This window comes from Leguminivora glycinivorella, chromosome 5 (genome assembly GCF_023078275.1).
Source record: "Leguminivora glycinivorella isolate SPB_JAAS2020 chromosome 5, LegGlyc_1.1, whole genome shotgun sequence".
NCBI classification, from domain to species: Eukaryota; Metazoa; Arthropoda; class Insecta; order Lepidoptera; family Tortricidae; genus Leguminivora; species Leguminivora glycinivorella.
The window spans coordinates 21,435,842-21,580,020 of record NC_062975.1 but is presented as its reverse complement, the minus strand read 5'-3'; the positions used below and the strand labels follow the sequence as shown (position 1 = coordinate 21,580,020).

General features: G+C 38.0%; 1 protein-coding gene across 1 annotated transcript; it reads right to left on the bottom strand.

Annotated features, from left to right (window-relative positions):
- Nucleotides 1–56,099: 56,099 nt before the first annotated feature.
- LOC125226596 (ionotropic receptor 40a) lies at nucleotides 56,100–107,520 on the bottom strand. The gene is made up of 15 exons (XM_048130603.1): nucleotides 107,336–107,520; nucleotides 106,707–106,800; nucleotides 105,426–105,521; nucleotides 102,941–103,077; nucleotides 91,173–91,332; nucleotides 90,716–90,822; nucleotides 88,465–88,558; nucleotides 83,198–83,356; nucleotides 70,547–70,700; nucleotides 69,772–70,004; nucleotides 67,597–67,756; nucleotides 66,437–66,533; nucleotides 62,411–62,561; nucleotides 57,197–57,293; nucleotides 56,100–56,888 (listed from the first exon to the last, which is right to left on the bottom strand). Exons 1-15 carry the CDS (start codon nucleotides 107,518–107,520, stop codon nucleotides 56,698–56,700), a joined length of 2,115 nt encoding a protein of 704 aa, XP_047986560.1. The 3' UTR covers nucleotides 56,100–56,697.
- Between the last annotated feature and the right edge of the window lie 36,659 nt (nucleotides 107,521–144,179).

Below are 144,179 nucleotides of genomic sequence, written 5' to 3'. Positions count from 1 at the left end.
AGAAACTGAGCGATCAACATTGACTGACGAAAGTGTAAGTATCTCCCAACTTATAAGTCGCATAACCTAGTTAATGTAGTCTAGCGAAGACTGTTAAGTGTTTAATTGCTTCTGACGCTGGCACGAACTTCGGAGACTTAGTAAGTTGCATCTCATTATTGAAGCTTTCGTCTATAGTTAGTGTTTTCTTGAAGGGTTCGAAATGTTTATTAAGGCTCTTACGTTGTATACAGACGAAAGTCTTTGTTACTTGTACGAGTACAAATTCTATTTGAGTTTTGAAGTATACCTACTTAGTAATAAAAGCAGGTTCCAATAGGCTAGTTTCCTATACTTAAAATAAAATATTTTATGCAGTGCACGAAATAAAGCACCACATAATTAGAAGAAAAATATGGACAGTAGTTATGTTTAAATATTATAATTTATATTTAATAAGTCAAAGAAAAAGATATAAAGTAAATTAATTGACCGTGACGTTACTCCTCAGTATTTCATAGTAATTCCATATTAAGTAGCAAATCGTTTTGGCAGTTCTTAAAAAAAGCTGATTTGACTAGTAGGAAACTAGACTTTTAAAAACAGTAACTGCATGGGTATTAATTCTGGTTATCTTGGCTGATTGTAAAGATGGAACATAATATAGGTATCAAAAGGCCTACATAATTATTATGTTATTTCAGTGTTTTTCTTTTCTACAAATGTGTGTTATAGAAAGATTGAATTATTAACAGATCATTAAAACTTTTTAATTGGTAAACTATTTTGCAAAACATAATTATTCTTACTATGCCTATAAGTACACATCTCTTCTTGATTAGCGGTTACAGAGTGGTGGTACTTCTGAAGCGTTATTATATCCGCTGCATTTGACGCTGACTGTACGACCGAGATGCAATGATGAAAGAAAGTTTTAAACACTAGCGAAAAAATCAGTGTCAAAATTGCGGGTAGTCCCAGTTTTAATCATGAGTCCTTGACGCTTCAGAATATAATACGTATTTATCTACGTATAACAATAAAGAGTAAACTCAAGGTATATTATATATACAACGTGTTTCCGGTATCACTCAAAACCTCAGACACCCCAACTGATTTTTATTTTTTTTAAACTCATCTAGAGTATTCATCTTTTAATCTGATCGTTACTTTTTTTTAATTGAATTTTTAATTTTCTGTACAGCTCTACTTGACTTTTAGCTCTACACTCAATAAAATAATTGCTACCATCATAAACCATAAGACTATTTATTTGTGTACGTTACTGCAACGACATAAGGTTTACCAATAGACAGCTAAGATGTCACTGTAAAACACTTTAAAGCTTTATCACAGTAAACTTCAAATGGGACAGGTAATGGCAGTAAGCAAATTTAAACCCAATATTCAAAATGACAAGGTTGTAATTAGGTACGAGTTCAATTTGTTATGACTTATGATAAACATTAAGATTAAACTGACAAATTTAATAACGTCAAACTAGTAGCGGAACAAATAATCGTCCAAGTAACCAGCCAGTATTAATACCCTTAAATACTGAAAAAGGTAAACAACCTCTAGCAATGCGATATACACAATGTTGTATTACGAGTACAATAGAATGGGCACGTAAAAAATAACTAATAATACTAATTTAAATAAAAATATTACCCCCATCAAGATATAGCTCAATCGATTCTACTCTCGATTCTGAACAAACTGTTTTCAGGTTTCTAGTGTTAAGTGAAACACGGTGTATAATACCTACAGTCCTAGATATACATACGATACCGTAAGAGCACCTTCCTAATGCAGTAAAAACTTTACACATATTTATATACACAACACATTCAATGAACAATGAGCAATTAAGGGATTGATAGAAAACGTTCTTGTTGCTGATACTGGTAACCCACGGTCGGTGAGGAAATAGTCGGTACTCAGGCTTCGCTCTGGTTGTACTTAACCTACACTCGCTAAGTAAATAATAACACAAACTAAGGGAATGCAAACCAGCTATAAATCTCACCGTTCTCATTTCAACTCATATTAGTTCCGCCACAATAACGCTTACAAAACCTGCCGCCGTTTAAACCTCCGAATACATTCGCGCCAGGCGACGCGCTTTATCAAAAATAATTTGAGCAAGCGCGAGACGAATGCGTTACCAGGGTTCCGCAGCAGCAGTTAGGGGTAATGACACATACAAACATAATTATGTAATATACATATCCTCACGCATGTATTCCCAAAGGCGGTAGGTAAAAGTACATGAAATCGTAAGCTTCTATGCCGGGGGATTCCACAAGAAAGTCGCTTACGACATGATTTTGCCTTGTATGGCAGCTATATCAATGAAATCCGTAAAGCTCGAGAAAATACTGCCAATTGGTTAACCAAGTCCTGAAGGGTTGTCAGACACAACTTCGCTTTCTTAGCGTCTTCAGAAGTATTAGAAGAATTGCATGTCGTAAGCGACATTCTCGTGGAATGCCCCTGCCACTTTTAAAGTTAACGGGTTGAAAGAAAACGAAACTGATACCAGCCATCCCATCGCCCACACCATAATGGAACCCATATCATCAATTATCTACCACAGTTAGATAATTACACAAGCTGTTAAAAAAAACAAATTTCGAACCGATACGATCTTTAAAACTTCAGGAACGCGTAACCGAATGGCAATCGTCGACGCCAGACGCCGACAGAAATGCATTCTGGCTCTTTCGCGCTAATACGCAAGAGCGATAGAGAGATATAGCCACGAAACATATATTATCGTGAGCGTTTGTGCCTTTGGCTACGTACCCAGAGCGTATCCTCCTATCCTCAAAGATCAGGTGCCGTAGCCAAATGGCATTTCTGCGACGCGAAACGAAAACGAAACGCCGCGAAAGGTAGTCTGGCTTTGTCGCGCCCATACACAAGAGCGATAGAGATATTCATTCATATTTATTTATTGCATCCATGGTGTTATAAGATGTTACAAAGTAGGTATACGTGGTCATGGACCCTATTAGGACGTGGCAACATATTTATAAGCTACTACAATACTAAATAATATTCAACAAAATAATAAATAATGTTCACACTATCAATAACATTAAATTCAGCTCCGACCATCGCCCTGTTCGCGCTATTCTAGTCTTCAATAACAAAATTTATCGACAACAACTAATCCGTAAAAACATCATTAGGCATGACAAAAATTTCCTTTTAACTCACAAACAGGAATTCAATATACAATTAAGCAACAAATTTGAATCCCTGGATTATGATAATCAAAACGTAGACAGCCAATATAATAATATCATTAACAGTATTAAGCACGCGAGCAACCAAATAAAACCAATTAAAAACAAACACAAAAAACTAACTGAAAGGACACTACAGCTAATAGAGACACGGCAAACATTACACATTTCCAGAAATAGCCCAGAATATAGAACAATAGACAAAGAAGTAAAACGAAGCATACGCAGAGATATCAGAAACCACAGAACAAAGTTAGTTGAACAGGCATTAAAAAAGAACTCATCCTTAAAAGTTGCAAAGGAAGGAGCATCTAAAGGTAAAAGTTGGATAACATCCCTAAAAGACAACAATGGCACTCGGCAAGGCGACCGTAACAAAATTTTAAACATAGCCACCCAGTATTATAAGACTCTATATTCTGAACCTCCTAGAGACCACCACCCTTCGCTCCATTTAGAAGAAAGCTTCAAAGCCATCCCACCAATCACAGAATATGAAATACAAGTAGCTCTTCGGAATATGAAGTACGGTAAAAGCCCTGGTGAGGATGGAATTACTACTGAAGCATTGAAAGTAGGAGAACAAACTTTGATCCCGCATATTAACAAATTTTTCAACACAATAATAGCCACTCAAACTTGTCCCCAGAAAATGTGCCATTCCAACATGATTTTGCTATATAAGAAAGGAGACAAGTCCGACATAGGAAATTACCGTCCCATCAGCCTAATTTCCCATCTTTACAAAATATTAACCTTACCTTAAATCTTAACCACCCGAACAAGCTGGATTCCGCCCAGGCCTCTCTACCACCGACCACTTACAGGCGCTTAACCAGATAATTGAGAAATGCCAAGAGTACAATATTCCAGTCTACATTGCATTCGTCGATTATTCCAAGGCGTTTGACAGTCTTCACCATGATTCCATTTTCACAGCTTTGCGTAGTCAAGAGATAGACCCTAGTTATATCCAGCTTTTAACCGCCATATATCAAAATAGTACAACCGCCATCAAACTACAATCCACCGGTCCGTCCTTCAACATTCAAAAGGGAGTCAAACAAGGAGATCCGTTGTCGCCGAAACTATTTACCAGCACACTGGAACAAGTCTTCCGGAAGCTTGTGCCAAGTTGGGGAGGGAGGGGCCTTGTCGTCGGAGATAGAAGACTAACTAATCTTCGATTCGCTGACGACATCGTTTTATTCTCCTCAACTGCTTCCGAGCTACAATCAATGCTACAAGATCTATGCGACGCGAGCCTCGAGGTTGGACTTGAGATGAATATGTCGAAGACCAAGCTAATGACCAATTGTAGCACCCCGTGTAGGATTCAGATAAACGGAGAATCTGTTGCACATGTCCAGGAGTACATTTACTTGGGCCAACTAGTTTCCTTCCAGGCGCGACAAGAGAAGGAAGTCGAACGACGGACTGGAAACGCCTGGAGGAGCTATTGGTCCATGAAACATCTGATGAAAGGTGATCTCCCATTTTCACTCAAGCGGAGATCCGATCGTATCCGGAACACTGCGCTGCGCTCCAAGACAAAAATTGTCGATGTGGCTCGGAAAGCGGCCAAGCTAAAGTGGGACTGGGCTGGACACGTCTGCCGCATGCCGAGTGAGCTGTGGGCTAAGATTGCCACAGAGTGGCAACCCGGCCTAACGCGAGGATCCGGCAGACCCCGCCGGCGATGGCGGGACGACTTGGATTGCTTCCTTAACAACTGGCCCGAAACTGCCCGAGATCGGGAAGATTGGAAAAAGAGGGGGGAGGCCTTTGCCCAGCAGTGGGACACAACAGGCTCCTAATAATAATAATATACTACAATACGACATATACATTAAACACTAACGTTTGTGCCATTCGGCTACGAACCCTGTCACTGAGTTACTTGTTTTTAACCTCCTGGTTTGGTCGTGTAATGTTTTTATTGTGTTTACATTTATTTTTAAATATCTAAAGATGTAGTCTATAATATTAATAAGGTTCCATTTGAAACTGAACACGGAACCCCAATAACGCGATAAAATTCAATAAAAGCCTCGACATAAAGCACGACGTAATGAAAAATATTAAATTCCGTAGACAAAAATATACACAATGCGCGAACGTGAGTGAATAATTTAATTTAAGGCTGAAGACCCGTGAAAATTCCTGAGATATGTGTGTTTATTACATTTCTTCTGGCACAGATCTTGTTATGGAATTACTAGCTTTTGCCCGCGGCTTCGCACGCGTTAGAAAGAGACAAAACGTAGATTATGTCACTCTCCATCCCTTCAACTATCTCCACTTAAATATCACGTCAATTCGTCGCTCCGTTTGGCCGTGAAAGACGGACAAACAAACAGACACACACACTTTCCCATTTATAATATTAGTATGGATTATACACGTTAAATATTCGCGAGACGTACTCAAATAATTAATGAATCTATGGTTGTACTCACGTTATTGACGACCGGTCTGGCTCAGTCGGTAGTGATCCTGCCTGCTGAGCCGCGGTCCTGGGGTTCCAATCCTGGTAAGGGCATTTAATTGTGTGATGAGCACAGATATTTGTTCCTGAGTCATGGATGTTTTCTATGTATATAAGTATGTATTTATCGATGCGTCGGTTGCGCTATTCCCAGGTTAGTGATCGATCTAGCACGCCTAATAAGATTTAGAAGATCTCAAATAAGTGATCCAAAGTCGCCAATTGGTCTTTAGACTGTTTATAACCGACGGATCTGCTTTTACCGATAAAACCTAGGTTTTGTTGTACTACGGGCTTTTACAGTAGCGGTAAGAACGTGGTTTTCACGGCGTAGCAAGCCGCTTGGGGTGCTGGATTAACGATTAACGGACTCGATGAAATTTAACGGAAGTTAATGAATCCGTTAACATTTTTTAAAGTTAACTTAAAAGTTAATCCGTTAATCAAAATGTTAACTTCGTTAATTAACGATTAACGGATTAACGAGTTAATGCCCAGCTATGGATGGGGCTGCGGAATAACTTACCGAATATTTAGGTCACTGGTTTGCTCCTTGGCGAGTGTTCTCACTGACTTTGGTTTTAGTTGGATGAATTTAGATATTAATTTTAGGATCCTTTTTTTAATTATATATTATTAACACAATCTTCGCAACACATGAATTTCGAGTTTTTCTTTCGTGACACTGACGTTACTGTCACCTTTTCTTTATTTCAACTCCTTGTTGACAACACCCGACGAGGAGGCCATAATAGGTTTTTAACAAGAAGTTTTGAATTGAGGCGCAAACATTCCCCCGGCCTTGAAAGAAGTAGCTTTCAAAGTTATTAAAATAAATAATTACGTAATAGCATCCTCATTGCTCAAAGAAATTAAAATAACATAAACAATTTAGGCCTAATACATAACCTAAGATTAATAACTAATATAATATATAATTACTGAGAAGGCAAAGGACATAATTTGACTAAAGGCCTTTTTAGTATGCCAGATTTTGTTTTAACCAAAGCAACTCTGGCAATACCATCCCTGCCTGGAATGAGCTGAGTTATAAGACCTAACGGCCATTGTAGAGGCCTGACATTTTCTTGAAGAATGATTACAACTGTTCCTTCCTTAACAGGCTTAGAAGGAGTATTCCATTTTTGTCTGGTTTGAAGCGTGTGCAAATACTCATCGCGCCACCTCTTCCAAAATGATTGCGTTAAGCGATCTAATAATTGATATCTTTGTAAGAGATGATCAGAGGTTACCTCCGCAATTGACGCAGCTGGGAGATAATTTAAAGGAGTAACATGAAGAAAATGAGCCGGTGTCAAAGCAGAAGGTTCCGCGGGATCAGAACTTAACACGGATAGTGGCCTAGAATTTAACAAAGCCTCAATTTGACTAAGAACTGTCATTAATTCTTCAAATGATAATATTTGTTTATCTATAGTGCGAAACAAGTGGGATTTGACACATTTGATATTACTTTCCCAACAGCCTCCAAAATGTGGAGCGCTGGGAGGGATAAACCGCCAAATTATTTGATTGGCAGCTAGTTCATTTTCCCAAGCTTCACGGTACTCATTTCCCAGAAAATCATGAAGCTCTTGCGTATATGTGTTGGCTCCCTGGAAATTGGTTCCGTTATCACTGTACATATATTTTACAGGACCGCGTCTGGATAAAAAGCGCTTAAATGCCGACATAAAACTTGCTGTACTTAAGTCAGTTGCAAGTTCTAAATGAATGGCTCGCGTCGTGAGACACGTGAAAAGGCATAAATAGACCTTTTGACTCTTCACACCTCTACGTCGGACAGGTGTACAATACAAAGGACCCGCGTAATCACAGCCAGTATGTATAAAGGCCTTTTCAACTTGATTTACCCTGCATGCTGGTAAATCTGCCATCATTGGGCAGTTAGCCCTTGGCTTGATTCGGAAGCAATAATTGCATAAGTGAATCCGATGACGAATAATACATCTAGCTGCTATAATCCAGAACCGATGTCGCAGAATAGATATAAGAGCTTCAGGTCCTGCATGTAAATGGCGTCGATGATAATAATCGACCAGTAAGTTAATGATGTGATCACGACGTGGCAATAACAAAGGATGTTTATAATCGTAATCTTCATTAGAGTTACTGAGACGCCCTCCAACACGTAGGATTCCATCTTCAATAAACGGCTTCAGGCTTGTAAAGGCCTTTACAAACCCCTTCTTCAAGGTCGAATCTAATATATGTCTACTAAAATAAACTCTTTGTAGAGCTCGCACTATTTCCAATTCGGCTGCTATTAAGTCATCAGCATTAATAGGACCTATAGATATTTTTTTAATGAATTTCAAGATATAGGCAACTGTGCGTACATATTTAATCCATGAAGAGAATCGTTTAGACAATTCATAAATTATGTTATTTTTCGAACTATCACATGTCACTAAGGAAACCGTTTTTTCTTCAGGAACATTGACTTCATCTGGAATAAACGGCTGAACAGGCCATTCCTTTTTCGGAAACTTCATCCACGGAGGGCCTGAAAGCCATAGAGGATGATTTACTAGTTGAGATGGAGTTAAACCTCTGGACAGACAGTCGCTAGGATTCTCCGTTCCCTTAATATGGTAGAAATGATTACTTGACAAATTCTCTTGGATCTTGGTAACACGGTTTGCCACAAAGGTTTGCCATCGATGAGGCGACGAATGAATCCAACAGAGTGTTACTGTTGAATCGGAAAAGGCTAAGACAGAGTCAATATTGAATCTGGTCGAGTATGTGTCAACCACCCTTTTTATTAGTTGTGACAGCAGCAGCGCTGCGCATAATTCCAGTCTTGCTAGGCTTATAACCTTTACCGGTGAAATTTTAGATTTAGCGCAAATTAAATTAATAACTCCTCTGTCGTTATTAGGCAAGCTGACATAGGCATAAACCACTCCACCATAAGCCTTTTCACTAGCATCTGAAAACCCGACGATAGTTAATGAACAGCTTTCAATAACACCTATATGTCTGGGAATGCTAATGTGAGATAACAGCGGTAGTTCGCTCTGGAACAGTTGCCATTGGCGTACAATATGATCAGGTGGCAATTCATCCCAATCGATTTTCAAAAGCCATAACTCCTTTATTAGAAGCTTAGCGTACACGATGACAGGAGCCACCAGGCCTAGAACATCAAATAGTCGAGCTACCGATGATAAAATGTTCCTTTTACTACACGGTCGGTCATCGGAACTAACCTGGAATTTGAATACGTCTTCACCAGGATACCAACGTAGACCCAAAATCTTCAACGTTGTATCATCGTCGAAGGTGACACTTTTCGACAAATGTAGCTCTGTTGGTATTTCTTTCAGAACAGCTTCAGAATTTGACGACCACTTTGCTAGTTGGAATCCACCCTTTAAGAATAAATCCAGCAGCTCTTTAGTCGCTTGTACAGCTTGGTGTTCATCAATAACTGAACTGGCTACATCATCCATATAAACATCACGAGATGCAATTTCTTTTGCGAGTGGGTATTTGTCGCCTTCATCATCTACTAACTGTTTGACAGTTCGCAGCGCTAGAAAGGGACTGCTGCGTAGGCCGAAAGCTACCCTATTATATTGAAATATTCTTATAGTTTCTTCAGGATTAAACCTATAAAGTATACGCTGATAAGGACGATCCTCCCCCCGTACGTCAATACACAGATACATTTGACGTACATCAGACGTAATAGCTATAGCAAACAATCTTAGGTTTAGTAGAATGCAAAACAAGTCAGCTTGAAGACTTGGTCCTGCGTGAAGAATGTCATTTAATGATAAACCGCTTGTGGTCTGTGCACTAGCGTCCAGCACCACTCGAACCTTTGTAGTAGTTCTGTCATTTTTGACAATTGCGTGGTGGGGTATATGATAAGCAGCATTAGACTTATCATTTGGAACTTCAGATAAATATTTTTTATCAATGTGTTCACGAATAACTTCATCGTAAGCGGGTTTTAATTCTGGTACTGCGCGGAATTTTCTTTCAAGTGCCAAAAACCGGCGTTCGGCTGTCTTGTAAGAATCGCCTAAATTGCTTGGTTCCAATTTAAATGGGAGTGCTACTTCGTAACGTCCATCTTCTAAACGCTTGACTGTATTGTTGAATATATCTTCAGCCTTTTTCTCGTCAGCATTATAAATCACGCCTCCATCTAAATCTTCAATTTCCCAGAATTTTCGCATTAGATTTCCCACATCAACTGAAGTAAAATATCCTGCTGCTGAGTAGGAAGTGTTTACTGCGGGAGCATCGCCTAATATGATGTACCCCAGTGTAGTTTCCAAGGCGTCAGGAAAACCAGGTTTGTTTTCAATCTTCTCTGACATTAACAATTTGGTGAATAACTTGACACCAAGAAGTACGTCAATTTCACCTGGAATCGCCCAGGAGTCATCTGCAAGATGTAAATTATCAAACAGATCAGTTGTAGATTGATCAATATGACAGGTAGGTAAATCAGGCGTGATCTCGTCTAAAACAAGCGCTTCGATAGTATATTGACGATTAGGATCATATCTTGACCTAAAGGTTAAGTTGACAGTTCCTCGAATGGGTTGCGTTATTGCTGTTCCACCTAATCCATTTATTGAAGTTACAGGGCTGCTGAGTACATGAAGACCCCAACTCTTGCAACACTTCAAGGTAACGTAATGTTTCTGAGATCCTGGATCCAGCAGACACCTCAAAACCTTGTCCTTGCCGTTACGTCCACTAGCGAGTACCTTAGCAGTGGCGAGAATCTCCGTCAAGGGTGATTTATTCTGTCCCGATGCCGAATGCGTGCATACAGAGGCACTGTTGTCCTTAACTGATGAACTTGTGCTAGCTTCACTATCATCTTTAGATGAGGACTTGGACTCGTTTCTATTCAATGCGGGCTTTGAGTTATCGAAGTGCAACATGGTGTGATGTTTTCCCTTACATTTACGACAGGTTTTGTGTGAGGAACATTTTGATGCAGTATGGTGCGTGTTTAGACAATTAGTGCACGCGTGATTTTCCTTAACGAAATTAAATTTTTCGTTAGGCGTGAGTTTCACGAAAGAGTTACAATTATAGAGTTGCGAGTGATCATTACTCTTGCACAAAGCACATGGGTTTTCGTCCTTATGCCCTTGCGTGCTAATATACGCCTGGGGCGTCCGAGGAAGTGGAGCTCGCACGCCGCTAGTGCTGGCAGCGGATACGCTTTCAAGCTTAGTTGGCGCTCGTTGCGATGTCCGATATAAAATCTTTACTTGCTCTCTAACGAAACAAATGAATTCATCATATGTAGGCATCTTAGAAGAATTCCGAATAGACATCTCGAAATTCTTGGTGGTGTCCGAGTCTAATAACTTAAGACCCAGGTGAATGAAAATAAAATCACTTAAGTTTTCGAGCTTGAGTTGTTTTATTGCTGAAATAGTAGCAGCAAACGAATCAATTGTTTTTTCTAAAGTAGATGCCGAAGGACCGTTGACGTTGACAGGCTTCATCGAAAACAGCTGGTTTAAATATGACGTAGCCAATGCGCGTTTGTCATCATATTTCGCGATTAATGCTTCCCATACTGTGTTATAGTTTTCTGCGGCAGGTATTACTCCAGCACAGATCGACTTAGCTTTATCTGTCAGATGACTAAATAAATAGTGAACACGCTCAGAATCCGTAAGGTTTTTATTCTCATGAATAACACGTTTAAATGTTTCATAGAAGAAAGGAAAATTTTGAATATCTCCATCGAAAGACGGAAGATCAATCCTTGGGATTTTAATGGAGTTGTCCTTACAGGAATGGCTCGAATCCCTGGATGTCAGGGTGCTCTGAGAAGGTGCATCAATTTTTCCAATTTGACATTTTATTACGCAGTAGATATCATCAAACGCGTTCATTGCGCTGTAGTTGACGATGTACTCTGGGTTCAACTCCAAGTTCAGAAGATTGACTTCATCCATCAAGTCTATAAATTCTTTCCTTAGTTGATCGACCAATCGAGCTTGCGCGATGAACTGAGAGAAAGCCTTCTTGTCACTGCTTAGCTTTGGAATCATGTCGAAAATGGTTTGCAAACGCATGAAACATTGAGCACGTTTTGCTTCCGCGAGCTTAAGTCTAGTTGCCATGGTTACCTAATTGTTACTATGACAGCACGAGAAATATGAATAAATGCCTAAGATGCACAAATAATAACGAATAATATTCAACTTGTATAGTACCTTAATACAAGTCGAAGGAAATTAAATAAGTAGGAACGGTCCGCTTGTGTAATATCTTAACACAAGTGTAACTTTCGCGAAAATATAATTAATTACAGTGAAAGAAAAACTGAGGCTTTTAGGAATAATTTACCCGTAGTATTCAGTTTAGTTTAATGTATTAATAACTTAAATATACCGATATTATGTTACGAAGATCGCTATAAAACTTCCCGTGAAAATAATGACAAATGTCAAAAACAAATTTTGAAAATTTATTTGAAATTTACGAATATAAGTAACGCGATGAATAGTCCCACGCGCTCCGCGTAAATTAAGTCACAGAAAATAAAAATAACTTAGTATGACTGTGCCTTAAGTAACACGATGTATAAACGGGAACATTTTTATAAAACAATTTAAATAAAGGAAGTTAAAGGAAATAATTTAAATCAGTGAGCAACAAGGATTACTTATTGAGAAATAAATTTAGAAAATCCGGTTCGAAGGACCAAAAATATGGGGCTGCGGAATAACTTACCGAATATTTAGGTCACTGGTTTGCTCCTTGGCGAGTGTTCTCACTGACTTTGGTTTTAGTTGGATGAATTTAGATATTAATTTTAGGATCCTTTTTTTAATTATATATTATTAACACAATCTTCGCAACACATGAATTTCGAGTTTTTCTTTCGTGACACTGACGTTACTGTCACCTTTTTCTTTATTTCAACTCCTTGTTGACAACACCCGACGAGGAGGCCATAATAGGTTTTTAACAAGAAGTTTTGAATTGAGGCGCAAACAATGGAAGTGTCTGGTAATCTCTAGATAATATTTTAATAACGACATTTTTATACATATTTCAAAATCTATTTTCAACTTTGCATACGGTTCTAAATTCAAAGCCAAAACAATACCTACTTCCGGGGTTTTGGGGAGTAGAATTTATACACAATACATCATCTAGTCTTGTTTCGTTAGGTATAGCCCGAGTCGTTTTTGATGCTACGTTACTCACTTATTATAAGACTTAACTTATTTATGCTTTCCAAAACTGTTAGTGCGTTTTCACATTATCCGATTCGATATCGGATGTAGGACCGATATCCCATACATTTAAGTCGCCATCTTTGATTTTTGCCATTGAAATCCTTCCGACATCCGATATCGGATCGAATAATGTGAGAACGCACTTACAGAATAACATAACCACAAAATTTTGTAAAAACCCCCGACATAATGGACCGATTTCCATCAATCATGGCTAAGAACACTCACGACTAAGTCTCAGCTAAAAAAAAAAAAAAACTCTAAATCGGTTCATCCGTTCGGGAGATGCCACAGACAGACACACACACACTGACAGACAGACACGTCAAATTTATAACACCTCGTCGTTTTTGCGTCGGGGCTAATAAAATACATGTACCTTAATTCATCCTCTATGTCTTAAGACATTGAACAAAAAAGCTCGCCACACACCAAATGTCCATAATTTGTATCACTCTATATCTGCGATAGCGCAGAAAGATTAGCCGCATACATCTGCACATATGAAACGGATTGTATATTTTGTCCTCTCTTATTGTATATTTTTTGCGGCGACATCTGGCGGGCGGTCGCCGCATTTTAAACAATTACGGGACGGATTTCGGGGCGCTGGGTGGTTCTTTGTTTTGATAGGAATTTTAATTCACATTGACAGAGATAATACCATGAGTTTTTGGCGTTTAGAATAGGTACGATAGGGTAAAATCATGGAAAATGACGTGCATTGTATCGAGAATGTTAGTAGCGCTACAAAAAATTCAGAGGTACATTTTCCGCAAACTTCATGCTACTGAGTACCGTATAAAAAGTCAAAAACTTTCACCATTTGTTTGGCTTCGTTGTTTTAGGAACGTGTTAATGATGAGGACAGGGTCTGTTCTATCGACAAAAGTGCCACCACATTTTTTGCTTGAGTATTACTGATAATAAATGTTTATTAATTGTAGCTGTATTACTCCTTCGTTTAATAACTTTACATTTATAATCGAGTACTCCTACAATTTTTTTTTTAACTTTACAAATCCTTACAGAAGGAACTAGCTTAATACTTACTTATCTCTTAAATAGCTTTGGCTGCATAGAACTAGATTTACATAGAAGAAACAAGTTCATCTATTTGTATAGGGGCGAGCGTGTCAGATGTTGTACTGAAGTGTTACTTGCCTGTGATTTTAAATATGTCTCAGGCTCTTGTGCGTTCATAATTTTTGTATTGTTGCAATTAAATACCACGTAACGAGGCCTTTTTAATTTTTTGTTCACATTCAACTTGTAAAAATTGACGCCAGAAAGCTGCAAGCGGTGGTTAAAGACGGACAGCTCAGTGGATTTTACTGAGTTTATTTGACACGCTAAGTAGATACGTTTGCTTGATCTATGGTATATATGACATCTGTGTTTGGCTGATATAGTTACATAAAAGTGTACAAAAATATTTTGTATAATGCCACCTTAGCTATCCGTTAGCTTTTCCCCACCACCTACCATAATCTGATGGAAATAAAGATCCGACATTATACATTACAAGGAAACTCCAATTCCGTGGTTGCAGATACTGTCCATCACCAAAACAACATGGAGAAATTAATAGTTCGGTGTCCTAAAGGCAAGTAAATGAGGAACACTGAAAACACGAGAAAGCGACATAAATATACATGGTGTCACACCAGCCATCTAAAACCTAAGACTTAAGAGAACCAACCCCTAAAATTGTACAATGGATGTTTTTATACATTTTGGTTGTGAGATATGGATATGTTTTTCATTTTTTCGTGTAAGTACAAGTCGCTCAATGTGATAAACAAGACTCCCACTTGTAGAGAATCCTCATACTGTTACTTTTGCCCCGAGAAAAATGAAATCCCTTTACAGTCCTCTCGAGTTGTTGCGCCCAAAAAGCGATTACTTTTTGTAAAGACAATATTTCATTGCGTTTTACTTCAACTTAAACTGTTCGATATAAATTGTCAGCGAGGCCATATATTTGGAACCTTTATTTGTTATTGCGGTCAACCTTTGTTGAATAAAAATAAAATAGTGAGAATGAAACCTTTCTAAAGCACGAACGCCCACATAACAATATTATACGAATAATGGAAACTGCTTTGCTAGTGTTACGACAAATCATAAATAAATACATATCCATTTGCGACTTTAATAATAGCTATGTGGTATAATCATGCAAAACTGTTAAAACAGACCATCTAACGACCAAAGATGTTCGTTTCATTTTTAATTCGGTTTTCGTTGCGTTTCTGAGGGCCTATCTTGATTAACGTTCCCAAATTTAATTTTACTGTGAACTAGTGTTCCTGATAAATCTTCTCTGATGATAGTCTCCGATAAAAATACGCTGCCCACAAGTTTATACAACTTTGGTAATTACAAGTCTCGATTTTCACTTGTTCGTGGTACCCAGCAAAAACCGAGTACCCTAAAGAAATGCGCCACGTCTCTTCCAGCGTTGTTGCGCGACAGAAATGTTTTTTCTGCCTCGTATTCCGCAGTCGGGCGGAAATTGCCTCGGCCGTTGAAACGTACAAATTGTCGGGTTTTATCGACGCCCATAATTGTTTGTATATTACCAGCGCCGAAGGACTCAATAAAATTGTGAGTTTGATCCAATAAATTGACGAAATCATGTTTTCTGTTGCGCTCGATGTTTGCTAAGGGGATTTCGCGTTGTGTATTGCGTCCACGTGTTTGTAATGACTGAAAAAAGAACTGTTTTAAAATATTATTATTGTGTCGAAGGTTTTCCTGTTTCATTTATAAAGAGGCATGCGGAAGGTATCAAGTGAACTGACCTATATTTAATTGAGCAAATATTTATTAGAATCAGGAAGAAGATAATATTATCACAACTTAGGTACTTCAATATTTTGCTCAATTTATTTAGTTATTTTTCAAAATTGCTAAAAATCACTCTTAGTATTTTATAAATCACTCTCTTTGTCCTTAAATATCGCTAAAAATTTGTCTAAAGAAAAAGTGGACACTTTTTACTTGGGAAAGTCTGGGGTCTACACACTCGCTATCGCCGCACATTCGCCTTAAAAAGAACTGAAGGATTAAGGTATATTTTTATTATAAAAATACAGAATGCCTATTTCATTTCTCCAAAGTACGTAAACAACACCGCGACATCCATACCGATTCCCAAACGCACGAAAGAAATATGATGCAAAAACTTAACTGTCAAATACGTATTAGATTGATGTACGTCGGAACGTACCCCTCGGGACGAAAGTTCAGAGTTGCGTTACCGCTGGAGACTTAAGACGGAAGAGGACGTACAGTTTGGCAAATATCAGCAATGAACTATTTTTTTTTCAGCTTGTTCTCATACAAAAGTGCAGACTCAGTTGCCACATGCAACACTGTTTACAGAGACGGTGGCGCTGGCGCCCCTATTAACACGTTCACTGCGTTACGGGGGTTTTTGAACCCCGTACGCTGTCATCACTCAGTGCGGGTGAGAAAAATCGTGTACACTCCGCTGGTGCGTAAGCTGTATTTTGGTCATTTTTACAACTACGAAAATGACAAATATACATTTGGATTTCTGTTCAAAAGTATTATTTATTGATATATTAATTATATACGGGGTCTCAGGAACCCCGTACCGACTAGGGGACAAAAATTACCTTCTAGTGCGATACGGGTCTCCGTGAACCCCGTAAAAGAATTTGCTGGCCCGTACGGGGTTGTGGGCACAGTATCGCTAGTGCAGTGCTTACTGAAATACTTGTTATCGGCAAATTAAAAATGAAGCGCTCGAACCACACGTTAGAACTACTATATTCCAAAAATAAAGGTTATCCCACACAGTAAACGTCAAAATCACCACAAATTGACATCTAATTGCAGGCAGGTAATTAAATATTTATGTTTTTAATACGTAAAAACGGTGGTGGTTTATCTTATTTTATTTATCTTTGTTACTTAATTATATTAACTACTTTCACAAAAATACAAGAGTGCGAAATATCATATTTTTGATGTGTAATGTTTTTATTAATATAGCACATACATCGATTTTTTTATTCCCATCACTACTAATTTATCGACCTTAATACATTACATGCGTTACGGGGTGTACTAAGCCCCGTATTTTTTCAATTTTAGTGCGATACGGGGATAAAATAACCCCGTATTTTCTTTTCTATATAATTTTGTGAGTTTTTATCGTATCCACGTGCGGGGATAATGAGACGTAGGAAATTTCATACTCTTACAGTTAGCCGAAAAAAATATTTGAAAATCCAATATTTCAGGAACTTACAGCACTTTTAACAGACTTCGGCGTACGGGGCACTTTTATACCCGTAACGCACTACGATGTAAACTATTACGGGGCGGTTTGGGCCTCGTAACGCACTTGATTTTGGGTTAAGGTTTTGGCTTGCCGCAGCGAACGTGTTAAAACTCGGCCACACATGCGCTTTTGAAAGCGCAGCTACAGCGGAGCGCAATGATGGCGGTGCGCCGGACGGAGCAGATTGAGAGCGTTTTGAAAGCGGATCCGCGCGCTTTATGCACAAGGTAACTTATAATCCTATATTTTGCAACTGTAAACTTCTAATAAGTATTGAATGACACATAAGAAATAAAAACAACATTTTGGAATAAAACAATTAGCTGAATGGTTAACATTTAATCCATATTTATTTGTGTGATGAGCACAGATATTTTTGTTCCTGAGTCATGGATGTTTTCAAAGTATGTATATAAGAATTTGTAGAATATATATATTGTTGTATGAGTACTGCAACACAAGGCTTCATGAGGATCCGGTCACTTAGGGCCACTTTCATTTTTAGGCCAAGTTTTATGAACGGCCACTTCCCCGATAGGCCACTTCCTTTAAGGGCCACTTAGTGACAACGTTCCTCGAAGGGCCACATTTATCTAAAGGCCACTTCTTCTTATGGCCAATTCCTTTAACGGTCTGTTCCTCTTATGGCCACTTCCTCTCATGGCCTTTTCCTATGATGGCTACTTCCTCAAACGGCCTGTTACTCTTATGGCCACTTCCTCTCATGGCCTTTTCCTCTGATGGCCACTTCCTCAAACGGCCTGTTCCTCTTATGCCCACTTTCTCTAATAGGAACTTAGGGGGTGCGTATCGATCGATATAACTTTTCTTGATATAATTTTAGTCGTAATAACGATCATTTGATATAATTATTGAATCATATAACAACTAATAATATACTAACAATTTGTATAATTCTTATTTAATATAATGCTAATTTTTTCGAATAACATTTATTAGAACATACTTTGAGTATAATACTTATTTCCGATAGTAAATAAATTGTATAACACAAATTCTGTCTAAAGCACAGTTAGAATATTTTTTTTTTACAATAAATTAGATCCATCATTAGCCGGGAAAGTAGATTAGGTTAGAACTGTGACCCCTACACACAACGCGCTGCTACCAGAAAAATAGGTTAGGTTAGGTTAGAACTGTGACCCTTAAACATATGTACTGCTATCAGAAAAGTAGGTTAGGTTAGGTTAGAACTGTGATCCCTTCAAAAATAATAAAATTAATTCATGAAATGATTTATACTGTTTGTTATTTATATTATACTAGTCGTATACCAATAGATAGTTATACCATAAAACGGTTATTATAAATAAGTGTTATACGAAACAATTATTATACAAAATAAAAGTAGATATTTTGTGGTTATACCAAACAATGGTTATGTCAAATGAGTGATTATATCCATTAAATATATACCAAATGTTATTATATCAAATGTTACTATATCAAAAAAAGTTATACCAATCATTACACACCCCTTATGTATCTGACAACCTTCCTCGTAAACGCATTCTCAACAGGCTTTTTAATGACCACCACCACTAAAAACTCTTTATCATAAAAAAAATAAAACTGCCTTCTTGCCTATGGTTATCTGCGTATGGTTGGGTGGGGCAAACAAGCAATAGCAAGGCGAGGAACAGGGCTGGTACCGACTACAAAAATAATTGATTTCTTTACAATTTGGATGTTTAGATTATTGCAATCGGATAAGAAATCTGAATAAGAAATTTGAGGAGTTCCGTTCTGACCATCATCAGCAGTTCCACTGCACCAAATGTCACTGTTCCATACGTAAATGCATGCTGTTCCTTTAAAAACACAAAAATCACCATATGTACGCCTTTCAGACTTGAGGAGTTCTCTCGATTTCTCCAGGATCCCATCATGAGAACTGGGTCCTGAGAAAAATGGGAACAATCTGTATGCATATACATTCAATCAAAAATTTTTTTTCAAAATCGGTCCAATAATAGGGTTTCTGCTCGAGAGTCTCGAACTCGAGACTTCTCGAGACTTTCGGCTTCATTCGAGACGAGAAAAAAATGACAGGTACTCGAGACGTCTCGAGTCCCGAATGTAAAGTACGACCTGAAGTGAAATGCAACTTTTTACCTTCTGCCCGGTCTCATCGCGAGGCGGTGGGGACGGTGTCGAACGGCGGCCATAAATTATAACGAGATAAAGCGATCTAACCTCTCATTCCAACGTAAGCAACAAACAAACAACAAGCAGCACGGTTTTGTAAAAAATAAGTCAACGATTACAAATCTCTTAGAATATAAAAACTTTCTATGTACCAGTTTTGCGAATAGGGGACAGGTTGATTCAATTTACACAGACTTTTCTAAGGCCTTTGATAAGGTAGATCACTATATACTTTGCGAAAAGCTTGCGTTTTACGGGATTCACGGTAGTTTGTTTAGGTGGATATGTTCGTACTTGAATGAGAGGAGTCAGCTCGTTGCTATCAATGGTTCAATTTCTATCCCCACGTTAATTACCTCTGGGGTGCCTCAGGGCTCGCATTTGGGGCCATTATTATTTGTCGTCTTTATAAATGACTTAGCCGATAATCTATCTTGTTCTTCACTCTTTTATGCTGATGATTTGAAGGTGTTCACGAAGGTACATAATATCCGCGACTGTACTCAGCTACAAACCGATTTGCGTACCATTTCTGACTGGTGCCTTAGTAATCGCATGTTTTTAAATGTCAGCAAATGTTTTGTAATATCGTTTTCTAATAAAAAGCAGAAACTTTACTACGACTACGAACTGCACGGTCAGAAATTGGAGCGTAGATCGGTTGCAAAAGACCTGGGTATTTGGTTCGATGAACAGCTTAACTTTCGGTACCACTACGAGTACATAACTAAGAAAGGCAACCAAATGCTCGGTTTTATCCTTCGTGTTACCAAAGACTTCAAAAAACCAGACAGTCTTCTCTGCCTATTCCAGAGTCTCGTCCGTAGTGTTCTAGAGTATGGCTGTATCATTTGGTCTCCTCATTACGCTGTGCACTCTGGCAACATTGAGCGAGTTCAAAAGAAATGTCTCAGACTGTTGTCCTATCGGTATAAACCTGACCTTACAGGTCTGAGTTATGAACAGAGACTACAGTCACTTAACCTCCTCTCCCTTGAATCTCGTCGCCGTCTACATGACTTTTTATTCTTACATAAACTGCTACATCATAATGTTCACTCTCCTAGTTTATTATCCCTAATTACTTTCAATACTCCTCGTTTTAGAACCCGTGCTCCTAAGATTTTTGCCCTTCAGGTCTACAAGAATAATACCTCTTTCTATAATCCGATGGTTAGATTGTGTCGTCAGTATAATGATTTGGTCTCAAAATATAATGATGTCGATATCTTCAACTCACGGTTAGCCGTATTCAGGAGGCAAGTTGTCAAGGTTCTTGGCCATCGTACACCACAACAACAACATAACTAGAATTGATGATTTAATTATGAATTGTTTAATTTGTTTAATTTATTTATTAATTTTAATATAATTTAAAGTGATTAAAAAAAATGTAATTTGTAATTTTAGGATAGGTTTTAATACTCATTTATATTTTTTCTTGCTGTGCATACATGTTTTGGACGGCATTCTTCTTTTAAACCTGTAACTTGTAGCTGCTATAATAATGTATTGAATGTTGTCTGTTTTGTGTGCCTTATGAATAAAATAAAAAAAATAAAAAGTAAGCTGGCAGCGACTTTGGCTAGTTTTGACAGCCTCGTGTTATTTAAATCATTCATTACGAAAAAGTCGACTTGTGGTCGCGATCCTCGGCAATGAGGAAACGAGGAAGAAGAAGAAGTTATTTTAAACGTTTAATTTCAATGACATTATGATTTATTACATGACATTTTAATTTACTTAACCCGTGCACAGGCGGGGAAGTTAAAGGAGAAAGACTATAATTGTAGTTTTCTTGATAAAATTTGATTTATGTTTATTTCAAAGAAGATTTTTATTGCTGTTACGCATTTTTTATAATAGTGTTGTGCAATAAAAACTACTAATCATATTGTTGTTTATTATTTTATCAAAATTTTACCATTTATAAAAAAAGACTCGAGACTCGAGAAGACTCGAGACTTTGGGCTCGAGATTTCTCGAAACTCGAGACTTCTAATAGGTCGAGAAATCAGAAACCCTATCCAATAACGACGGAGATATCGTAGAACAAACATTAAAAAAAAAAACATACAGACGAATTGAGAACCGTCCTTACTTGAGAGATTTGAGGCGGCGGTTAAAAAGTAGGCAATCGGGGAATAGGACAAACTAGTAAATGTTGTAGTGGCCGATCGAGGAATTAGACAAACTGGTAATTTTAACGATGGTCGTTCCGGAAATGGGTGGCCCCACAAAGAATTTTCACAGTGGCCATTCGGAGAACTGGACGTAGAAAGAATTCCAACAGTGGTCTATCGGGGAAATGGTCGGACAAGGAAACGGCCGAACCAAGAAATGGCCCATATCGATACCTTTGGGTTCAATTGGCGTAAAGGACAAAATGCAGGTTTTCAGGAGAAGCAAAAAACAACTTTTTTTTTAGAAAAATGTTTATATCTTTTTTGTTTTTTGACCTATATTTGTGACGTATATAGAAAAATATGTAGATTTTTAGTATCCTTCACCTAGTGTAGCAACCGTAGTGATAAACTAAACGGTTTAGAAGTTAGATGGTTGTAAAGGACACGTCAAAATGCTATGGACGTCCTTTACACCCACGATTTTTTTGAACAATTAGAGTCGATAGGGTCGTAAATGACGGTCTTAGATGATTTTTATACAAATTCGGGGCGTAAATGTAACCGGAACGGTACAAATGGCAACTGTTTTTAGCTTAGTTTACAATTGAGAAACTTGAAAAATGTATCAAAACGTAGTTTATATGGCATAGAATAGCCACATTAGTGTTACAGTGTATATTTATCTAAATATTTAGCAAAGACAAAGAACAAGACTATTTTATATCCAGTTATGCAATAAAGAAACAACATTTGCTTAAAAACTATCTCATATTTTGGAAAGTTATTATTTTAGTACTCGCCGCTGTCTCAATAAGTTACGCATTCAGTATTTAATTCTAGCAGGGAAACGCTTTCGTAGTTTAAGTAAATATAAAAACACTAATGGTAATCACGTAAACTTTAATCAGCAACTGTGAATAGTAGACTATATTAATACGACAGTAATTTTAAGTCTAAAGTAGAAAGAAGTTCTAAGAATAACTAAGAGTTAAGTACTTATTTATTAACGCAAGTTAGGACGCGTATACAAACTGTAGTCAAGACTACCTACTGTTAAATAAGAATAATCTTAATTATGAGTTCAATCTTAGAAATATTATAGTCAATGCTTTAAGTACCTGGGTACATAGCCAAGTCACCAAACGCTAACGCTCATTCGCTAGCGAAACGCACCTGTTATTGTCGCACTAAATGTTAGTATAGTCTACTGTTAAAGTTTACTGCCGGCGTAGCTGAATGGCAATCGTCGACGCCAGACGCCGACAAAAATGCAGTCTGGTGCAATACGCAAGAGCGATAAAGATATATACTTAGCTACGAAATAAATATTATCGTGAGCGTTTGTGCAGTTGGGTACGTACCCTGATTACCATAATGTTTTTTTTAATTACCTACATCTCGCCGCAGTATAATAATACTACGAAAGTGTTTCCCTGCTAGAATTAAAGACTGAATGCGTAACCTACTGACTATTCAGACAGCGGCGAATACTAAAAAAATAACTTTGAATTTGTTGCCAAAGTATTAGATAGTTTTTAAGCAAATATTGTTTCTTTATTACAAAACTGGATATAAAATATTAGTCTTGTTCTTTTTTGTTGCTAAGATAGCTTAGATAAATAATACACTGCATTAAACTAATGTAGCTATTCTATGCCATATTAAGTACGTTTTGATACATTTTTCCAGTTTTTAATTGTAAACTTAGCACAACATTTGTACCATTTCGGTAACAATTACGCCCCGACTTTGTATAAAAATCATATAAGACCGTCATTTACGACCCTATCAAATCATGGGTGTAAAGGACGTTATAACATTTTGACGTGTCCTTTACAACCATCTATCTTCTAAATCGTTTAGTTTATCACTACGGTTGCTACAACAGGTTAAAGATACTCGTAATCTGCATATTTTTCTTATACACGTCACAAATATAGGTCAAAAAAACAAAAAAAGTGGGTTTATCTTTGTCTTGGAAACCTGCATTATATGTCCTTTACGACAATTGAACCCAAAGATATCGATTACAGTTGCGGATAAAATATTTTTAGTGCTGGTCGTAAAGGACGAAGAACAAAAAAACTTGTCCTTTACGCCCAACTTTATCACACTACTATAGAAAGTGATCCTTAGAAAGTAAGGGCTTAAAGGGCAACAATATATATCATGGTGACTTACGACTATATTTTTATTTGTAGATTTCCTTTACGACACAAATAATAATTTATAATTAATGACTTGATATTTACGCCCCTTCGGAAAAGCTATTTTTGCAAGTCCATAGTAGAAAATCTTGGTCGTAAAGGCAACTTTTTAAGAGATATCGAAATTTTAACTACACAGATCGATAGCGCTTGAAATTCTGAACAAAACTGTATATATAACTCATTTTCGCCAAAATGTCCTTTACGCCAATTGAACCCAGAGGTATCGATATAGGAATTTGCATGGTGGTCGTTCGGGGGATGGGGCCAACAAAGAATTTTCACAGTGGCCGTTCGAAGAACTGGACGTAGAAAGAATTCCAACAGTGGTCTATCGGGGAAATGGTCGGACAAGGAAACGGCCGAACTAAGAAATGGCCCATATATGAATTTGCATGGTGGTCGTTCGGGGAAGTGGCCGTAGGTGACCGGATCCCTTCATGAGCTTACCGTGGGACTCAGTCTACCTTTGTAAGAATGTCCTTATAATATTTATTTATTTATTTATATTCAGACAAGTCCGCACACAACGCGCGCGAGCGGATCGGCGGCGCATGCGCCACGCATTCCACTCCGCTAACGCTACGCTATCAAAACTGTTGTAACAAAACTGTTTTTGCCAGGCTGTACGTTCAGAAATAGTTTATCCATACAAAACAGTGATACAAAGTCATACGCTTTCTGGATACGCTTCATTCGTAGCTCTAGCTCTCTATCGCGCCGGTATACCGGTACGGAATACCGAATGTTTAATACGGAATAGCGGTAGAGAGAGAGAGAGAAAGCTACGATACGCTAACAAAGTGTAAGTGACTACAATGTCGGCTATCCTAGATATTGACATTATATATTTGAACACTATTTGATGTATTGGAAAGATCAAATATATATATTTTCACTAGCCAAAATACGAATATCTGACGAGTAGCGAGGAAAAATTTAATGGGACAGGTGGACCAAGAGGTCGCCGTGAGTTGAGCCCGCGAGCCGTGGCAGATGCAAGAAGATGGCGGGTTGATTTTGACAACTTCATGAATAAGAAGCCAAAATTAAAGTATCACAACAATGGGAGCTGTAGAATTATGATTGGCCTTTGCCCAACAGTAGGACACGTTAATGGGCTAATAATAAAAAAAACAAATAGGTACCCATGGGCAATCTTTCCTCCTCTATCCTCTTAAGAAAGCGAAGAACTCCAATAAGAAACGTAGGCAATGTTTACTTTTTGTTTGTAACGCATCGATGACAGGCACGGCGATTTATTTGATGGGCCGCGACCCGGGAGGCGATCTGGTTTGCGGAAGCGTGTTTAAGCATTTGGATGTTTTTGTTTGATTTATGATGAGGAAATGTCACTGTTCAACTGTTTGAAAATTACAGATTGGTATTACAAAAAAGTAGGAAAATGTCACATCCGTTTCGTTGTTCATTAATATAATATACTTAGTGATAATAAACCTATATGTTGAGCTCAAATACGTTCAACAAAACGCAATCATTGTGCCAACAGATGTGACATCTGACATCCATGTCACATCACAAATGTCATTGTATGATTTATTGAATATTCATAATATATGGATATTAAATATTTTAGAATCGCAGCAGCAATGCGAGTAGAGATACAGAATTAATAACTGTATAAATTAATAATTGTATGACCAATGACCTCATACATAAAATTACCAGTTTAGGTGACAGAAGGCGAATCCAATTTGTAAACATTAAATGTGCTAAGGAAAAGAATCTTTCCGATTTTCAACGGGACACGGCTGGAGGGGCGAGCTGGTTTCGACTGCGCCCATGCATCTCAATTGTCCAGAAAGTTCATTCGAAGATCATTTTGCTTATAATAATCTGAGTAATCACAGTGAATGGTTTGACAGTATTTCAGATAACATGTAGAGAGACTTGCTAGCTCGTCGGTCAGGTTTCGTCTTGGACACAACGCGGATAGTTAGGCCGCCAGGTGTGGCACTTTGGATTACGTTTTTATAATAAATTAATGATAGTTTGTATTGTTTTGGTAATATATTTTCTACTCGTATACTACTCGTTTGGTACTCGTATAAAGCTAAACTGAGATAATAAATGAATAAAAGGAAATAATTAGTGAAACTCTGACATAAGTAATAATTAATGAGACTAAATGCGTTTTCACATTATCCGATCCGATATCGGATGTAGGACTGATACCCCATACATTACAGGCGCTATCTTGGATTTTTTCCATTTAAATCCTTCCGACATCCGATATCGGATCGCATAATGTGAAAACAGACTAAGACAATAGATACCTTGTTAGTGTTATACATATACCTATGCCTATATATATCCCACCAAAACATTCTGTAAAAATAGCCGTCTCGATGGAGCTGCTTGTTTATCTCTAAAAAGTAATGAAATCTACATAAAGTTCCTTACTGCGATTTCTTTATTATTATAGTTAACTAGCCTTTGCCCGCGGCTTCGCTCGCGTTAAATTCGAAAATCTCTCCACAAACTTCCATCCTCCATTCTAAGGAAGTGGGGGGATATAAAAAGAGACAAAAAGTAGCCTATGTCACTTTCCATCCCTTCAACTATCTCCACTTAAAAAATCACGTCAATACGTCGCTCCGTTTTGCCGTGAAAGGGACAAACAAACAGACACACACACTTTCCCATTTATAATATTAGTATGGATGTTGTGTGACTTGGCCGTTGAAGTGTAGCGGTGCTGGCGACAGATTGGTGCAATGGTGTCATGGAGCACCTGGTTATAAACTTCTTTATACCCTTGTGTATAAAGAAGTTTATAAGTTTCATATTCGATGGTCCGAGCTAAGGTTCGTAAAGCCATGAAGCCGAGCTGATAATCATTGTCGCTAAACGCCGATCGAAACGCAGTCTGAAGTGGGATTGGTATTAGGTAATTACAAATACAGATAAAAATCATAAGCAGACGCGTTAGGGCGCGTTGTTCACGCTTCGTGGCATCTTAATTTCTATCTTTGAGATTCGTGAGACAGAGATATCTCTGAATAAGGCTGCCAGAGCTCAACGAGGGTGCGGTGTGCTGATGACGGGAGGACTGACGGAACTAACTTGTTCCGTCTATTGTCCTTTGAGTCGTCGGCAACCCGAACCCTCCTTAGAACTTGTACACTCCTTTTTGCTGTGTACTTAACACAGCAAAAGGGAATGTACAAGTTTCTTTCTAATGGGGTGGCAACGCGCATGTGACACTGTTTGAGTTGCAGGCGTCCATAGGTTACGGTCCCCGCTTTACATCAGGCGGGCCGTATGCTTGTTTGCCACCGACGTATAGTATAAAAAAAAAATCTAGACGGTGACCCAAATGTTGGCACTAGAAAATGGCGCAAAATTCATATTTTATAGAGACTACGACAACGTTATTATCGAAAGTGTTTGTGTATAACGGCTATGTATATTATTGTTGTTACTTATTTTGAATATAAAACACCGCACAATGAAACAGCGCAAAAATAAAAAGTCGACTCACCATTCGCAGCGTTCAGTCACAATTTTACGATTTTTACGTCAGTCACTGCCAAAGTTTTTCCGCGCGAGACAACCTTAAAACGCAACAGTGGAGTGAAATGCAACATAGTTGGTCTTGGAACGCGGCAGAAATGTAGTGAATATCTTAGTTTATAGTGTAGAAAGAAAAGGAGAAACATCTTTATGTATGAGAAGTGCACATATAAAACTATAAATAGGTGGCGCTGCGAACTTCTCTTGGACAAATGTCAAATCATTTACAGCGTACTTTACTCCGTCAATAAATAATAATAAATATCGGGGGAGACCTTAAACACAGATCAATCTAGCCCTAAACTAAGTAAACCTTGTACTATAATGGGTGCTAGGCGATGAGATACATACGTATATAGATAATAAATATGTACATACTTATATAAGATTCGAGAAATATAAATTGGTAACTTCTTTCTTATCCGCTTTATAACATTCGCTTAGTGCCATCGGAGAGATTTGTAAGTATGGTTTAAAGCTGACAGCTAGACAGGTAAGCAACTGAGTACGTAGCCGAATGGCACAAACGCTCACGAAACGAAACGCTCATAGATATCTATCTCTATCGTTCTTGCGTATTGGCGCGATAGAGCCAGACTACCTTTCGCCGCGTTTCGTTTCCGTTTCGCGTCGCAGAAATGCCATTCGGCTACGGCACCTGTTCTACTTACCTGTACCTTTCCTGTCGTGATTGTTTCACCGGATGGTCCGATGGGAAGATCAGCGCTGGAAGTCGCCAGCAATTATGCTGAGATTACTCCATTTCGTAGCACCTCCTTCTTGTTTATGTCTTCTTATTTGTAACATGTTTCTTTTTTATGTATGTGTGTCAACGAATAAATGCATTCTTTTATTCTATTCTACTTTGAGAGATTGTCCTCCTTTTCTTTCTACACTCCATATCTAAGTTCCTCAATTGTAGCTTACAAACACATACACAGTCTTATGAGACGCTACAGTGTTGCTAATGACTGGTCCTCAGCTTTCCTCGGAGGAATCCGAAGGATTTAAAAGGTGACATTTGGATGATACCGTCTTACTCCGTGGCTTTTGTTGCCATTGCTGTATCTGTCAATTTCCTCGACTTCCTTGGTAAACTTAGCGAATAATACACGACATCTAGCGACAATCACGCGTCAAATAGCCTGAATTATCAGTACCACTACTCGATACTAGGTGGCAACATTGTCTCGTCGGCCAAAAATTTAATATTAGAACAGTTTAAAACTTACATTACAAGCAGAAGGAATTGAAAACAGAATACTGTTTAATACTATTGTAATATTAGCTATAAATTGGTGTGCATTAGACTCTTCGTTCGTCGCGACAGCTATTGACAAGTAGCAGTACTGATAATCAACGCTAGTTGACGCGTGATTGTCGCTAGATGTCACTTAACTATGCCTATACAAATAACTCGCATTTACCTGATGTATGGAGTTACAATTCTTCCTTTACTTATTCCTCTATGGTAGGTAGGGTGGAAGTTTGTAAGGAGCATTCCTCATTTTCGAATTTAACCCGCGAGAAGCCGCGGGCAAAAGCTAGTTTGGATATGAACGTTTTGTACCTAATATTGAAGTAATTTTTACCATGAAAGCCAAATAAATATTTCCCAGATAACTTGATAAGCTTGTAAGGTAGTTTATAAATATGCAAGCGGTGTAATTGACGAAGCATGTAACGTATCAATTAGGGCCCGACGGTTAAAGGCGCCATCTAGCGACGTCTTAAGCTTCTCGTCTCGTGCGGGCCACGAGACACGCAGATAGCAAGAAATCTATTGTTTTTTTTGTAAAGCAGAACTATTCCAAAATTAAGCCCATGTATTTTAGTTATTATTCTTTTGGCTTGTTGCTTTGAATTTTTTTGAATTTTTGTGCGTTGTAAGGGCGCCATATAGAGTATGCACCCTTATAGTGCGGGCCACGCAGGCAGCGGTCGACAAATATATTGCATTTGAGACTGTTTCTTGTCTGCGCAGACAGCGTTTCTTGAATTTAAACAAGTGGGAATGTCCCAAAATTCACCGGGCTGAGGGCTGAGGGCTAATTATCGGCAATCAGTTCAATTATTCCGATTTTGAATTTTGAACTTTCTTTTATTTCTATAAGAGCTCAAAATTAGAATATACTTTGTACTTGTACAAGTGCGCAGGGACTAACGAGATTTGTTTTTGATTTAATGAGCTAGGGAAAACTTTCTGTTTCAAAGAATGCTCCACCGTGCGCCGCTTGTTTCGTGGCCACTGCTTTAGTCGTACTTGATTAATTCGGCATCTGTCCTAACACAGACGACTATGATGGCGACCGCTGTTCCCAACTGCTATAACCAAACTTCTTCTGACCTCTCGCGCGAATATGGTACCGCAAGTTTTGTGAAAATGCCCTTTCCTTTGACTAGTTTTCTTATCTGTGACACCTCATCAACAAAAACATTAAATTAACTATTACGAAACGCCACGCTTTTCTCCACTTCGTTGCCGAACCTACATAACGAAAAAACTAGTATTGAGTAGAAAAAACTCTTTAATTTTTAGCTTTTCAATCAAAGGGTACCACATTTTTTGTTATTGATAGAAATAACGCCTTATTATTGACAACCGATATTAAGCCCTTTTGAATGAAAAAGGCACAATACTTCTAACTCTGGTTTGATACTGAGCTTTCTTAAAAGATGACTTTACCGTAACGCACAGACCGTGCCGTAGGTACAAGTAACACATTTTGGGGATCCCCAGCTCAAGTAAGACTGGACAGTTTCGGGAATAAAGAGGGCCCGGCCTGACACTAATTTGTACTTGAAAACTTTAATTTATGAGCTCGCATGTGAACGAGAATTGTTTTAGTTTGGGCCCTGTCTTTGGCACTGGTCTCACCGCGAGCTAGTAAGCTATGAGCTATCGGCTATAAAAACGAACAAAAGATAGTCGCTCCCGTGCAAATAAAAGAGACACGGCGATGTTTATAGTTACTCGCCCAGCGGTGAGCTATCAAAATCGCCGTGTCTCTTTTATTCGCACGGGAGTGCTTATCTTTTGTTCGTTTTTATAGCCGATAGCTCATAGCTTACTAGCTCGCGGTGGGACCAGTGCCTTAGGGTCAAGATGGTGACCTAAGGCTTAAGAGCTATAAATTTTAGGTCGGTAGGCTTGTTTGGGCTAAAGGTCATAAGGCACTTTACACTTTCGCTGACGTGTTGTTAAGCTTATAAGTACTTCGCCTGTCGACGGTAAGACATAAAATAATATAGAATTAATTAAAGGGCCCATTCAAAACTATTTTACATATCATTGTCGCTATGTTAAGCATTTTATGTAAAAAAATTGTCAGTTACGTAGAAAATTTGTTATCTGGAAGTGGACGCAGTAATACGTATAAGGTACAGCGGGGCAAATCTCGACTGGGGGCCAATTGTAACTGATCCATTTTTTCCATTATTACACTATGATGTTGAGTTCTACATGTATCCACTGAACACGCCTACCATATGTAACCGGTGGACACTCTATTTAATAATGGAAACATTGTAAAACATGGAAAAAATGGACCAGTTACATTTGCCCCCCAGTCGAGATTTGCCCCGCTGTACCTTACTATAACGAGGCCAATATATAAAATTTAAAGCACCGTGAATTCAAAATCCTCTCGCTTTCAATGAGTGTTAACATGACGTGCGACAATTGCGTGCCGCGTGCTCGACGATGGATAGGAATGCTATATTTTAATCGTTAGGTTAAATATTTGAGCTACACTTATTTATATACATAGTTAGATTTTAACCCCCGACGCAAAAATGACGGGGTGTTATAAGTATGGCATGTCTGTATGTCTGTCTGTGCCATCGTAGTTCCCGAACGGATGAACCGATTTAGATTTGTTTTTTTTTTGTTTGAAAGCTTAATATAGCCGCGAGTGTTCTAAGCCATGTTTCATGGAAATCGGTCCACTATGTCATTTTTTAAAAATTTTAATTTTTGATAAAATATATGAGTTCACTACAAAAAATTACATTTAAGTACACATACTATGTTTTTAAATTATTTTTTTATCCAAATTTGCTTGTCTAAGAAAATGGCGTATGCAAAAAATTAAATAATATTCTAATTTAACTGGTTATTCAACATAAAAGAACCCACTTCCGTGTTGTAAGAAGTAGGTACAAATCACCCAACAAACAAGGGTTTTGATTAATTCCAACCCTTAAACTACCATTAATCTGCCATATCTGGACCTAGCCGTCGCCCGTGGGCGCTTGGCGTATTTAAATAGGTTACATTTTAACTAGGAAACATATAAAACTATTCAAACAAATATGCGCACTACTATGTATCAATTATAAAGTTAAATAAATACGAGTACCATACCATAAGTACACCAAATAAAAATCGATCAAGTTAACTGGTGGCGGAACCGGATGTCGAATCCGGGTCTTCAGCTTACCTCTACCAAGGGCGAAAATAAATACCATGGGACATGTTTACACAGATCTACTATTGATTAAGGCCCGAAAAGATTCAATAAGGCTTGTGATATTGGAACTTAAACAAAAATTTATAAATACTATATACTCGTATTTATACCTAGAAAGTACCCACGACTTGAATATAATAGTATAACATTTTATCTGAGTATTAAATCGTTTTAATCCGTAGGGAACCCTATCGCCGGGCGTCGCGCACGTGCGGCTCGTTTCTTTGTTAGAATTTTGTAGGCATTTAAAAAGGCGGCATGTCGTGAACATCAAAGCAGTGGGCCTTCTGTACTTGTACTATTATATATTCTGTGCCTCTACACCACCCGACCACCCGGCGGCTATTTCAGTTTTAGCAGGCTACATTTTGTTTGAAGTAGTGATCAAAGCGTAAGCGTACTTGTATGGGTAGACGAAGATGGAACGCGGCTACTTGGATATGAGGGATTGCGGGACGCGGAGCTACGAATGATAAATAAAAGTAAATAGAAGTATGTTGCTAAAAGATTTTTATTTCAAGTAATGATGTGCAAGTTGCGGAAACTTTCCAAAAAAATCTTAAATTTCTTGAAAAATTCACGAAACTCTCACGAAAAATAAAGGGAATTTAAATTTTTAGAATGGACAGTTTCCATCCATACAATTGTCCATACAAAGTATGGAAAGTTTCCGAAGTTTTCCTATGTGAAAATTTCAGAATTTCGGAAACTTTCCGTCGGCACATCAGTAATTTCAAGTAAAATATACAATTTTTGTATGATATACACTTGGTGCGTAGACAACGTGCCAACCGTTTACACTCAGTAACATATGTCTAAAGAGTAACAGACAAAGTTGCTTCGAATTTTAGAATCTCAATTTTCCGGGGCTTGCACCCTGGTATGCCGTTTGCAAAGGGTAACCAAAGAGTCATCGTAATGTCTTCACCTTAAACGCTTCGGTTTCTGGTTCCGACGCCGCTATTGTAACATTCTCTCAGTCCTTTATTTGATGATGATGTGAACCTGTTATCCCTCACTAGGGACATAGGGCTCTTAGAAGAATCTTCCACTTTTCACGATCCTGGGCGACTACTTCCAAATTTTTCCAACCTAGTCCACTTGCGCCAGCCTCCTTCTCCACTGACCACCACAGTCCTATATTTAAAACTGACATACTATCAACTAGCTTTTGCCCGCGGCTTCGCTCGCGTTAGAAAGAGACAAAAAGTAGCCTATGACACTCTCCATCCCTTCAACTATCTCCATTTAAAAAATCACGTCAATTCGTCGCTCCGTTTTGTCGTGAAAGACGGACAAACAAACAGACACACACACTTTCCCATTTATAATATTAAGTATGGATAGATACAGCGGCAGCAACAATGACAACGCAGAGTAAAGGTTCTGCCTACTATAAAGGTGTTGAAAAAAAAAACCTTGCTGCGACAGGTTGTTAATAGCCCATCGCCCACACTACAATTTTATTGAAACTGTATTCCACAGACTGCTACGATATTCACAGGAAGAAAGGGGAGGTGTTATTTGAAATCACCCCCGACGCAAAACCGGCGGGTTGTTAATGTTATAAAGTTTGACGTGTCTGTCTGTGTGTGTGTCTATCTGTGGTATCGTAGCTTCCGAACGGATGTACCGATTTAGATTTAGTTGTTGTTTGAAAACTGAATTAGTCGGGAGTGTTCTTAACCATGTTTGATGGAAATCGGTCCAGTATGTCGGGGATTTTTTTCTCAAAATTTTGTGGTTAGGTTATTACAAGTAGTGTATTCGTAGCTCCACGTTCTCGGCCATACATTCGGTTTGATCCATCGCGTCGCGTCCCGTAGGCTCAATCTGTCCGGCTGACGAGGATCGCCCACGTTACAAATTGGACAACTTATACACCAGAAAAACGCCGTATGGAAATTTGAGGACCATCCTAATTATGTGCGGTCCCTTAGGGATGTTCAAAGTGTTTAGACAAACTGTACCGCTGTGTGATGGAATGTATTGTTTGTTTTGTTATTGTTATTGTCGACGAAATACTCATAATTTGACCCGAATCGACATAGGTACAAATTGTTCGAAAATCGGCTTACTTTGTACAATATTTCGTCAATCATAAAAATGTTTTAAATATGTACAATGTTATATGTAGAGTGCAAATGCATTATTTTTTTAACCCCCAACGCAAAAACGACGGGGTTTTATGTTTGACGTGTCTGTCTGTATGTCTGTCTGTCTGTCTGTTTGTGTGTGTGTGTCTGTGTCATCGTAGCTCCCGAAAGGATGAACCGATTTCGATTTAGTTTTTGCTTGAAAGCTGAATTAGTCAGGAGTGTTCTTAGCCATGTTTCATAAAAATCGGTCCACTATGTCGGGATTGTTTTTCAAAATTTTAATTTTGTGGTTAGTTTATTACTAATTGTGACCGAATCAATCACTACAGTATCTATCTGCTTACCAGTTTACAAGTCAACTATGTAGTAAAGAAGAAAATAAGGAAAAAATAGGACTGATTTTGTATCCTGGATAAATGATAATTTAATTTTGACTTCCTCTCTTTAAAATATTCAAATTAAGGTAAGCGTGGTGACCTTTCCCTGCAGAAGGTATTCCAGGAAGCTACCAGTGATCCTTAGATTGTTATTGTTATCCTTTAGGCGAGCCCTAGGGTACCCGAAGACCTCAATTTAATCTTCTATTATATTTATAAACGACTTTGGTAAGCTACTTAGTGCTTCATAAAGTATTTTTGAATAAAAAAATATGAATTTGATTAGATTCACCTGAAACGGAAATTTTTAGGTGTTGTGTTCAAATATCTTTACTTATTTGAGTTAGGAGACAAATAGCTTGCTATAAATTCCTGTTATATTTAATACTACCCATATTTATGTTCTTTCCAACAAATTTGAGCGTCGGGATCCAAACAAACGCGAGTAATACAAGCACACAGTTTACTATCAAATAAATTCCAACACATCCACACTCGAAACACAGCAGTCCAACATGGACGTCACTCAGCGTAGCGCAATTCACAAGCAATTTAATTAAACAACCCAAATGAAAATAAAGTGAGAATTTTAGCGCGCGAATTCACTAATGAAAGTTTTAAATGACCGACAAAAGGCAAAAAAACTCATGACCTCGTTATTTAGTATGGCAATCCCGATTCCCACTCGAAAATCGTACACAGCAAAACAGCGACTCTATAGGTTACAACGTAAAAGCGATATTCGTAATCGTTCCGTTCGCGCGCGTTTTTCGAGTGTGGCCAGCGTGGGAACTTTTTAAAACTTTTTTTTAAATCCGGATCAAAACAATGGTTTGCGAATTTCATAAAAGGATCCGGGCGTCGACAACAAGTTTGACAATGGGGCGCGATCTGAACAATAAATCTTGGGGAATCGATCACCGAACTGGTGATTAAAATGTAAGCCCGAATGGTGGATTACTTGTCAATTTTGGCAACTTGTTTGGGACTTTGCTTGCGTTTTGTGCGAGGCATTGTGGTGGAAATGTCTGTGGCCTTGACGATGACCGATATTTGTAGCGATGTAGGTGTATTGCAGAAATAAAATAAATATTTAGTGTAATGTATTAATATCCTTATTACTCCGACACATTAGCTTAGTTGTCGTTATACATTGGAATCAACTTCAGATTAATTACATGTACATTATATTATATGAAGGACAGTTATTTGTCTTACAAGGGTGCGAATTTATTGTTAAAAAAAAAGCATGAAGTAAACAAAACAAATTTTGACACCGATACAGTAGTGATTCGGAAATCTGTTAGCAGTTGCAACGTCCACGAATAAAACAAATGTTCGATTATAAATGTTGAAACCATTTTTTTTATTATAATTATGCTTGTCATTCATTAGTGTTTCTTGTCGGTTGTTTTTATCTATAATATATACAGAGTGGGGCCTGTAACAAAGGCGAAGAATTGAACTCTAGGCTATTCTCCTTATACTGATCAACATTTGTTCGGCGACTTTTAAAAATAACTTGTATTTTGATTTTTATCGCCCTTGAAAGTTTTTTCTAAGAGGTAATGTATTGCGAATTCTGTTAAGTCTAAAGTGTGACAGACAACGTCAATGACAACAATAATAATAATAATAAGGGGACCCGCAGGACTCTCAGCTCTGGCTTGCCTTCATTGGCCGTCCAGAGAGGAACGTCTGAGCTATCGCTCCAGGGGTGGAAGTGTTAACACTTTCGAAACCGGGCTCTACGCGGCGCTACGACATTTTCGCTACATACGGGGAAACCCATGTAATCGGCTACGCTTCTACGAGCGGTGTACCCGACAGTCGGGTTCTTGGTAGCGAAAGTGTTAAAGGGCATAACGCCGCGAGTAACTACGGAGAAAGCGCAGCACCACCTCTCGACACCCCTGAGCCACTCACACCGGTGTTGCGCCTGGCCGTCTTTATGATGGCAAATCAGGTGCCCATCTACCGAGTGGCGAGTCACCGCCTGCCTCGATAACTTGTTAAGGCAATGTTATGGTAGGTGTCCGGACCTTTGCAATAGCCCATTTTCATAACTCATCCAAACTTCAACCCATAGACCTGGGGCCTATTGCATAACAATTTACAACTCATATTACAAGCGGTAGTCCCCCTCCAATTCATTTTATAAGAAAGAGAGTTCCACTTGTAATACAAGTTGTAAATTGTTATGCAATAGGCCCCTGATCTATTCTTTCCATTTTATTGACAATAGTTTCCAATGCCTGCTGAAACCGGTTCACGGGTATCTATTCATGTACCCGTGAATGGGTTCCAGCAGGCGTTCTACATGACATCAAATATCTCCAAACGGCCTCTACGTGTTGGATCTATATCCCCACGCACGCCTTATAAATGACCGGGCTCGAAAGACCCGAGAGTTTAAAAACGGAGAAACAAATAATAATAATAATATTCTTTATTGTGCACATTAAGTAATTACATACAACAAATAAGATCAAACAAGAAATTAAGCAACAACAGGCGGTCTTATCGCTAAAAAGCGATCTCTACCAGACAACCTTCGGGTAGTAGAGATCAATGTAACGGAGAAATATAAGGGTAGCAAAAAATAAGTGGTGTGAGAGAAAAAAAAAAACCAGCACAAGTAACTACGTAAAAATATACATACTAATATAAGTTATATAGATATACATACATACACATACATAAACATAATATTATATATACATATAAAAAAGCAACAGAATAACATGTTACAATAACATGTAACAATAATGGCGTACATTGAAGCTAATATTTATTTTGTATGAAAAATTAAAAATTTAAAGACTTCATAATTTTTAAAAGTCACTGAACAAATGTTGATCAGTATAAGGAGAATAGCCTACAGTTCAATTCTTCGCCTTTGTTACAGGCCCCACTCTGTAGATAATATATCTCATGAGTGGGTGCACATATCTATATCGAATTCATTTCGTTTCCCCGAGTTACGTAACCGCGGCCACCTTTTCCTGTAACAGCGAGTAACTCAACAATAAGATAAAGTAAGAACTTGTAAGTGGTAGCTCCAGTGAGCACGCACGAGTAGGGTTGTGCCCCGGGAATGTTCCCGTGCCTGACATTTTATACTTATTTTTGATAGTTAAATAATTCCAAGCACTAAAAAGAAATGTACACTCATACCGATACTCCGCGGCCACCTCTTTTTATAAGATAAAGAAAAAACCGGCCAAGAGCGTGTCGGGTCACGCTCAGTGTAGTGTCCAGTATTTTTTTAAGAACTGTTCAACCTATTAAGATCAAAACAATTTTCCTAGAAAGTCTTTATAAAGGTCTACTTTTGTGATTTTTTAAAATATTTTTTAAACTTATGGTTCAAAAGTTAGACGGAGGGGGGACACACATGTTTTTTAACTTTAGGAGCGTTTATTTCCGAATATATGAACATTCAAAAAATGATTTTAGAAAACGCCTATTCATTTTTAAATACCTATCTAACAACATATCACACGTCAGGGTTGAAATGAAAAAAAAAATCACTTCCCACTTTACATATAAGGGGGTGGGGGGGTTAAGAGTCGTGTAGTAATGTATGGGGTTTAATCCGTCTAATACATTCCACGACTCTTCACTTTCCGAACTAACTCTATTTATTTAATCGACGACCGGTCTGGCTCAGTCGGTAGTGACCCTGCCTGCTAAGCCGCGGTCCTGGGTTCGAATCCCGGTAAGGGCATTTATTTGTGTGATGAGCACAGATATTTGTTCCTGAGTCATGGATGTTTTCTAATATGTATATAAGTATGTATTTATCTATTTAAGTATGTATATCGTCGCTTAGCACCCATAGTACAAGCCATGCTTAGTTTGGGGCTAAGTTGATCTGTGTAAGGTGTCCCCAATATTTATTTATTTATTTTATTTATTATTTAATTATTTATGAAATAAGACATAAATATACTATCTAACAAGGGATAAGTTCGCCTTTGTACCTCTATTCCTGTACATTGTAAATAAATGGGTTGTAGACCATAAAGTGATTGAAAAATTTTATACTTTTTTTTTTTTATACTACGTCGGTGGCAAACAAGTATACGGCCCGCCTGATGTAAAGCGGTCACCGTAACCTATGGACGCCTGCAACTCAAACAGTGTCACATGCGCGTTGCCACCCCATTAGAAACTACTGGTACTACTGGTACTAATAAGATAATCTAAAGTAGATCATTTATAAACAAAAAGAAGAAAAATTTTTAGAAGTGCTTCAAGCCCTCAGATAAAAATATTTAGATATTTTTACTTACTTGGTATCTACTTTCGACTTATGGAACTTTACCAAGATACCAATTCCTTAAGCTTCATAGCAAACGAAAAACCTGTCTCGATATCTTACTAATAAGGAAGAGTCATAGAGATAGACTACCCTATCGTTCCTCACAAGAACTACACACCCATAGTCAACGTCTGTTTGTACGTTCCCGGGAATTTTCCCACCGGCACATCACTACGCAACGGTCAGCAACTTTTGCCGCAACTCGCCTAGTTGCTAAACATGCTGTTGCAGCTTCTTAGTTCGGTTCCCAATCCCGAAACAGGCCAAGTCATTTGCCGATTGGTTTCGGTCAGTCACACATTGCGCAGAAAGTTCGGATTTCACCCTTGCAACAACAATTTCAACAGAGTTTCAGAGGGTGTGACGCTACTTGAAAATTAGCAAATTTTAAATTATAATGCTGTAGGTAAGGTACTTATACAAAATTTTAATGTTACTTCTCGATTGAATAATGATTTTTCATATTTCCTTTGATTGTATATTTATAAAGCAGAATATTAAGTATCAATGCTTATATAAAATTGTAACACTTGTTAGGTACAAAACCTGTTAGGTACCTACACAATTTTCGGACGTTAGTATAATTTTTTTTCAGACAATATTCAATAATAATAGTTGGCACAAAAACGGAAAAAATAATTTTTGTATAACATTTGAACTACTGTCAATTTAAATACAATAGATATTAAATACAATAAGTAGTCCACAATTTCATTCATGAAATTCCAAAAACTTTTAGCGCGCTCCGTAAAATATAACCTAAAATCTGTTGTTACATTTAGAGTGCTTTAAAGCTTTGTTAGAGTATCCAGAACTACCTTTATTGTAAGTGTTCGAGGTGCGAGATTAAACATTCCAGTCTAAAATTACCTCACCAACTTGGATTTGATTTTATTTCACACCGCTTGGTGACCATGTAAAAGTTCTGGGAAATGGCATTTTTTACTACTTTGACATGAAATTTAAGTGCCTGTTAAAAATTAAGACTGAGTTATTTAACAACGGCTGGCCTCTGTGAGACGATTTCCTAAATCACATTTTAATGTTTATTTTAGATAAGTTACCATCGCTTTTTGAAACCGTCTGAATAGATTTTGAAATTTTAAGTTATTTATTTAAGTTTTTGGCGTTAGTCCTATATATTTATGACATCAAGATCCACCTCACGCAAAGGAAAAATTATGACAATATATGTACGTATATATTCCAGAAACTTCAATCCCACCCAATGTCCGAGACAGTATGTTAATGTCCCGGCCAAGCGTCTAGGACTACCTTTATTGTTACAGTCTGAGGTGCGAGATTAAACATTCCTGGGACTTCACCAACTTGGGATTGATTTTATTTAAACTGCTTGAAGAGGATTAAACATTAAAACAGCTAGTGGAATTCCTATTGTTACTTTTTTGCCATGAAATGATATTAATTTGAAATAATACAGAATATTACTACTCCGGGTAGTTTATAATGTAAATTGCTAGCCTATTGTATCTTAGCTCCTTTAATTCGAATTCTATGTTTCCAACTTTTTTTGTATATTTTAGGCGTTAGCTCTATAGATAATGTATTTTTCAGTACAGATGGTGTTTTTTTTACGCACTAGGGCGAGAAGTGGTTCATTATATGCCAGGTCGAAACTTCGGAGGCTCATCTGTACTGAAAAACGTCGTACGATACACGTGCGAAAAGAAAATTCGTAACTCGTGTCGATTTAAAACACTCCATTCGGTCGTGTTTTAATTTATCGCCACTCGTTTCGAACTTCCTTTTTTACGCACTTGTATCGTAATGTACTATTTTAATTACCTACAGATGAATATGTATATCTTCTCAGAATAAGTATGACGGCAAAAGTGTAGGTAATAAAGAGATTCCAAAAACTTCCAGCCCGCCCCATGTCCGGACAGTATGTTAATGTCGTAGCGACCAGGACTACCTTTATTGTGCCCGTCCCAGGTGCGAGATTAAACATTCCGGGGACTTGCGCCACCAACTTGGGTTTGATTTTATTTCACACTGCTTGAAGAGGATGTAGCAATTCTGGAAAATGGTGATTTTTTTCTTCATTATATCTTTTTTACGCCTGACGGAAAAATGACGGGTTGTTATAAGTTTGAAATGTCTACTTGTCTTTCTGTACAATTTATTATTAGATTTTATTTTTCTTTGAAAGCTGAATTATCAGGGAATGTTTCCATCTATGTTTGGTGAAAATCGGTCCACTTTGTCGAGATTTTTTTTTTTTTACATATGTATATAATTATATCCGTTAACATAAATAAATAAACTTAGGTAGACGTGTCTGCTTAATACAAAAATAATGTCATATACTAGTTTGTCTAATTTACAGATGAATCCTATTTGTAATCTCTAAGAACAAATTAAATTACTTTCATAGAAAATATTTTAACTTGTTATTTTAAGTAGTAACACTACTATTATGTTCTAAACATTAAATAAATGTCATATACAACGAAAAAGTGACCAAAGCCTCCAGTGCTCCGAGCTGGAAACGAACCAGCGTACTCCGCTTACCGGGCGAATGCCAGAACCACTCGGCTATCGGTCCACGAAAGCAAGGGTCGAAATTTCTAAGTATATGACATTTGCTCGTGGCGCCCTCTGGCCATCCCTGAGGTAGAACAGTATGGTTCGACCTCCTAGCCGAATCAACTCAGGTGATTACAAGCTAGCGAAGAGAGATGGCGCTGCCATTAACACTAAGAACAAATTAAATTACTTTCATAGAAAATATTTTAACTTGTTATTTTGAGTAGTAACACTACTATTATGTTCTAAACATAAAATAAATATCATATACAACGAAAAAGTGACCAAAGCCTCCAGTGCTCCGAGCTCCGAGCTCCGAGTGCGAGTGGGCTGGCTATTTGTAATCTCTTGAAAATGGAATAAAAGCCGCTGTTGAGTTTTTTAACGTAACCATGGGGACGCTGTCCATTTTCTCCACACAATTAATGTAATTTTGCGCAACGGTTACTCTATCGAGACGCATTTAAAGCTCATAGTACCCTCAAAGGTAGCACATATTTCAGTTTCCCTTGACCTTGGTTATTAGGGGTGTAATGTTCAATCTTGCCGAGCGGGCGATAGGCTCCAGCGTTACACCTGCTTTTACCTTAATCACTGAATATTTCACTCTATAGCACAGATTACATTATAACAGCGGGGACTAGGATAGTAGATGAGGGACGACCAAGTCCGCTAGATGGCAGCGGCCTGTCAGTCTTACGGCGCTGACCATAGAAGTAGGATGACAAAGAAGAACTGTCGAATATCAAAAGTGAGACAAAAACTGGAACAATTTCAGGGTACAAAACACTCACGAAACGAAACGCTCGTAGATATCTATCTTTATCGCTCTTGCGTATTGGCGCGACAGAGCCAGACTAGGTACCTTTCGCGGCGTTCCGTTTTCGTTTCGCGTCGTAGAAATACCATTCGGCTACGGCACCAGGTGTCATTGTGTGTAATAAATTTAGAAATTATATATGATTACGTGAATAATTTGCTTGAGTAAGGCAGTCAAAAATAGTCACGTTTTGTCATTTGTAGTCTGCCTCTTTTGCAGTCATGGAATGGCAATATACGTGACAGCTTCTGAGTATTTAGCACATTTCAGCAGTCTATAAGCGTAAGCAAAATGATATTCGTTAAGTTTTGTTAGCTACCTACCATTCAGTTTTAAAAGCTTTTCTAAAATACCTGAGGCATTGTATTACTGGCGACATTTCCTCGTGTTCGCAATGCTGATACGTTGTGCGAGGAAGTTGCCAGCTCTTCGGTCAAGTCGCCAGCTCTTCGGTCAAGTTCAGTTTATTTTTACCTTTATTAGTGTTGCCGCTGTATTTTCATCTGCGCCGCATCCTCAGTTAGAAAATCGGGTGATATTCGCATGATATTCACAGAGGTTCATAATTAATGATCCGCAGACAGAAACTACACAAAGTCGGCATATAATTTATCAGAGTATACCTGTCGGTCTAGCCAAAGTGACAATCGTTGATGCTTCGTGGCGGTCGAAACGCAGTCTGACTCTGACAGGATGACAAAGAAGAACTGCCTCTCGAATGTCAAAAGTAAGGCCAAAACTGAACCAATGTCGTGTCATTGGGAGTATTAAATCTAGAAATTATGTAGTTATATGGTTCAAAAGTTAGAGGGAGGGGGGGGCGCACTTTTTTTCCTTTAGAAGCGATTATTTCCGAAAATATGAGCATTATCAAAAAATGGTTTTAGTAAACCCATAATCATTTTTAAATACCTATCCAACAATATATCACACGTTAGGGTTGAAATAAACAAAAAATCACTCCCCACTTTACGTGGGGTTGTGGGGGGTACCCTAATAAAACATTTTTTTCCATTTTTTATTTTTGCACTTTGTTGGCGTGATTGATATACATATTGGTACCAAATTTCAGCTTTCTAGTGCTTACGGTTACTGAGATTATCCGCGGACGGACGGACGGACGGACGGACGGACGGACGGACGGACGGACGGACGGACGGACGGACGGACGGACGGACGGACAGACAGACATGGCGAAACTATAAGGGTTCCTAGTTGACTACGGAACCCTAAAAACGTGAATAATTTGCTTTTCTAACTGTTCAAGCGAAACGGAAATCACCCACAGCAACACGTATCCTCTAAATACAACTATTTCTACTGAAAACTCCGATGAATCCGTTAACTTAAATTGAGTAGGCCGCTAGCCGCTGCCTGTCATCAAAAATGGTCACATTTTTTTCATTATCTGCCTCTTTTAAATAAATAAATATTATAGGACATTCTTACACAGATTGACTGAGGCCCACGGTAAGCTCAAGAAGGCTTATGTTGTGGGTACTCAGACAACGATATATGTAATATATAAATACTTATATACATAGAAAACATCCATGACTCAGGAACAAATATCTGTGCTCATCACACAAATAAATGCCCTTACCGGGATTCGAACCCGGGACCGCGGCGCAGCAGGCAGGGTCACTACTACTGACTGCGCCAGACCGGTCGTCAAACATAGTAATGTGGTCGTCTTTTGCACTCATAGAATGGTGTGATACTATACAGCACGACCACGGATGATTTTATTAATTCTGATGCGGTACAAATTCACGAAAAAAAAAGTACTTTTTTGTACTGACGTTTAAAAAAAATGTACCCTTATGATTTTGGAGTTTCGACATAGGGCCCGTGGTCGTGCTAGGTAGGTACTCCCTGGCACGACCACACTATATTTAATGAGATTTTAAATTTCTGTTGCAGTACAAATTCACGAAAAAAAATGTACTTTTTTGTACTTACCTTTTAAAAAAAATACCCTCATGGTTTCGGAGTTTTGACATGGGGTGTGGTCGTGCTAGATAGGTGGTACTTCCTGGCACGACCACACTATATTTATGTTTAATTTGATGGTGAAATGAATACTAAACAAGTGTTTTGAAATTGTACTATGTAAATTACTTCAAAAACTTAGTGCGGTCGTGCCAGGGAGTACCTATCTAGCACGACCACAACCCATCTCGAAACTCCGAAACCATGAGGGTACTTTTTATAAAAAGGTAAGTACAGAAAAGTACTTTTTTTTTCGGTAATTTGTACCACTACAGAAATTAAAAAAAATCATTAAATATAGTGTGGTCGTGCCAGGAAGTACCACCTATCTAGCACGACCACACCCCATGTCAAAACTCCGAAACCATGAGGGTATTTTTTTTAAAAGGTAAGTACAAAAAAGTACATTTTTTTCGTGAATTTGTACTGCAACAGAAATTTAAAATCTCATTAAATATAGTGTGGTCGTGCCAGGGAGTACCTACCTAGCACGACCACGGGCCCTATGTCGAAACTCCAAAATCATAAGGGTACATTTTTTTTAAACGTCAGTACAAAAAAGTACATTTTTTTTCGTGAATTTGTACCGCATCAGAATTAATAAAGTCATCCGTGGTCGTGCTGTATAGTATCACACTAGAATGGTGTGATACTATACAGCACGACCACGGATGATTTTATTAATTCTGATGCGGTACAAATTCACGAAAAAAAAAGTACTTTTTTGTACTGACGTTTAAAAAAAATGTACCCTTATGATTTTGGAGTTTCGACATAGGGCCCGTGGTCGTGCTAGGTAGGTACTCCCTGGCACGACCACACTATATTTAATGAGATTTTAAATTTCTGTTGCAGTACAAATTCACGAAAAAAAATGTACTTTTTTGTACTTACCTTTTAAAAAAAATACCCTCATGGTTTCGGAGTTTTGACATGGGGTGTGGTCGTGCTAGATAGGTGGTACTTCCTGGCACGACCACACTATATTTATGTTTAATTTGATGGTGAAATGAATACTAAACAAGTGTTTTGAAATTGTACTATGTAAATTACTTCAAAAACTTAGTGCGGTCGTGCCAGGGAGTACCTATCTAGCACGACCACAACCCATCTCGAAACTCCGAAACCATGAGGGTACTTTTTATAAAAAGGTAAGTACAGAAAAGTACTTTTTTTTCGTGAATTTGTACCACTACAGAAATTAAAAAAATCATTAAATATAGTGTGGTCGTGCCAGGAAGTACCACCTATCTAGCACGACCACACCCCATGTCAAAACTCCGAAACCATGAGGGTATTTTTTTTTAAAAGGTAAGTACAAAAAAGTACATTTTTTTTCGTGAATTTGTACTGCAACAGAAATTTAAAATCTCATTAAATATAGTGTGGTCGTGCCAGGGAGTACCTACCTAGCACGACCACGGGCCCTATGTCGAAACTCCAAAATCATAAGGGTACATTTTTTTTAAACGTCAGTACAAAAAAGTACATTTTTTTTCGTGAATTTGTACCGCATCAGAATTAATAAAGTCATCCGTGGTCGTGCTGTATAGTATCACACTAGAATGGTGTGATACTATACAGCACGACCACGGATGATTTTATTAATTCTGATGCGGTACAAATTCACGAAAAAAAAAGTACTTTTTGTACTGACGTTTAAAAAATGTACCCTTATGATTTTGGAGTTTCGACATAGGGCCCGTGGTCGTGCTAGGTAGGTACTCCCTGGCACGACCACACTATATTTAATGAGATTTTAAATTTCTGTTGCAGTACAAATTCACGAAAAAAAATGTACTTTTTTGTACTTACCTTTTAAAAAAAATACCCTCATGGTTTCGGAGTTTTGACATGGGGTGTGGTCGTGCTAGATAGGTGGTACTTCCTGGCACGACCACACTATATTTATGTTTAATTTGATGGTGAAATGAATACTAAACAAGTGTTTTGAAATTGTACTATGTAAATTACTTCAAAAACTTAGTGCGGTCGTGCCAGGGAGTACCTATCTAGCACGACCACAACCCATCTCGAAACTCCGAAACCATGAGGGTACTTTTTATAAAAAGGTAAGTACAGAAAAGTACTTTTTTTTTCGTGAATTTGTACCACTACAGAAATTAAAAAAATCATTAAATATAGTGTGGTCGTGCCAGGAAGTACCACCTATCTAGCACGACCACACCCCATGTCAAAACTCCGAAACCATGAGGGTATTTTTTTTAAAAGGTAAGTACAAAAAAGTACATTTTTTTTCGTGAATTTGTACTGCAACAGAAATTTAAAATCTCATTAAATATAGTGTGGTCGTGCCAGGGAGTACCTACCTAGCACGACCACGGGCCCTATGTCGAAACTCCAAAATCATAAGGGTACATTTTTTTTAAACGTCAGTACAAAAAAGTACATTTTTTTTCGTGAATTTGTACCGCATCAGAATTAATAAAGTCATCCGTGGTCGTGCTGTATAGTATCACACATAGAATCATCATATTATACGTGACAGCTTCTCTTTTGCACACTTCAGCAGACTTTACGTGTAAGCGAAATGATAGGTCTGTGGTCGCACCACTACAGTGTGCGTAGCCGAATGCACAAACGCTCACGGAACGCTCACGATAATATCTCTTTCGTTCTATCTCTATCGTTCTTGCGTATTGGCGCGATAGAGCCAGACTACTTTTCTGCGGTGTTTCGATTTCGTTTCGCGTCGGAGAAATGCCATTCGGTTACGGGGCCTGCACCTGCAGGCTAGACTGAAGAGCGATAGTGAGAGCTAGTGACGATACTCTTTCGAAGTGTAAATGGTTGTGATGTTGGCTAGTTACCCTGTACGAGATTAATTCCACGGCTGAGTTCTCTTTCAAAACTAAACTGCATTCAAGTGTTAATTGAATTTCATCTAAAATCCATTAATGGTAGATTTTCATGTCTATTTTGTAGGAATTCATATTGTGAATTAATTACTTTGATGTTGATGATGATTATTATTTTGGTATTTGGAAATAATATTATGTTCCGAGCTTGTGAAACATCGTTTTTAATATATGGATGAATTTTAATTATGCCATCAATATATTATATACATCACCAACAATTTAGTGATGATCTGATCAAATATTTCGTTTTGACAAATAACAACAAAAAATAGCACAAGTATTTCAAAGAACTTCTCCAAATCTTGTGCCTGATATAACTAGACGTAGGTTTTAACAAATCAATGTCGGTAGAAGACCGAAGTAAAAACAAATATTAATTAGTCACTTTCGTCTTTTACCAATCGACATCGATAAAATCTTTTTTTTTTTTTTTTTTTATTATAAATGGGCTTACTCTTGACCACAGACCGGTAAAATCTCTTACCGATTTTCCCCGACGCGAAAACGACTTTTATAAGTTTGAGTCTGTCTGTTTGCTTGTTTGTCTTGTTTGTCTGTGCGTGTGTCTGTCTGTGGCATCGTAGCTCCGGAACGAATTATGAACCCAATCACATTTAGTTTTTTTTTTGAAAGCTGAAGTCGGGAGTGTTCTTAGCAATGTTTCATGGAAATCGGTCCGCCATGTCGGGGGTTTATTATCAAAAGAAAGTAAGTTTTAAACGTCAGGATGATCCCTTAATCTCGAGTTCAGCACGGGAAGCATGGTCGCGCGATAGACGATATAATATCAGGCCGTCCCTATCGCACTTTCAAATAGTGCGATAGGGACGGCCTGCTATTTTTCCCCTCCCTAGCTCGGAAACACGTGTTTTGTCCTTTAATAGCAGCGGGTAAAAACGCATTTTATCCACTAGTGGGTAAAGTAATTTGACCTTGAATATAGTCAAATTAACTGTTTTAAAATTGATAAAAGTAGGTAAATCTAGTAATAAAGATGATTTACCACCTGTGGAACTACTGGAATCAGTGATAAACGCATTTTTTGCGTTGTAGTTTCCTCGCTATTCGTTTTTCAATTCCACACTCGGCGTTAAAATATCGTCTATCGTGCTGTTTACGTCTATAGTGCTGTTTGACGTAGGCAGGTACAGTCGCCATCAGATATATCGGAGCAGGCAAGGTGCTCACAAATATCTGAACGCTCCCTATTGTCAAGGCGTGTACATGTTTTTGAACACCCCGCCTGCTCCTATTTTTTTGTAGGTATGTACGATACGCAGTTAGGTTCATCATCAGGTTTTTTTTACTTTCCATACTGAATTAATTAGTGTAAGAGGACCTTAATCATAACATTACAGTTAGTGTCAACTGTCTGATGGCAAATGTCAAAACAAATAAAATAAGGAAGTGGTAAGATAGGACGCTAGTTTCTTAGAGAAATTAATTGTATTTGACCTAAGAACCTTCCCTTAAAGTTAACGGAATTCAATAAAAACAGGGTGTATATTTTGGCCGTATTTGGGACTGTTTGTTTATTTTATTACTCAATCCTTACCCTTAGGTAAAGTGCGTCCTTTTGAAGGAATGAGGGGTCACCTTCAAATCAAGAGTGAACAGGCATCTTCTGGGCGAGCTCACTCCATCGTAGGCCACGTCTTTGCCTTCGGCTATTTTGTGGCCAAGAGTAAGCCCATATTTATAAAAAAACCGGCCAAGAGCGTGTCGGGCCACGCTCAGTGTAGGGTTCCGTAGTTTTCCGTATTTTTCTCAAAAACTACTGAACCTATCAAGTTCAAAACAATTTTCCTAGAAAGTCTTTATAAAGTTTTACTTTTGTGATTTTTTTCATATTTTTTTCCCCTCACTAGCTCGGAAACACGTGTTTTGTCCTTTAATACCAGCGGGTAAAAACGCATTTTATCCACTAGTGGGTAAAGTAATTTGACCTTGAATATATTCAAATTAACTGCTTTAAAATTGATAAAAGTAGGTGAATCGGGTAATAAAGATGATTTACCACCTGTGGAACTACCTACTGGAAGCAGTGATAAACGAATTTTTTGCGTTGTAGTTTCCTCGCCATAGTGAGGGGAAAAGTTTTGTGTTACACTCAAAAAACTCGAAGTTCAGGATTCTATTCTCGAAACCTCGCTTCGCTCGTGGTTCAACTATAGAATCTATTCACTTGCTCGTTTTTCAATTCCACACTCGGCGTTAAAATACAACTTTGCCCCCTTGTATAACAAATAACTATTAAACATATGGTTCAAAAGTTAGAGGAGCGATTATTTCCGAAAATATTGATATTATCAAAAAACGATCTTAGTAAACCTTTATTCATTTTTGAATAACCTATCCAACAATATATCACACGTTAGGGTTGGAATGAAAAAAAAAAACAGCCTCCACTTTACATGTAGGGGGGATACCCTAATAAAACATTTTTTTTCCATTTTTTATTTTTGCACTTTGTTGGCGTGATTGATGTACCAAATATATTGGTACCAAATTTCAGCTTTCTAGTGCTTACGGTTACTGAGATTATCCGCGGACGGACGGACAGACAGACATGGCGAAACTATAAGGGTTCCTAGTTGACTACGGAACCCTAAGAAAAGGTTATGTCAGATGGAGCCTAGTCCATTGCACAGATAAAGAATTTGATACTTGAAAGCGAGAAGAAGATATAGCCTGTCAACCAAAGTTTGGCAGTAGCAACGTACATCGAACTAAAGTATGGTATCCCTATAAAACGAACAAAAACCAGCAATGTACGTCGAACAGCCACAGATTTTTTTTTCAAGGGGCTCATTGGGCCTGCAGCATGCCTCCCTAATAAAAAAAGCATATGAAACGCGTATACTCATCCTTTACTTTCTTACGAATTAGATGTCTTTTGAGTCGTCGGCAACCCGAACCCTCCTTAGAACTTGTACACTCCTTTTTGCTGTGTACTTAACACAGCAAAAGGGAATGTACAAGTTTCTAATAACGCGCATGTGACACTGTTTGAAGGCGTCCATAGGTTACGGTGACCGCTTTACATCAGGCGGGCCGTATACTTGTTTGCCACCGACGTAGTATAAAAAAAAAAAAAAGATAATGTATTAAAAAGGGACGGAATATGCTAGTTATTTCTCTTTTTCGTAGGGTGGAGGTTTCCACAGATAAGATACAAATGACACGCGAATATCCACCGATTTTCAAAACTAGTGTTGCTAGCCCGCGATTTTTCAAATTTGCCGCCTTTTTCTAGTGACAAGATTTGTTTGACGGTCTATATAATATGAATGATGACAGTGACATACCTATGCACTTGCATAGGCGCCGCCTGACGGTGTAAAATGTCAGTGTGTCTGCTCTTTAGGAGTAGGTACATACAAAAATGGCGACTGTACCTGCGCCCGAGCAACAGCAAAGAACAATATTGTGTTAGAAAAGTTCCTGTCCCTTCCTGACCCACACCCCGGTATCATTGAACGTGAATAACCAAGTTACCCCAACTTTTGATGTATCCTTCAACTAACACAGAAACCCACGATTTGACGTCAGTAGGGCGTTCACTCATAGACTTATATACTATTTCGTAAGGACTTGTAACAGTTTTTGTGGTGATATCAATGGAGCTGAGTGTTTATCCTCTATCATAATTTATCCTCTAATGGACGCTGGAAAAAAGGTGCTTGCCTGAAGAAAAGAGTGTAGGCCTTGTTCTGCGTAGAATATAATTAATGTATTCAGTTTGTCGTTTCATGTAGGAAAATTCTTGGTCAGTATGTTTGTCCATCATAAGAAAGCTGAATGATTATGAGTTTGTCCTAAAGTTATGCAGTCTTTTAAAGACTTAAATATTTGTTTAGGCGACCGCTCCTGCAGCACTAAGCTTTGCACAGCATCCAAGCGTGCAATCGAATATAACTAGTTGTGATCGCGTGCAGGATATATTTATCAATTAATAGCGCTGTAGCGTTCCATTGAGACGAAACAAACGAGAATGTTCAGTCAAGATGTGAAGGCTTATCCGTATTTTTGAAATCTTTGTCTCTGCCGATATTATTTTGCAGCTAACCGATAGTTTTTATCAACAAAGTTTTGGGTGTCAACCCTTTTCGATTCGTAGGTATTCTGTTAAAGCAGGAAGTTCGAATTTAGTATGATGTAAAAGTCTCTAAATTCTTTTTGTGCTTAGGTTTAAAGCCATTTTCAGAGCGAGTTAAGAGCATTTCAATTTTCTTGTCATTTTTTTTATTTTGATATTTTTAGTGAATTTTATTTTATCATATCGCCTGCTCTTAATCAAAACGTGTTGAAACCAATATAAAAATCTTTTAAAATATAAAAAAATTGTAGGTTTTGTCCTCTTATTTTTTATATCACCCAAAGCTTCATAATAAATACTCGAAGGCTTGTAATAATAATGGAACTGAGAGCGAGTTATTTTTCCTCGGACGCGAAGGAAAGTGATTAGCGGAGCTGGTGTAAACAACTTGAGCTAATTACTATTATGTCTTTGTTTACACTTCGTTTCTTTCCATTACGTTATTGTGACTTTATCCTAGTTCAAATAACGTCTTCTGAGAAATCCCATGTGCAAAGACATCGACGGATAAAAGGCAAAGAAAAAATGTACCTCGAAACCATCAAGAAACATGGCGCTTTACCTTTGGTTGACTCTCGACTAGATGGCTCATATTTTACAAGCTTTTATTCAACTTACCTTGTTAAATATAAATATATAAATATTGAAGACTCCTAACACAGATCAACTTAGCCCCAAACTAAGCAAAACTTGTACTATGGGTGGTAAGCGCGACGATATACATACTTAAATAGATAAATACATACTTATATACATAGAAAACATCCATGACTCAGGAACAAATATCTGTGCTGATCACACAAATAAATGTTAGTAATTAGTATGTTAGTAGGTCAAAACGTAGAACCTGAAGATCCACTAACCACTTCCCGGTTTTCGATTAAGCTGAAATGTTGCACACAAATGTAAATCACGTGACAATGCAATATTATGGTATCATGGAGCTGATCTGATGATGGAGCAGAGAGGTGATCATAGGAACTCTGCTATGAAACGTCGTATCCCCATCGAATCGGCTTTTAGAAACGTCTCGGAGAGCAGTAGATGACTGTTGAAAGAAAGGTACAGTCGGCAATAAAGCTTGTACCAAAAATGATATTTTTGCAAAAACCTTATTAACTTTACGACTAGCAGAAACGCCTGCAATTGATGCAACTAGGCTTAGAATAAATTTAAAAAGTGGAATACTAGTATGTCTGCCTTGAGTGAGACTTGAACTCGCAGCCTATGGAACGATACTCCAGCGCTCTGCCAACTGAGCCACCAAGATTCAACCAAGCCAGCGACATTTTCCACTACTTACTTCGGTCAATGGGACCCGTAGCGACAACTGAACATCTAGGTACCGTAAGATGGTTCTAATATATTTGACAATTTTAACATTTTGTCATTTTCTGTGACGAGGTTAAACTGAAATAAATGTCATATACAAAGAAAAAGTGACCAAGGCCCCCAAGTGTTCACAGCTGGATTCGAACCAGCGTCCTCCGTTATCGCGACGGATACCTAAACCACTCGGCTATTTGGACACGGTGGCAAGGGTCGAAATTTTCAAGTATATGACACAATTACCGAAGGCTTATGGCGCCCACCGCCATCTCTGAGGTAGAACCGAAACTAATTCGACCTGCTAACTGAATCAACTCATGTGATTACGAGTTAGCGAAGAGAGATGGTGCTGCCGTGCTAATTCTTAGAACAAATTAATTTATCCTCATAGAAAATAATTTAATTTGTATTTAAATTATTTTCTATGAGGATAAATTAATTTGTTCTAAGAACGAGGGCAAACGTCAAGTAACGTATTATTAAACGTCAACAAGTCATGGTAGATGCTATGATTTACATTCTTCAAACAATAAATGTAATTTTCCGTGACGTTGTCGATATCGAGTAACGCGCGAAAGACTCATCGTAACACACTAAAGCAGAAGTGAGATTCGTTTCCCCAAGGTCAATTATTAATTTGCCAAACTACTTAAATCGGATTTTGTTCATTAGGGGACTTCGTCTTTAGTGCCAGTCGGGCCCTTAATTAAAGTGCTTACTTCAAACTTGACATTTGACATTCTAGGTATGAATCGTTACCGAAGTTACCTATTTTAAGAAAACTTACAACGTTCCATATGTATTGTATTTAATCGATTTAGAATATAGGAAATGTTACACCTATTTATATTGTACTCGTTGAGTTACATCTACATAATGAGGGGCGTTCAAGTATTACGTAATCAAAGTAATGGTAAGTGAAACTGACATTTATTACTATTATTACTTGTAGAATTGACTTAAAAAATTAATTAATTTATTAATTATTCTCACTTATTATTTCATTATCTCCTTTGTTGTTATTGTTTTGTTACTTACTTTTTTATTGTTGACTATTTATAATGTATAATTGTATTTGCATGGCTTTCGTGTCTATATTAGCAAATAAAGAACTGAATACTAACAAAGCTTTGTAGTACGAATTTCCTTTTACTAGTATACTGCCATATCTACGTCATAAAGTAATCTGCCCTGTCAGTATTGTGCATCGCATTTGCATCTGGCTTTGTTTGCGCCATCAATTCGTGAGTACAATGATGGAAAAATGCACGTCAGAACACGTCTCACGTTCGGCCGCTCTTCTCGATATTTGCCACACATCGGACAATGGCGATCAAATATATGAAAGAGGCGCGTTCCTACCCACATAGTCTAAGCTCGTGTAGGTGAACGCGCACCATGCTTGTATGAGTGAGATAAGACAGGTCGACTGGTCGCGTTTTTGACAGGCGGTAACTGTGTGGTGACCGAGAGTGGGTGGGCGGCACTTTCAGCGGGGCGTGGAAGTGGCTATACTGTACGATAGTACTTTTTTATTATACTGTGGTATTGCCGAGCCTCTATCATGACTATCATGAATGACGTTTTAAAATACATAACTCTATTGAACGTCACGGATAATAACATTAATTGTGTGGAGGAAGTGACGAGCGTCCCCAAAAAAACCCAAACGGTTATAGATCCAAATCCTACGATCGGTCTGGCCTAGCGGGTAGTTATTATTCAATTTAAGACGATACGGTAGGGGTCAATTATTCCATACAAACGCTCTCGACTATTTCCTCCCTGGTTTTTGACGATAGATAGATTATCTGTGTCGGACCGTTTTGATTTTTTTGATATGTTTATTTTTAAAGAGCGGGGTTTTGATGGGAGCGATCAAAATTTTCCAAGAACGGCTTTATTGATTATGGCGCAAAAAAAGGTGTGGTATTCAAAATTGGCAACAATTAGCCAAAAAAACTAAACGGTCCGACACAGATTATTTCATTGTTATTCAGATTCTCAAATTTCGTTACGATTGATTAAGTTTTGAAGGAGGAAACAGTCGAGAGCGGAACCTCGATTTTAAAGATTTTTTCGCAATATCTTTTAACTGAGTTGTTCTGTAGGGACAATTTTTTTTCGATAAATCTAGTTAATAACACTAGTATACTTATTTAACTAAAATTCTCAAATTAAGCCCCCCTTTCCATTTTAGCATTTTCGCTCCTGTAGCCTCTGCAGCTTGATGGAGTTGTCTCCACTTTGGTCAATCCGAAGCCAGCCTTTTAGTGTCCTGGTACGACACGGCCCTTACATGTTCCTTTACTTGGCTCGGCGGGTGACTTATCTTAATTTCAAGAATTATTGTTAGCATGGTGACAGTTAGAACGTCTGAGAGTTTGAAGCGGCCCGGATTAACTTTATTAGTAGCATCTTGTCGGCAATCTAATTTAATCTAGTTTCCTTTCTTCAGACATACGGACCGTAAAGGACACCATTTTAAAATTAAACAGATTATACAATAAAAATAATAATACATAGGTACCCTATTCATAAAGTGTCAAAAGGGCATCTACGTGTTGGCTTCGACTCCGCGCACGCCTTCCAAAGGTCTGGAACACCATTGTATTGTGGCGGAAAAGACTTACCCCCTTATTAATTGAAAAGTCACTGAATTGATTAGGGGAAGGTTACGATCATTGGTCTAGCGCCTTGATTGGACCACTTAAATATTTCAAAATCTATTCGTGCTAGACGGAATCCAGTAAGGCACAAGGTGACCTTAGGCCTCACCTTGGACCATCCCAAAACCTCGATCGCGCCTCGCTTCCAGGAAAAGAGTGACGCGTCCAAGTGTGTTTCGAGTGTGAGTTGAAGATAAATTACGCGAAGGAATCGAATTGAGAACCTCCTCCTTCTTTTGAAGTCGGTTAAAATAAGGAAAGTAACTGTTATGGGTGACACTTTCAAGTCACGGCTTCTGGACGGAAATCTGATATGGATTTGGTCTTGGTTTCTCAAATGGCTGACGCCGTCACCGACTGAAACCGTCAGTCTAAGTATCAGCCAAGTCAATCTTTTTTATCTTTGAAATATATTCTATTGTGTACACTTAGTGTAGACGTTTTTAAACAATTATTAAAAAATCTATTTAATAACAACAAGCTGCGTGTCTCCAGCGATAAATCTATTAAAGGCAAAGTCATAAATATAGAATACCAGCACGTACACAACTTTTTTCATGACACGTAAAGGTCTGATCACTTTTAGTTGCGGTATAAACCAACAGGCGACTTCCCAACTTCTTATCTTGTTTATGTTGACGTGGGACTAAGTTTCGATACAATAATCTAGTCTCAGCTGTCGGTACTGCCGATCTAATAATAAGAGATGATTTAATACTTAGTTTGTGAATTTGTGATAGTTTAGTACAAAAAAACATTTGCCTTTTTATGCCGGCCCGCGGCACTCAATACTTTTACAAATTGTATCAATCTTGATACAATTGGTAAAAGTGTTTATACTTACTCTTAACAAGAGCTGCTTGAGCTACAAAATCACGCTGAGATACTTGACAGGTTTCATGTTTCATGTAAACTCTGACTGCAAGTACTTAGACATTGTTTAATTAATTTCATGAAAATCACCCAGCATGAGCATGACAATCAAATTAACTGACACACCTGAAACAAAAAAGAATTGAACTAATGAAAAAAAAATCTTTTTCTACTAAACACCTACATAATACGCAATCCTTACCTACTTACAAGTATGATCTACACAAGTACACAAAATCTTCAGCATTACCCCGTTCATAGTCATGGCAGCAGGTTGACTTCGGGAATCTATGTGTACTAAGAGCGCAGCGAAGAGCTCTAATGTTCAGCTTTCTTTGGGCAACATTTCTTGAGTTAAACAAAACATCGGCTCCAACGATTTTCAGACGCTAAGTGACTTTTAAACTGCAGGTTCCAATGCCCTGTTGAGCTGCCGGTGAGCGGTAGCGACTAAACATCTGAACAGTCTTCTGAGACAGTTGAGTTTTTTGCTGAGGAGGCTCATTCGGACCACCCTCCTGGTTGAATGTTCTGTGGTCCCCTTCTTTTTGGAACGGCGGCTGTCTTGGCTCTTGACGGCTTATCTTAAAATTAGTTACTTAAAACTTTAAGACTACTTATCTACTACAAAATCTCAAAGTTTACTAACAAAAAGTCATTCATTGCCACGCCTGCAGGGCGCATTCTGGAACCTTACCTAAATGCCCATAAAGACTCCAATGCTCCTAGAATTTCAATGATTTACTGTTTTTGAGCTAAGCAGAACAGCTCCTCGAACTATTAAAGTTACTAAGTGACTTTTCAAACTACTTCTTATAAGCTAAACAGAATAGATGTTGCTCCTCAAGGTAATTCAGACACTCCGTGATCAAACAGCAGGTCCCAAGGCCCTGTCGAGCTGTCGGTGAGCGGACGCGATGAGCCGCCTGAAGAGTCTTCTCAGGCACTTGAATGCTTTACTGAGGACGCTCGCTCGGACTACCCTCCTGGTTGAATGTTCTGTGGTCCCCTTCTTTTTAGAACGGCGGTGGAGTTGGATCTCGAGGGCCAGGGCTATTGCTGGAAGATTATAGAGCATTTTAAGTATCAAAATAGGCAAGAGCAGTTGAATTACTTGTGAAAGAACTAATCAGCAGTATTCTAGCGCGACATTATTGCCGACGTATTAACTGCTACAATTGTCAATAATCCGGGCACAGACCAGTGAGGTGCCATGCGACGTAATCCTATGGTGTCCTATGGTGTAGTTCAGTGTGCATAGACGAGATGCCAATAGTTCACGCTATCTCAGTAGAGATAGCTATGATGAGCAAATACAGTGAATTTGTCTAAGCCTTTAAGTGATATAAATAGAATAAAACAATTACCTGCCAGCAAGTGTCCAATCCCCAGCAAACAGAAGGCGCCCCGAAGCATGCTTAGTGACACGGGGGTGAGACCCTTCGTCGACTCGACCTGTTGCGCCTACAACCGACATTACCCTTACTACACGCCCCTCTGTCTTAGAGTGTAGAAAGGGCGTATCAGGAATTAAGGATGAAATAAAAGCAGTTTAGACTTTTTAGCATAGGTAAATGCAAGCTCTCTGTTCCTATTTTCATCGAAACTTATAATATTTGATGCAGATTTTGAGTGTAATGACATATTTTAATGGTCAATGGTATCAGCCATTAATTTGCTTGATGATAAATTAGTGAGCATACCTGAGTATACATTATAAGTAGGCATTATAATGCCCGAATAGTTTGTACATTTGGATCACGTCTCCGATTTTGATAAAAATTGGTAGGCTGATAGAGTCCATGATGCTGAGCAAGATCCACTAGGTTTCTCAAAATGTCCTAGGTTATTTGTATGAAATCTTCCTTTTTTTACCGGATTTCTATACATTTTCAGTAACAAATTCAGTATCAAAATCGGAGACGTGATCCAAACGTACAAACTATTTGGGAATTGCTGACCTAACGAAATAATTACTTTGCTAATCCGCGAAAATAGACAATGTGCTAGTGATGCGGGTAGACGGCCTTCTCCCTACTAGATGGTGTGTTCTGATTGCACCCATGTAATTAAAACTGCACGAGGTGTGTTTGACGAGGAACAGATGGCTATGGAGGGACTTAGTCTTCAACAGAATGACATGTCACGATCCTCAGCATTGAGGGAACGACTGAAGAAAAACGCGGGTAGATAAGCACTGATCGACTTTGCTAGCACGTTATCATTCGCGAATTAGAAAAGTTATCAGCTCTCTAATTTTGGTAAAAATGCTTCAGAAATTCTTGACTGTAAACTCTCATAAGCAGACACCGTATCCAGAAATGTCGGTGCAGCATGGTAGAAATAAAGGAATTCTGAATTCTAAGTAGATGATCATTAACCCCTGGAACGCCGTTGTCAAAAATTTGCTACTGAATTAATAACTTTCAATCTGTTAATTACAGTTTAAATTGCCTGGGACAGATCTGGAACAAGGCGCTTGAGGGGTTAAGGCTCATTTTATTGTTAATAATCCTAATTATCTATTCCAGCTGGCTTCGGACATTAACGCTGCACCAAAATTGCTGGAAAAGTTCCAATGTCTGCTCATAAGTCTCATAAATACTCGTCAATCTCGTAATACCTATGTTTAAAACTAATTGACCTACCTCTATAATATAAATAAATAAAATAATAAATAAATATTATAGGACATTCTTAGACAAATTGACTGAGTCCCACGGTAAGCTCAACAATGCTTGTGTACACAGACAACTATAATATATTTATATAATATACAAATACTTGTATACCTACATAGAAAACATCCATGACTCAGGAATAAATATCTGTGCTCATTACACCAATAAATGCCCTTAGCGGGATTCGAACCCAGGACCGCGGCTTAGCAGGCAGGGTCACTACGCGCTAGGCCAGACCGACCGGTCGTCGGCCAGACCGGTCGTCGTAATATACTTACTTAATACGTCTGGTTCGTGCCAGTAATAATTAGTGAGGCTAAGGTTGTTGGAGGGCAACCTTTTGATTGCGAGTGGTTTTATTGGATAACGAGAAACATGTGGCATGCAAGAAATAAAACACATCACTAAGGTCTGGCTTCAAATGGGTTTAAAAAGGTTTCGGTGTACGCTTTAAATTTTATCGTGAAATATGTCTATTTTCTCGCCACTGTGTGCTTTCACCTGGAACTCAACTCAATAGTGTAATAATGGAAAAAATGGATCAGTTACAATTGTCCCCCAGTCGGGATTTTCCCGCTGTAAGATACAGCGGGGCAAATCTCGACTAGATATTATAGATTATTAGATATAGTGTCCACAGGTTATATATGGTAGGCGTGTTCAGTGGATACATGAAGAACTCAGCGTCATAGTGTAATAATGGAAAAATGGATTAGTTACAATTGCCCCTCAGTCGAGATTTGCCCCGCTGTACCTTACCTTAAATTACTTATTTTTGTACTTTGACGTTTTCGCCACATTGTATGATTTAATAAGGTTTGCACTGTGAAAGGGCATATTTTATTTAGATACAAGATACAAGCTAGCTATTAAGTTTTAATGCTCATTGTGTCCTAAGTGTACGCTCATATTTGACGTGCAGCGGGACGAGGCGTACGGCGTTCTTGTCAAACAACTGAAGCTCATACAAGTGAGGAGTGTCTTTTCAAAAGGGCTTATTTCCATTTTTTCTTTTTTTTAAACTATGAATGCAGTTTTTCTTAGCATAGAAAATTACGCGTTGTTTTGAGATAAAAGTTCAAAAAGTCTCGCCTTGATCTTTAAAAAAAAGATTAACATCAAAGTTTAGAACACATTTTGAAAAATGTGTAATGATTATTTATGTGGATAAACCAATGTATGTATTACAAAAACATTCATATCAACTAACGTTAATACAAAATCCAAAAATAAAATAAAAATATTTTAAAATAATAACATTTACGCTACAAGGCCACAACAAAAGGGCTTAATTCCCAAAAGTTCGCATCAAAAGTGCTTAATTCTCAAAAACATATGGTAATTAAATATTTATTTAGGTACACATGTTACGTTTGCTGTTTGATGTAAACATAGCATTAACGTCAACTTACAATATTACAATTTTGCAAATTAAATATTAATTTCAAAATCAATACCGTGGAATTATGTTTTTCTCGATTTCCCAAAAAAAGTTACAAGTGGAAATAAGCCCTTTTGAAAAGACACTCCTCAAGTGTCCTGAGTCGACGCTGAATAAGTAAATAAATAATAAAATAAAATAAAAATAAAAAGCCTGTTTATTCCGAAACCAAAGACCTTAAAAATATAAAAAATAAATTAAAATACTTAAAAAAAAAAATTAATTTGGTTTGGACCCCTTTCGGGTAAAGGCCTCCTCCAGCTCCAGCCATCTGTCTCTGGTTTTTGCCACAGTTGGCCAATCTGTGGCTATTTTGCAGAGGTCGTCCGACCATCTTGCGTTGGGTCTACCGTCTCTCCTCTTGCCACTAGGGCCCTTCCACATGGTAGCGATTTTTGTCCACCTATCTGCGTGCATCCTGGCTACATGACCCGCCCACTTCCATTTTGATTTTAAACTATATTCTAACGCATCAATTATTTTGGTTTTCGCCCTTATGTCTTTGTGTCTTATCTTTTCCTTGAGCTTTATTTCCATAATGTTGCGTTCTATAGCCCTTTGGCATGACGTGATCTTATGCCTTGCCTTCTGTGTATATTTCCAGGTTTGGCTGCCGTACGTCATTGTTGGAAGTAGGTACGAGTCTATAACTTTTTTCTTCAGCGTAAGAGGGAGTTTGCTTTTTAGAATTTCTTTCATGCTCCAAAATTTGTTCCAGGTTTTCTTTATTCTTTTGTCTATCTCCTCTATGTTGTTTGATGTTTTAAAGGATAGTTCTTTACCTAGATACGTGAAGTTTTCTACGTATTCTAACCTGCTATTTTCTATGGTTATCGACGTTTTGTTGTAATTCGTCATCAACTTTGTCTTCGGTAAACTGATTTCAAGGCCAATTTTTTTGCTTACTATATTCAACGAAGTTAACATGTATTGCAGGTTTCTTGGCGTGTCTGAAATGAGGACTACGTCGTCTGCGAAGCAAAGATGTGTAAGGTTTTTTGTTGAAATATTTATTCCTCGGTTTTTCCATTGTAGAGTCCTCATTATATACTCTAATACTGTTATAAACAGGGTTGGAGAAAGAGGATCTCCCTGTCTTACCCCTCTTTCTATTTTAATTTCAGGTCCAATATTTTCAAGTCTGACTCTACTTTTGCAATTTTTGTAGATGTTCTGTATTACGGTTATAAAAGTAGGGTGGACTTTTGCTGCTGTTAGAGACTTCCAAATTGCCGAGTGCTCTATAGAGTCGAACGCCTTTTGGTAATCGATAAATCCAAGGTAGAGCGGTGTTTTAAATTCTGTATGCTTTTCTATAAGTTGTTCAACTACTTGCAGGTGGTCTATGGTGCTGAAGCCTTTTCTGAAACCTGCTTGTTCCACTCCTACAAAGGCCTCTACTTTCGGTGATATTCTTGCTTGCAAACCTGCTGAAAATAATTTATAGAGACTTGGCATTAGGCTTATCGGGCGATAATTCGTAATATCGGCCGGGTCTCCTTTTTTGTAGATAATCGTTATGTCCGATTCAGTCCAATCACACGGTACCATTTTTTCTTGTAATATTTTGTTAAACAGTATTGTTAAGGGCGTGAGTATGTACGGGCAGCTAGCTTTCAGTATGTCGTTTGTAATGCCGTCTGGTCCGGGGCTTTTTCTTGGTTTTAATCTTTTTATAAGCTGTAAAATTTCAATTTCATCATACTTTTCTATCTCTTCTTGCTCTATTTCGTTAGGTAACGTTAGGAGTCGACGCTGAATAAGTAATTATAGTTACTCGTACGCACGTTCGCCCGCTGCACGCCCCACCGAACGCTCCGCTCCGAGCGTCCGCTCAGGCCTTACGCTTATGGCCTATATCCATACTATCCATACTAATATTATAAATGGGAAAGTGTGTGTGTCTGTTTGTTTGTCCGTCTTTCAGGGCAAAACGGAGCGACGAATTGATGTTGTTTTTTAAGTGGAGATAGTTGAAGGGATGGAGAGTGACATAGGCTACTTTTTGTCTCTTTCTAACGCGAGCGAAGCCGCGGGCAAATGCTAGTCCATAATCCATAATCCATAATCCATACTAATATTATATATGGAAAAGTGTGTGTGTCTGTTTGTTTGTCCGTCTTTCACGGCAAAACGGAGCGACGAATTGACGTGATTTTTTAAGTGGAGATAGTTGAAGGGATGGAGAGTGACATAGGCTACTTTTTGTCTTTTTCTAACGCGAGCGAAGCCGCGGGCAAGTGCTAGTCCGTACTAATATTATAAATGGGAAAGTGTATGTGTCTGTTTGTTTGTCCGTCGAGATTTTTTAAGTGGAGATAGTTGAAGGGATGGACCACTGACATAAGCTACTTTTTGTCTCTTTCTAACGCGAGGGAAGCCGTGGGCAAAAGCTAGTATGTAAATAAGTTGTAGACTGTAGATAATTTGAGATATAGGAACTTGGCCAATAGCATTACCTGAGACGTGGTACCCGTGGAGTCCTTCAGTTCCGAGCTGTCCTGATCGGACTCGCTGACCGGGTCGGACCTTCGGGAATGTTCCGGAAGGTTCTTGTACTCGTCCATAGTCATCTTGGCTATGATGCCGGCTTCGAATAGGGACATTATGCTGGAAATATATCCTGTTGTTTTACTTTTATCAAAGACATATAACTCCGTATAGACAGATAAATTCTAAGAAAAAAACGTACCTCAGTACCATACAGAAGAAGGTACGGTGGCCAAGATGGCATTACACCTTTAGGGTACGCCCAGCTAGATGGCGCTAATATTAAATATTTGACATTTTAACACATATCAAGCTAAGAATATGGGCCAAATTGTCAAAACTGAGGTTCAAAAGTTTTAAGCCTGTATCGAGAGACGGCAGTCTTACACAGATTGACTGAGTCCCACGGTAAGCTCAAGAAGGCTTGCGTTGCGGGACTTGCGGGTACTCAGACAACGATATATCGTCACTACTTTGAAAAAATCTCGTATCTCACGCTGCCCCTCAAAGTTAAAACGCAGTAAGTCTATATGTATTCCATACATACTTACTACAATTTTCTTTTCATTGACAGACGAAGATACAAGTTTTTTTAAAAGTAGTGACGATATATAATATGCAAATACTTAAAAAAATACATCCTAAGAAATACAAAACTAATTAGCACGTAAGGTTTAACTGTAAGTGTTAATTTGATGCAATAAATTGAAATTGAAATTATATACATAGAAAACATCCATGACTCAGGAACAAATATCTGTGCTCATCACACAAATAAATGCCCTTACCGGGATTTGAACCCGGAACCGCGGCGTAGCAGGCACTACACGCTAGGCCGGCCTTTTGTGTTGTAAATACAAATAAAACTAGAACGAGACATTACTGAACTTTAATTATATTAAAACGAAATCATTGACGTTTCAAAGTCGTGCAAATACACCATTATCATTATCACTTGACTATTCTATTCAAATATTAGAAATTTGTATAATAATGATTAAATACGTAGTAGAAACGCTCACAAACTTCAGCAACAAGGTTATATCGACAGCGAACATATCATAGACGTAAAAGTTGAGCGGGCGCGCCTCGACGAGGTGCGCGAACGCCTTGGCGTGCGCGCGCGCCGCCGGCGGCAGCTCGTAGTCCATCACGAGCTCGTTCGCCAGCTCCCGGGTCTCCTCCCGCACCGACACCAGTCCCTCGCACACCAGACACAACCCCACCAAGTACCCCAGCTGGATCACACACCATCCGATCGACAACACTATATCCACAACAACCATCTCCTTTTGAAACGAATACAACAGCACCCATATTGCTATCAACACGTATGTAAACGTACATATCAACGCTACGAAGATTTGAAAGTTGAACAGATCGTTTATCAACCCGCTTGTCTCTCCAATAAGATCGTACACTTGAGAAAGTTCATGTAGCTTTATCTCCATCTTATCCTGATGTACAGTCGTTGCGAATACTTTATGCTTTTCATTCTCTCTGACAATTCTTTCTAAACTGTTATTGAGTGTAACTAGCCGGACCTTTAGCATGTAAACCAACACACATACAAACAGTAATTCAAGGTCTTGCAACATGTATACACTGTCAATTGTATAAAAATAAAGAAAACTTGCGATATCTTTAGTCGAGGAGAAAGTCACGGAGTATATCGAGTTTATAGCGACAGTTGCAAAAACAATAGCGTAATTATAGTTCCTTGACGATCTGTAAAAGTATTTAACTTTATTGAGGCTTAATCTCTTGTCCATGACCGCAAAATTTGAGATGATACGAATGTTGGCAGAGTTTCTGAATAACAAATGGATTGTTAAAACAGCAACATACAATATTAAACCCAAAATTGTACTAATATATTCGATAGTCTTAATCAATGAAGATATTGTCGCACTCTTTGTTATAGGCACATAATTAAGCAGAAAAGATCCATATATTAAACTGAAAATCGCTCCTAAAACTAGTCCGAAACCTTTAATTTTCCAGTCAGCAGCTATCAAATTGTTATTTTTGATCCGAAATCTAAACACTCCAAAAATCTGTTCAAGAATAAGTAATGGTCTTAAGGAATAAATCACTCCATGTATTCCTTTATCATCATCTCTCTCTTTATTTTTCCAGCCTTTTGGGTGCACAGTGACATTATTGGTACTCATAATTATTATACTTTCGTTATAATTCTTGAGTTTATTTCTATGAAGCCTTAAATTGTTGACGTCTGTTTCGTGTTAGACTTGACAATATAATAATATTCATTAAGGAAAGCAATCAATTACTTAACTCACGCCAAGATTATCACCTCTAATTACTTTTGGAATAATTTATTAATGAATAATTGAATATGTTATGTCTACACAATTTTTAAATTTACATAGCATCAAGCTTCGACTAAGTAATTATTTATTTGATAAATGTATTAGATATTGTAATAACCGATTGATTTATATGTAAATAAGAATATGTTTATAATATTTTTTAAACGAATAATGGGTTTATCTGACAAATAAAAAAAAAAATTGTAAGTCAATCGAAAAAGCCCCAAAAAAAATTATAATATTGGATTAGCTTACAGTTAAGTACCTAAATATATTACCTACTCGTAAGTTTAATTTGTTAAACGTTAAATAAGTTTAATTTTTAAATTTGTTGGGCTCATGACAAGTTTAGTGTCGACATGTGATACTTAGTACAATACGCGCTGTGATAGATCAGGTAAGATAATATGTATTATGCATTTATTTGGTATAAATTTTGGTCGGCAGGTATAGTAATAGTTTTTGAGCTTATCAACTGTCATTTTATAATTATGCTCTTCCAGTAGCTAGAGCTACAAGCTTACACAGCTCTGAATTGCTTGCAGTAGCTGTGGCTACATAGCGGAGTATTAAAATGTTTGACAAATTTTATGTCCAAGCAATTTAGAACCCGTTTTATGAAAACTCAAATCACGTGAGTAGTTATAAATTATTTATTTATTTATTTTATTTAGACTTTATTGCACGACCTAAAATTGTACAAATGGTGGACTTAATGCCTTAAGGCATTCTCTACCAGTCAACCATTGGATCAAACAGAAACTTTAGTTAGTGCAGGATTGTCAATATAGAGATGTGACAAGAAACACAAATCAAATTACCTATGTATCCAATAAAAGAAAATGTATAATATATGAGTGTATAACACTTAAATCTATAGCTTATAATATAAACTATAACTTAAACATATCATATATAATGTACCCAAGTATAAGCAATATGCAGATCATTTATCCTTGAGCTTGTTAGAGAGGTGTATGTATACGTAACATGCGTTTAAAAGAAAATTTGGTCTGTGGTAAGGAAAGAGATCATTCCAAAGACGAGCTGTCTGGAGGGTGGAGTTGGAAATAAAGCCAGTGCTGTGATAAGGAATAGCCAGTTTAAGAATTCGGGACGTACGCAGTTCACAACCGTAAATTATCTGGGGGCACGGCAGTGCCCCCGCCAAGTCGAGCAAAAAGAGGCACGGCCGTACCATCCTTTTCTCGAAGCATTTCAGACCATTTTCAATCCCCTGTTACTCCGTTCTGGATAATAAAACTTACGAAGAGAAATAAACTAACATTGTGCAACTAGTCACCTGAGCGGTCAAAGAGCAATAGGGTCTTTTTTTCAAAGTTGTCCATCCCACTTTTTTTGTAACATGGGTATTTTTTACGCGATTCATACTCAGAATCGCGAGGTCTTTCGATCTTGATAGGAGAAAAAAAATATCCCAAGATTTCCATACATTTTTCAGACCTTCCATTCCGTTACCGCCATACAAAATGTATGAAAAAATGGTAACGGAATGGAAAAAAAACCCTGTAACACTTTTTCTCTTCTATTAGGATTGAAAGAGCTCGCGATTCTGAGTGGAAATTACATAAAAATTTCCAAATCCAAAAAAAAAGTGGGGTAGACAACTTTGAAAGAAAAATGGCCCAATAACATACTCACACGTGGTTGAACGTGTCGAGATACGGGCAGCCGATCTGCAGCGCGATGGCCGAGTAGCGCGTGTAAAGTTTCTCACTCAGGTGAAAATTGTGGGAACCTGGAACAAAGTTGCGGCCAAGTTGCGGGACTTGCGGGCAAGTTGCGGGAAAGTTGCGCGTTAAGATTGCACTTATGACGGTTACCTCGTATTTATTGTAACAACTTGCATCGTTGAGCGTGTTAAATTGTATTGATGTCTTTCGATACACGAATGAGAATATATATTCAAATTGGTTAATTTGTAACACTGGATTGCTGTGCAACTTTGTCAATGATACAGCCTAGGCATAAGACTGGTCGGACGTACCCGTGTAAGTATATAGCATAATGTTTAAAACAGGTCCATTCAATTGTATAATTTTGATATTTATCATCCGGATGCGCGCGTTAAGTCCGTAGCCTAAATTATATTTAAATGTCTTTAGTTTTGAATGATTCACGGTTATTTTCATTAGACTTGTATTGACCGGGATATCGACCGTGGTTACTTTTTGATTTTTGAATCAAAAAGGTAATCACGGTCGGTTTTTTGATTTTCGAATGTCGCTTATCACATTGATTGAGTGTTAACGCTAGGCAGTTGCTTGTAGTCACAAAGTAGGTATCGGTAACACTGGTAGGGAATGCGGTAAGATTGTTACGATAATGTAAATAAATAAATAAATATTATAGGACATTCTTACACAGATTGACTGAGGCCCACGGTAAGCTCAAGAAGGCTTGTGCTGTGGGTACTCAGACAACGATATATATAATATATAAATACTTATATACATAGAAAACATCCATGACTCAGGAACAAATATCTGTGCTCATCACACTAATAAATGCCCTTACCGGGATTCGAACCCGGGACCGCGGCGCAGCAGGCAGGGTCACTACACTACCGACTGCGCCAGACCGGTCGCCAAATGTTTATGAAGGCACATATAACTGAGAGAAGCGCGTAAAGAAGGTCGGCTACGTGTAATCTGTACAAAAACGTGTTGTAAGGAGTATGCCAATTTCTACGCTGCGTACGCGGCAGACGTCCGTACAGTCCATCACCCTTCTGGTACTTTATTTATTACCTACATTATACATAATTATCTATGCCCTATTCTAAAACTGTCTATAGTTACCAAAGCGTTCGGTGTCGTAGTATAGCGTCTCCCGTCCGCCCAGCACAGCGACGCGACGACGCGCCAGTACAAGGCGTACGCCAACTTCTACGCTGCGTACGCGTTGGACGCGCTGACGACGCATCAGGCGCGCTAGGCGTCCATATACGCCTGTACCATTCTGAAACCAAAAATTGTTATTTTTTCGGATTGCGCGTCTTCAATTGCTTTTCATGTCGTTTGGAATAGATCAAAATTTGAGGGTTCCTAAAGAAATTGAAGGCTTCCAATAGTTCCAATTTAATATTATCACGCTTAGATCTAATAACTTCTCTTTCCTGATTTCATAAAAATATATATATTATAAAACCAGAAAATTTCTAGTCTTGCACAGCTAAACTACAAAAACCTTCAAGAAGCTGCGTAGGTACTAACTTCTGACTTAAAAGCAACTCACTTTATCCGTTTTATACTGCGGGTGTTCTTGGGCAACCTAACTGTTGATTCGCATCTTAAGTATTATACTTCTATCTATCTATCTATAGCAGCCTCTAAAGCGCCCGTCTTCAGACATAGGCCTCCTCTCCATTCCTCCACGCTTGTCGGTCCATTGCCATCCGCATCCAGTTATCGCCAGCTAGTTGGCAGATGTCATCTCTCCATCTAAGGAGGGGCTTGCCGCAACCACGGGTGTTAGCGGGCTTCCACACCATTGTTCGTCTCGCCCAGTGACTATGGTCCATCCTGGCAATGTGCCAGTATACTTATTCCACAGACCAATACAACAAGACGGCCCTTACAGGGCGACTCGCGGTCACCAAGCATACGACAAATCAGGTGTATAAAAGTTTGAACGCGCGCGACACCGATCAGTAGCGCCCAAGTATACGACCCGCTAACAGTGTTCGTGTCCGCTCGGGAAAAAATCTTAAATAATTAAATTTAGTTGCAAACAATGGTCTCTTGCAGCATAAAGTGGTGTGGCAAGTCTTCTAACACTTCCACGTATAAAAAAGATGGAATAACATTCCACAGTTAAGTCAAATTAATTATTTTGTTGAATATAGTTTATTATCCGCGGAGTTCATTTATACTGGTCAAAATGGTTGTACTGAGCGGCGCCGAGGCGCGTCCATCCCATTTTGCCTAGTTAACAATGCGATATGCTATCCCTTTCACGTAAACGACTAGGGATGGGGCCATGTTAGCTTATGTCTGTTGCGGGAACTTCGTACTACCGTTCGTACCATGTGCTACCATTTCATGAAATATAAAAGAAAGCAGATTTGTAATTGTGAAATTATCTAGAATCTGTAGAGTTTGTAGTGTTATTTAGTTGATTGATTAGATTAGAATATTTAGTTGGTAATTTAACTTAGTAAACGTAAGTAAAAATGCACAGTTTAGTTATTTATTAGTAGAATGATTTTTATTGAGGTTTTATCACAATCATCATCCTCCTTGCGTTATCCCGGCATCAGCATTCGCCACGGCTCATGGGAGCATGGGGTCCGCTTTGGCAACTAATCCCAAGATTTGGCGTAGGCACTAGTTTTATGAAAGCGACTGCCATCTGACCTTCCAACCTGAAGGGTAACTAGGCCTTATTGGAATTGAGGTCAACATCATAATCAGATATGAAATTTAATCTATGGCCACGTTTCTGGTCCATCAGCAGATCAGCTCCATGATACCTTGATACCATTATATTGCGTCGTCACATGATTTACACAATTATGTGTGCAAAATTTCAGCTCAATCGGTTAAAAATATCTGCTTTAAAAGTCGCATGATTTCACCCGAATATACTAACATTGCAAGTTAAATAAAAGCTTGCAAAAACGCCTAACTTGCGCATTTCTTACCATTACTTGTAGAAATAATACTTTACAACTAAAGAAATATAAATAAGTTAGAAAAACTGATATAAATAATATTATAATTTGTTGCAAAACAAATTCACCACAGTACTGGTACCGGTACCATTGTCTATAATAGACATATCCCATTCCCATCCCTACGGCTAAGCGTAAAGGCGCGCCATTATTTGAAACGACCAATGGCAGCACCGGGCGCTCCCGCCTCACCCCGCAAGGATTGGTGATTTGCGTCTCGAACAATATCGCTTGCATTAGGCTTCTAGTGGGGTGTTCTGTGACTTATTCACAAAAAAAAGTAGATGACTGATTTACCTACCTGTAAAATAGCTAAAGATGAGCTATGTCGCTCAACCACCAGTTCATATCCCTTGTCCCTCATCGCATCTTCCAAAGCTTGCAGAGTCCCGATAGGCGCCTCCCTTGCAGGCCTGGCCAGCAGACTTGTCAGATTGGCAGAATACATGTCCCCGATGACGTAGGTGGCTCCTAAGGATATCAGGACGGCGACGAGGCGGGCCTTGTGGGTGCTGGACGGTTCTTTGCTTGATGCTGTAAGAAGTGGTTTTAGATCAATTGACTCGATCAGGTATGCATCTGCTCCATGGTGTGTAAGAAACGGGAGCAGTTCAATCTTCGAATTTTTGAAGAAGAAGGCGTATCAAAAATACTGGTTATGTGTCCTAGTTTACGCTTCTGTGTTTCCACGCAAGCGAACACAAGAGTACGAGTAGATAATACAAATCTATCATCAAGCCCGGTTTCCACCATGTACGGAGCTGGTATATTAAGGATTTTAATTCGGAAGAGTAATGAGTCCTTACGTTTTTCTACCAACATATATAGTTGATTACAATCAAAAATTGTCGTATTAATTTCGTTTACTCAAGAAGTTGATTGCTATGAAAAGATTGAGATGGGTTTTTGATATTTGGGCCAAAGAACTCCAACTCCCATCTGATATGGAGGTGTTTGTAGGTAACGGTAATTTCACCAGCTTGTTTGCCTTCCGCGTCATAAAAACCGTTAGACGTTAAAAGACGTTATTGCAATATATCGGGCATACTGGAGTAGGAATGATAAAATAATCTTACATTGTCTCAGGAACAGAGAGGTGGTGAACCAGCAGCAGTTGCTGAACAGCGCCAGTTGGTTCTTCCGTCCATTCCGCCACAGAGATGGCGCTGCGATCACCGCCCACAGCGCCGGTCCCGTCACCAGAAGCGTCGCACACACCAAAGGCCATACCTGGACATAATTTATTAGGTATTTATTATGAAAACATGTATACCTACTAAACTAAATGCATTGAAAGGATACATAAGGATACTAAAGGAACCAAGGAACCCTCCTTCCACCCACAATCGGTGATTATAGTTATCCGGCTTGAGCCCCTAAACCGCTCCAGTGCGGTGGATAGTTCCAGTCCTTATTATCATAGGAAGTAAGGTGTTTTAGCCAACTTTCAAGAGCCAGTTGTGCATACTTAGGTACTTTCAAATTACTTCCTACTGTCAAAAAGTGTCTAGTTGGTAAACAACAAAAACTTTGGTAGTTCCGGAAATATGGGCAGCTAAAAGTGTTGATGCTGCTCTTTCTCTGAGTCAATTTAATGCGGTCTACAACGGGGTAGTTGGAGATTTTTTTAGTTGCGAGTAAATTAAATTTTCGTAATTAATAATGTGTTACAATCGTCAAAATTTAAATCGGCGTTGAACATAATTAATTCAAGAAACATGTTAAAACATGCCTTGAAGAAATAAAGTCTTGATTAACTCCTAATTGTCCTAACAGACGTGACAAGGTCATAGCAAAGTGACATTTCAGTTTCGTCTGGCACATTCAACTAGAACGACGTGCACCAAAATACGTGTACTAAACTTTAAGCGGTGTCATACATAAATAAAACTCACGCAGCGCACGTACAGTCAACCAATTGGAACCCTAGCCCCTCAGGTGGCAGAGCTACAAGTTGCATAGGGGAGAAGTGGCGCGGTCATTTTATAAAACATTCCGTTAAGTGGCAGGCGCCGGGAGCCGGACTCTGGGAAAAACAAGCTGTTAAGTGGCAGGGACCGGCTCCCGGACCCCGTGCGACGATATACCTAAATATATAAATAAAACCGTCTAAAACTATATCTAGCTTCCTCATACTTGCACGAACCATTCGTCACTAAACAAGGACGGCATTCAGTAAAGGTTCAATACCTTCAACTTCAAAACAACTTGAAATATGACCCAATTTGATTGGACCATCCGCCTGCCATGTTTGAGACACGTGTTTAAAAACCGTCTTTTTCGCAAAAAATGTACTGTAATATATTAAAAAAAGAGATATAAGTGTAAATAAATGTATATTTAAGTCCCTGAATTACTTTTTTCTCCAATTTACTGTTTTTTTGCCTAGATAAAATTACTTTAATAAATGGAAGTGGAAAATGTAGCCATCTGATATTTGATGGAGTCTAGCAAAATTCACATAAATGGAATGTATTTTTTTTCTATGGAATGATTTTAGCCGTTTCATAATGAATCCAGTGATATATGGTTTATGCACAACATCCCTACATTTTTTGAGTAATTATAATTTTTGTAACATAAGTAACATTCGCGATGACCACCCGTGAGGGCCCCGCCACTCAAGGGTAAACTTTTTCTGTCATTTTAGCGGTATCCTTGCCACTCAACAGCTTTTTATTTCAAGTCCGGCTCCCGGTTACCTGCCACTTTACGTGCGGTCGGCTCCCGGATTTCGCCACCTGAAGGGCTAGGCCACTTTACAACCATGTCAAAATGACAAGCAGTAAGAGATTTCTTACAATCTGATTTAGAACGTCACTACGACATAGTTCTTGAGTGGCCTAGAGTTCCCATTGGTTGACCGTACAGTGAGCTGAAAAAGTACATGGCGAGCTACAAATGTGAATTCATTCATAATTTCTACATGCAATTTCGCAGCTTACTGTACTCCCAAACAGGGTAGGCAGGCCACATGAAACTGCTTAAGTGTCACTGCCACTTTTGGCAATGAAGGGGTTGAAAGACAACCAAATTGTTAAATTGCATTGACAGGTTGTCAGCCCGTTATCCGCACTACAATATTAGTCATAGTCATAGCCCACAGTTGACTATACCGCCCACGGGAGGAAAGGGGGTGTTGAAATTCTTACCCATTACTAACACGGGTTTCAATGGTCAAATACATTTGTTGGACCATATATAATAGGGGGATATTTCGTTCCATCTTTCGTATAACACTCAACGCCGTTCTATATATTTATTTATTCTTATGTAAATAAATGAATATTATTCTAACACAAATCCTAAAAAGAACTTATGTTCTAGGTACTTGAATAGACTATGATAAAAGTATATAATATAGTAAATGTCAGCGAGGAAATGTTGGTACAAAGCCTCAAGGGCCTATTTTAGACATTAGCTAGCTTTTAAGTTTAGTCTTAGTTTCTTATATACCTAATTATGTAAATATGTTCATGTGAATAAAGATATGAAAAAACAGTAAAAAAAATATATAGTAAATACATGGGTATCACTTCAAATGCATAGAAAATATCCATGACAGTAACAAAATATTATACTTACTCAAATATAATTAATGCACTTACCAGAGTGTGAGCGCACACACGACGCCAGATATTAAATGTCAAAAAAGTCAAGTTTTGCATTGGGAAAATGCACGAGATAATATTACTATTAAGTTGCAGTGCCGAATTAGATAGATCCGTCTATCCGTCCTCAGAATTGAAATGTGATAGAACATTCACCTAGCCAATTAAAGTTCGTTGTCCGTCTGTAGCCCGGGGATTACCGATTTGATAACCAAATGAATTTGAATCAACCTGCGGATTTATTCAAGAATCTAATTTAGAATTGAAATAAAATTGAAGTATAAATCGTGCCATTCAAGAAGATGCGACTCCAGTGTAAGTTACAATTTACAAGCGGTACTAGTCAATGTGGTGAAATTCTTAACCCTGTCACCACACGGGGCAAATTTCACCACCCCCTTTCTTGCCGTGGGTGTCGTAGAAGTCGACTGTGGGATATGGGTTAAATTGTGGCATAGGTGAGAGGCTGGCAACCTGTCACTGCAATGTCACAATTTGGATTTCTTTTAACCCCTTTTTGCCAAGTGGCACTGAAACTTAGTAGTTCATGTGCTCTGCCTACCCCTTTATGGGATACAGGCGTGATTATATGTATGTATGTATGGACTAGTCAATGTCTAATATGACAAGTTGGAAAGAGACTTCCGCTTGTAACTTATAACTGTCAGTTTTGTGAAATGGGCCCCTGAGTGGCGCTCGGAGTGGTGTATTTGGCGGGGCGTGCGAGCGTGTGACCACCCTATTTAGCGTCGACTCAGGACACTTAGATTAGATTTTTAAAATTAAATGGCCTCAGTCTAGGGATGTACCGACTAGTGATTTGGCCGACTAGGCCGACTACCGACTAGTCGGCGCTTGGGTGGCCGATTAGTCGGCCGACTAGTCGGCTAGTCGGCCAGAACATAATTATCGACTAATTTCACCAGAATTTTTGAAATGTTATTTTTTGGGTTCTATCGCGCTTTTCATATTTTGTTCAGGTTCAAATGTCAATAATAGTTAAAGTTATACACATTTTCCATTTTTTAGCTTAAAATAGATAGTGGTCCTGCCTATGAAACCGATAGTCTTAGTTAGGTCATTAATGACTGTGATGATTACAGATATTTATTCTTTTGACTAACAAAGGCATAACGAATACGTACATAAATCATCCGATAATTTATTTTTGTACTATTTTCGTATCATTTATCAAATGCCGACTAATCGGCCTTTTTTGCCGACTAGTCGCCGACTAATCGCCGACTACAAATGTGGCCGGATAGTCGGCTTTCCCGACTAGTCGGCGACTAGTCGGTACATCCCTACCTCAGTCCCATTGGTGAGACTATTTTTGCCAGTGTCAAGGTGATATTTAAGCTAATTGTTTTAGATTTTGGTACGGTAAGTACGACAGTGTTCGGTAGTTGGCACTTGTAAATTGATAGCTAGATTTTACAAGGGCACGTGGACTATCAGGCGTTGACGACAAAAAAGGGGCTAAACGCGTTTCGAGATTAATTCTTCATCAGCAGACATCGGATTCCGTGGGGCGAAAGTTCTTGACAGCTAGGGACTTCCTATATCGATAAACTCATTTATCGATACTAGTTCTAAATACTAGTGATCACACAAAGGTTTGCTTATAAAATATTTTTTTATTAAAAGAGTATGCGCATGTGACACTGTTTGAGTTGCAGGCGTCCATAGGTTACGGTAACCGCTTTCCACCGCACCGGACCGTATGCTTGGTTGCCACCGACGTATTATAAAAAAAACATTATAATAAAATAAGAACTCAATTTTCTTAGCTGTTAGAGCCGGCGTAGTTTTATTTGACGTTCATAAGCGCATTGTAATATGCCTACTTGGAAAAATAAATATTTCATTTCATTTCATTTCATTTCATTTCATTTCATTTCATTTCATTTCATTTCATTTCATTTCATTTCATTTCATTTCATTTCATTTCATTTCATTTCATTTCATTTCATTTCATTTCATTTCATTTCATTTCATTTCATTTCATTTCATTTCATTTCATTTCATTTCATTTCATTTCATTTCATTTCATTTCATTTCATTTCATTTCATTTCATTTCATTTCATTTCATTTCATTTCATTTCATTTCATTTCATTTCATTTCATTTCATTTCATTTCATTTCATTTCATTTCATTTCATTTCATTTCATTTCATTTCATTTCATTTCATTTCATTTCATTTCATTTCATTTCATTTCATTTCATTTCATTTCATTTCATTTCATTTCATTTCATTTCATTTCATTTCATTTCATTTCAATTGTTTGATATGCACGCCACACGCCCCGCCCCGCTGCACGCCCTATATCTTATTCATTGTACGGCGAAAGTGAATCGTCCAAACGGTTTCTTACTAGAACTAAAAATTCGTAAGTACGTCAACCTATTGGAACCCTAGGCCACTCTACAACCATGTCATAATGACAAGCAGTAAGAGATTTCTTACAATCTGATTTATAACGTCACAATGACATAGTTCTATAGTGGCCTAGGGTTCCAATTGGTTGAACTGCACCTACAATTCACCATGACATTTACTCTGAGTTACGAATCCTAAAATGTTAAAATCTCGTGATAGACTCATCTGTATACCGAAATGAATTAAACATTTATTTGATGGAATAATTTTGCGTTATAAATATTATATTTATTTCTTTATTTCATTTGCATATAGTTAGAGCCCTATGAGCATCGTTCGATTTATTTTGTGATTATATTGTTATATAAGACAGATAAGACCCCATTACGTAATTCTATTATTATCAGGATCGCCAGTTCGAATCTTGTATAAGAATAGAATATTATTTAACAATTGTTTAGTTAATTACTTTGATTTGGCCGTCGACAACGATTGAGTGTCTATTTTCCGTGTTTATTTAACAATTGTTTGGTTTCAGAACATAATGTTTATAGTAAACTCATAACTGACTTGTACCAGAGTCCCATAAGAAGAGTAATAAGAAAGAGATATGATTTTTTTATGAAAGCTTATAAATACAAAAGACAATACGGATAAGCAAAAATCATTGCTTTTAAAACTAAACTAATTCCAAACTGCTCTTTAGATTTTAGGGTTAGTTATTTCATTGAAGTAAATAGGTATTTTATTTGCAAGCAAAGTTCGGATGAGTCCGTTGAAGTCACTTAAGAATCAAACGAACTTACCTTGTGTTGAAGTGATGTTTGATTCCAATTATGCGAGGGTGTCAACCGAAGACGATTACATATATTTACATGCAGCAGTACGCGAGTACGTGCCATCCCTGTCACACATTTAGAGTTAACCTAAAAAGTTAAAGGAAACATATCTTCTTTCTCGCTCACTCCCTCCCCTACAACCGGCTCCCGGCCGCATGGCGACTCCATTATTTAAGAGAGACCAGATTTTGTGTTATCAATTTGAACATTTGACTTTGGGTATGGGAGGGTGGGACGCTGTAATCGTCTTCGGTTGACACCCTCGCATAATTGGAATCAAACATCACTTCAACACAAGGTAAGTTCGTTTGATTCTTAATTATACTTCGGGTGTCAACCGAAGACGATTACATATATTTACATGCAGATGTTTAGAGTATTTTCTTTAATCAAAAGTTAATCTAGAGAGAATAAAACTACCAAAATGTTCAAATCAACAAGTCTTCTTTAATTTTCCTTCCTAATAGGGAAAGTAAGCTAATCATAAAGTACTTCAAGAATTATCTCACACTTCTCAGAGGTTATTATACATTTATCGTTCGCTTAACATTACGTTAATACATATATAAACGCAAATAGCCTGTTAACTAATTAAAAATAGCATTCACAAAATCATCTTGATTTACTTGTATTACTTCTCTGTAATAATACTTGAGGAATACATTGGAGGTGTCACTCCAGCCTGCGGCCTTGCGAACCACCTCTAGATTGACCCCTGACCTGTGTGCGGCAGACGTCGAAGCCGACCTGGTGCTATGAGCGCCAAATATTGATATATCTATGCCGCTGTTCTTTAGAACTTTCTTTACCCAACGCGCTAAAGTCTGGGTTCCAACCTCCTTGTGAGGTTTGCAAATTCCTAAAAACAGATGCCCATCTAGTGAATTCTTCCGTAAATGTTGAGTTTTCTCTACGTAAGTTTTAAGTGCTAAAGCCGGACAAATGTTAGGGTTTTCACGGATGAAGGGCAATCTAATGAGGGGTTGGCAAGCTCCAGGTCTTGACGTTTTAATTAAGTCAGTAATTCTGATAATAATCGCATCATCCTGAAATGTTAGGTTTTTTAATTTAATTGAACTTATGGTCTGTATTCGTTGAGCAGATGCTATACATAGAAGAGCACAAGTTTTATAAGTCAAACTAGGCAGTGAAGCATTATCATACGGGTACGGGTACGTATTAGCGAGATAATTAATCACAATATTTGTGTCCCATGTTGAATTGTATTTAGGTCGAGGTGGATTAAGTCTGTATACGCCTTTCATAAATCGCTTAATACAATCATTTGATGTTACATCTATATCCAAAATACTCGTTAAGGCTGATCTGTGTGTATTCAAAGAGCTATAACTGGCACCTTCATTAAATTTTTGTGTAAGAAAAGATATTACATGACTACTGTCGACCTTTAATAAGTTTAAGTTATTTTGTGTACAGTATGTAACCCAAGATGAAATTGTACTACTGTATTGTTTTAAAGTTTGTGGTGAAAATGAAGCCATTACTATATGTAAAGAGTCCAGTGGTACGCCCCGCTGTATCAATGAGTCCCTGATAACTTCGCTGCCACCAGAACGAGATCCGCGTGAAGTGGATGGCAGGTTCTGAAAGGGGAGTACAACAGTGATTTATCAGGACCGAAATAATATTTCTTTGATATAACAAGCCTAGACCACAAAGGTACCATGGCTGTGAAGGCCAGTCAGGTACAATTACAATTCCTTCTGCTTGGTCAGTTATAATTTTTTCCAATACTCTAGAGATCAGACTAAATGGAGGGAAGGCATAAAAATGTATGTTATGCCAATTGAATGTAAATGAATCGACTGTCTCAGCAAATGGGTCTAATTTCCAAGAGGCGTACCTAGTGCATTTATTATTTTGGGCACTGGCAAAAAGGTCAAATTCCGGTATACCTAATGAATTAGTTATTTGTTCAAAAACACGTTGGTTAATTTCCCATTCCGTGTCTATATTAATGCGACGAGATTCTCTGTCAGCAATAACATTTTCTGATGATTTAATATAAGAGGCGAATATATATATATATTCCTGTCTTCACACCACTGCCATATTTTTCGGGCTAAATCGTTCAAATGGGGGTGTTGTACACCTCCCATCCTATTAATATAGCTAATAGCAGTGGTGTTGTCAATCCTTAACAATATATCGTAGTTTTGTATATTCTTAGTAAATATTTTCAATCCATAATAAGCTGCTTTTAATTCTAGGGTATTTATGTGAAGGTATAATTCTGACTCGGTCCAGTGACCATTTGCACTTTGATCCCCGCATGACACGCCCCAGCCGGTATTCGAAGCATCGCTAAAAATTTCCATCTGATAATTATTTTTTCTTATGGGGCAGAAAGATGAATCAATTTTATCTACCCACCATAAGAAATCGTTCTCTAGAAATGATTCTATTTTCATTTGTCTACTATAGTCATCATTGTAATTAAGTGCAAGAAATTTTTCACGTTCGAATAGCTTGGTGTACATCCACCCATAATTCACGGCGGGACATGCGGAGGTCAATAAGCCTATGAATTCAGCAAACTGTCTAATAGTGCACTTCTTTTTTCTCATCAATTCGATAGCTTTATTTTTAATGCGTATTTTCTTATCTTCTGGCAAAGTTATAATCATATGTTTAGTATCAAAATTGAAACCTAAGAACCTACAGGTCTTATTTGGTATCATTACACTTTTTTTGGTATTTATAACGAACCCCAAGTATTCCAAAATTGCTTTTGTTCTGTTAATGTTTCTTAAACACTCAACATAAGTTTGACCAATGCACAAAAAATCGTCAAGATAAACTACTGACATTAATCCTGATGCACGTAGGTATTGCAAGACGGGCTTTAATAGTTTTGTAAATACATACGGAGCGGTGCAAATACCGAACGGGAGAACGTTAAATGCGTACGTTTGCGATTTCCACTCGAATCGCAAAAACTTTTTATAATTTTCGTCGATTGGGATCAAAAAATACGCATCTTGTAAATCAATAGAAGCCATATGATAGTTACACTGTAATAACTTTAGAGCAGTGCGATAGTCCCCCATTTTAAAGTGGTTCACATATATATATTTATTTATTGATTTTAAATTTAATATGAACCTGTGTTTCCCGTTTGGTTTAGGCACTGTGAAAATCGGAGAAATAAATTGACCTTCGCAAGGTATGCAAGGTGAGATAAACTTAGACGATAAAAGTTCGGTAATGCAATTGTCAACATTGATTATTTGAGAACGAGAATTACAAGCATTATTTTTTGGTGGTACTGACTGTATAGGCACTTCTTTGAATGGTATTGTGTACCCTTTGACCCAACTAAGAATAGTCTTATCGTCAGTTATCTCGGTCCATTTATCGTAAAAATATTTTAATCGACCAGCGACCGGTACCTGTGTATCGTCTAATGTCGCCTGTGATGCCTCGAGTAGCCCGAAGATCGTTGACGGCCGCGCGTGGCCGGCTGGTACTGGCGGCGCTCCCGCGGCGGCGGCGGCGGCGGAGGCGGCGGCGGCCGGCGAGGCGCAGGGGCTGTCCGCGGCTCGCCCGCCGCTGCGCGCGGATTCCCCCTCGAGTTTAAAGCTCCTCTTGGCTGGAAAGCTGTTGGCGCCCTGTATGGTACGCGAGGCGGAGGCTTCATTTCTGAGCCGGTCTTCGTTATTGCTTTTGATGATTTCAAATGGTCTGATAAGTTGGATCCAAAAAGATTTTCATCAATTTTTGTATCTTTGACAGTATCCCTAATATTCTTGTTAAGTGTATTTAGTACCGCATATCTACGTGATAACGATTCCCTGTAGTGGTTATCACATATAAGCCTTCCTGCGTCAATTAAGTATTTAACGATATCTGGGGGGATTATATCTTTGGATTGGACCGCCCAGTTTAAAGCATGTCCTAACGCTGCAAGACCGCTACCAAGTTGAGTTTGTTTACCCTGACTATATTGGTCTTGTTTAACACTTAGCTCGGAAAGTGCAGCTTTTATCTCAGGGTTCAACTTTGGTGATGACAAGCTGGTACAGTTTTCAGGTGGCGGATACTATTTTATTAGATCGGCTTGAGATTCTTTCGTCAGACCGTTGACGAGGATATGCGCCCACCTAGGAGCAATGTCCTTGTGCAAGCTTGCACCGTAGGTCTTTTTAGTTGAAGGGTCTTCCCCAAAAGATCTAGAATGGCGGGGTCTAGACTCACTTCAGCGTCTGCGCCTTGAGCGTCGTGTAAGGTGACCACTGATGATGTGCCGGGCACGGCCTCCACCGGCAGCGACGTTGATGGTAACTGTGTTGCGGGTGGCGGCGGCGGCGGCGGCGGCGTTGTGGCCGGCGCCGGCGCCGGCGCGGGGCCAGGTGCCGGGGAGGCGGGGGCGGGGTGTCGAGCTGCGCGTGCGTAGGGCGCGGGCGCTCCTCATCACCAATATCTTCCTCTAGATTTATTACGGGATCATATGTGTCTTCATCTAAAAAATATCAGAGATACCTATCTAAAGTTAGGTATAATAACAAAAAAATATAATTTAGATGGCGATACCTACGTATCGATCATAAAGTAGACGCATTGTTTCGTTGTGAGTACAAGGTAGTTACCCTTAAATTAGTGTACATACTTAAGTAGGTTCAAGATAGATACCTACAGTACAGTAAAAAAGGCGGGTCCAAGTTAGGATCCCTTCAACAAGGTCCAAGATAGGTACCCATGCACGATTGGGTCCAAGGTAGGTGCCCGTGCAGATTTTTAATTTCTGAGGTTATGTGAATTTACACTTAACCAGTTAAAATCATAAGATAATAGTTTATATCTTAACAGAAACAAAATTACACAATGTATACTTTCGATGTAGGTAGTTACGATAGGTTTGAATTTTATCTACCTACTAACTAAGATACGCGACGCAAGCGCTTGAAAAAAAAAAGACTTATCTAATCAGCATAATAGCATTTTCAAATGTTTTTAACATGGCTTACCTGTATAGACGCCATAATATCGGTCGTAAGCATAATTTTCATCATTATAGCCTGACGAGTTTGAACTTGGTGATTCCGAACGTTCTCGTCTTTCTTTTAATTTTCGTTCTAATCTCTTCATTTTCCTTAGAATATGATTGTAATCACTTTCTCTGGACTTGGACCGTTTTCTTTTTCCCATAATGAATGCGACGAATCTGGTGTTATTTAATTACTTAATCTAAAGAATGCGAAGTGTGCGCACGGGATGACACAAAATCACGTAATGGAGTCGCCATGCGGCCGGGAGCCGGTTGTAGGGGAGGGAGTGAGCGAGAAAGAAGATATGTTTCCTTTAACTTTTTAGGTTAACTCTAAATGTGTGACAGGGATGGCACGTACTCGCGTACTGCTGCATGTAAATATATGTAATCGTCTTCGGTTGACACCCGAAGTATAATTAACGATATTAGTTGCAAACTTCATATGCGTGGAAAGCCAAAAGTTTGTCAAATAAAATAATTGGAAATATATTATATCTTACCGTTCCAAGTTATTAAAACTATTTAATTTATTTGACCATGCAAAAAAGGGTTTATATTAGGGATGTACCGACTATTGATTTGGCCGACTAGGCCGACTACCGACTAGTCAGCCGTTGGGTAGCCGATTAGTCGGCCGACTAGTCGGCTAGTCGACAAGAACATAATTTTCGACTAAATGCACCAGAATTTTTGTTCAACCGATCGCCCTTTTCATAATTTTACAGGTTCAAAGTTCGATGAGAAAATTTCGTTTTTTAACAACCGGTTTGGCTTTGTGGGTAGTGATCCTGGCTATGAAGTCCTAGGTTCGAATTTCATTTATTTCTGTGATAATCATTAATCACAGATATTTGTTGTTTTGACTAACAAAGGCATAACCAATAGGTACTTACATGAAACATAATAAAACCGTATCAGTATTATCACCTGTTAATTTATTTTTGTCCTGTTTTTCTATCACTTATAAAGTGCCGACTAATCGGCCTTTTTTGGCAATTAGTCGCCGACTAAGTAGTCGCCGATTAAAAATGTGGCCGGATAGTCGGCTTTCCCGACTAGTCGGTACATCCCTAGTTTATATTAAAATGGAAGGTAAACCAGAGGTGGACCTAAAGACTATGCACCTTTTAAGATATTTTACTTGAACATTTTTGTGCCTACGACAAAGTGAAAGTAAGAAATTAGATTTTTTATAACAACGAGATATAAATAAATAAATACATAAATATTGAGAGACGTGTTACACGTATTAACCTGGCGCCAAACAAAGCAGAGTTTGCCAAGGGTCACTTGCACCATCGAAAATGGAGGTTTAACCCAAGGTTAAGACTAAGACACGAGTCAGCCAGGGTCAGGAATGAGAACTGCACGGCTTGTAGACCTGTATAGGTCTTACCTCCCATTGGAAGGGTCTGATGATGGCCAGGGTCTCACTGAGCTTGGCCGGGCGTGGGTCAAGAATGCCCACGAGTCAGCCTGTACAGGTCTTACCTCCCATTGGAAGGGTCTGATGATGGCCAGGGTCTCTCTGAGCATCGCTGGGGCGTGGGTCAGGAATGCTCCCGAGTCAGCCAGGGTCAGGAATAGGAGCTCCACTGCTTGAAGACCTGTACTGGTCTTACCTCCCATTGGAAGGGTCTGATAATGGCCACGGTCTCGCTGAGCTTGGCCGGGGCGTGGGTCAGGAATGCTCCCGAGTCAGCCAGGGTCAGGAATAGGAGCTGCACTGCTTGAAGACCTGTACTGGTCTTACCTCCCATTGGAAGGGTCTGATAATGGCCAGGGTCTCGCTGAGCGTGGCCGAGGCGTGGGTCAGGAATGCTCCTGAGTCAGCCAGGGTCAGGAATAGGAGCTCCACTGCTTGAAGACCTGTACTGGTCTTACCTCCCATTGGAAGGGTCTGATAATGGCCAGGGTCTCGCTGAGCTTGGCCGGGGCGTGGGTCAGGAATGCTCCCGAGTCAGCCAGGGTCAGGAATGAGAACTCCACGGCTTGTAGGCCTTCCCATGTCATTGAGACGTCGCCGAGGAAGAAATCCGCTTTCTGAAAAAAAAAAAAAAAAAAAAAAGGTTTTAATGATAGTTGGGTGATTACGTCGCACGTAGTAGCAATAGTTATTTGTGGTGAAAAGACATATGTAACTCCGTATAGACAGCTACAGTCTAAGAAAAAAACGTACGTCAGAACCATATAGGAAAAGGTACGATGGCCTAGATGTCGGTACACCTTTGGGGGACGCTCGGCTAGATGGCGCTAATATTAATATTTGACATTTTAACACATATCAAGCTAAGAATATGGACCAAATTGTCAAACCTCAGGTTTAAAAGCTTAAGCTAGTGTTTCGAGATGGCAGTCTATGCACTGTGATTACAAATTTATTTTTACTTTGACAGCAACTCTCTATAATACTTGAACCTCTTTGGTAGTAGGATACGTAGCTTTAAGATGCCAATCGTTCACGCTTGTGTATCCTAAATTGCTGTCTCTATCGCACTAATATTGAAAAGCCATAAGTGTTTAGTAGTGTTTGATGGCATGCTTAATATACAGATTGATAAACACCTGTCTCTACATGATAACCAATTTGGCTTCAGACCTCGGTTATCAACAGAAAGTGCTATTCTGTCGCTTAAGCATGTCATCAGATACTATACGGATCGCAAAACCCCTGTGTATGCGTGTTTTTTGGATTTATCCAAAGCTTTTGACCTGGTGTCCTATGAACTTTTGTGGCAAAAGCTTAAGAGCATTCATGTGCCCCAGGAAGTAATTAATATCTTCAAGCATTGGTACGGACACCAGGTCAATAGTGTAAGGTGGGCGGGAGCGATGTCGGATGAGTACAGGCTGGAGTGTGGAGTGAGACAAGGAGGGCTAACATCTCCCTCTCTCTTCAACCTGTACATAGATGCACTTATTGTCGGGCTCAGCGGTAAACATATCGGCTGTCATGTGGACGGAATCTGCGTAAATAACTTGAGCTATGCAGACGATATGGTTCTGCTGAGTGCGTCAGTGTGTGGCATTCGGTCCCTACTGAAGTCATGTGAGGAATACGCCCGTGACCATGGTTTGATGTACAATGCACGTAAAAGTCAATACATGGTCTTTGAGGCTGGGTCTAAGCGAGTATTGGAAGTGCCACCTATCTACCTTGATGGTGTTCCTCTGGATAGAGTGCTACAATTTAAATATCTTGGCCATATCGTTACGACCGACCTCAAGGACAATGCTAACATCGAGCGTGAGCGGAGGGCTTTATGTGTTAGAGCTAACATGATCGCCCGCAGGTTTGCAAGGTGTTCCCGAGACGTGAAAGTAACGCTTTTCAGAGCGTACTGCACGTCTCTGTATACGTGCAGCCTGTGGGCGAACTATACTCAGAAAGCCTACAACAATCAATCAATCAATCAATCAATCAATCAAAATATTTATTCGTAATAAACTTAAAAACTACACATTATGCATTAAGTATGACTAAAACTACAAATGTACATGGAATGGATAAGTTTATCACGAAATGGTCCCGTCTCAGCATAATGCCGATCCGGAGGTCAGCGCTGATCTTCCGACGAGACCATTTGCGAGACACGAACGCAGCCGCACGGTACGGCCCTACCGTAAGTTGAACGCGTCCTTACTGAAGGCGCCATTTTGTCTATTCCATCAATTGACATTTGCATGATTTGCGTTACTTACAACATGGCCATACCGTACTGCACAATAATAATAAATTATTACATTACGCTATGACATAGATAGTTCAACTATAAATATTAGTGGTAAATCATTAAATAATGTAAACAAGTGATAAAAAACAGTAAAATAAATATTTGGTATTAGAAAATAAATGATTTGAAAACAACACAACGTAACATGGAGACTTATAATTATGTACATCTAATAGCTTTCCCGTTACCAAGGAGAAAGTTTAGGTAAAAAAATTAAGTGGAGTGATCATATCAAGTTTATATTATGCTCACTACGGAAGATATAAAGAGAACAAAACACGGCTTTAAAGACAATTACAGGATAGAAACATAACCTCAAATATGATACAGAAGAAACAGACTAATCAAAACTATGAAAGGACACGAACATTTACATTACATTTGATAGTGAGGAAAGGACAGAAAAACAGGTACGCACTATTTAATATGTTAACATGTAACAGAGATCGAACATCAGACATAACTTGTGTCATGCCGTAATACTTCCTGTGACTGCTGGTGTTTGAGTATAAGTTCTTTAAATTTGGTTTTAAAACTTGTTACACTTTGTAGGTTCCTGAGGGGCGGAGGAATGATGTCAACACCCTCCGAGTGCAATTTAATAATGCGTTCAGGGCGGTGATGGGGCTGCCTCGCTATTGCAGCGCGTCGGGCATGTTCGCGGAGGCGCGCACGGCGTGCTTCTTCGCGAGCATGCGCACGCGAGCGGCTGCCCTGGTGCGTAGGGTGCGAGCCAGCCCCAATGCCGTCCTGGCTATGATTGCTGGCAGAGTTGACTGTTTATATATTCGCCATTGCTGCGACAGGCATGTTTAGCATAGCAATCAATAAAAGTAGTACCTAGTCTCTAGAATATTAGTATATAGTGTTATTTATTTTGTAATTATATTTAAATAGTGTAAATGTGTAATGAAATTATTATCTATTCTATGAGTCCTCGTTACTTGAAATAAATGAATTTTAATTTAATTTTAATTTTTAATTTTAATTTAATAAGAGAGAGAAAGAGAGAGAGAGAGAGAGAGAGAGAAAGAGATTACGCTACGGCATACGCAGCATGAGTGATTGACGTCTTATCCCGATGACTTGGCTGATTTGTATTGTATCCCCCTTATTATAAACGTTCACTAATGTTATCAAGCCGATAAAGTTCGTTTGTCGCTTTCCGACGTATTGGTGTAGCAGAAAGAGACAAACGAATTTTATCGGCTCGATAACTTTAGTGAACGTTTATGAATAAGGGGGTAAGTCTTTAAACCAAACGCTAACTGAATACTTAGTCAACTTCACGTGGCTTACGATAATGTGGCTATTGTAGCAATATTACGGCTCAGCCACGACATTGGTCTAAGCGCGACAGCGGTGAGCGGCGGCTATACATTGAAGCGAGATACAGCGATGGGACTTTTCATTCGCACGTATGGCTGCCGCTCACCGCTGTCGCGCTTAGACCAATGTCGTGGCTGGGCCGTTAGTCAATTCAGAGGAGCGATTGTGACGTTGGCTAGGTATCCTGGGAGCGCAGTCATGTATCGAAAATCGTTACTTAAAAAGTAAGTATTTATCGTGATTATAATTGGGAACGAAAATCTAAATAGCCATACCATTTTATTTCCATAGATTATTTAAATTCACAGCAAAAAATTCAAATCAAAATCAATTGAGACAGATTTGTTTAAATATAGACAAGACAATATACACAAATGACTCCTAGAAAACTAAATTACTATTTACGGAGTAAATTGAAAGGGCAAGTCTCAATGTGAGATCAGATCTATCAAATGAAATGAAAACAGTGTTGAAGTATCTACAAAAAATTAAATATTAAATTTTATGTCTTTGTTCAAACTCGCTGGAGCGTATTTGAGTTTATAATTTACTGTCTCCGAAAAAGTTTAATACTCTGTTCATTAAAATGTTGAAAGCGATATTAAACATATATTATTAGTGTCTCTGTAAATTCTCCACTTACACGTTTGGCACGAAATATTGTATGTATTATAATATATGTATGTAGGTATATAATATGTAAGCAGTATGTATGTATATGTATGTGTAGGTATTATATGTATTATGTAGGTATATGCTTTTTAGCTACAATTAATTACTTTTAATTTAGTTTTTTTGCACCTCCTAATTAGTTAAAGTTATGAATACCATTTTTCCACTACCTAAAGGTTGCCTGGAAGAGATCGCTCTTTAGCGATAAGGCCGCCTGTTGTTTACCTCTGTTATAAAATTTATTGTAATGTGTGTGTTCCTATGTACATTTCTGAGGTTGTGCAATAAAGTGGATTTGTATTGTATTGTAAACATTACATTAAAATGCGACTGCCTAAGAACGCGCATACACTACACCACACATAGATGGCGCCACAAAAAAATGTGTTGTAGGTTTCGATGGGATCACATGTAAAAAAAATTAACAAAAAAAGAAACGCTCAGCTAGATCAACAGTTTTGATAGTACGTCGATGGCAAGCGAGCATACAGCTCCCTTGATGGTAATCAGTTTTCGTAGCCTCTGGACGCCTATAATAAACAAATTAATGCAATTTCAGTTAATACCTATTTGTTATCAGTTTTATCACAATATATTTTTGAATTTCGACAAAAGAGAATTATGGACCCTTATTATAATAATGAATATTAAGATGCAGAAGGCGGTGATCTTGGACACAGCGCGGATAGTCCGACGGTTCCTCTCTCTGCGGCCCTAACCACCGGCAGCTTGGGCCCTGCCCCGCTGCTGACGGCACCCTAGGTTAGGTTTTTTATAATGTGTTTATATATTTTGTATTGTTTTGTATGTAGTTTTGTATTTTACTTTTATAATCATATTATAAAACCTAGCCTAAGAATTAAAATGAATAAAGAGGAATATTTTCATTCCCGAAATAATAAAATGTAGTTTAATATAGGCCAATACACAAAATATTATATTCAGGACAAAAGTGTTTATCGTGAAGAATTCATATTTAAAGCTGAATAATTCAGAATAAGCCTTCATAAATAATTTATCAATACGAAATTATGCTTCGCAGTAACATTTCTACTATTCTATTTAAGTCGTAATAAATAAAAATACCGATAATTATGATTTTGGCCACTTCCAGGCTGCGAACAGCGCCATCTAGTTTTACGCCTAAAAGGCCCATACATTTCAGGGGTACGCTTTTTTCTATGGGCTTTGTCAGTCCAGGCCCGTAGCCGAATGGCATTTATATAACGCGAAACGAAAACGAAACGCCAACGAAAGGTAGTCTGGCTCTGTCGCGCCAATACGCAAGAGCGATAGAGATAGATATCTACGAGCGTTTCGTTTCGTGAGCGTTTGTACCATTCGGCTACGTACCCAGATGATTGAATGTAAATCAAGTAAAAATACTTGTAATTTGAAGCACCTATCGAACCTTACCCTCTTCCAGATTAGGCCGAGGGTCCCTTTAAGAGTCCCGTTCCCAGAGATCCCTGATCCTTGGCTTCTTTCGGGTGGGTCGTAGTATTCGTACCTAAATAGGAAAAAAATATTCAAACATGTATTCCCAGTTCAACATCATTTCGCATTAAATCGGCTTGAGTTAAAGGGTGTGAGAAGTAAGTTAAAACAACGTTAATTTTGAGACATATATGTTATGCTATCGAGCTGAAAAACCGCCCACTGGTCCCTCAATATCCATCTTTTATTTGCATAATTTTTTAAATCGTTTTAAAATCGTCTTGATAACGGGCCGAAACTATGTGTAGGAGGGTTTCACTGGTCACTCAAAATTATTTTTAGGCAATACAAAAACGTTGTTTCAATCTATAGGTACAAGTAGCGGTAGGCAACTCTAGCGCTGACCGTTATTGCGCAAAAGTCAAAAACCGGTCTCTCAGGGGGCTACAGGGGCGAAGGGTATGCGTCCCCATGCGCAGCTATCCCCTTCACAATAGTCTAGTTTCCTACTTAGTCAAATACTTAAGCTTCTTTTTAAGAACTATCAAAACGATTTGCTAATATACTACTATGAAATACTGAGGAGTGACGTTACGGTCAATTTATTTACTTTATATCTTTCTCTTTGACTTATTAAATAGAAATTATGTTTAAACATAACTAGTGTCCATATTTTTCTTGTAATCATTTGGTGCTTTATTTCGTGCCCTGGATAAAATATTTTATTTTAAGTTTAGGAAACTAGCCTATTCACTGTGTGCATCAGAATGACTGACCAAAGTGGCAGATCGATGTTGGAGTACCATCAGCATTTACTACCTATTTGCTACTATTTACTACCTATATTGACATATTTGCTACCTAAGTTCAAAAAAAGATTTTCCAAAAATAATGTGGGCAGTCATTCTGACGTCAGGATGACTGCCCAAACTGAGTATGTCGGGGTTGGACCCCCTAATTTGCAACAATGTATATACTATGATTTACTACCTATTTGCTACCTACACATATATTTTTTTCAGATTTTTTAGGTAAAAAATAACGATTTTATGAGCAAAGTATTATTTTTAGAGATTTCTTCCATAAAGTGGGCAGTCATTCTGACGTCAGGATGACTGCCCAAACTGAGTATGTCGAGGTTGGACCCCCTAATTTGCAACAATGAATGTACTATGATTTACTACCTATTTGCTACCTGCACATATATTTTTTTCGGATTTTTTAGGCCAAGATTAACGGTTTTATAAGCAAAATAGTTTTTTTGTAGAAATGTGTTTCATAAAGTGGGCAGTCATTCATACTTCAAGTTGGACCCCCTAATTTGCAACATTCTATGTCCTATGATTTACTACCCATTTGCCTACTTACATAATATATGTATGTTTTCAGATTTTTTTAAATATGAAAAATTTAATAAAATGAAATAAATATAGGCCCCAAGGCCCCATTTTCCTACCTACATAATATTATATGTATGTTTTCAGATTTTATTTATAAACAAATAAAATGAAAATGTATAGATATTATATGTAGGTAGCAAAGGTAGTAAATCATAGGACATAGAATGTTGCAAATTAGGGGGTCCAACTTGAAGTATGAACGACTGCCCACTTTATGAAACATATTTCTACAAAAAAACTAATTGCTTATAAAATCGTTATTCTTTGCCTAAAAAATCCGAAAAAAATATATGTGCAGGTAGCAAATAGGTAGTAAATCATAGTACATACATTGTTGCAAATTAGGGGGTCCAACCTCGACATACTCAGTTTGGGCAGTCATCCTGACGTCAGAATGACTGCCCACTTTATGGAAGAAATCTCTAAAAATAATACTTTGCTCATAAAATCGTTATTTTTTACCTAAAAAATCTGAAAAAAATATATGTGTAGGTAGCAAATAGGTAGTAAATCATAGTATATACATTGTTGCAAATTAGGGGTCCAATCCCGACATACTCAGTTTGGGCAGTCATCCTGACGTCAGAATGACTGCCCACATTATTTTTGGAAAATCTTTTTTCTAACTTAGGTAGCAAATATGTCAATATAGGTAGTAAATAGTAGCAAATAGGTAGTAAATGCTGATGGTACTCCAACATCGATCTGCCACTTTGGTCAGTCATTCTGATGCACACCTATTCACTCAGTGCTAAACATACGTGCCGCTACTTGTACTGTTTCAACGCATCGCTCGAGCCACCGAGAGAACGCCTGCCTAGTTTACTCACCGAAAGTTAAGTTTCTTGGCTAGCAGGGACAGTAGCTTGTCATCTCGTCCACCGGTGACGTTGACAGTCGAGTCATTGTTGTACGTTACGAAATGCCAGGGCGGGGCCTGTGGGAGTTGCAAATAATTCAAAAACAGAATCGGAGTTAACTCTGTATCTCAATACTCAGTCTCTAAAATGTAATCAGAAGACATCGCCCTGTCACAACGTTTGTTGTCAAAATAACATCTCGCTCGGGATATTTGTGCAAGTGAAATGCTTCATAAAATGACTAAAGTGCGTATCAAAATATTGTAAAATATCAAATTGAAAATACAGAATTAGGTTTTAGTTTTGCTGACATGGTTTGCTGGCTGGTTTTGATCGTATACATGTCATGTTGTAACATAAGGCAACCGATAGAGCGTGAACGATTGTCACTGCGGCTAGGCGGGCAGTTAGTCAAGTTTATACTCACGTGTAACACAGGTACTCTGAAGACCCTGCCTTTAAAATCATGGTACACCTTATCGGCAGGTGGCAGCACTGGCGACTTATACAACCTCCCTGCCCACCAGTTGACTAACGACAGGTGGTGCATTTGGTGGGGGGTCGCTTGATTGTAGTATATACGGAATCTGTAAAAAATATTACCCTTTTAGATTTTTTTTTATTTTCGTTAAAGTTTTGTTCTGGATGTCCACTGCAGCTGCATCACAGATGTCATATATTCCATAGATCAAGCAAACTTAGCACGTCAAATTAACTAAGTAAAATCCGCTGAGTTGTCCATCCTTTATTCGTAGCTTGCGGCTTTCGGGTGTCAATTTTTATAAGTTGAAGTCAACAAAAACATAAAAAATGCCTCGTTACGTGATATTTAATTGCAATAAAATAACACAAGAATTATGAACACAGGCAAGTAACAACTTCAGTACCTACAAATCTGACACGTTCGGTCCCTATTCAAATATGTACATATAAATATTATATTATGAACTTGTTTCTTCTATTATGTAAATCTAGTTCAGTGAGATATCATTGATATTGCGGGCAATGCCACTATTGCCAAAACTGTAAAACTATGTCAATTTCAATAACACGTGTGTGATTCTCCATATTTATAGTGCGACATCAAACGTTTTTAGAAAATTATTGATAGCACCATTTTATTCTCAGCTATCACATTATCGTTATATAATACTCGTAGGTGACATTAACATGACAACCTTTATGAAAGTTATTTATAATTATTTTTCAAGTCGCACTGTAGATATGTACGTACTGTTGTTACTTGTTGTATTAATTACTAAAGTACACAATAATGTCTAGGACAACTAAGTACCTACTTCAAATATTTCAGCACAATTCATCGTCTTATAAAAAATAACAATTTTTATGTACATAATTAAAAATAAATAGACACTTTTGTTTTCAACAAGAGCTTAGTTCAATAATGACGAAACATTTTCGACAACACTACGTGAAACTATGTTCGCCATTTTTATCGAACGAAGTTACCTAGCCTCTCAAAAATTAAGCCGGTCTGGCCTCGAGCAATCACGAAATCCAATAACCCACGACATCTATAACATAGACAAATATAAGGAAAGAGTAGCAACTCCATAGGTACATCATTGAACACGACCTTAAATCTTCAAAGAAAAAAAATTGGCCGTGACAGACAGACGCACGAGTGATTCTATAAGGGTTCCGTTTTGAGGTACGGAACCCTAAAAAAAGCGTACACCAATCCTGAAGGCCGGCAACGCATCTCCAAGTCTCTTTTGGGTGTCCATGGGCAGCAGTAATCGCTTACCATGAGGTGACCTGTCTGGTCGTTTGCCTCCTATCGCATAAAAAACCACACTTCTTACTAAAACTCAATTTATCTTGAGTAGTATGTAGCATAATAGCTTCCAGGCAGGCAATTATGGTCGCGCGATAAATGATAAAACATCTGGCCGTTCCTATCGCACTTACTAATAGTGCGATAGGGACGGCCTGATATTTTATCGTCTATCGCGCGACCATGCTACCCGTGCAGTAGTAGTACCACTACTTGAATGACAACAGGGGCCCATTTCTCGAACGATATTAGACTAATATTATTAGTCCACAAACTGTCAAATGGTATGGGTTGCCATGACAACACACTAATATTATTAGACTAATATCTTTCGAGAAATGGCCCCTGGTGTCTGGTTTGGTGTCCAGAGTCTGACAAGTATTGTGATATTAAAACAGTTTACAACTTATATTAGAAGCAGTAAACCGATAAATCAGATTGTAACCTTAGTTGAACATTGTTCAGCATTATAATTTTTGTTTGATGCGACATCTGTCGACAACTAACAGTACTTATGATTCACGCTTTTTGACGTCGACTCCAAAATAACTCTCATTTCGCTAAAAGAGAACTGATGTATGGAGTTGCCACTCCTTACTTATATTCCTCTATGATCAATAGTGAAAAAACTTCCAAAGCAATAAGTCGTATTTTCCTTGGCACTCATAAAACATGTTTCAGGGTCCTAACCGGGCGGCCAATCAAATTACTAAGTACGTGGCCGCTAGGCTTGTATTGGCCTGAATTCGACACGCTAACACTGACGTTACGTGTTGATTATCCGTTGATAATATCGCAAGTCGGATAGGTACAATCACTTGTCAAAATTATTCATTTGCAATCCACACTTTAAGTCAGCGGTGGCCAAACTTTTTCATTGGGAGCTAAAATATAAAGGAATTTTTAAAAGCGAGCCAGATTTACAACAAAAATGTTTTTTTCCTACAGTGCTGTACATGGCCTGCGGCCCTTACTTTGCCCACCACTGGTTTAAGTGAAAAGTGTGACAACCAAACCTATTATAAGCCGTAAAGTAGTTATAAAAGAAAGTTGTATTATATTACTTTATTATTTCAAAGAATACGTTTTGGTACCTAGATGCGATAATATCCATTGCTTATTATAAAATGATGCCTCTTGGACAGTTGATGATTTGACGACCGGTCTGGCGCAGTCGGTAGTGACCCTGCCTGCTGCGCCGCGGTCCCGGGTTCGAATCTCGGTAAGGGCATTTATTTGTGTGATGAGCACAGATATTTGTTCCTGAGTTATATATATCGTTGTCTGAGTACCCACAGCACAAGCCTTCTTGAGCTTACCGTGGGCCTCAGTCAATCTGTGTAAGAATGTCCTATAGTATTTATTTATTTATTTATTATGTAAGGCGAATAAGGCCGATCGGCAGTACTATAACTTCGTGAAAGAAGAAAATGTATAAAGATTGATCACTAGATAGTACTTCAACGCATCCATCAAGAAATTTATCTTTAGTTACATCAATAAAATCGTATACTACTTTAGCAGATTATATCTATACAATTTCATTAAGAAATGTACTAGAAAAACTCTATAAAACATTAGTTACGTCTGTATTTTACTTTAGTAATGATTTTGACGACCGGTTTGGCTCAGTCGGTAGTGACCCTGCCTGCTGAGCCGCGGTCCTGGGTTCGAATCCCGGTAAGGACATTTATTTGTGTGATGAGCACAGATATTTGTTCTTGAGTCATGGACGTTTTCTATCTATATAAGTATTTGTATATTATGTGTATCGTTGTCTGAGTACCCGCATTACCCGCAATACAAGCCTTCTTGAGCTTACCGTGGGGCTCAGTCAATCTGTGTAAGAATGTCCTATAATATTTATTTATTTAATGAAAAAAATATGTATGAAAAAAAATTATATCTCATCTATTAAAAAAAACAACATGTAAGTATGTAGTTAGGCTCCTTAGGCCCGAATACTAATCGTTATTAAGATATTCACCCGTATGGAATACACACGCTGTATACCTAATCGCGTATCACTACATTTACAATAATAAGGAAAAGACAAATCAAAAATCGAGTGCAAATATTGACAACGAATCAATGGAATGACCTTAGGCAGCGTTCCCACTTAGTGCGTTTTCACATTATCCGATCCGATATCGGATGTCGGAAGGATTTCAATAGAAAAACTCCAAAATGGCGCCTGTAATGTATGGGATAACGGTCCGACATCCGATATCGGATCGGATAATGTGAAAACGCACTTAAGCGTCGCGTGTCTCGGGGCGCGCAACGGACGTCACGCCACCGCCACGCCGCCTGGTGCGCGTCTTACGTACTTCCTATACATAATGTACTGAGGAGACGTTTTTTGAATTACATTCAGGCGGCGTGGCGAAGACGTCCGTTCGCGCCTCGAGACACGCGACGCTTAAGTGGGAACGCTGCCTTACTATACACCGTTAAGTAAAAGAGAGAAATCTTCCACTGTTTCGTTTCGACTGACTTATTGAACTCTGTGTACGTAGCCAAATGCACAAACGCTTTACGGTAACATCGTTGTCTGTCGATCTCTGTCGCTCTTCCGTATTGGCGCGACAGAGCCAGACTGCGTTTCGATCGGCGTCTAGCGTCAACGATTGTTATTTGAGTAATTCCCGAAAAGTTTGTACATTTGGGCATAAATTAAATATAACAAGATCATAACGATTGTTATTTGAGTAATTCCATACATTTGGGCATAAATTAAATATGCGACCGCCATCCCATAAAAATGCGCGCTTACACTCCGCCACACATAGATGTCGCCACAAAAAATGCCTTGTTGCCACCGATTATTTGTAGATTGGCATTAAGTGTCAATTCCGAGCCGTAAATCTATGTCAAAGGTGACACTTAACGCCATCTACAAGTATAATCGAAAGCTACAAGACATTTTTTTTGTGGCGCCATCTATGTGTGGTGGAGTGTAAGCGCGGTCTCAGGCGGTCGCATTTTAATGTATGGGATGGTATGATCTTGTTATATTTAATTTATGATTTGGGTCACGTCCCCGATGGTGATAAAAATTGTAGGCTGATAGAGTCCATGATGCTGAGCAAGATCCAAAATGTCCTAGGTAGTTTGTATGAAACCTTCCTTTTTTGTTACCATATTTATATACAAACTGCCTGGAAAGTTTCACACAAACTGCCTGGGACATTTTGGGAAGCCAAGTGGATCTTGCTCAGCATCATGGACTCTATCAGCCTACCAATTTTTATCAAAATCGGAAACGTGATACAAATGTACAAACTTTTCGGGAATTGCTGATTTCGGCTAGGCTGGAAAAAATGTTATTTTAAGAAATACGGGCGGGCGACCATCGGACGTTGTTTGGCGATCCCGGAAAAATTGAGGAGGAAAAATGGGGAAAAATCAGGATCCCTTTGAATTATCGAACAGTAAATATTTTATTTTGCTTCATTATTGATGAATTGAGAGAGCAACCGGAGATGAAATAATTGGATTTTGATCAAAGACTGAAACTGCGATACTGTTTATTGAGTTTTCGAAAAGGTCCATGTAAACGAATAATACAGGTAGGTATATAAATAAATCATCATTCCCTTGCCCTTTTCCCATTATTTGGGGTCGGCGCAGCAGATCATCTTCCTCCATTTTTCTCTATCCAGCCGTCATTTCCATACTAATACCTTTCACTCTCATATCGTTGTTCACACATTCCATCCATCTTTTCTTAGGCCTTCCACTACCATTGTATCCATCCACTTTCATATTTACCACTCGTTTTATAACATTGCTTTCATCCCTCCGCATTACATGCCCATACCATGCTAATATATGTATATAAATAAATAAGCGTATAAATATTTTTCACCACACCAACTGTTAAAGGCTAACTTTGCTATTCGAAAACAGATAGCAAAATTGCATTTTATCCACAAGAGTGCAAAGAATGGGCATTTTGGGCCACGAGCGAACAGAGATGACACCTATAGTAAAGTGTAGATATTATCAAGTTATGCATGCCGCTATAAGACATTGTCCTTAAAAATCAGTCTTTGAGTTAGTTATGGTACAATTACTTAAATAGTACCATAAAATCTGCTTGAAAATGTAAAGTTTCTTGACGTTTTCCAAATAGATACTAAATGAAATTGATATATATCCTCTGAACTTGTTTCTAGAACAGGGAATATAATTGTCATGCTTAGTAGACGGAGTGCAAATGTTTTGGTGAAAGTTCAACTTTCATTTCTGTTCGCTCATGGCCTAAATATCCATATAAAATGCGCATGGTCCTTTAAACAAATTTTATCTTGATGTCTTAAGCTGGCTGGTAGAATTTACCTATGAATGATGATTTTGAATCATAAATATTGAATAAATAATCATAAATATTGCTCTGCCTTCCCCTTTATGGGATACAGGCGTGATTGTATGTAAATATTGAATAAATTGATAGATTTGATTTAATTTGATGTTTTATAGTTAGTATTTTGTTCGTGTTGGTGTGGTGAAAATTTTTGTGTTTCACTCGGTGGCAAAGTTTGTTTAACATTGTTTAACATTCGAAACGCTCGCAACGCTCTAGATTCCACTTTTTGAACCACTCGCTACGCTCGCGGTTCAATATTAGAATCTTTCGCTTGCTCGGGTATCAATATTTGCACGTGCGGTTAAACAACTACTTTGCCCCCTTGTAAAACAAATAACTATTGAAATGAAATGAAATATAAATATATTGATAATGATGAAATGAGACATTTTTTTGTGGCGCCATCTATGTGTGGTGTAGTGTATGCGCGTTCTTAGGCGGTCGCATTTTAATGTATGGGATGGTATGATCTTTTTATATTTAATCTATGATTTGCCGTAAAGACGAAATTTGTTCGTATCTTCATACGAATTACCTTTTTGAGCGTACTTTAACAAAAATGCGGTACCTTTTGCTTGAAAACGACACAGATTATCCAAAGAATAATACATGAGAACATCGTAATCCAAGATTGAAATTTAAGTGTCTAATTAGTGTCATGCCTAAATTACCTACTTTACTAAATGAAATCTAAATGGATACCAAGTTCTAGAGACATATCTCATCTCAATGTTCAACAACAATGTTAATGCTTAATTGTAGACGAATTTCGTTATGTACCTAACAAAGCGTGTATATGTCTAAGATGTCTACTAATTATGTCTAATAATACGTAATTATAAGATGTCTAGTAATATTACAGTGTGCCATTCATTTTATTAAAAATATATATATATATATATATATAATATGCCGTGGAAATGAGAGCGTTAAACAATGCATGTTTCTTAACGCTCTCATTTCCACGCTGGTGTGAAGTTGAGTGATATAGGATCAGAAATAGCGTGATAAGAGAAGTGTGGAGTGGATGTTGATGAGGTGACAAAGATTGAGATGGGATTGGGTATGTTAAGGTGGTTCGGGCATGTAGAGAGGATGGATGAGAGGAGATTAACGGAAGGAACAGAATGGGAGTTGAAGGGTCTTCTTGATCAAATCGTGGAAATATTGCAAAAAGGCCAGGTCAGAAGTACTCGAAACCGACGAGCGTGTATGAGAAACGTTATGAAAGTGTGTGAAGCGAAAGTGGTTTGTTAGGATAGTAGTAAATGGAAATCCGTGATCTCTGCCTACCCCTCTGGGAAACAGGCGTGATTGTATGTATGTATGTATGTATGTATGTAAATATATTAATTGCGTTTGAAGCGTTTCGCTTCAACATTTCTTTTGCGAACCGCCAAAGAGTGGAATGCCCTGCAACTGTTTTCCGCATTAAAATCCAGGCCCCGTAGCCGAATGGCATTTCACCGACGCAAACGAAAGCGATACGCCGCTGGCATGCCGCCAATACGCAAGCGAGTAGATATCTGTGTTTCGTGCTTTCGTGAGTACAATCCAGGTCTCTTTAAAGCAAGAGTAAATAGGTATCTCATAGATAATCGTGCTCCGCCGTAGACCGCATCATCACTTACCATCAGGTGTGATCGTAGTCAAACGTTAACCTATTCAAACTAAAAAAAAAACAGCTTATAAAGGCCACTTGCACCATTGTTTTAATTCCAGGTTACTGGGCTGTCAACTGTCAAATTCCACATAAAATGGTGGGTTAACCTCGGGTCAATCCTCCATTTTCGGTGGTGCAAGTGACCCTAACTCAAAGACTTGTGAACATTTATTCAATAGCATTTGGAAGCGCTGGTAGCCGTGCGGTAAGTGCGTGCGACGTTCATTCCGGAGATCGCGGGATCGAACCCCGGCTCGTACCAATGAGTTTTTCGGAACTTATGTGCATGTGCGAATGTCATTTGATATTTGCCAGTCGCTTTTCGGTGAAGGAAAACATCGTGAGGAAACCGGACTAATTCCAATAAGGTCTAGTTACCCTTCGGGTTGGAAGGTCAGATGGCAGTCGCTTTCGTAAAACTAGTGCCTACGCCAAATCTTGGGATTAGTTGTCAAAGCGGACCCCAGGCTCTCATGATCCGTGACAAATGCCGGAATAATGCAAGGAGTATATATATATATATTTAATAACATTTAAATAGTCAAAATCATAACCCTCCTTTTGCGTTCCCGTAGTCGGGTAATAAAATAGGGTACAATCGCTCAAGTCCCAAGCGATATAGTTGATATTAACAGGGAAAATTACCTACATACTCCATTCATTTATTATTTACTAATTAGTACTAATTGGACGGCATCTATTTTGGTCCCAAGGGAGATAAATGAATTATAACCGCCCCGAATAGGGGTGATGTTTGGTTCGGGGACGGAAAAATGTTTGGCTGTTCTAGGTTGATTTATTGGTCAGGTAAAGAGAGACTTATCACGAATAAATTATGTACCTATATGTTATTGTTTCGGACACTACAGGAGCGAAAATTCTAAAATGGAAAGGAGCCCCCCTTTCAATTTAGAAATTCTAGTTTAATATACTTGTGTTATTAACTAGATTTATCAAAAAAAAATTGTCCATTAAGAACAACTCAGTTGAAAGATATTGCGAACAAAACTTTAAAACGAGGTTCCGCTCTCGACTGTTTCCTCCTTCAAAACTTAATCAATCGTAACGAAATTTGAGAATCTGAATAACAATGAAATAATCTGTGTTGGATCGTTTAGTGTTTTTGGCTAATTGTCACCAATTTTGAATACCACACCTTTTTTAACGCTATAATCAATAACGCTGTTTTTGGAATTTTTTGATGGGCTCTAGTAGGGAATGCAATTACCGGTCGTTTTTCAAAACCGGTAATTTACCGACATAGCGTCGCCAAAACCGGTAAACCGGTAATTTCCCGGTTTTTATTTTATTTGAAGAAAAATCAATATTTTCCGTCAAAATCGATAATTAAGTAGTTTTTTTAGTAGTGTTCATTAAACTACCACTTTAAAAAGACAAATATGATTATTGAAATCTTGAAAAAAGCAGATTTTAGGACTTTGTTACAAAATATAAATACATTTTAGATGCTAAATCTTACAATTAGGTCTTATCTTCGATAAAATCAACTAAGACACTAGAAATTATCACAGATTATTCATATAAGTATCACGTATTTGTAATTGCGTAAAGGACAACTACAGCAGACAGGACCCTGGTTCTTATATAACCACCAGAAAAGTGCTGTGTTACACAGCAGGTTATGTCACATCCTGGACTGGCAGATCCCGCAAAAACAGGCAAGTTTCGTCAAGGGCAAAGGTGCAAACAGATCCTAAATATACGTCCATTGATAGAGATGGCTTATGAATTCAGTACTTCGATGATCCTCTGCTTTATCAACTATAGCAAAGCCTTTGACTGCATCGTTTTGTCATCAAGCATTTGGTAGCTTTCATTGAATTGAAACTCCATTGAAAAAGGAAACTGAATTGGCAGAGAAACTTCGAGCCCTTTTACTTTTGTAAAAGGTGTTGATAAGATTACCCGTCACCTGCCTACGGTGAATATGTCATCACTCATCAGAAGAGCCTGCGGAAGCTGGGAGGGAAGAATCATCATTGGTGCGCACCAAAATAACGAATCTTCGATAGGCAGATAACACCAATTTTCTGGCCGCCAATGAAGCGGAAATGGTTGACAGCACTGGTAAAATGGAACGCATCAGTCTGGAAACGCATCTCAAGATTAACTACAGTAAAAATCAAGCTTACGGTGGTGGATTGTGGTAAGTAGATACAACACACAGATGTTCTTAGGCCAGTAACTTCATATACTTCGGCGCAAACATCGACAATACCGGTTCTTCTTAAAAAAAATCAGAATACGCATAGGAATGGCCAAAAGAGTCCCAGCTACAAGGATTATCTCATAATTCTCGGTTCCTGAGAACCGCATATCTCTAGAAAAACCAAAACCGGATTGGTTTACGCTCTAGTCTTCTCCATTTTCATCTACGGAGCTGAGACTTGGAGTCTGAAAAAGGCTGCAACCGCATTGACGTTTTCGAGATGTGGTGCTAGATGAAGATTTTGCAAATACCCTGAATTGCCTTCCGTACAAATGTGTATATCTTACGCGAATAGAAAATCAACACCAGGTTATCAACCATCTGATTACGTAGAATTTTTGAGTTTTTGGAGGGAAAAAGGCCACAACCTTGAGCAACTAATCATTACTGGCAAGGTTGATGGCTAACGATCCAGAGGTCGCAAGATGGACAGATGAGATCCCTTCCACCCTCTACACCCAACTTCAACAGAAACAGGAACAGAAAGTCAGAATAAAACTGATTCTATTGGGACTTCACGACCCTCAGCAATTCAAGATACCAATGCAAGGAAGAGGGGGTCTTATCTTAAAAGCTAATCAAATATGTGTATAACAATGAGCGAATTTATGGTCTTATCCTTCATTCGGGGTCTAAATTTGGAGTTTATAAAACCAAATGTGGATAGTGATTGTCCACAGTCCACACTTGTTGGTTTTATAGGAATCAGGTTTTTTATTATTTTGGAACCGACAATGCAGGCACGCTCAGTGCAGGCAACAATGCACGGACTCTAGCCGCTGCAAGAACTCATGCCTGATGATGGGTCTCCATATGACACGAAACATGTCGGCACACATACTTAGGTACGTTTATGAAACGAAAACCATTCATCCCTATTACAGTGGGTAAGATATAACAAACATGTTTTCAATACCAGAATATAGCATAGCAATTACACAAAAAATAAACGTTTTCATGGAGAAAACGAATTCTTGCTAAATAAAGTGTTTACCAGAAGTATCTACAAGTGTTTATTTACGGAGAAATTGCGACAGAAGTGCTTTTTGTAATAATTTTTAAGTAAATTTAAATTTCGGTAAAAAACCGGTTTTTGAATATATTTACCGGTAATTTACCGAACCCAAATTTGGCAAAATTACCGGGAAACCGGTAAACCGGTTTACCGGTTTGCATTCCCTAGGCTCTAGTGTCTTTAAAAATAAGAATAGCAAAAAAATCAAAACGGTCCGACACTGGTAAAAATAATAATAATCTGTGTTGAAAAAATCACTGCTCTATTTTTGAAAACCAGGCAGGAAATAGTCGAGAGCGTTTGTATGGAGAATTGACCCCTCATGTATCGACTTAAATTCGAACTGCTTTATAAATGTCAAGTCGCATAATTTCAAAATTAACTATGAATAATGGTTGCATATTGATTCTATCTGCTTACGTCATGTTTTGAGAAATAAATACTTGACGTTTCTTGCAAAATTACTGTAAATGTTAATCAGAATGCTGATGCCCGGATTTTAACATTTGCTGCATCATTGTTATGCTACAGTACGAAATTTAATGAACAACTTGTACCTCTTACTTCCTAATCATTTAGGGCCACTTGCACCAACGAAAATGGAGGAATAACCCCCCATTTTATATGGAATTTGACAGTTGACAGCCCACTAACCCTGAGTAAAGTGGTTGGTTCAAGTGGGCCTTTTAGTAGGTACAAACAAATCAGGTTATATATATATATATAATCAGTGTATTTAATAATAATTTAATTATGAATTATGTAAATATCGTTTTATTTTAAATTGTGAAGGTACTTTTTTTGCATCTTTTTATTTATATTTCCTGTTTGTATTGTGTGTGTGCTTTCCATGTTTTCACTCGCAATTGGCCCTCCGAAGCTAACACCATGCTGAGTCGGGATCATTTCGTGGCAAATATATGTATGTACAGTCAACCAATTGGAACCGTAGGCCACTGTAGAACTACGTCATAGTGACGTCATAAATCAGATTGTAAGAAATCTCCTACTGATTGTCATTTTGACATGGTTGTAGGGTGGCCTAAGGTTCCAATTGGTTGACTGTACCTGTCTTTTTATGCTATGTTCTATTTAATACTAACATGAATGTACTCACACGCCAGGCCGCGGGTTGGTGACAACAGCTACCCTCATAGCTTCGGAGAGAGTGAACAGGAATTTCTCGCTGACGGGACCGTATGACCAGTAGAACAGGTACAGGATCGTGCGGTGGATCAGGTTGTGTTCTGTTAACTAATAGAATAATGTTTTTGATTTCCAGCTTTAGGGCCGCCGCTCATGATTAGGTACGTGGTAAGTCAACTTTGATCGCCCTATTAAAAGTTGTCCTGTCCACTTTATTTTTTCCCAATTTTATGTTCACAACTAAAGGATCTTTAAAAAGCATTTACGCAATTAGGATTTAAGGAATTTAATCAGAGAAATAGGTATATTACATGGACATTTCTAAAATTCATTTCATAAAATTTCGAATCCAAAAGTGTCTAATAGTACCCTACCTATTTACAACTTTAAATGAAACAAGACGTTGTAATGGATATTATTCAATAAAGGTGCATTAGCAAAAGAGCTGTTTCTAGAAAACAATATTAATTTTTCCTCTTCTGTTTTTGATTGTTTTCTTTTTATTTAGTTTGTTTTTTTTTCTTTTCTAGTTCATTCGAGTTTGCACTTCACATATTGAAAATGTATCGAGTTAGATCTACTTATAGCATGTTATGGTTTGTAAGTAATATTCTCTTTAAGGAAACTGTAAGTCTGCAATTTAAGTGCTTTAATTTATGTCAATGTACATATATGCGACTGTTTGTTTCTTATTAAATAAAAAAAAAAAAAAAAAAATTAATAATTTATGAAATATTCTACCTATATGAGGGTAAAGTAGGTAACTTACTTTAAAATTTTATGCGAGCGAAGTTGTCGGTAATACCAATATTATATCATCCTTGGTAATAGTAATGATATTCGTATTTTTTGGAATATTACTATGCCTATTTTCGACAAACTTAATAAAATAGTACATTACGATACAAGTGCACAAAACACGAACGAGTGGCGATAAACTAAAACACGACCGAAGAGAGTATTTTAAATCGATACGAGTTACGAATTTCCTTTTTGCACGTGTATCGTACGACGTTTTTCAGTACAGATGAGCCTCCGAAGTTTTGACCTCGCATATAATGAACCACTTCTCGCACTAGTGCGTAAAAAAAAACCATCTGTACTGAAAAAGTTAATTACACCTCGTCGCATAATTTGTTTCCGTAACTTTTGAATAACTCAAAATCTCTTATCTACCTACGGAACCTAATTTGAACATTTTCAATTTTGATTGATCAATGATTTCAATTCGACTTTCTTTTATAAATCAGACATATTTATTTCGACGTCCACGAGCTTACGATTAAGGCTAATACACCTTCATTAATATAATATAAATTATAGCTTTAGTAAATTTAATTGCGTTTCGAATATTTAATTTTCTTGTCCGTTTAATTTTGTAGCTGATCTTTTCTCAATTCTAACGTTCTTGATTTAAATTTAATTCTTAAGGTACGTGGGAGTTACCGGCTAATTATAATTTACGTATATTTTTAAATTTAAATAGCGCACGACAGTTCTAAATAACATGATTCAAATTAATATAATAATAGATTAGTCTAAATCTAATTATCAGAGCAATTAATAGTTATTATTGGTATACAGAGTGGGGCCTGTAACAAAGGCGAAGAATTGAACTCTAGGCTATTCTCCTTTAACTGATCAACATTTGTTCGGCGACTTTTAAATATAACTTGTATTTTGATTTTTATTACCCTTGAAAGTTTTTTCTAAGAGGTAATGTATTGCGAATTCTGTTAAGTCTAAAGTGTGACAGACAACGTCAATGACAACAATAATGGCGTACATTGAAGCTAATATTTATTTTGTATGAAAAATTAAAAATTTAAAGACTTCATAATTTTTAAAAGTCACTGAACAAATGTTGATCAGTATAAGGAGAATAGCCTACAGTTCAATTCTTCGCCTTTGTTACAGGCCCCACTCTGTATAATAATTTATTAAAATCGAATGAATATTCTGATTTCAGTGTTTGATATGGCTTAACTACTTATTAAAGAATTTTTTACCCGTACAGCAATATTGTCGTAACATGAGTTATCTTCGTTTGTACGAACCTGTATTTTGATTATTCGATCGTGTTAAGAAAACACCCAGTTTATTACTAATATAAACTCTCAACTTCTCTGTTTTGCCTAAAGGCTGACGGGTAGAGAATGCTGGTTATGGCATTAAGTTCGCCTCTTGGTTGGACATTGTGTTTCTTTGTTCAATAAAGATTAAATCTTAATATATAAAAGAAGAAACTGACTGACTGACATATCAACGCAGAGCCGAAACCGCTGGTCCTAGAGATTCAAAATTTGGCACGTAGGTTCCTTATACGGTGCACTAAGAATGGAATTTTCAAAATTCACATCTTAAGGGGGTGAAATGGGGGTCCAAAGTTGCTAATAGTACGCGGGCGAAGCCGCGGGAAAAAGCTAGTAAATAAATAATATTAATTGATTACAAACCTCAGACAAAATTGCTTCACATTCATAGGGCTCGCAGAGTATTAGGCTCGTTCTTTCGTCAGAGACGTCCAGAGCTTCTTTCACGAAAGCGTAATACTGTAAATAATAAATAATATACAGGGTGGAAAAATCGAATGCCACATGGATGGCAACTACCTTAAATATTGTAAATAGCACATTTTGTGTAAGGGAGACTTTCCTTTGTTTTTAAAAACAATAAATTCTGAATTTAAGGATTTATGAAAAATCGCTTGCCTCAGTCGGGACTCAAACCGGTCAAATGTGACAAAAAATAACGTGCTGTATTTTATGATGCAGATTGAAAGGGTTACTGGTAAGCTTAATTTTTCTCTAAATAACAAATAAAATACAATCAGAATAACGGAAGGCCATGAAAATTTCTTCTTAATTGCGGTGCATTTCACGTGACGGGTGAGATCAAAAAGGTAATTGTTAGTTTTCATGGCCTTCCGTTATTCTCATTGTATTTGTTATTTAGAGAAAAATGAACCTTACCAATAACCCTTTCAATCTGCATCATAAAATACGGCACGTTATTTTTTGTCACATTTGACCGGTTCGAGTCTCGACTGAGGCAAGCGATTTTTCATAAATCCTTAAATGCATAATTTATTGTTTTTTAAAAACAAAGGAAAGCTTCCCTTACACAAAATGTGCTATTTTCAATATTTAAGGTAGTTGCCATCCATGTGGCATTCGATTTTTCCACCCTGTATACGATTATTAGGGCCAATTTAGACGGTTCGAGAACTCGCGTGCGAGTTTTATTACATTGCGGTATTTGATGGCTCTGAAAAATTGTATGTAACCTCAACAGGCCTCTGAAAAATTGTATCTAACCTCAAAAGCACTGGTGGCCTATCGGTAAGAGCGTGCGACTTTCGATCCGGAGGTCGTGGGTTCGAACCCCGGCTCGTACCAATGAGTTTTTCGGAACTTATGTGCGAAATTATTTCAAATAATTTGATTTGCCAGTAGCTTTTCGGTGAAGGAAAACATCGTGAGGAAACCGGACTAACTCCAATGGAATTACTATGAAATACTGAGGAGTCAATTTACTTTATATATTTCTCTTTGACTTATTAAATATAAATTACCTTTATACATAACAAATCCATATTTTTCTTCTAATTGTGAGCTGCTTTATTTTGTGCAAGTCTCACTGTCGGACGGCATTTTTTTTTCAGGAAGTTGACTATGTATGTAAGTACTAGCAGTGTTAGTTTCTGAGTTGATATTAATAAGAATTAAATAAATTACCTTTTCTTTATTCTCTTTTGTCGTGATATCTAAGTTGACAACTTGTACCGAGTGTGCGCTTAGCAAGCAGAAAAGTTCGTACATGTCTTCGGCACTGTAACATTAAAGTAAATATTTTATTTCTCAATGAGGTACCTCCGTTTTGGGTTAAACAGCTACGTAATTTTATGTCACTATTTAACTTCTGTAACAATCAAAGATTTTACCAAAATAATCACATCCCTTACTAATCCTTAAGGCTCTTGCAGAAATTATGTGATCTTTTATGGGAGCCTCCTTCTGTCTCTGTCTAACATCTTTCGTCTCTGTTAGGTACTTATAAAATGCAACAAAATGATCACAAAATTACCTTAAATTCGTAGAATTCCCTCGCTCAACAGCCATTGTTCTAATCCTGCTCTAATTAGAACGATGGCTGTACATTGTGTTCTAGTCTGATGACGATGGTCCTTTGCTATATCTTAAACAGCCTCCGCGAAATCCCCGGGGAGTCGGTCTATACTGCCTGACATTATGTCTCGGATGTCGAAGAAATAGTGGTAGACACGTAGACACGTGACAACTGTTCTTATCTAACATCTTTCGTCTCTGCTACTTTTAAAAATGCAACAAAATGATCACAAAATTACCTTAAATTCGTAGAGTTTCCGCGTACAACAGTCATCGTTCTAGTGGGCAGTCCCTCCGCTATATCTTTAATAGCCGCAGCGAAGTCCCCGGGGAGTCGGTCCATAGTGCCCGACATTATGTCTCTGATGTCGAAGAAACAGTTCCCCGAACAGAAAGTTAGGAGGAAGACGAATGCGCGATTCATTTTCTGTGATTAACGGGAAAAGTTTGGTGATTTTTAGGTTGTAACGCTTTGTGTTAGTTTGGGAACTATTTTGTTAATTGTCTCGGAGTTCTATTGAGTTATATGTATATCGATAATCATAACTCAATAGCGATATGCTCAAAGAAAATATTTTAGAAAATTACTAACGTTACTTTTCAATTGACTACACATTCGTATAGTGCAGCAGAGATGCTCCGAAAAATCATCACAAAGCGGTTTGATCACGGTTTGATTCAAAAGTGACGTTTCTTGAATAAAAAAGTAACTTTTGACAATGACATATCCGATCCATATCGCATTTAGAACACACTTTTTAACGTATATTATAGTTTGAATGAGACTGTAACTATATCCTTGTAGATATACTTTAATGTTCGATTAGCTTTATTTACAATGATGAGTTGAGAGTTGAGACTTCTCATATCATAAGAAACTTTACGATACAGTAACCGCTTACCATAATATGGTCTAGTCGCTTGCTTGACAACAAAGTGTCTTAAAAACTAAATATTGTGTTAGAGAAAATATTCCAAGCAAAGTTATGACAAAAAAATCCCAACTATGCGCGAAAATGTCGCGAATCTAATAAAACGTTTCCTATTATACGAAAGCTAAAGAAATATTGTTAGTTAGCGAAATTGTTGAGATAAACGATGTCAGGATAACGAGAATAACTTTTTGTAGTAAACTTGCTACGGTCGAAGTTATTATGAAGTAGACGACCATCGCTTTTATACTACACCGTGTTACTGAATTATATAAGACTGGACGTAGATTGGAATACGTGAGAAAGTATATTTCAAGTGTTTCTGCCCATTATGTAGGTACAGTCAACCAATTGGAACCCTAAGCCACTCTACAACCATGTCAAAATGACAAGCAGCAAGAGATTTCTTACAATCTGATTTATAAAGTCACTATGACATAGTTCTACAGTGGCGTAAGGTTCCAATAAGGAACTTGACTGTAGTTAAAATAAAATATTTTATACCAAAAACATGGCCAGAAGTTAGTTTTAAGTCCTATTTCCATTTAATAAGTCAGGTAGAAATATATAAAGTAACTGAGTTGACCGTGACGTCACTCAATTCGATTTCATATAAATTCCATATAAGCAAGTCGTTAAAATTCGTTTTGACAGTTCTGAAAAAGAAGCTGATTTGACTAGGAGGCAAGTTGCCTATTGGTTGTTTGTACATTCTTTTGATAAGGCAATTTTCAAAGTAGCTTAGAAAGCAAGATAATTTTTAGAATCGTTGGAAACTACTGAACTTAAAAGTAGAGTAAACAAGATTCTCTTATTAGCGATGCAGTACCTTTGGTATTTTCACTTTGAAACGTATATACGCGTTGATTAAAGTCGGCTTCATTTGGTATAGTTACCACAAGCAGAGTTTCCAAAAAGCTTGGCGCGTTTTTCAAAATAACACACACATTGACGATTACTAAAATATCATAACTATGTACAGTCTATTGATTTAAACTAACACGATCTTCACTCATATTATTAAATTAAAACGGGACTTAGTCGCGTAAAACTTACGTTTTATATGCAAATAACCAAACGCACCATAGCGGAAAGGGTCAAAGAACATATCGCGGCGGTCAAAAAACGACAAATAAATAAGTCTGCGGTTGCCGAGCATTTGCTAGAGTCAGGACCGAACCACTGGATTGAACTGCATAATCCCAAAGTCCTTTCAACTGAACGTCTTTACTATAGCAGGAAAGTACGTGAAGCGATTGAAATCAGGAAACATCGTAATTTCAATCAAAATGAGGGGCAAGGGATTTCATCTTCGTGGAATCCAGTGATTAGCAAGTGTAAACGTGAGAAAACTTCCCGTCTCATACCATCGGATGTCGTGAGTGTTGTATGTAGGCAGAGTGGCAACCCTAGCGTAAAAGTGACTGATGACAATCAAGTGCGGGTAGTTCGAAAAACTCGTACAGCTAGAAGATGTTGATACAACTCCCAGCCAGTCTACCCGTGACCACGGACGTAATGTCATGTCCGAAACGTCGGGTTAAATATAAAACGTAAGTTTTACGCGATTAAGTCCCGTTTTAATTTAATAATATGAGTGAAGATCGTGTTAGTTTAAATCAATATATTGTAAACCGGTACGGGCCGGAGATAGCAATAAAACTCAAACGTCTAGGATGGTTGCGGAAAAAACGAGTGCGTGTAACAACATCGTTGTCATTTTTAATTAAGTGTCGCGATTCGAACTTATTGCCTACGTGCGTAAGACTTAAACCGCGTAGGGATATACCGTTTTCTGCAAACATTCTAAGGGCTGCTAGTATCCGTCTATTGAAACAGCAAATAAGGAACAATTACGCTGAGTTAGATAGAGTGCAGTGCGAATTATACGGGTTGCATAGCGAGTGTAGTGCAGTGTTATCGTGTAGTGATTTTAATGTGTGGGATCGGATAACCTTCGAACAAGCGGACCGTATTTATTATTATCGTACTAAGGTACATGATAGGAAGTATGAGAAGCTGATGTATCGATATGGAAATAACGAGACTGCGGGTGGAAATAACAATACTAATCCCACCTCCACGGTAATAAACTTATCAACCACTCCTTTAGAAAAAGTGACCGTCGGTATATTGGAAAAAGGGTTGAATTTCGCTATGACACCTAAGCGGATTCCATATGAGGCCGTGATCTGTAGTGTTGAAGAGGCAATATCACGTAACAAGGTTCCGTCTAGGGATGCGGAGGTACTTAGACAGGATGTTGCGGTTATTTTGCGGAAGGCGACATTACCCAAGAGTAACGTGACTACGGAAGAACGGTTAGCTCTGAAGAACCTGAGAGCGAATGAGAATATCCTGGTTCTAAAGGCGGATAAAGGGAACGCCACGGTGGTCATGGACTCGACAGATTACGACGACAAAATTCGGCTTTTACTGAATGATACGAATGTGTATAAGCCCGTTTCATATGACCCTACTGCCAGAGTTACGCGCCGGATAAGGGCTGTCATTAGGGACTACAGGGAGTTGTTCCAGGATGATGTCTTTGACCGTTTACACAGGCCTAGAATAGTGCAATCGCCGAAATTGTATGGGCTGCCGAAGGTACACAAAGCTAACGTGCCCTTGCGACCAATCGTAAGTCAAATCGCCTCACCTACTTACGACCTGGCAAAGCATGTAGCATCGGTGTTGCAGCCGCTTGTGGGTAAAACGTCGTCCTTTGTGAAAGACTCTCGTCACTTTGTGGACATTCTGAAGGATGTTAAGCTGGAACCAGATGACATAATGGTGAGTTTTGATGTCGAGTCGCTTTTCACCAATGTTCCAGTTAAGGAATGTCTTGAGGTAGTTAGGACAAGGCTAGCTGACAATGAGATACTGGAGTCGGTCATGGTGTTATTGCGAAACTGTCTAGAAGGGAGCTACTTTTTATATCGACAAAAGCATTATCTCCAGATTGACGGAGTTGCTATGGGCAGCCCGGTGGCGCCGGTTTTAGCAAATATCTGGATGGAGCATTTTGAGGCAAACATAGACCTGCAACCATGGGCAGTGAAGTTATGGAAGCGGTATGTCGATGATGTCTTTTGTATCATGAAGGGTGGCAAGCAAGAAGTTGAGCATTTACTCCAGTATCTCAATTCCATTCATCAGAAGGTGAAATTTACGTATGAATTGGAATCAGATCGAAGTTTGCCTTTTCTGGACATAAAAGTGATAGGTCGGATGGATGGATCCTTGGCGCACACTGTCTACAGGAAGCCTACTCACACAGATAGATACCTCAATGCTCAGTCTCACCACCACCCTCGTCACCTACTGTCCGTCGTTAATTCCCTAAAGAACAGAGCACATGACCTTTGTGACCCTGAATTTTTAGAGAGTGAGATGTCACACATTCAGGAGGTTCTTAGAAAGAATGGGTACAGGGTGGATTGTCGGCAACCAAGACGAAAGCCTGCGAAGAAGCATCCGAATGTTGCAAGACGACCGGCATTTATGCCCTATGTCAAGGGAGTGACAGACAAGGTTGGTACCATACTAAAGAAGTATTCGATACAGACTGTGTACATGCCGTTGTCGAAGGTGGCGGGGCAACTAAGGTCAGCAAAGGATGTTATTCCATATCAGACGCCAGGCGTTTATAAGATTGACTGTAGCTGTGGTAGTTCTTATATTGGAGAAACCAAACGCACCATAGCGGAAAGGGTCAAAGAACATATCGCGGCGGTCAAAAAACGACAAATAAATAAGTCTGCGGTTGCCGAGCATTTGCTAGAGTCAGGACCGAACCACTGGATTGAACTGCATAATCCCAAAGTCCTTTCAACTGAACGTCTTTACTATAGCAGGAAAGTACGTGAAGCGATTGAAATCAGGAAACATCGTAATTTCAATCAAAATGAGGGGCAAGGGATTTCATCTTCGTGGAATCCAGTGATTAGCAAGTGTAAACGTGAGAAAACTTCCCGTCTCATACCATCGGATGTCGTGAGTGTTGTATGTAGGCAGAGTGGCAACCCTAGCGTAAAAGTGACTGATGACAATCAAGTGCGGGTAGTTCGAAAAACTCGTACAGCTAGAAGATGTTGATACAACTCCCAGCCAGTCTACCCGTGACCACGGACGTAATGTCATGTCCGAAACGTCGGGTTAAATATAAAACGTAAGTTTTACGCGATTAAGTCCCGTTTTAATTTAATAATATGTACAGTCAACAAATCGGAACCCTAGGCTACTCTACAACCATGTCAAAGTGATAAGCAGTGAGAGATTTCTTACAATATGATTTATAACGTCACTATGATACAGTTCTACAGCGGCCTAGGGTTCCAATTGGTTGACTGTATTACGTTGCATTCCTATTCAGGATGAAATTTACACTACAAGTTTAGTAGCGTATATACTTACATACGTAATCACGCCTGTATCCCATAAAGTGGTAGGCAGAGCACATGAAATGATGATGATTATGTCTAGTAGTGTAAGTGTTGTCAAAGTACCAAGAATCGAACCCACACTAGCTTTAGAAGGGTCAAATGGACTGTCCAGTCTGCACACCAACCCTGTGTGACGTGTGACGCGATAATGGCAGTCTAAAGGTCCCGCTCGACTAAAGCTTGAGAGCTTTGCCGTGTAACACCCTAACACCTTGGCAAGGGTCGCCCATGGACCCTTTTACTTCGAAAATGATCAATTTGAGTCATTTGATTTGGGGTGACGTTTGACAGTTGTATCCTGGATTAAGTAGGCTCTTTATAAGGGTTTGAGTGATTCAGACGTTGTGGCTTTAGAGTCACTATTAGTATTTATGCAAGTTCAGAAGTTGAATCGCAACCCTGGTTCATATTATTATTTTTGTGTTTTATCTGTAGCACGTTTATACTGTTTAATATATTATAAGCTTTTGCCCGCGGCTTCGTTTGCGTTAGAAAGAGACAAAAAGTAGCCTATGTCACTCTCCATCCCTTCAACTATTTCCCCTTAAAAAATCACGTCTATTCGTCGCTCTGTTTTGCCGTGAAAGACGAACAAACAAACAGACATACACACTTTCCCATTAATAATATTAGTATGGATTAAGTATAATAATTATTTAGTTTATCAGGAGAGAAAAGGCATGGAATTCAAATTTTATGGGAGGTCAAATCTTATCTCTAAATTCTGTTTTTTTACTAGGCACTGAAAAAGTCACACTCACTTTTTCAGTAGGTAATAAAAATAAAATAAAAAATTATAAATGGGCTTACTAGACGTGGCCTACGATGGAGTGAGCTCGCCCAGAAGATTCCTGTTCACTCTTGATTTGAAGGTTGCCGGGTTCTATGAGCTCGGAAATATAGCCGCCGACAAGGTGTGTGTTTACTTGTTTAGTGTCTTTTTTAAATTTTTGAACAAAATCGAATAATATTAAAAAAAAAGCGAGGCACAGCCCTTAATAGCCACTGGGGTTTTGACTTGAAAGCTGTCAATCCATCCGCCAGGAATTATTAATAACATGTCGAACTATAACGGAAAATGAAGTATATCGTGTAGGGTTGACCCCGCTCGACCGTAAGTAGGATATTTCCCACTAACACTACCTTTATGTAGTTACCATGTGCTGCAGACCGGTAGAATTTTTAAATGCATAGATGAATTGTCCAAGGGCCTAGTTAAAGACTAAAAAGTTTTGTCTTGATAACGTGTAAAGCAGAAGTAAAAGAAAACGATATCTGGCAGGCAAGCATGGCCACGCGATAAATAGTGCGATAGGGACGGCCTGATATTTTATCATTTATCCCGCGACCATACTTGCCTGGCAGATGTGAGATCGTATATATGCTTATATGGTGTCTGTGGATCCTTGGCAGGCCGGAAAAAGTTGAGAAGATGGAACTAAACCCAAAACAGACCATTCAGGGCCACTTGCACCACCCGCTTAATTCAAGGTTAGTGGGCTGTCAACTGTTAATTTCCATATAAAATGGTGGGTTAACCTTGAAATAACCTCCTTGTTACCTATATATTCTGTACAAGAAAAGTTAGGTAGTATAAGGTGTTTTTTTTTAGACCAACGCCATTATGCGTAATGCCCTAAAGCGTATTTACAATGCATTGTTACCACCTACCAAGCCAAATAGTTTTAGATAATACGGAAGCGGTTCGTGCAGCACGATGTAGCAAGGGGACTTATGCATTCTTAATGTGTTTAAGCAGAGTTCCTGCAAGCGAAACAGGAACACTTTAGTTGGCAGCATCAAATAACTGGTTACCTTCGATAGTGTTGAAAGCCACAACAGTCTGGTGGATGGGAGTAGACAGTTTGAGCGCTTGTCGCAAGTCATACCCTTTAAGCGTTTGAACGCTTTTCCTCTTGTGTCAAAAAATAGCGAAGACGCTAGAATGTCGACTGGTGAAGAGCTGTGAGAAAGATTTCTAGTTCATTTATCATCCTCAGCTAACATTGTTCTTGAACGGAGAAAAACTGTTTTTAAGAATAAACTTAAAAAGCATCTCTTGGACATCCTATGAGATGGTCATTACTTTCTTCTGGATCGTCCAAGAGATTTTTATTGTTTAGATTAGATAGATAGCGATGTTATTTTTCTGTTATATTAGAGAGAATTTAGTCGACAGTCAAACTTTATAAATAGTATGGTGGAGCTATATTCAATAAATAAATAAATAAATAATAAATGTGTTACGTACGAACACGGCGCGCATACATAAATATGTACATACAGCGCCGCGTAAATTTGTTAGGAGATAATTACTGGTACTAAAGAGCTGGTGCTTTCTTTTCACAAGCGAATGGCGCCAGTGTTCTTGATAAAACGCCTCATGGGCTTATTCTAGAAGTTATTAAGTCGCTAGATTTAATATGAAAATGGTCTAATAAATAGGTGAATAATTTATTGGTCGCTGTATCTAGTCGCTTGTGCTGCCACTCAAGATATGAGCCGCCGGGTGACACCTTTGGGAGTGCGATTGGATTTCCTTACACGGGCTCTAATGGAACTCGTACTATTTGTGCATCGCTTGTAGACAAACTTGCACATTCGGAAGTTGTACATATTGTGGAATTACCCTAAGAGACTATTAAGCATAAATTAAGAAAAGCTGTTCTAGCTAAGAGTACCATAGTTGACAAACCCTATCGTATCGTAATACAAGTTGCTTTTAAAAGTCGCTGAACAAATGTTGTTGAGTTTAAGGACTACCTATAGCCTACAGTATAATTTTTTGCTTTTGTTACAGGCCCCACCCTGTATATGTGGTAATCACACTTGCTACTTAACTGTAGGTTGCAAATATCTAAATGCTAAAAGGGAATTGTACCTTTTGCTATACTTAACTGTAGGTTGCAAATATCTAAATGCTAAAAGGGAATTGTACCTATTTGACTACTTGTGACAACGACGATCCACATCAACAGTCTTAGAATGTCAAATAAAGCTCCAGTAACTTCACAGTCTGAAGTCCAAGTGATCCTATTTTTATAACTAAGCAATGACTTACCGAGGAGCAATTAATCAACAGCAAAGACATATGTAACCCGTATAGACAGATAAAGTCTCAGAAAAAACGTACCTCAAAGCCACAGAAAAAAAGGTACGGTGGCCTAGGATGGCGTTACACCTTGATGAAAATAAATACAGAGAATAAATTGATACAAAATAATGACATTTTCACAGGTACGAAAATGACTACAAAAGCTCAATATGTTTACCATAAATGATTGATCACGAACCAAGACCCGCAAATGACTATTATAAAGCCGGCATTCCGACTCAATTAAAGTCCACTGTGGCAACATAATGGCTCAATCGTTCGGTTAATGCGCGCTCATTTGACGAGATCGGCCCGCGCGGTGTAATTAAAGATGAATTTATTACTCGTAATAAGGGAATTTGTCTTTTGCTGCTCTAATGCGTTAAGCACTCTTATGAATAATTAAGAGGTCGAGCTGTTGAAATCGCTTGTAAGCCGCTTGCGAAGTCGCGAGAGGGAATAAAAACTTTTTTCTCAAACATGGTATGAAATATTGATGTTATGTGCCTTATAATTGGCAGCGAAGTATGACGTTGCAGGTGCGGCTAGGACGATTGATAGATAATGGAATTTCATACAAACCTTGCAGGCCAAGGCCGGCAAAGTCTTCTTTTTTAATTTCCAAACACAGATAATTGTGACATAACATCCAGGTATTTAGCCAATTAAAAAAAAACTATAAGGGGCTTTATAGACGTGCCGACTGCAACTGGTACGGGCCCTAGACAATATTTGATTTTGGGGTGCGTTTTCATTCAATTTTTTGTTTTTTTATAGGCGTATACGGGGTATTAAAGGGGAACGAAAATTCGATTATTTTTGCGCTACGACGCACCGTTTAGGAGATACAGCCATCCAAAGTTACTATTTTCAGTAGACTTTATTTATTTCATACCATGTTTGAGAAAAGCACTATACATACCTCGACGGGAAATGGGGTTGCCGGCCGAAGACATATAGACGGCCGAGCGAAGCGAGGATTTGTCCCGGCCTCTGTAGTAATGTACTATTACTTGAAAACAACATTACTATTTTATACAATCGTGATATAATTATATCACTATTGTATACAATACTTTATCTATGAGTCATTATCTTCATCATCAATGGACGAAAATATCATTATTCAAGATAAAATTAATGTTAATAGCATCGTTCACCGTTGTATCGACATCGAATTACCTGGCAACCAATTGTTTGTAATAACCGTCTCTGATTGGTCGACAACCAGATAGGTAAAAAAATGTGTTTCAAATGCAGAAAAAATTGCCAGGTTTTGCAAATTAGTATAGAACTTGTATGAAGTCTTATTTTTGAAATTTTAAGTTAACTAAAGTGAAGTGTAATGAAAAAAAAAATTAAAAATATTGAAATCCCACCCTGTTTTCTTGGTTGCCCTGAAAACCAGCGCCGTGGCTAATACCAATTAGCCATTGGCATATGCTGAGTGGCATCCTTTTTGGTGACTTTAGTTTAAGATGTATATAGATTAAGGCTATTGTTGTTTTACTTGTATATTTTCACCAAATAAACGTTTTCTATTCTATTCTATTCTATTCTAAATATTAAAAAACTATCCAACACTGAAAAGTCAGCACGTATTTAGCCTGTGGTGTCCTAATTGACAGATCTGTCAATTAGGACACCACAGGTATATATTTAATCTATTAAAGTCAATGAGTAGAAAAACAATATTGTATCCTTAGTGGTCAATAATATATTAAAAGACAATGTACCTATACTTTAATTCAGAATATACTCAAATACATTTTTATTATTGCTCGTAATGACGGAGTTTTCTAGTTCGTTAAGCACTCTTATGAATAATTAAGTTGAGCTGTTGAAATCGCTTGTAAGCCGCAATAAAATAAGGAAAGAATACAAACTTTTTACTTTAAAAAAATGTTTGTTGGTGGCTGTATTACTAAATGCCAATGGGCTTTAATTATTGCTAGTAATAAGGGAGTTTGTCTTTTGTTCTTGCTCTAATTCGTTAAGCAGTCTTATGAATAATTAAGTTGTCGAACTGTAAATCGCTTGTAAGGCGCAAAAAAAGAAAAGCGAATTTATGTAATTAAATCGGTATTAATGTTTTGGCGCGATCGGCCCGCCCGGTGTAATTAAAGATGAATTTAATATCCATACTAATATTATAAATGGGAAAGTGTTTGTGTCTGTTTGTTTGTCCGTCCTTCACGGCAAAACGGAGCAACGAATTGTCACGTTTTTTTAAGTGGAAATAGTTGAAGGGATGGAAAGTGACATAGGCTACTTTTTGTCTCTTTCTAACGTGTGCAAAGCCGCGGGCAAAAGCTAGTTCTTAATAAGGGAGTTTGTCTTTTGTTGCTCTAATTCGTTAAGCACTCTTATGAATAATTGAGCAAACTTGCAAGCAAACACACTGATAACAATATAAACAAGTCTGCAAATAAGCTAACCACAAAATTTAAATTTTGAAAAAACCCCCGACCGCGACATAGTAGACCGATTTTCATGAAACATGGCTAAGAACACTCCTGATTAACTCAGCTTTCAGACAAAAAAAAACTAAATCCAAATCGGTTCATCCGTTCGGGAGCTACGATGCCGCAGACAGACACACACACAGACAGACAGACGGACAGACAGACAGACTGACACGTCAAACTTATAACACCCCGTCGTTTTTGCGTCGGGGGTTAAAAATCAGAACTACCGGATTTGACGCATAGTGCCCCATACTTTCAGGCGACAAAGTTACTATACTTGACTACATTTATATTATCGCTCGTTATAAGGGAGTTCGTCTTTTGTTCTTGCTCTAATTCGTTAAGCACTCTTATGAATAATAAAATAATTATAATGATGATGAATAATAAAATATTGTAAGCCGCTATAAAAGAAGGAAAACGAATTCAAACTTGGTGGGAATAAAATCTTTTTAAGTAGTAATAGTAAACAGCCCTGTGTCCGGAACAAAATATCTTGTGCTCATCACACAAATAAACGCCCCTACCGGGATTCGAACCCAGGACCGCGACTTAGTAGGCAGGGTCATTACGCGCTAGGCGCGACCGGTTGTAGCATATCGCATAATAATATGTGCAAATTGTGCAATGAAAACGAGAAAGGGAGAATTTATTTCTGCGCGTAACAAGAATGTTTTATCTTTTGTTCGAATACGCCCCTAATTCGTTGAGCACTGGTATTTATGCGGTAATTAAGAGGTTGTCGAGTTGTTATAATCGTTTGTAAGTCCAATTCAAATAAATGAAATGAGTGATTTTTCCTAAGAGTAAGAAGATTTAAAGATTTATAAACACTTGTTAAAGACCTGTCTGGCGTAGTCGGTAGTGACTCTGCCTGCGATGGTCCTGGGTTCGAAACCCGGTAAGGACATTTATTTGTGTGATGTATACAGATATTATTTCCTACCCACAATACTAGCCTTCCTGAGCTTACCACGGAACTCAGTAAATCTGTGTACCTAAATAAGAATGTCCTATATTATTTATTCATAATATACAATACATCATCAACCTCCTTGTGTTATCCCGGCTTTTTCCACGGCTCATGGGAGCCTGGGGTCCGCTTTGACAACTAATTCCAAGATTTGGCGTAGGCACTAGTTTTTACTAAAGAGACTGCTATCTGACCTTCGAACCCGAAGGGTAACTAGGCCTTATTGCAATTAGTCCGCCTTCCTCACGATGTTTTCCTTCACCGAAAAGCGACTGGCAAAATATCATATGACATTTCGCACATATGTTCGGAAAAACTCATTGGTACGAACCGGGGTTCGAACCCGCGACCTCCGGATCGAAAGTCGCACGCTCTTACCACTAGGCTACCAGCGCTTTGACCTAGGCTACCAGCGTACAATACATATTGCTTGTATAATATCGCAGTGTGATAGAAAACTAATAAAATAATATTTTTTTCCCCTCACTAGCTCGGAAACACGTGTTTTGTCCTTTAATACCAGCGGGTAAAAACGCATTTTATCCACTAGTGGGTAAAGTAATTTGACCTTGAATAACGTCAAATTAACTGCTTTAAAATTGATAAAAGTAGGTGAATCTAGTAATAAAGATGATTTACCACCTGTGGAATTACTGGAAACAGTGATAAACGCATTTTTTGCGTTGTAGTTTCCGCGCTGTAGTGAGGGGAAAAGTTTTGTGTTACACTCGGGTGCAAATGTATTTTACTTCTCGTGTGTTAAAAAACTCGCAAGTTCAGGATTCTATTTTCGAACCACTCGCTTCGCTCGTGGTTCAACTATAGAATCCTTTCACTTGCTCGTTTTTCAATTCCACACTCGGCGTTAAAATACAACTTTGACTCCTTGTATAACAAATAACTATTATTACGGTATCAGATGACAGTTGCTGGAAATGAATGGAATTTCCATTTCAATATTTTTGTAGAATGCACCTTTTGAAGTTTCCATTCGCCAAAAAACACTCGCTAGTAAATTAAACATGAAAAAATATTTCGCAATGAAGTTCCTGTAAATATAAATGCGAACCAGAGTCCGATTAAGCTTAAACATAATACCAAGTAATACGACCTCACCTCTTCTTGGTAACAGGTAACCTTATTTCAATTCATATGAAAGATCTTTAAGGGTTTCTCAAAATAATATCACAACCATAACACCCTAATTAGATCTTAAATTGAATCCAACAATTTTGTGCACGCATTCCACTCGATTACAGTAGTACGTTTAGTTAAGAGGGCTTTCGTGTTAAAAATAGTGAAATCGCAACCGAGCGCTCGATCATACCGTGTGTGATATCAAATTAAAGGGCTTTGCGAGTAGTTTATAAATATATATCACATTATAGGACTTTTTCTACTTGGTCTAACAAAATATGAGAAAATGTCCAAAAGTGGTAATAATTGTACCGGTGAAGGCTCGTTTTCAAAAAATTGGCAAAAATCAATAATAGCAATTTATAATCACTAAGGCATAACAGCAATTTAAGTAAACGTTGCAGATTAATTTAGTACAAAATTTACTTCGATGTGATGTAGATTTTCAAAGAAATTGTCACTTAATTTTAGGTAATTTCTGAAAAAAATTGAATTCGCCTTAGGCTAGTTTACTCTTTTTCAAAAACTTAAAATAAAAATCTAGTCTGAAATGATTGTGGTACAGGATATACGAATTATAAATTTACCCGTTTTAATATTCAAAATTGTCCAAATTTTACAAATAAGATCGACTGATTCAGCTCTATACGTGCGTTTTTCTAAACGTGCATTAGAGAAAAATTCATAATTAATTTAATGAGTTAGTTTTCAAAAATCCAGTCTTATAAAAATCAAGATAATAAGATGCTCTAACTGGAACTTGAATTAAATAAATCTATTGGATAACGGAAAGTGTAGTATTTCACCGACTAAAACTATCAATTTTACATTTTTTTGACGTTTTTTTTGAAAGCAGCCTTAAAAGCCGGTAACGCAGAATAGAATAGAATAAACGTTTGTTCGTGAACACAGGTAAGACAAAATACACATAATAACAACAAGACAGAAAGGAATGAAGTGCCACGAAATGGCCTCATCTCAGCGTGTTGCTAGTGACTTCCAGCGCTGATCTTCCGATGAGACCATCAAGTGAAAAAGATCGCAGCAAGGTAAGTTCTTCATAAAAACGTAGCTACTTCATTTTCAAGATCCGAGCTACTGAAGCTGGTTAAACTTTAAAGCGTGTGTGCTGTAGTAGCTGAAGACCTGCTCAATCTCACCACCAAGTCAAGCTACAGAAAGGCGTGATCTGCGGTCTCAGCATGGTAGCGTCTTTATCACTGATCATACTATCAGCTGCGAGCATGGCGAATTTATCAATGAATTCATTCATAATTTCTCCAAGCACTTTTGCAGCTGATAGTACCTGTCACATTCTGGTAAGTTTGAAAGTGCACAAAGAACGCGCGATCCACAATAAATTGCTAACTTGAGTCTGAGTATGTAACATGACGGAGGCCAAAACTCATTTTTGGTCGCTGCGTCACCGCGGAAGTATGATATATCTTTTAGGTCGCCCTAATTATGAACAAGAATATTTCTGCCCCATAAAAGTTTTAGCACATCTTCTCCTAAATGAATTACCATCAAAGAACAAAGCCTTGTGATTGTCACCGTCCATTTTAATTTTAATACGTCTTAGGAACGCCGGTCTAATTACGCGCTGAAGATTTTCCCTATTAAAAACCTCATTTGAGCGTCTTTGCATTTTTTTATTCTGCTAAGATCCTTTTAGGCGGTGACCCGTAGTTTTAATTGAAGGTACAACGTGAAAGTGCACTGTGCATCAAAATTCCGCTATGTAAATGCCGAAATAAGCATAAATAATTTGTAATGTAACCATCTGTGAGAATATTACGGTTAACTAAGCGGATTTATAAATAAATAGAGTTATGGGGGCCGATTTTTTAGTCTCACTGTCAACAAAATACCGGTTGAAAACGATGAATTGCCTATTATTTTCAGTGACAATTTTCTGAATTCGTACGCCGTGAGACTCAAAAATCGGCCCCTTGGTCCTTGCTTTATACATTAACACTTTTGCAACTAAGAACCCGCCTGGTGGGCACTCGTGAACTTTGCTCAGATGCTGGAGAACCCGCTGGGCGGGTTGCCCTCATACAAGCAGATTACGACCAGACGTAGTGCGCCATTTTTTGTCTGGTCGTGAACGTGTTAAAAAAATAATATATAGACTTTTTTAAGGCCAAACTGTCCCAAATTCGAAAGTCGAATAACAACGTTGATCAGAACCAATTTAAATAAAAATAGCAATTTCGGTGCCTATGACAATGGGAGCCCAATTTCGATGCACAGTGCAACGTTACATTTTGGAGGGAGATCTACCGCGTCGAGTTGACACTGCGTTTGCAATCTGCATGAATTTGCTCGCCGTCCATCTTGCACTGATTTATAGGTGTGGAGAAAATTAACCGAGTTCACGCAGTCTCTAACGCAAATGTTACATTTCACTTTTGACACTTCAACTAACGGCATAACCAATAATAAAAAAAATATATGAAAAATATTTATTGTAGATAAGTAGGTATAAAACTAAACCTAAGTATTACATTTGTACGGACTACAATCTACGAGTATGTTAATATCTAACTTATCCCAAAGTGAAATGCAACCAATGGTTTCATTGGTCTCCGCACAGGCAAGCCTGTATCGCGGAGGCCAGGCAGGCAATTATGGTCGCGCGATAAATGATAAAACATCTGGCCGTCCCTATCGCACTTACTAATAGTGCGATAGGGACGGCCTGATATTTTATCGTCTATCGCGCGACCATGCTACCCGTGCAGTACTATAAGGTGGTACAGATAAAATAGGGTTGGTCGGTTGTTACACTTGTTACATTACATTTTAGTCAATAGTCGTTTACTATAATTATAATTTAACTTAAGCATTTATTAAAATTTTACATGTTAAAAGAAAACTATAGCAATATATTAATATAAAAATTTAAAACACCTACACCTACTTAAAATATTAGCTGGAGACTGATTACAATTCTCAGTTCAATAATAACAATTCTCAGTCCTATATTAATTTACTTAATTAATTTTCAACATCACCAGCAAGAGCTATTCGTCTTCTGGCTCGAACTTATGGAGAGAATGGGCGAGGATCGTGTGGCCAAAAATGAGCTTACCTGTGGCGATCTGCTGAGAAACAGCCGGCCGGAAGGCCCAGGTACCGATGGATCGATGAGGTCCAGAAAGTCTTGTGTGACCTTAAAGTGGCCGAGTGGTAACCAATCGTCTGTCAAAACATAATAATATATTACTCATACAAGTACGCGTCATTGACTCAACGTCAGTAGCTTAGACTGTGTGCGTAGGAAAGCGCCACTTTCATATATTTTGATCGCCACTGTCCGAGGTGTGGCTAAGATTTGGTTGGCCGTCTATATTTGCTGTTTTTTTAAACTTTTCGTAACCCATTTAGCGATTAGAGATTGACCCCACATCCAGGTCATCCACAACACAATTTATGCCCGCGGAGGTTCTTGCCCGTCCGAGCGGGTAGCGGTAACAATAAATTGACTCGGCTTATCTGTTAAAAGCTTTCGGCGAAGGGGTCTGTCAACTTTTAGGAAACATCGTTACAGACGTGATGTGGGTAGGTAACCACGAAAATGTGTTTTGATGAGGTGTTGACCACGAGAAATAATATTAAGCAAAAGTCTGCATAGAATTGGGATAATATTGACTATTGCAGACTCGTACAGTCACGGACTTTAATTGTTGATCCACTTCTAGCTCATCTTATACTGGAACGTCATAGCTTAACTATGCTATGAAATATCTAGTATAAAATGAGCTACAAGTGGATCCACAATTGAAGTCCGTGACAGTACAATTGAGATACCTTCTTGACACTAACGTATCCGATTCATATCCTATTCAGTTCTAGTATAGAAATCGCGAAGCGGCAGGTTGAAGTTCCTGGTCACCGAAGAGCTGGTTGGCTCCCTGAATGAATGAATGAATGATTTATTTGCATGTGAATATTAGGTTTATGTACATTAATAGGTGTGCAACATTTTATATTCGAATCTCCAAAATTCTACCTATACAGGTGTTTGTACAAACGTTTTAGCGTTGCGCCTGACTTTTAGGGCATGGGCCATTTAGCCCATTAGACCATTTTTAGATTTACACAACCACTAATACGGGAAATTTTACTTAAGGAACCTAAAACTAATAGTACGACTTGAAAGGTGCGTGTCGTGAACAAAAAACTTCCATTGGTAGGATTGGCCCTCAGGATCCAAGGATGGATTTAGAAGTGGAGCCTCAAAAAATTTGTAACACAAAGATAAAATATGCCAGAGGAAGTCTTTTGTTCATTTAACTCCGCGTTTGATATTTTTTGAGTTTCTACACATTACACAAGCAACTAAGTATATTAGATGTCAACTATTAGATTCATTAAATGTTCAATGTAAATAAATAACTTATAAGATGGATATTCGGCATTGGGATGCATGTTATGTGGAGTAATACGTCTGATATTAAATTGATATTCAGTTTCAGATGACAGATGCTAGTTCGAACTGGTTAGATTAAAATCGTTTGGAGAACAGAAAGTTGTACTCCACGTTTCAGTGGGTAAATTCAATCAGTTGTGTGGATATCAATAACTAGCGATACCAAAAACATTCCGATAGTCCATGTATTGGCTTTCAAAGCCCTGTTATCAATTGAATAAACAATGGCTATAAAAGATTTCCACCATTTATTTTATAGTTTGAATTTTTACAGGAACTGCGGAATGATAAAGATTTTTTTCTACTCTCGTACTGTTATTCGTGAGTTACAAGGTCGTGCATAGAACTTTAAAACCCTACATAAAAGATGTCAGGACAAGTCTATCTAGTCTATACCCTGAAAACATTTTGGTAGCAAAGTAGTAAGGCTTCGCCTCAAATTGTTACCCACGCCCATGAGGGACATAAAATCACGCCTGTATCCCATAAAGGGGTAGGCAGAGCACATGAACCTACTCAAGTTTCAGTGCCACTCTTGGCAAATAAGGGTTTGAAAGAAACTAAATTGTGACATCGCAGTGACAGGTTGCCAGCCTTTCACCTACTTACGTCACAATTTAACTCATATCCCACAGTCGACTTCTACGATATCCACGGGAAGAAAGGGGGCAGTGAAATTCTTAACCGTGTACTATGATGGGGTACTATGTAAATTAATCCCGAGTATTGTCGTAGGCACTAGTTTTTAGGGTTCCATAGTCAACTAGGAACCCTTATAGTTTCGCCATGTCTGTCCGTCCGTCCGTCCGCGGATAATCTCAGTGACCGTTAGCACTAGAAAGCTGAAATTTGGTACCAATTTGGTATATCAATCACACCGACAAAGTGGTAAAATAAAAAGTTGAAAAAAAAATGTTTTATTAGGGTACACGTAAAGTGGGGAGTGATTTTTGTTTTCATTTCAACCCTAACGTGTGATATATTATTGGATAGGTATTTAAAAACGAATAGTGGTTTCCGAAAATGATTTTTTGATATTGTTAATAGTTTCGGAAATAATCGCTTCAAGATTAAAAAAATGTGTCCCCCCCTCTAACTTTTGAACCATAAGTTTAAAAAATATGAAAAAAATCACAAAAGTAGAACTTTATAAAGACTTTCTAGGAAATTGTTTTGAACTTAATAGGTTAAATCGTTTTTGAGAAAAATACGGGAAACTACGGAACCCTACACTGAGCGTGTCCCGACACGCTCTTGGCCGGTATTGTTATTATTTTCCAACGCGACCGCCTTTGGCTGTCATTAACTCATTGCTGCTATTTTCAGTATCTGTTTATAATTATCACCTAATTAGTTCACTGAAGCATAAAAGTTTTCTACGAATCTTCGAGTTAGAGTTTCACGTACAAAAGATTCACTGTTTTAAATCTAAAGTGAATGTATAAAAGCCGTAGGTTTACGTATTTACTTGGGTTTTGAGTCGTTTTGTAATGAAGCCGGTTCTCCGGAGGCAGGTGCTAAAACAGAGCGAGATAGCGGATGTCGCGTATTTCAACTACAGCTTTGAGCGTGCTGATTTCGAGAAGGGTTTGTTTTATAAAGTATAAACAAGACAGTTAGAGCAGGCTCCAGAGGGATGTTCGTTTGCAAAAATAGCGCACCTCATTCTGACTTCTGATATATATTGTATAGATCCCGGACATCCTATAAACAGATGTTGCCAACCAGGTTTGTGGTCCCCCTCCCCGCACCCCGGCAATTAAAGATGGCATACAAAGAAAAAAAATTTCATCGAACCATACCGTGTGGGATATCAAATGAAAGGGCTTACTGAGTAGTTTACGAATATATACCATACCTACTATAACATTTCTTACACTTTATCTAAGAATTTTTTTGAAAGTTTACTAAATTGCTCCATTTTCGAGTTAACTTTAAACCACTATTGCTTGAGAAGTTATGAATATATTTTAATAATAATTATTTTAAATAACTACTAACAGTCCATTGTATACAAACTAATAGTTAGCACAGTAAAAAGTTGCATGGGGGAACGGGGGGGGGGGGGGGGGGGGGGGGGGGCAATCAAATATGGCGAAAATGAAAATGAAATATTTATTTTTCAAGTAGGCATATTACAATGCGCATATGAACGTCAAATAAAGCTACGCCGGCTCTAACCCTACGCCTCAGCCTCGAGAAGATTTCAGTCCCCCCTCAGTTGGGTGGGGGTATCCACTATGGGACCGGCAAGAAACTCGGCGGGCAACTTCTTTTCAAAACATTACATCTTATAATTAACATGCATTAAATAACAAGATACAATTTAACATGCAAAAGTATTCATCAAAGAATATGAACAGACTAGGTACTCTATGGAAATTAATTTCAATAAATTATATTATTGCTTAATAATACGTCGTTCTTCTTCAGAGAAAACATATCAAATTGTCACAGAAGAAAAAGATAATATGAATCTCAATATCATTAAATATGTAATTACCTACACAACATAAAATATAAAATATTTGATGTGCTTTCTTATCTGAACTGTGTCCTCTATACATAATACAATTATTTTAATTGCTATTCGTTTTTTGTAGTTTCTGGTTCGGGCCATGCATGTTTGTCTGTCAAATAGTCCTCGACTCTGTAATAAGCCTTTAACATCAATGTTTTTTTTAAGTAGTTCTTAAGAGCTGGGAGGGGTAATCTCAAAGCAGTGTCAGGTAACTTATTATAAAAATGAATGCATTGCCCAACAAATGACTTCTGTACTTTACGGACACGAAACTTCTTTATGGCAAGCTTATTTTTGTTTCTAGTGTTATAATTATGGATATCAGAATTCTTAGTGAAACAGTCTAAATTCTTAACAACATAAATTATACTATCATAAATGTATTGGGAAGCTACAGTTAAGATATTAATTTCTTTGAAGAGTTCTCTTACTGATTCACGTGTTCCTAAGTTGTAAATAGAACGAATGGCTCTCTTTTGAATACAAAGATAGTCTGTATGTCAGCTGCTTTGCCCCAAACCAGAATACCGTATGACATTACACTGTGAAAATAACTATGATACACTAGGCGAGCTGTCTCAACATTAGTCAGTTGCCTGATTCTCCTAACGGCGTATGCGGCTGAACTTAATTTGCTTGCTAGTTTCTTTATATGAGGACTCCATTGTAGATTTTTGTCCAATGTTAAACCAAGGAACAGTGTTGTATCTACCATCTCTAAGCATTCATCATTCAAAAGTATTTTTGTATCGATTGGTTTAACATTCGGCGAGTTTCGATATTAGTGGTGGTGTGTAGGTACCCTATTGTATGAGTCTCTAAAACTACCCTCCTATTATTATACAAATAAATACAAATGAATTTACAAATAAAGAAATAATCCGTTTCCATACTTTTATTTCAAGAGTACCTAACTATCGCGGTAACCAAAGACAATATTAAATTAAATTTTCAAAAGATTAGTAGGGTTTAGTAATACTAGAGATGGGCGGCGGGAAAATACCCGGGGTAGATATCGGGTATTTACCGGGTATTTACCCAATCTACCCGATATTTACCTTTTCTACCCTAATGGGTGGGTATAAATAAATATTGTAATAAAATGGGTCATAAATTGAATTTAATCGTGAAAAAATGTTTTCTTGGTATTGTATAATATATTTATATTTTATTAATATAGTTCTATAAACATATATCGAAGTATTTGTATTGAATAAGGAATTTGTTAAATATCATTGACATGCTTGTGTGTTTGTTACCTCCTCCTCCTAAACGGCTGAACCGATGGGGATGAAATTTTGTGTGCTTATTATAGTTCCTCTCAAGTAACAATTTCTGGTCCTATAGTGGTCGAGGACACCAAATTAAATCACACTAAATGGTCCTATAAATAGTCTATATTGGTACTGTAGAGCCGATTTGGCGCAATTATGCAGCCATTTAGTGATATAATAGGCCTATAGCAGTATCATCCGTGACGTTTAAGGTCTATAATGGTGATGTAATGATGACTATTGTGCTAATTTGTTGACATAGAGGACACAGTAACGCTATTATAGTATCAATGTATGCTATAGTAGCATTTGATTCCGTTATACAGGTTATTTTGTTCTATAATAGCAGTTGCCGTCCCTTTTAATGCGAAATTTCTAAAATAATTTAATGTGTGTAATATTTAACAAAAACTGTTCTAAACGAGGAACTTAACGAAAAGTGGCGTGTGAACTTGTGAAGTTTAGTGTCAATTAACATAATTTGGATTTCGTATACTTCCATCATTACTGCAAAAAGGTATGCGATGGAAATTTTACCGTTAAAAGAATATTAGTTTAATGGAGTATTTTAAATGCGCCCTCGATTTATACCATGTTTTGAATAAAATAAATAAATATAATTTAATACAATAAAATGATTGGCACCATAGTTTCTACTATGGATCCAAGAAGTAAAACATACGCTTTTATAGTTCGACTATATCACTTATCATACGCATTCACTGCCATAAGCCCGCCATCGTGGATTCAATTAGGGTTGCATGATAATTTAACTATGATCCAGTTTAACTTATAAGTTCTTTATATAGAAAACAATACTTGTTTTCAATGTTTTACTATAGAAAGATCTTTTAAACAGTATTAATAAATGTTGTTTTCTTTTTAGTATGACAAATCTAAACTACAATTGGTCGCTATGTGTATTTTTAAAGTTAATTTCTAGAAAAACACTGTACGGAACCAGATACCGCATATTTGGCCTGATTTCATAATTACGATGTATAAACACCATAAAGCAGCCTTTTAAGGTCAAAATTGTCATTTAAAAGTAATCGTTTTCTACTCTTATATATCTGATTTGGTTTATAAAACATATAGTAAACTCAGCTATAACGCTATTGTGTTTTAAAAGAGATACCGAAATCATTATTCAACAGGTCTGTGATATTTAAAGAGTCATTGTGGCGTATACGGCGATGAGATGTAAAAGGCATTAGAAAACGACTATAACCTTTTCAAAGCTATATAAACGTATCCTGAAAACTTCATTATAAAAATAGCTCTATAATGGTATTCATATCACTACTATACAGTGTTAAATACTATAGCAGTGTTTTCCAAAGCCACTATATCCCAAAATAGTGGTATAGTTAGGTTTTAAATCTGTTAAAACACAACTACTAAAAATACTATAAGCGGCTTGTTGGTAACCTTAATAGCGCAAATTGATTGCATAACAGTGATTTCTAACACCATTATACAGTAATATTGTTCTATAATAGTCATATTTGATCCTGTTATAGACCAGGCCTATAGCGGCTCTATAAAATGGTGATATAAACGTTTACATCACTTCCTAATAACACCTTTTAGCTGTATAACGCAACAACTATAGCGGCTTGTCGGGAACCTTAGTAGCGCAAATTGATTGCATAGCAGTGATTCCTAACACTATTATACAATAATATAGACCTATAGTAGTCATATTTGATCCTGTTATAGACCAGGCCTATAGCGGCTCTATAAAATGGTGATATAAACGTTTACATCACTTCCTAATAACACCTTTTAGCGGTACAAGCTTATAGAGCTAAAAGGTGTGACTGGAGGCTTTTATACGACAGGCGGTCACGCCGAAAACCTTTATACGACATCTATAGTAGCTTTTAGCGTCGAAAACCAAAATTATAGCACTAAAATGTTACTTGCTGTTTGTTTGGTAAAGCCTACTATCTAGCCGAAGTCCAGTATCTAGCCGAAGTCACATAGAAGGCATTATTACAGTCCGAATTCAAAGCAAGTGTTAATTAAAATCACACATGGACGTGGCGCTTGTTTAACTAAGTACAAACTAAATTATAAGTATCCCATAAATAAAAATAAAAAAAAGTAACTGACCGGTCAAGTGACTTATTGCACCCTTTCAATACGGATGCAACTACCTGGCGTTTTGCAAAGCTGTGACCTCATTGGCTAATGAATTTGAATTTGTCTGTCCACCGTGTTTAAGTTAAGTAAGTTATTTGAATACTTAGTGGGCCTAAAACATCTGGGGAATACAACTTTTTAATTGAATGTGGTAAATTACACATGATATATGGAATATTTGGAATCTCTGTTAACATTTTAATATTAGTTAGTCAAATATATATATTTATTTTAGTAGAAAAATATATTTCAGTCATGTAAATTAAGAATAATCTTTAATTTCATAGATTATTTTTTATACCCGCTCATTTGGGTAGATACGGGTAAATACCGGGTAGATTGGGTAGATATGGGTATTTTCCCGGTATTTACCCGTCAGCGCCCATCTCTACCGATACGCTCACTCAATGTGTTCTCTAGAGTCTATTATTCCATCATCGGCCAATAAACTCAAGTTCTCACATTATAAGTAACTTGTATCATAAAAACATCATGTACGAAAGTATATGCACAGTTTTTCATTTTTATTAGCTTTATTGTTCCATCAGCGGCCAATCTCATGCTAATCTTCACTTCACTGTAACATATACTTATTCGTAGCATTATGCATTAGACACAACATACAATATGACAGTTAACTGATCAATGGAATATTTACTTTATCAATTTCTAAATGTTGTAAACTATATTTTATCGAATAAATGGATTTGCACAATTAGATTCATCTTTTTATTTATTTATGAAGACTTTATTAATGATTCATACATTGCATACCTGACAACATCCGGTTTACACATCCGGGAATACTTGGTCGACCTGTGCGTCTGTGACACGAACCCAGGGCTTCATATTCTCTGCACACGTGACACCCTCGTATCGTCTTGTGGTCCTCTCAGCGCCTCGCATGTCTGCTACTTTGTACCGGTCATGACCTAGTACCTCTACAACTTGGAACGGTCCCTTGTAAATAGGCAGTAATTTTGTGCTCTGGCCATCATTGCTTTGACTTGGTATCTTAATAACAACTAGCTCTCCTATAGCGTATACTCGGGCTTCCTTTCTTTTGGCGTCAAATAATTGTTTTTGTTTCTCTGCAGCTTTCTTAATGTTTTCATCAACTTTCTTTCTTAAGGCTGTTACATCTACTGCTTGCTCAATCTCGTCAACAAGGTTATCGGAATCAGTTTGCAATCGATAGCCAAAAAATACTTCGCTGGGGACAGCAGCGGTGGCTTTATTAATTGTGGAATTGATGCCTTGCTGTATATTGGTGACATGGGTGTCCCATTTATTGTTATCGGTATCGGCTCCTTTACTACGCAACGCTTCCAAAATTGTAAGATTGTACCGTTCAACCTGGCCGTTCGAACGCGGCATTGCTGTAGCTATAACATGTTGCCTAATCTTTCCCTCAATACAAAAATCACGAAACATTTTAGATGTAAACGCACTTCCCGCATCACATATAATCCTCTTGGGGTTTCCGAATACTTTAAAGATCTTATTTAATTCATTTATCACGCATTTACTTTTAGTGTTTTGCACCGGGGCTATAAAAAACGAACTTTGTAAATGAATCAACAATGACTAACAAGTAGGTATTCCTTTTTGTGGTTTTCACGAAGGGTCCCAAGTGGTCTATATGTAAGGTGTGGAACGGCCTAGCATATTTAGGTATAGGAAACAATTTACCAGCTTTTCTTCCATGAACATTTTTACTGTAAATGCAGTTAACACAGTTATTTACATACTTTGTTACAATCTTTTTCATGTGAGAAAACCAATATTTACTTTTTATGCGTTCAATCGTCTTGTCTACAGCAAAATGCCCTATATCGTCGTGGTTAGCCCTTATCACCTGCCATATGCATTGTTTAGGTACTAACCATCTCCTACCATATTCAGTTCTACGGTAAACTTTATTTCCCAGCAATTCGTAGTTGTTAAAAATTTGTTTATGCGACTCGGCCTCGCCTGACGCTAAGATATCCTTAATTGAGCATATACACGGATCTTGCAATTGTACTGACAATAGCCAATCAGACTCTAAAACATTTATGGCCATCACACTTTCATTAACAGGGGCCGCGGAATTACCAACTGGATTTCTGCTTAGCGCGTCCACGTGTTGCATTTGCGTTCCAGGTCTATGTATAATTTCAAAATTGAACTCTTGTGTTTGTAGTACCCACCTACCTATTCGCGAATTAATTTCTTGCTTCATAATAGTATACCGCACCGCATTGCAATCAGTTACGATTTTAAATTCGTTTCCCAACAAATAATGCCTAAACTTCTTCAAACTCCCGACAATGGCCAAAAACTCGAGTTCAAACGAATGGTATTTTTTTTCTTCGACTGTTGTCTGTCGACTATAGAAATAAATCGGTTTTTCACCATCTTTTGTAACTTGTACCACTATACACCCGATTCCATCACGAGACGCGTCAGTGTATAAAATTATCGGTAATTTGGGGTCAAATATAGTAAGCAGCGCGTTTGTTAATAACTCATGTTTTAATGCGTTTACAGCTTTATTTTGCTCTTCACCCCATTCCCAGGTTACGCCTTTTTTTAACAGTTTTGTCAAAGGACTACACAAAACTGCACAGTTTTTGACAAATTTTCGAAAAAAATTTACTAGACCAAGAAATTGCCTAACTTGATGGACATTTTCAGGTATTGGGTAATCTTTGATTGCTGACAGTTTTTTCGTGCCCGGTCGGACGCCTTCGCCCGATATATCATATCCGAGAAAGTTAATTTTGTTTTGAAAAAAATTGCACTTTTCTAAATTAATTGTTAGACCATTTTCTTGTAACAGACTCAAAACTGACTCTAGACATTGTATGTTTTCATCTAGTGTCTCTGTCGCTATTAATAAATCGTCCATGAAACATATAACTCGTCCAAATCTAAGTTTACCCAGTACCGTGTCCATCAATCTCTGAAAAACCGCCGGTCCGTTACAATTTCCGAACGGCATCCGTAAAAATTCATACTTTGAATCACATGTAATGAACGCAAATTTGGGGATAGCCTCATCTTTAATTTTAATTTGATAATATCCAGACTTTAGATCTAATGATGTAAAATATTTACATCCGCGCATTCTATCTATCAAATCTTCAACAATCGGCATCGGGTATTTTTCCTTTACAGTTATTTTATTTAATTGTCTATAGTCGACACACAATCGCTTCTGGCCATTGGGTTTGTCAACTAATAACACCGGACTCGCGTACGGTGAGTTACTCTCACGTATTATATTGTTTTTCAATAAATCGTCAACTATTTCGCGGGTAACTTTCTTTTCCGATTCCGACATACGATATGGTCGCTGACATACAGGCTTGTTCGTAGTAACTTCAATGTCGAGCTCCACGCATGATGTTTCCCCCAAATTGGATAAGTCATTTGCTACGCATTTCGGATATTTTGTAAAAAGTTTATTTAGAATTTGTACATGTTCTGCATTATCGGCATTGAACATTGATGTTTCAATCAAACAAATCTGTTCTTTTGTAATTGGTTGAAACATCAATGTGTTGCCCACTCTGGTATACATAATATTTTCATTTTCGGTAAAATTTCTACCTATTAAAGTGTCACATCCAGATAACTCGTTTATCACATAAAAATCCACCTCTAAACGAACTTTATCCAATTTGAGCGTCACTGATACTACTTCCGTAACCTCACTACATATCTCTTTTTTGTATCCCGTCAGCGTAACCGGCACGTCTAACTTTCGCGGTACTAACTTCAACTTTGCAACCAGATCCGATTCCATTAATGAGCACGCGCTGCCCATATCAATAAAAGCTTGATGTTTACAATCATTTAGATACACATCTTTATAAAATTTTTCTTTCGTATTAGACGTACTAATAAAATTCACTTCAGCCGACTTCTCGGTCTTTGTTTTCGGTTTGGATCTATACACCGCCTCTAAATGTCCCGGTTTTTGACAAAAGTTACATTTAATGGAGTCTTTTTGATTACAATCAATCTTTTTGTGCCCCACTTCACCGCAAGAAAAACAAGTAATTCTTGTCTGCGAATGGTCGATACTAACAGAGCCCTGATTATTGGTTTGTTCTATTTTTCTAAAAACCGACCCACCATTGTTAGACCGAGAAGTTTGCTGTTTATGTGTCACATTCATTGTATTATTTTTATTTAACAATTTCGCTTCTACCGTCGAATATGTTTTTCCATGTAAAAATGAAGCTAATTCCTCACAATATTGGAAATTGCCCGCCTCTGCCGCTGTACAAATATTTTTATCGCCTATTGTCCCTACTATAATCGAAACCACATCCTTCTCTTTAAACGCAAGTCGCAGCCGATCAATCTTACTTTTTTGCTGGAAGTAGAACTCATACAACGATTGCCCTTCCGTGGGTTTAGCACTCATTAAATCCGATAACAATGTGAACATATTTCTATTTATTTGGAACGTATCTAACATTTCATTGCGCCAATCTTTCCAGTCCCAAGAAGTCCAACACGTACGGTTTTTTTGTAACGAATCGTACCAAGTTTTTGCAGTATTTCGAAGCTTTTGTAACGCCTGATATTTAATTACTTTATCTGACCGACCGAAAGCCCGAGCATTAGCATCAACAACATTTAGCCACATAGATATATCATCAATCAAGGGATCAAATTCTGGAATGACCGACGATAATAATGCATTCTGACTCACGGTTTCGGAGCGCTTACGACTTCGCTTGGTTTTCCGCCGATGTCGCCTGTTGTCTCCAGAGCTGCTGCTACTACTACTTGACGACGAACTGCTTCGAGACGTGCTTGACTCCGAGCTCGAACTGTCTTTACGTTTACGTTTTCTATGAGAACTTTTATTTTTACTTCTACTTTTACGACTTTTTATTTAAAGCATAGAGGAATAAGGGCATTTTTAGAATTTTGGCCCCCGCAATTAGCGTGTTGTTAACGAAAATTAACTCGCTGTCAGTTTTGTGACGACAATTAAGCGTAAAATCTGTCTGAATATTTACTTTTTTAACATTTTGAATGTACTTATAGATTATTGCGTAAAGTTTATGTAATTAACACAAAAAAATATAAATTTATTATGCGTAATTAAAGAATTAAAAAGTCAGAAAATGTTGTTTTCGAATAGAATGACCTGATGCATAGATAACTATAGATTAACATGACTGTGTTGTTGTCGCCTGATCACGTAAAAGTATACTTTAAAAATATTTTTTGCTGTTTTTAAATCATAATAAAATATGGTAATATTTTATTTTGGCTGATTGGACAGTACTTAATCATTTATAGCCTATATTGCAGCAGTAAGGAGGTACTAAAACCTAAGTAATGACAAGCAACTGGACCTGACATTATAAGGTAATTAAAGAAAGTATGTTAATATAAAAACAGCTGTAATAAAATATAGTCGTAATAATCTAAAAACTTGTTATTTGAAGAGGATTTTCAGACGCAAATACAAACAAATTTGTCTTCATTGCAGCGAGTTGAATTAGTTTTCTAGTTGCGTAGATTCGTTAATGTCACTCATCTCGTTGCGTTATAATAAATATTATAAATATTATAGGGCATTCTTACACAGATTGACTGAGGCCCACGGTAAGCTCAAGAAGGCTTGTGATGTGAGTACTCACTCAACGATATAAGTATAATATATAAATACTTATATATATACATATATAGAAAACATCCATGACTCAGGAACAAATATCTGTGCTCATCATACAAATTAATGCCCTTTATTCTTATTCAGGCAGGGTCACTACCGACTGCGCCAGACCGGTCGCAAGTTATCCCGGCATTCGCCACGGCTCGTCAGAGCCTGTGTGCGTAGCCAAATGCACGAACGCTCACAAAACGCTCACGATAATATCTCTTTCGTAGCAATCTATCTCTATCGTTCTGTATTGGCTACGCAGCCTGGAGTGTGCTTTGACAATCACGAGATTTGGCGTATACAATATTTTTATCCGATCTGATATCGAATGTCGGAAGGATTGGCAAAAATCAAAGATGGCGGCTTAAATGTATGGGATATCGGTCCTCCATCTGATATCGGATCACATAACGTGAAAACGCACTTTACACAAAAGTAAGAACGTAAACAAGTAACCGTTTTTCCATAAAATTAATGTCATTGCCCGCAAGTAACGTATTTTGAAGAGCAGAGCAGTGTCAGATACCATAGCGCAAGCATGCCATTCATTGAATTTACGGATTATTTATTAATGCCACGAAACTGGTAAATAAATCAACAATTTACGGTAATTTGATCACTATAAGTGTAAACAGTATCAGTATCACGACCATACTAGGTCCCTCTTGCAATATGAGTAGCGACGCATCTAAAGCTTAGTTGCATCAATTGCCCAAACTAAAATAAATGTCCGAGCGGGCGCTCGAAAACAACTTTATACACAGACTTTGACTTTGAAATGTTGACTTTCTAAACATAATCAATTTGAGTGTTAATTTATTCTAATACCTACTATGATGTAAACAATATGTATGATATTAAGAACCCACTTGTAGAAAACTTTACTTTGTGAATTAGATTCTATTTTTAACACCATTTTATTTTTAAAAGTATTGTTTTGTGTAATTACATAGTGGTCTCCTGACATAGTTGGCAGTGATCCTTTCTAGAATGAAATAAATTCAGTTCAAATCATATTAAGGTAAATTTTTGGCCTATTCCATTAAATAATAAACACTGAGTGATGGTGATGGTAGATGGACTAAAATTGTAACGGAATGGTGGCCGCTTACAGATCTAAGAAGGGCTTGCCATCCGTTAGCTCGTTGGGTGGACGATATCCGGCAAATTGCGGGTCACAACTGGTTAAGACTAACTCAGGACCGGGACAAGTGGCGTACTAGACGAGAGACCTATGCTCAGCAGTGGACGATAAAGGGCTGATATGATGATGAGGAACAAATACGGGTAGATCAACTTTATTTGTCTACCCTGAACATTTATAAAAACTAATATCGGGTAGTTTGGTGTTGTTTATACATCTCCGTTGACACTTTACTGGGACATCTGGTGCCGTAGCCAAATGGCATTTCTGCGACGCGAAACGAAAACGAAACGCCGCGAAAGGTAGTCTGGCTCTGTCGCGCCAATACGCACGAGGGGTACAGATAAATATCTATGAGCGTTTCGTTTCGTGAGCGTTTCGTGCGCGTTTGTGCCATTCGGCTACCCCAGTTGGCCGAAACGTTGGAAAAAAGTAAAAATAATGTTATTTTATCGCGTTCGATACGTGTGTGACTTTAAAAATGTATTCAATTAGGCTTAAGTGTGCTGGGTGGCTAGCCGAATGGCACAATCGCTCACGAAACGCTCACGAAACGAAGCGCTAGTAGATATCTATCTCTATCGCGCTTGCGTATTGGCGCGACAGAGCCAGCGGCGTATCGCTTTCGTTTGGCGTCGGAGAAATGCCATTCGGCTACGGGGCCTGAAATGTGGATGTTTTCTAATGAAAACACAACTTGTCTTAACTTGATCAAAATTGTACAAAATACCCAGCCCAGTTGTAAAATTAGACACATTTTACTATAGTCTTTTGTCCAATACAAGTATTATATACTTCCAGGAATTTCAAATACCATTTCTGTAACTGCTCAAACTGTCAGCCTCCTACACAACACCCAAAATCACAATTAAACTGGCAGCGAGCGTCGCTTAATTTAATTAAATTAATTACAACGCAACACTCCCATTCTACCATTATCTTACTTTCGAATCGAATTGTTTTAGAATATGATAATTGCTACAAGCTACAGGCGTAGATTACATTTTGAAAAGTTAGTTCACTTCGATATTTGGTGTATATAATTCTAGGAGCAGTGGTGGGTGGCATCAGCGTATATGAATGGCAATCGACGACGCCAGACGGCGACAGGAATGCAGTCTGGCTCTGGCGCGCCAATACGCAAAAGCGATAGAGATAGATAGTTACGAAACAGATATATCGTGAGCGTTTGTGCATTTGGCTATGTACCCAGATCGCAAAGGATAGGAGCGGTAAGCGGGTCGCTGAGGCAGCGCAAGCAGCAGCAAGTTCCTATGACCACCTTTCCGCTCCATCATCAGGTCAGCTCCACGATACCATAATATTGCACTGTATGGGCAAAATTTCAGCTCAATCAGAAACCTGGAACTGAGTCAAATTTAGCTTCTACGTTTTGACGCACACTAACATACTAACAAGGCAAGTTGAAATAAAAGTTTGAAATGAGCTCGGAAATTGAGTATATTTTTAACGTTGCCCAAGTACTCATTAGATAGCATTGTTTGAATGTGACGAGATAATAGATAGAAAGTTACGCGTAATGTATCATAGGTGAAACAATTTCACCAAGGACAATTATCAGTGAAGGATCTTCGGCTGTGTATTCTGCGGCGCACGACAGCCGCAATTATAAACGGAGTGTCACCGATCCCCGACTAATTAAGGAGACACGTCGCTCTGTTTGTCGTCTACTACAGACTAGTTACCAATCTTGGACGCTTCAAAAACTAATGTCAAAGTTGCGTTTTATCCACAAGAGTGTAATAATTTCATAAAAAAAACTTGATGACAAAAGCTTGCCGGTAGAATTGATGTTGAAATGATAATTTCGAACCATAAATGTAAACAAAATTGATTAATTTGATCAAGTTTGATGTTTTGGGGCATTGTCGCTTACGACATGCTTTTTCTTGTATGGCAGCTTTTCAATCAAATCCATAAAGTTCGAGAAAATACTGCCAATTTGTTAATTAAGTCGTGAGGTTGTCAGACACAACTTCCCTTTCTTAGCGTCTTCAGAAGTATTAGAAGAATTATGTCGTAAGCGATATTCTTGTAGAATGCCACTTTTACGATTCATATTTTCCTCGAGTACTTTTGTGTACGCGTTACGCTCGCGGTTTATTATTGGAATCTCTCACTTGCTCGGGTATCAAGATTGGCACGTGCGATTAAACAACAACGTTGCCCCTTTGTAAAACAAATAACTATTTCCGTGTCATTTATAAAAAAATACTATATATATATTATGTAAATAAATTACACGCTACAGTAACCATTCGCGTAAAAATCGAAGTCCATTAAAACAGTGCAAATAGTTGCTCCATTGCTAATGAAATCAATTAATACGACGCAAACAACTGCTCTGTTTGGTCGCGCTCTTACCAGGGGCTGCAGCGATTTGACCAACCTGTGTAGCGAGACCTCTACCAACAGGCTGATTCAGAGACGACGTCAAGTCAAGCAATAAAGCGACATGGCCGTATTGGCCGTACCATCCTTTTACTCGAAGCAATTTAGGTCATTTTCTGACAGACTGACAGACTAGCTGAATTAACATGATACTTTCCTGAGTTTTTTTTTAATTATAAATGGGCTTACTCTTGACCACAGACTAGCCAAAGGCAAAGATGTGGCCTACGATGGAGTGAGCTCGCCCAGAAGATGCCTGTTCACTCTTGATTTGAAGGTTGCCGGGTTATATGAGCTCGGAAATATAGCCGCCGGCAAGGAATTCCACTCCTTGGCAGTGCGCATAAGAAAAGAAGAAGCAAAGCGCTTCGTGCGGATTCGTGGAATATCCACCAAGTAAGGATGGAGACCGGCCGTGCGTCTAAGAGTCCGATGGTAGAATGGGGACGGTGGAATAAGCTCGTGTAGCTCTTGAGCACACTCCCCGAAGTGCAACCTGTAAAACACCGACAGACTAGCGACTTTCCTCCGTGAAAATACGAAGAAAAAATTCGCACTACATCTGTAAGCGTCCGGAACAACAGGTGAAATGGCCCCGAGATCGCAGGGAACCGATGGTATTACACTTTGCAAACTTCCAAGGGGTAGCAAAGAGGTTGAAAAAATAAACTCGGGTAAGTGCGTCCGCCTTGATATGAGTACCTACTTTTGTTTTTCCAACTTACTATGGTTTAGAATTAAAGTACTAACCTTACTATGGTTTTTATTTGATAAAAGAGGGTCGTAATTAGAATAATGCCACGACAGTGTCACGACGATGCGATAACTGTCAAAATTGGCGTTGTCAATTTGAAGAAATTACACTTTTGACGCCAAAATCAGTATCAATGCGACTTGACTGTGGTTGCGGTTGTTGTGGAGTTGTTGATTATACAACCGGTCATTTTTCGGAGTATTTATACAAAACAAGTCGGAAATCAGTTGTTCATTAACAAACATAAAAAAATAGTAGGTACAACCACGGTAATTTTGCAGAACATTCCTCATGAGAATTTTCGATAACTTCTGAGAATGTTCTCGAAACGATTTATACAAACCATAATTTGGTCGAACTCAGCAAGTCAAGACGTAGTCCCGTGGCAGTGCGCTGGCTTCGTATGTCAAGCCGGAAATCAGTAAGCTAACTTATCAACAAAATAGCAACATTTTCAAATAACATATAGTAACAAAACATTTTTCAAATATATTCTCTTGTAAAAATAAATTGCATGTTGCGGGAATGTTCTGCGAACATTCTCAAGAATGTTTCCGCTTTTTGGGAATGTTCTGCAATTTCTACATAGCTACGGATAGTAGCAGTTAAAGACAATAAGTCACCGTCTTTTGAGCCGCAAGGTGGCCGAATCTTTACTCTTTGACAGTAGCTAGTATAATCCTATTGATATACTTATGTATGTAAGCGCTGGTGGCCTAGCGGTAAGAGCGTGCGACTTTCAATCCGGAGGTCGCGGGTTCGAACCCTGGCTCGTACCAATGAGTTTTTCGGAAGTTATATGCGAAATGTCATTTGATATTTGCCAGTCGCTTTTCGGTGAAGGAAAACATCGTGAGGAAACCGGACTAATTCCAATAAGGCCTAGTTACCCTTTGGGTTGGAAGGTCAGATGGCAGTCACTTTCGTAAAACTAATACCTACGCCAAATCTTGGGATTAGTTGCCGACAAAATGCCAAGTGTTGCTTGGGACAAAATGCCGTGATAACGCAAGGAGGATGATACTGTATGTATATGTATGACCAAACTTCCCACCCCTCACCGTTAAACAATTCAACTTTGACCTTTAGCCGAAGTTCGCAAGATAACAATGACCTTGATCGATGTTGCTGTACATTTATTACGACGAGAGCCGAGGATCCACGAGTCACTTTTACATATAAACATAGCACCGCACAATTATTTTTTCCAACTTATAGTGCGAAATATGATTTTATATTTGCTAGTCGCTTGTAGGTGTTGTCCCTAATAATATTTTACCCTCTGAAGGTTCTCAGATGGCAATCGTTTCCGTAAAAACTAGTTCCCACACTAATTCTTGGGATTAGTTGACCAGAGGCCGCATGCTGCCATGGCCCGTGGGCAAATTATTGTCTAACGCAAAGAAGGCGATGACATTCTAAAAAAGTAGTAGGCAAACTTTTTCATAAGGGGCCAAAATATGAAGGAATTTAGAGGCAGGCCAGATTTACACCAAAAAGGCATTTTTAATAATGCTGGCCATATCACACACTTTTTGAAGGACCGGTCGCGGGCCGGATACAATTCTTAGTTAAATTCTTAAAAAAGGATAGGTAAGTATAATTTTCATATAAAAACCAGACGGACAGAGTCGCAATATAAGGGTCCCTTTTGTTCCTTTTTGGTAAGGAAACCTAATAAGTCAAGTATAATCATTGCGATTCAGAGAGGAAATGCTGTCAGCATCTTGCATTAGGGGCCCTCTAGTCTTTAGACATATTTTTAGTTTTTTTTCTTAATTGCCTTTTTTATAACATTTATTGTATCGTATTTTTATTATTTAAGTGTTATTAATAAATAATTTTCAGTTTAAAAAAGTCAAGTTTAGAATTGTATAACTTGAATAGGCTACACCTTCACGAAACAAGCCGACAAAACTCGAAGTTCACCGAGAGAAAGAAGGGCCGGGCCCGGTGTATAACAAATTAGAGTTTGGAGGTGTTAGCGTGATGTTAGCAAGCCCTTTGACTAGTTCGACCAATGTTAACATGTTCCTTAACCGCACTTTTAGAGTTTCGTACCTGAAACCCTACTATTAAGCTTACGTCAGTAGTTTGCTTGTTGTTTTAGTGGATGTAAATAAGCTTTGAAAGTCGCTATAGACGTAAGCGTACATATTTTTATAAAAACTTACAGGATTACCACAAGGGTGCGTAATAGGACCTAGATATAAAAGTTAATTTAAGGAGTTAATTTTCTGATGCAGTTGTTTAGCCTAATTTTCTTAAGGTATTGAGTCAGCGATTGTTAATATACCTAGATGTCTAAAGAGCTCTCAAAAATGACCCCACGAATATTGTGCCACGGTAGGCGGGGCTTCAAAATTGTGCCACGGAGCTTGTCAGTGCGCTAATGGCGGCCAGTCGGAACAGTCGTAGTATGGCTTATTTAGAATATATGTTTACAAAAAGAATATGCCGTACTGTTTTGTAATATCATGTGCTAGTCGTTCCAACAAATATGGAGAAAAATATGGGATTAAGTTTCATGTGTAATTTGGCGAGGATCATAATTATTTCGATTTATTTTGTAGGAGCTACTTTTGTATGGGGATGATGTTATGCAATAATTTTAATTATTGAGTATTTTTTATGTAAGTTTCACATTAAAAGTCAATTTGATTTATTTATATTTTGACAGATTCTAATATTGTAAGTACAATGTCAAGAATATTGCGAACTTAAGGATATGGATCATAATTATTCCAATACTGGATTATAGTGTGTGTACCGTGTATAATGTATTCAATTTATTTCATAAGTTGATCTGTCAAGATTTCACTGCTAATACAACAATATATTATTATATCATTGCGATTTCAGAAACCCTGAAAGTTTAAGTCCCCATACTCTTCTAAGCAAGTTAACTCAAACTCACCCAAGCATCAGTAACCAGTTAAATTAGCCAGTTAAATCACTTATCGAGTTAAGTGTCATCATTTAGTCCAATCCAGTGTATTTTGAATTCGTAGCTGCGCGCGCCGTAGGCCGCGTAGACGTGCTACGCTCAGTTGTTCCGCGCCGGCCGCCTGAGTGCTACGCTCGGCTCTACGATCTGACGTACGGTGACAGTTTTGCAGTGTGTTTAGTGTTGTGCTGTGTTTTGTGACTGATGTGATTTCTGACAAGGTGAGTTTAAAAAAAAAAAAAAGTCTTTTTTATTCGAGCTTGGTGTGCGTAGACAAAATTTTGTATGATAGTCTGTATATTTTTTTGTTATTAAAATTTACATAATAGAAAAAATGGAATAAATATATGACGTGTAAACATAATATATTTTTTTTACCAATAAATTATCTGAATATGTATCATAATATGTAATTGTTCAATTATGAACACATAAAATAGTATAATCAAAATCACTGGGCTTTTTGATTTTTAATAAATAACTGTCACAGAGTTTTATTTTTAATTTTCAATACACATGGCAACAAAAAAACAACAAGTATACGTACAATCAAGTATGTATAAATAAGGATGTTACTCAAAAATATTTTTCATAGCTGTTCGTAATTTTTTATCCATCTACATTTTCTACACTAACTATTTCCGTGCTGTAAAATGTAAATATTTCCTGCAAAAAGCAGTACTTCACTTAACAAGTTAAGCTAAACCAATAAAGCTAAC

Coding starts and splice junctions, on each gene's coding strand:
- LOC125226596 (XM_048130603.1), bottom strand. CDS start 107,520: ATGAATCGCGCATTCGTCTTCCTCCTAACTTTCTGTTCGGGGAACTGT. Junction 90,823..91,172: donor TCAGAGTACCTGTGTTACAC/GTGAGTATAAAC, acceptor CAACTCCCACAG/GCCCCGCCCTGGCATTTCGT. Junction 56,889..57,196: donor GATTGGACACTTGCTGGCAG/GTAATTGTTTTA, acceptor ATAATCTTCCAG/CAATAGCCCTGGCCCTCGAG.